Here is a 127,345-nt window from a genome sequence, read left to right as displayed (position 1 = left end):
GAATGAGAGGAAATAATGAGAGAATAGATGAGGGTAAGATAGAGAATTTATAACAATGAAGGAAAATATTTGAAATAGAGAGAAATTTGAAATGTAAAGAAAAGAATAAGAGAGAGATAAAAGGAGACTGAATATCGAAAAAAAAGATAGGAAGTGAAAGTGAGAGCAAAAAGACTGAGAAGAGAGTGAAGAGCCAAAGTATATTCCTTCTTTTCACATCAAAGTAGTGTTTCCCTTCATCATCTATCTTAGTACATGATTTTTGGAAAAATGATATCTGATATTTGGGAAGGTTAAGAATGATCCAGATGTTGAGATCGGTTATCATATGAATATCAACATTGCTGTCACACCATTATTGATGTTGCACCATTTTGAATTTTATTGGGAGTGGAGTGGAGTACGGGAGAAGGGAGGATGGTGAGCACCAGAAAAAAATATCCTGGGTGAAATTTTTTTAGGCCTTCCCCTGTTAGTACTTAATTATTTCTTAAAAAACCCTAAAATTCAAGTGTATCTTACAATGTCTAAAAAAAATCTATATATGACCCTCCAAGCCAAATGTATCAGTCTAGTTAATGACTCTAATGGACCAATAACATTCACTGGAATTCCAAATTAATTATTTATATATACATATAGAACACTTAATTATGGATCAACTAATTAGAATGTGATTCCTGTGAGTGGGGTCCCAATCTACACCTCATGCCCTAGAAGATACAAAGGAGTATAATTACTCTCTCATGGAACCTTGTTGTTTGAAACATCAAATTAGGTCAATAAAAATATTCTTTTATAATTCTCTTTTACCACTTATTTTTAGGTTGCTCTTGCATTATTCACCATTCAAGGATAAAATGAGAAATTTCTGATATATTTTCTGACTTGGGATTTATTTGATTGGTATATATCAAAGTGCATTGATATATATTTTCCACTATGTGGTATCAAATCACCCACGATGTGTTTCATGGCTTCTGTTGTACATTTTTTGATATTGAAAATCTTGATAGCTTGACTGACTCAAATATATGACAATAAGACAATCCAACAGGATTGGACATTGACTTTGGATTGGTCCAAACTAGAAACTACGAGGCTTTGTACATGGTAATCAGTGTTGGATTCTAGAGGCCTTGATCTGAATGAACATGACAATTCCACGCAACGGAAGGCTCATAACAGAATAATAACAATATCACCAAAAACATAATATAAATCACTTGTGCACAGATCACATATGTGATTTCTTGGATCTTGGATCAAGACGATTCAAGCTGCTCATGTGTGCAGCCTTTAGACATATCCATGCACTCCATGGCAATTCAAATCTCTTCTTTTGCCTTGATGAGATTCGTTCACCCCCCGTCATCTTCATCATTACGCCTTCCCAATAGCATTAGGAGTGAAGTGGAGCTGCGGGGAGAAGGGAGAAGAAGGGGAAGGCCCTTGACCAATTTTCCCTCAGTGAATTTCGTTCAAGGCCATCCCCTATTTATATTAAGTATTTATTTTTCATAAAAAATGCCCCAAAATATATCTTCCAACGTTCATACAAAAGGAATCCTTTGGCATGGTTTGACGCATTGAAAAGCTTATCATCTACACTCTCCTGTGAAATGTTTACCTAGACCAAAAAGTCAGAAAATTCAAATCAAACATATTGGAGATCACACAAACTTCACTGCCATTTCCCCCAAGGGCCGAGTAGTTCTTTTTTTCTCTAAGTATCCTCATCAAAATTTTACTCTATCCCAAACTATTGTATCAAAAGAATGGAAAAAAATAAATAAGATGCAATGGGGTGCCAAAAAAATATTGAGAGAAAAATTTGGAATTAGGGGAGAAGGGCTCAAATAGGAGGTGCCTAAACTCTCGAAACATTTGGATTTAATTAAAGGGGATGGAGGTATAAGATTAATTATTTTCTAGCCTTTGTCCATGTAACTTACTTCCCTTCTTTGAAAACAGATAATTTTAATTTAAACGTATGTGTTAGTTCTGCCATTATCGTCTTTATTTGACCCCGTTCTTAAAAAGGTCTTAAATGACCTTGAAGAAGGATTTCTTCTGTATTGGGCCTCTTCGTATAATCTGAAACTATTTATGTTTCATTTCTGGTCCATCATGTGTCTTGTCTTCCATTTTTCCTCTCCTTTAAATACAAAATTCACAATTTTATTTACTTAAGTCCTGTAATTCAAATAAAATTCCAATAAGATATGAGGAAAATCAGCTTCAATCTAATGAGTCAAGTAGGATTAGTTCATCGATCAATCTAATGAGTCAAGTAAATCTTAGAAAGATATTGAAATTATCTGATTAAAAACTTGAATGGTGAATTATGCAAGCAGAAACATAAAACTAAGTGGCAAAAATAAAATATTTAAACAAATTTTAATAACCAAATTTGAACTTATCAGTTGACAGCAGATAATGGTTGTCTAATATTTGAATGACGGAAAATGGTTAGAGCAGAATAAACATCATAAAATACATTGAAACTCATTAATCTATTTGAGAAAATAAAAAAATATATTATTACTTATAAATTTAATTTATGTATCAATCTCATGTCATAAAATTATCTGATAAGTAAAAAAGTGGAAGGAAATCAGAATATCAAAGTAAAAATATAATAAAATATAAAACCTAAATAATCGAAATATAAAAATTATGAAAAATAATATAAATTTTAAAGTTAGTTTTTTCTCTATTAATTGATTAATTATTTAATGCCGCCATATTTAAAATTGAAAAAAATACTTTGGAGATAATAATTCTTTTTTATTGATGAGAAAAAGAGAGAACAACGTTACCAAAAAATTCCCATCAGATGTCTTTAAATTTTAATTTACATTTCCTTAATTTATAATGGCGCTCACATTATGCCTCGTGATTCCATAGTTCATCATCATTAAGTGTAATGTATCAAACTTGATATGTTTGAGATATTATAGTTAATTTGTTTCAATATAATCATGTGTCAAGAAAAAAACAGGATTAGAATAATAGTCTGATTACTATGTGTTTCAGAACATGTTGTAGGTATTATACATTTAAATTAAATGTGTGGGTGATAAACCAGAAATTTGGGTTCATTACACCATTTGACGTTTCTGATTTACACAATATGAATACTTTTCTTACAGGAACTGAGGGAATATGGGTTAAATCCACATGGAGAAAGCATTGAATGAGAAAGTTTTAAGCGTAATTTACATATTTTGAGAATTTTAAATGTCTGATAGGCACTAAATCTAATATAATAAAGCAAAGTAGTGAAATTAATTAAAATAATTTAGTGAAAATTTATTTATTAACTTAGTTTTATATAATATTTCTAACATTTAAATTAATTTGTTAAGAATTTTAATGAATTTATTTCTTTTTACCTCACAAATAGATCAACAAATAGAAAGGATAACGTATTTTTCACAATAAATGCCACCTACTACTTTCGATATGCCTGTACATGTATGGCAATGTGATTGAACAAGGGAAAAAGGTAAAATCATTACACCAAAATGTCATGTACTCCTTAATTCATTTTTAGTATGCATGGTAGAAAGAGATTTGGTCCAGCATATTAGTAGGCACAGTACGCAATCATTCCACCTCCTTGATAGTTTTGAGGGTACATAATTAAATGCATAGATTTTAATGGAATTCTTGTAAAGAGTACTTGAGAAAAAAAGATAGGCAGTATTGAGATTGTGGATCATATTTGTTAACGCATAATCTTCAGGAATCCAATAATTACGTGCCATGTTTTTAATCTATCATGATGGGAGGGAGGGAGGGAAGGAGAGAGAGAGAGAGAGAGCGAGAGAGAGAGAGAGAGAGAGAGATTCCAAATTTGAAATGTGACATTCAAAAATACTCAAGAAGCTTGAGGCTGAAAATTTAAGGGTAGTTATTTCTTTACCTCCCACATCGATTTATGGTATGATATCTCTAAATAAACTCCGCATCTTTGTAAAAAATGTACCCTTGGATTTTGCATTTAATTGTGATTAACCATGTGATTTGTTTGTTCAACGGGAAAGGATTGAAATTGAAACAATTTTATCAAGACTCACAAAAAGAAATCACCACTTGATCTGTTGGGCATGTGATTATGAGGTTAGTGTAATCTTTGGTCTTTTTAAGACACATCTTTGCCATTTTAATATCTGATCATCATCAAGGATAGCGTAGGTTTTGTACCATACCCATACCACCATCACTCCCACAATCCCCAACCTGTAGCTGCCCCCATATATGTTGTTTTCAGCAGCTATATGATTGTATCAATAACCCCCTCTATGGGTCACCGATAAGTATATATTACCATCTTCATTACTTGAATCACTTTATTTTTCACTATAAAATTTCATGACATCCTCTAAATATTCTATTGTTTTTTTATATAAATTAGGTTAAATATTATTAATATTTCTAACCACCTAGTAATTAATTTTATTTAATTTTAATTAGTTATGAAAATTATTTTGTCTGAAAAAAGAAATCATAAAAATTCACCTTTTCAATACTAGCTCCATGTAGATCCGACCTTTACTCCCCTTGTGCTCGTCAGTAAAACTATATATATTGGTATGAGAATTGAAGGCCTTAAATGACATAATTCACCTCAATTACTGTTTCATCAACAAGTCCATGTTGTCCTTGTGGAAATCAAGCCCATAGATATATGATTGTCCTAACAAATGAGTTTGCGTGAGCTCCTAAGAGAAACCACTTGTTTATAGGACAATTTTATATGAATACCAAGAAATGTGAGTTTGTATGCAGCTCGGATGTCGTCAACCACAAAGTCTCAAATGGATAATTGGAATCCACCTCCTCAATGTGGTCCCTCAAAGCCTTCTCTTGCTTTCACCCAAAAACCTTCTGTAAAATGGTAAGTTTATATAAATGGTGAATATTATTTGATTTTGATATGGTGCAGTTTCAGTTTATCTTTTTATCAAGTTAATTCACCAAATAGATCATTAAAATAAAAGCCCCCAATGATTTTAAGGATGATTATTATCTCCTATTTTCATCAAATATTGTAGTTAATTATTAGTACCTAGTGAACTTAACGTAAGATATCCAACATATATAGAAAATCAGAATACATCTACATTAAAATATACCAATCATTTATATTTTCTTCATATTCTATCTTGTTCTCTTTGATGGGAATATATGTGGCCTGAAAGCCAATCATATATTCCATGTCTCATTAAATGTTAATTAATACAATGCATTCATTATAGTACATGTGTGATGCTTATAATGAAGTCTATGAATACATGATCAAACATTGTAAATTAGAATGAGATCATAAAATCGAGATCACTACTCTTTAAACATAAGTATTCTAATTATTCATATTTTAAATATACATGAGAAGGACATTGAAGTATCCAAATAGAATAACATTATTAAGTCCAATTCATATGCTTTGTATGACCGATCATGTATTCATTATTATGGAGACATTAAGGATAGACAATGGGTGCCCTTTAGTCTAGATACACCAAAGATGTCTTGTAGATAGATAGTTGTGCTTTGACCTACGAGCTCATGTTAACATACTTATAAATTGTCTACGCTCATGCAGAGAAAAGTTCACAAAGATGATTGAGTTGTCTAGGTGACTCAGATGATGATAAGAATAAGAGGAGAAAATTTAAGGAAGATGATGCAACGAAAACATTGGAGACAACTTAACAAAAACAAGTATTTTGTTATGATTTCCAACCTCATTATTACTAGCTCAGATGATCTCCTTGGCTTTTACAATGAATCGTATAATAAGTTGTCCAAGAAGAATCAAGTGCATTAGGGACTGTGTATGCATGGTAATTGATGCCAATAAGACATTAGATGTAACTCACAGAATAACTAATAATAACACATTTTCACAAAAAAAATCAGAGTAATCTAAATAATTATGTGTGATTTGAATATAACTAAGATCAGTCCACCCTATTTTAGGAGGATCTCTTTGAGAGGATAGCTCCATTATGATTTGATGAGCTGAAAATTTTTAAAACGGTACATGAAACACTTTCTTAATTTAGTACATATATTTAAGTAGTCATAAATTCTTAATATAAATCACACTCATTTCTTCAAATCATGATTATTCACACAAGACAAAAATAACCTATTATTCAGGATTTCGAAGCTCGATAGACCATGTCATCCATATTTATGTTCCAAAAGTTGTTAATTGTACATATATTTTGAAAATAACAATAAACCGTGCTTCAAAATTAATACTTTCACCATTCCTAATAATTTTGAGATAAATATGTAAACAAACCAGGAATGTTCGATCAGACAGAGGGAGAGAGGGCGAGAGAGAGAGAAAAAGGTTAGAGGGGATTCGAACAGATCGTTCCAGTGTTTGATCGGATCAGGCATTCGAACGATCGAATCCGAACACCGATCTGCCTAGTTCAGATATAATCCGAACCCCATCTGCGTGTTGGGTTCAGATCGGATTGTTTGAACAAGATGGATGTTCAGATCGAATGTTCGAATTTGATCCGATTCGAACAAGTTGTTTGAATCGAATCAAATCGAATGTTCAAATCCGAATTCGGTGTTCAGCTCGGCTCTTGTAGTACTGGGTTATCCACTGGCAGCGAGCGACTGCCAGCAGTGGCCAACGACGGCCAGCGACGACAACGACCGCCAACGGTGACAGCAATTGCACCGGCCAGCGGTGCCCAACAGTCTTCAGCGCCGCTAGCGGCCACCAATGACTGCCAACTACTGCTACCGACGCCCAATAACCGCCAGCCATGCCCAGTGGCGGCCGCAAGCGACAACCAGCGGCCGCTAGAGAGAAGGTCGTTGGAGGCCGTTGGCACCGCTGGCACTCGCTGGCCATTTGTTCGAACTTGTTCGAACAGTTCGAACAAATGGCCGATTGAACAGGAACATACCAAATTTTTCGTTCAAAACTTTCGATCGAACACGAACAAAGAGTCTGCTCGATTGAAAGATTCGAACAGATCAGTTTGAATCGACATTTGTTCGTTCGAATCTTTTGATTAAGAAATCGAACGATCTGATCCGATCCAATCCATGATGCCTAGGTGTTAGGCCCCTAACTAGGTGAATTCCCTGCCCAGAGGCCTGCGTGCTTATTGGATGGGCATGTTCGCGTACTGACTCATGATACTTAATGACTGAGTCCTATTAGTCTGATATTGCAGTGCACTAAGGGTGGTGACACCCAACCCTCTTTTAGGCCATCACCCCGGTAGTGGTAACACACTATGGATGGTGCGCATGCCCGTCGGCTCTCTACGCAGCAGATCAAGATGCCTACATGTGCTGGAGCATGTGGGCAGATGAGAGCGCGCGAACATGGGCGCCAAGCGCCACGCGCACGCACGGGATGCGCAGGCGGGGCAGTAGTACTGTAGTGTGGCGCGTGGAGCTGTGTGGGGAGCCGTGTGATTGAGTGCGGCATTGCGCACATTGCGTGTGCGGGGTGCGAGGCAGGAGACATCCCGCCAAGAGACTAGGCATTGGTGCACAATGAGTGCCAAGATGGCTTGGGGCACATGGTTGCCCCACGGGTAACGCTAGGGGCACAATGCCCAGCTTGATTCACTGAGCACGGCGGCGTCCGAGCGGACCGAGCAAAAGGCGTCAGCGCGGGTGCTGTGGCATGTGTGATCGCCAAAGGCTGGGATGGCATGTGATTGCCACGCCCATGGGCCCGCGACACCTGGCTCGGGGGCGTGCGTGTAGCAGTGGTGCCGACCGAGGCGTGCAAGAGGCTGCGGGCCTCAAGGCGTAGGAGCGCCCCTACCACTGCGCGCGGTGCCTCGTCTTGTTACTTCGGTATAGGGAGAAGTTTGTGTGTCGTGGTTGAATGAACACTGTTCGACCACGAATGAACAGATGAAAAATTTGGTTCGTGTTTGGTTCGTTTGTGTTTGTTCGCGAATGAACACGAACGCTACATTTTTTAAACCAGTAAAAAAGTATGTTCAGAGTGATAGAGATAGAGAGAGGGAGAAAGGGGGAGGGGAGCACGGGGGAGGGGGTGGGGAGCGAGAGAGAGAGATAGAGAGATATGAGAGAGGGAGAAAGGGGGAGGGGAGCACGGGGGATGGGGTGGGGAGCGAGAGAGAGAGAGATAGAGAGATATGAGAGAGGGAGAAAGGGGGGAGGGGTGTGTGTGTGTGTGTGTGTGTGTGTGTGTGTGTGAGAGAGAGAGAGAGAGAGAGAGAGAGAGAGAGAGAGAGAGAGAGAGAGAGAGAGAGAGAGAGAGAGAGAGAGAGAGAGAGAGAGAGAGAGAGAGAGAGAGAGAGGCCGGAGGGTGGCAGGGAGAGAGAGAGGGGGGTGGAGAGAGAGAGAGGGGCACGGCCACACATGGTAGGTCACAAGAGAGGGGGGTTGGGAGGGGGAGAGAGGTTCGGGGAGAGAGGGAGGGGCACGGAAGAGGGAGCGGGGAGACTGAGTGAAAGAGGGAGCGAGGGGAGAGGTTGGGCACGGGAGACAGGAGAGGAGAGGGCGGGAGAGAGAGAGATCCCCGTTCTCCCACTCTCTCTCTCTCTTTTAGTGAAAAAATAATAATTTATATTGAAAACAACATTACTTCGGGAATGCCACCTGTTAACGAATTCGTTTGTTCGTGAACTGTTCGTGAACATGTTCGTGTCCCATTTGGACTGTTTGTGTTCGTGTTCGGTCGTTCGCTTATTCGCGAACGAACGAAACATTTTTTCCCAACCCTACTTCGGTACCAACCCTGGTCTTCCCCCATGTAATACTCAAGACAACTATGTAACCCTTTATGATATCAATGCAATAACCCTATTCTTCGACGGGACCGTGTCCCCAGCCTCTCCTCTAAACCCTTCTATGCGATCTTAATCTATTGCAAAAGACTTCCGCTAGAAGAGATCAAGGTTGCGCAATGTTCCGCTCCAAGCACTGAGGCCGTCACGTGCCAAATTAGAGCAATTGTCCAAGCTCGGAATTTGACCGCGTGACACGAGAGGAGAGAGGGCAAGAGAGAGCGAGAGAGGGGGAAGAGAGAGCAGGGAGGGAGTAGAGCTGGAGGACAGAAACGAACGATGATTTTGAACGGATGGAACGTGTCGAAATGGAATTCCGTTCTGATATCCGTATGGAGCGAAATGTTTCGTCATTCATCACCGTTCCGTCATCTGCAGGATTCCGTCATTTGTCCGTTCCGTCATTCATCTATTGAAGTAAACGGAATGGAACGGACGTCCCGGTGACCGAAAACGAACATTTTTGAAACCCACCCCCACTCTCATGAACCCACCTCTACGTGGAGGACTGGCGGTGGTCGGGGTCGGCCGCCTTGCACATGTTCCTCTACTCGGTCAACTACCTCATCTTCGACCTGAAGAGCGTTAGCGGGCTCGTCTCGGCCACCCTCTACCTCGGCTACTCGCTGCTCATGGCCACCGCCATCATGCTCGTCATCGGCACCATCGGCTTCCTCTCCTCGTCATTCGTCACATTTTTATGTCTTTGTCATTCGATATAGTCATTCGTCATATCCGTCATTCGTCTGTAATTTTCGTCATTCGTCACAAAGACGGATGACTAATGATGAATGACGGAAATACGACCGTTCAGTCATCTGTCTATCGCTATGGACGAAGACGGATGATGAAATTCAAATGACGGATGACGAGACCGTCATCCATCCTCCAGCTCTAGGAGGGAGAGAGGGAAAGAGAGAGAGAGAGGGGAGAGATAGAGGGGAAAGAGAGTGGGAGGAGAGAGGGGAAAAGAGAGGAGAGGAAATCAGGGAAAGAGAGCGCGGAGAGAGAGAATAAAGAGAGAGAGGCGGAGAGAGAGAGGAAGAGAGAGAGAGGAAGAGAGAGAGAGAGGAAGAGAGAGAGATTTCAGCGGAGGAAGAAGAGGAGAAAAGGAAAGGAAGATCCCTCGCAAAAACTTGGTAGGGAAGTTTCTTTATTTTTTTTTGGTAGGAAAGTTTCAAAACACCGAATTGCCCACCAGAGTTGGTAGGAACAAGGGATGATAATGGAGGATCTGGGCATCGAGGCCAAGGAGGCCGCCGTTCGCGAGGTCGCCAAGCTTCTTACCCTTCCCGAGCAGTTGGCAAATATAGCATCGATCAAGTCTGATTACCTCTCCCGGCAACAGGTTACTTCCTGATCGCAAATTCTCACCGAATTCTGGTTCCCGGGTCGTCCCTTGATGAATCTTTAGCCCCCATCGGCGCTATTCCCCGAAGTGCGAGCGCAAAATCTTCTCATTTATTTCCGTTTTCCTGGCGGCATGCGCTACCGGCTCGAAGTTTTGTTCTTTGCGGGTGGCCGGGGCGATCTTGCCCCGGATTCGGGTTTAAAGAATTTTAGAACAATCTTCGGTTGGAAAATCGAATGACATTGGTTTTTCGTCATCAAAACCCAACTTTTCCTTTAAGTTCATCATCTGTTATGTTTTTTCATACATAAGTGTTTTCATTGCTATGAGAAGGAATTATGAAGAGTTGCTGCAGTCTATTGGTATCATGCGCAAGAATATCTAAATGACTTGGAACCTACCTCGTTGTAATGAACTGTGTTGAAGGGTTTTACTTGGAAAATTCTCTTTGTTTTTAGGGAAGGACCGTCCCCACGTTTTTATCTTAGTTCTTGTGAACTAAAGACTGATAAGCGTTATATTTGCTCGAGAATACTATTTATTTTGTGATTTGGTTCTTTCCCAAAGTTACAAGAGGAAGAAGCCGATCCAGCCAGTCTGAGAGTACCTCACATCTTCGGCTTATACAAATCTCTTCCTCTCGATATTGCTTCCAATGAGATTCTTTATTGGACTACTGTTGCGACTTTGAAGTGTTTCATGAAGATAATTCTTTCCAATCTGCTCACACTGAGTTATCACACTAGAGGAGCGCATCATTTTATTGGAGATGAGGAAGATCAACATGTTGCCTCAATGTCCTTTAGAACTGTGACCGGTGATCGTGTCAAAATGGCCAAACCATGCCTTCTGACCCCTCATCTCTTGAATGGCACATAATTGGTTTCCTTGATTGGATTCTTTAATGCTATATACTTACTGTTGCCGCAAAATCAATTTTTTTTTTCTGAAATCATTATCCTTGTCGGGGTGTCATTTCCTTTGAAACATGCTCCTTTGTTATTCAAGTAATTCAATCTTTTGTTCAACGATCTGTATGCATGATTTATATTAAGGGTTCTTCTTGCAAACAAGAGATGCATTGCAAAAAAACTCTGTCAGATGAGATGAGAACCATTGTTTGCCTTCATCTGATGACAATGATGATTCGTCATCTTTCCAGTAATTTATTAACGGTAGTCTTCCCATAAGACAGGGGCATCTCCCTCCGTGACAGGCATGAACAAACAGGAGGTTTATCTGAACAATGCATCTTACTTGTGACTCAGAGATGACATTAATAATATTCTTTTTGAAATTTTATTGCCAAGATTTATTATCTTTGAGACTGATTTTTTCCATTTCTTCATCCATGAGCCTTAGTTCATCGACGAAATGTGAGGAAGAACTTGCAACATCTAAATCAGTCTGATGTGTGAGTCATTTGATGTTCGTTCTGTCTATTTGAGAGATGATGACGATACAAGGATATGATGAAGGATTGAAGTTTACATGTTGACCTATCTCTTTCTCTCTCACATTTTCTCTTCATTGAGCCTGCAAACCATCACTCTCTCTCTATCTCTTTGTGCTCTTCTCTCTCACTCCTCTCTGTTCCACGCTGCTTGCTGCTGCAGATGCCGCAGCTGCCCATCTCTGTTGGTGTTTTTGAATTTGATAGAAGCCAGTGGTAGACGTTGCCAGGAATCGGTCAGAGACTTGGAGGTCTTATGCGTCGTTTCTTGTGGAAAGGTGACTGGCCAGACCAGGGTCGAGGCCTGCCATTGGTGGCATGGGATATCATCTGCAGACCTACCAAACAAGGAGGCTTGGTTATCCTACACCTACAAAGCATGAACACAAAATTATTAACAAAGTGGGTGATATGACTCATGCATGCTCGGGAGGACCTTGTCATCCAAATTCTGTGAGACAGCTATGGTCGGGGTTTAACCTGGGATGAGAGAACAGTCCCAGGCAGAGGAACGTTGCCTTTCTGGCAGGGTCTTAGACAGATTTTCCCCCAAGTTAGAGACTTCTTCTCCGCCTGACTAGGAGATCACCCCCTATTTCGCTTTTGGAAGGATCTGTGGTCTTTGGGTGGCCATTGAGGGAGACATTCCCTGGTACCATAGCGCGGAGTGTTGGGACAACACATGGAATCCGAGGGTAGATGGTGCCTTGTCAGACTAGAGGGTGGTGTATTTCTTGGGCATGCAACAAGCCTTGATTCAGTGCCGGCCAAGCCATGGAGAACAAAACGGATGGATTTGGACATGCGCTTCCTTTTCAGTTCGTAAGGCCTACATGGGGGTCAGGGAAATGATGACCAATCAATCATCCAGGCATGTCGAACCATTTGGCGCCTAAAGGTTTCATTAAAGGTTAAGATCTTTGGATGGCTCTTACTATGCAAGAGGCTGGTGACACACATCTTCTGCGAGAGGATGTATCCTGATACATTCGCGGCATGCACGTTATGCACAAGAGATGACGAAAACTGCGACCCTTTATTCTTCCAGTGCCCCTTCACCCGCTCAATTTGGGCCATCCAAGCGCCGCTGGCGGCGAATGCGACATCAGAGGTGGTCTTTTGGGAGTTCATTAAGAAAGGGGGCCTAGGCGGAGGGAAGAAGGGGGAGGAGCGATGACAGTGCTTCGGGCAATATGGCTACACCGCAATGAGGCAATATTCAAGGGCGTAAGTTGTCCAAATTCGGGCTTGCCCATGAGATTGAGGGCCTCATGGCATCATAGTTCCCTCAAGGTGTAATCTGATAAGGGAGGGGTTGACCATGTAAGAGAAGAGCTTTAGCTCTCTTCACACATAAACTTGGGTGGTTATGGGTTTGTTGGGTGACCGCGTTAAATTATTTATGTACAAAAAAGAATTTGATGGAAGCCACGATGTGCTGGGAAGACATTTTATCTCTTGAAGGCCCTTTTTTCGGTTCTCAGAGCTTTTTTGGGGTTCTCCTATGACATCTTTTCTAGTGCCTCCTGCTTTTCCTGTTTGAGCTATGAAGCAAAATGTTCTGACATTTTGAGGTTACGATAATGTGGCACAGTCAAAATTCTTTTCACTTAAAAGTGTAAATAATCCATATGAGATCTACATTGATCTTATTGAGCAGATAGCACTTCGAAAGATTTTTTTTTGAAGAAATAGCAATTAGAAAGATAAATATCAGAGCAAACAAATAACTACATATTCAGATTCTATTTAAATTGTATATCATTATATCAGACGTTTTGACTGTGGACATTTTGTCTTGCAAAGTTCCTCCTGATCTCCGTTGGATTGCCAAAGTTTTCAGCTATTTCACTTGTTCGGTGATTCCCAAGCTACGAGATATTTATGTTTTTAAAAAACCAATACAAAAAACTTTCTTCTCCATTTGTCTGGAACCAAATAAAAATTTGTATCCTTATTTACGATATGTATATTCTCATTACTCACTTGGAGCTGCTGCTTGTTCTCTGATCAGGGAAATGACGCTCAACTTAGCACAATGGTTGCAGAGCAGGTGTGTCTCTTTTTCTTTTCATTCCTTTGCCATATAAACTTCGACGAGTAATGATGTCATAAAAAGTCTGAAGTTAAGGTATTACCTTGGAAACTTGTGAGTTACCATATTTTTCAAATTTTCTTAATTATTACAGGTTGAGCTGGCACAAGCTGGCATAGAGTCACTTGCTTTGTCACAGCAAATGGTAGATGAGTTGCGGGGAAATTTTTCTTCCATTCAAAAGTAAAGTATAGTTGCCTTTGGCTATCCCAGAACCATTAAATTACCTTTTAACGTAAACCAATCTATATGATGAACTTCTAAATGGATATTTTTTTCTTCTAAATAGATATTCAATAGCTGGAGCTAAAATTTCAGTTTTGTTGAACCAGGTTGTGCCAAGAATGTCAGAATCTTATCGAGAATCATGACAAAATAAAGCTTCTCAGCAATGCACGGAACAACTTAAATACGACAATAAAGGTTTGACGAGGAGGAGCAAATATATATATTTTTTTGAAGAAAAAAGAAGGAAGATCATCAGAAATCAATGATCAACCTGACACATAAATATATTTATAATGTGCAGTTCCTATTAATTTTATTGTCGATTTCAAACCACCATTGCTTATACGACCACACACTTTGTTGTAGAAAAGAGTGATGTAGTTTGATCACGTTTTCCTTTCTATAATTTTCTTATCCGATTTGATTTATTTCTGTCGTAGGATGTTGATGGAATGATGTCTATTTCTGTTGAAGCTGCTGCGGCTCGTGAATCATTGAGTGATGACAAAGAACTGATTAACACATTTGAGGTAAAATTGCTTATCCTAATGTTGACTATAGAAGATTATTTGTCTTATTTTTGTTTAAATGATACCTCCAGTCATTTTTATTCGTTTTGGTAATAGAGGTTAACAGCACTTGATGGGAAGAGACGTTTTGCATTAGCTGCTTTGGCATCACACAAGGACGAAATTGGCAGACTAAGGTAAAATGACACTCTCTCACTGTTGCTTTTATCAATACCAAACAAAATTGCGCTTCCCGTCTAATGTAATTGTGGTCTTCTATATTTATTTTCTTTTATTGTGGATATGAAATATATTTCTCAGGCCCACAGTATTGAGTTTAATATTTCTAATGCTCAGATGGTGTAGCAATATTGTCCACTTTGGGTGCCTAATATAGCGGTAGGCTCCCCCAAACGGGTAAGTAAATAAATTATTCTGATACACGTTCCCAAAATAGTACTAGAAATCAGCGTAAAATAGTGGCAAAAATCCCAAGGATTTCCAGGAATATCAAGTTTGTGATAGTGCTAGGTAGAACAGAATACAGAGATTGAGGGAAGACGATAGGAGTGAGAAACAATGGAAGATACACTTGGTAGGATGGCCAGATTTATTGTTAGGAATATACTCCAGCCACTTTATTGGTTTAGCACAACCACGTGCCCCTTCATGTTGATCGATGGTGCTTTGACCTTCTAATTGCCTCGGGTAGACCTGTATCATATTCCCATTGAATTCAGCACAATATGTTGATAAGATCACCCAGCTTGGTGAACCTCTGTACACGTGGACAGGGGGGATATCTAGGCCAATACAATGGCCCATCGTGCCATCGATACCCTCCACCTCAACCAGGACCAAACCAACAAAACACAAATCTCTCCACTTCATTTATAGCCCTATCCACCGACATTGCCTTCCCGTTGAATAAGACCTCGTTGTGGTGGGACCATATTGCCCATAGCACTGCGAATCTCAGCCCCTGCTCCTTCTCATACCCACGTTGATGCCGCGGCAGTGTGGCCCATAAGACCGAACTCGACGTAATCTCTGCTAGCCCCTGGCTAGCCCATATCGCACAGCACAATATGTTGATGATGGGCTCTTCTCCTTCGGACCCACTTTTACTCTGTTTAACTCCCCCTCCTCTTTGTTCAGGGCATTCGGCCTATTTAGAGAGGTCCAGTAGAGGGTCATTCATTTATCTTTTGAATATGGTTAATGGGTTCCCATAAACTCTTTCTCTCTAATCCTCTCTCTCTGTCGTTTTATGTATTAAGACAGCTTTCATTCAGAAAAAAAAGACAGCTGTGCCCTTATGAAAGGTAAGCTGTTCCATTTTTCTCTTGCTATTCCACTCGTGTACAGATCCTTTTATGGCAACTCTTGTTTGACCTCTCCAGTTCTTGCTCGATGTCTTCATGGCATCAGAGCGTGGAAATTTCCAATCATGAATTTGTATCTGACATTGGACATTGATACGACCCCGACGTATCTAGGGCCTTTTCATCATTTAGCCCAATAGGGGCATTTAGGTCATTTGGACCTTTTGTAATCCTTTTAAATAGAGCAACCCTTCCTTGAGGAGGGCAGGCAAGAAGTATCACAAAGAATGTGTTTGGCTCCCTCCAGCGCCGTCCATCCCACTGGACCCATCTCGTAGGCGACATCCATTCCGCCTGCCCTCATCCTGCAGTAGTCCATCCCAGCACGCCAACAACCATCCCAGCATCTTCTCCCTCCCTTCTCGTCTTCTCCCCGGTATGAACCAGCAGCTTCGTATCAGACATCTCCAACATTAAAACTTCCTCAAGGCATCAGACATCTGTGGAAGCTCTATCAACACATTTATCATTTTCCTCGGCTTCTCTGCTGTATGGGAAGTCTTCACTGCAACATATCCGATATAATCCTGTACCCCCGGAGGGTATCTTAGGGATTTTAGCCCACTAGGGGCATTTTAGTCATTTCATGTTTAGGGTAGATCGTCTCCTTTTCTTATAAGTATGTGTAGCCCTCCCTTGAGGAGGGCAGTCAAGACTTATGGTAAGATCAGCCTCTTGGCTCACTATCTCGATCCTCCTTGTCTCGGTCCCATCCCCTTGACTGTCCAGCGATCCCCTATCCCCGTGATCATCTCACCGGATCTTCAGCCGGCTCCCCTCCAATCCGATCCCTACCCTTGCCGGTCGGTTCTCTTCTAGTCTCTGACGATCCCCGTCCCCGCGATCGTCAACCCTTCACCGCATCATCAGGCGGCTCATCCTTGGTCGATCCCTGCCCCGTCTGTTCGACCCCTCCTATCATTCCCGTTTCGACTCTCCTACCCCGGGAACGTCTACCTCACCTCGCCCTCTACCATCCTTCCGATACAAACCTAGATCAAGGTTTGTCTCAATCATCATCTGGTCTTCCTCCCTATTATACAACGCTTTCAGATAACTTGTTACCCCAGAGTTGTGGCCACCATACTTTTGTTCTTCCTTCTGCTAGTAGAGACGTGCAGAATTTTGGGGGGATTATTGGCTTCTAAAGTTTCAGAGAGTTCTGCAACTTCTGGGGAAATTTTTGAAAAAGGGATCAGTACTCTTGTCGGTGGCCATCACAATCATCATGGCTTCAACCAGTTAATTCAAGTCAGCAATGGAGTCATCAGGTTGTTCTAATCAATCATCAAAAAACAGCTAACCGCACCTTTCTTCCATCTATCTCCAACCAGCAGATTCTGGATCGGTGGTAGAATCATTTTCCTCTGGTTTTGGAACCAATTTTATTATGGGTCAGAATCTTCTTGAATATGGAAGTGCATTTCACCATTGGCTGCTGGTAATCTGGGGCATCATTGAATAATTTTATCCCTTAATTCTGCGCGAGAAATTTGGGAGGGGCCTCTTGAGAGTCACTTAACAAAGAACAATGCTCCTCTGATTTATGACTGGGTGACTCAGTCCTTCACTTTCGTCCAAGATTACTGTCAGATCTGCTGGAGCAGAGCAGACCAACTGGCAGCCTCCGCGCGTTAGGCTTTGTAAAAAAACAACAGACATATTACTAAGAGTCTGGGGTTTAAATACCTGTGAGATACAAGAGTGAGGGTTGGCCTGGGAGCAGTCCTGGGCCTGGACTGGGTTTAAGTGACTTAAATCACTCATGTGTGAATAAGTCACTAAACACAAATAAATCGGTAAATGAATATGATGAGTAAGATTCTCTGACTTCAAGCTTGGGGTGGATGTTTCTATCTTGAGCTTGCTAACCAACTTGAGGAATACTGAGATGAGACCCCTTGGTGAATACGTCTGGAATCTTCTCAGAGGATCCCACAAACAGCAGTTGGATACATTTTTTTTGAAGAATAGAAGCTGGATAAACTTGATTGGCCTCCTTTCTTTGACGAAATGACTCTCTTTCTCAACATGCTTCATGCCATCATTCTGAACCCGGTTATGAGCCATCACGAGGGCTGACTTATCGTCACAGAATAAATTGATGTTCCTTCAAATTGGAACGATAGCTCTTGTAAGATCCCTCTGATTCTCTGAACTCCACTTCAGCACTAGACTGGGCGACACGATGTTGCTTCAGAACTGTAGGTCTTCTCCAGCTCACCAAGGTTCAACAGACATAAGCACAGTACCTGGAAGTTTATCTTTTGTCCACTATGGAACCTGGATAATCAGGATTGGCGTACACTCCAACACTTTTATTGCTCCCTTTCTTGAAGTGGACACCTTGTACATGATTACCGTGTACATGAGTCATAACATAAAGGGCACCCCATAAGTGTTTTATTTTTGAAGAAACATAGAAGAGATCACGCAAAATCGGTGACCCTCCCGTTGTGATGTATAAATATGAACGTTAAGTACATAAATGGTTTATTTTAAAAAAAAAGTACATAAATGGAATTTTTATCTGACTGTCTACTCAATTTTTTTTGAAATTCTCAAGTAGCTGCAATTTTTTTCTGTATTTCAATTTTTTCACGTAATAAATAATTGGAAATGATTGTTCTCTCTGTCGTCAATGATTGAAATATGTCAAGAACGTGGGAAAGTTTTTTCCATCTCTTAGGGGTCCAAGTGTTTCTGTATTGTTTCCCTAGGTTCTGAATTCAAGAACATTTTACGCAGAGAATATTTTGAGGATGTAGACCGAACGTGGGAAACATTTGAGAAAACATTATGGGGACATATCGGTAACTTCTTTAATCTGGCTAAAGAAAGGTAATCTGTTATTTCTCATATTTCTACTTCTAGAATCACACTTTGGAAGCCTTATATTCATTTGTTTGTGTGATGCTGTGGAATTTGGTGCTATCTGATGCGGGTTTTTCTGGCATGTGAATCTAACCTTATTAGTTGTGCCAGTCTCGTATTCTTCTTTATTCTTTTATGTTTTAGTTAAAGTCTCTTCTCAAGTGAGCCTAATACTTATGATAACCCTGGCTTGTCTGTTTTTAAGTGACAGTTTATGCATGTGTTTTAAATTACCCAAATTCTTTGGCCTTTGACCCTCAAGATATAATGGGTATTTAAGCCCAGACCTGCTCAGCTGGAATGAGGTTTTCCCTTCTGTAAACCCTGAATGCAAAATTATGCAGGCAGGGCATCGAGGGGACAAAGCTTAAAAGCCTCTGATACGATCCTTGATCTAGGTTCGTATCGGAAGGAGGTTGGAGGACGAGGGAAGGTAGAAGTTCCCCGGGTAGAGAGGTGAAACAGGAATGGTAGAGGGCGGGCCTAGCAGAGGGGGTAGGGATTGGCCGAGGACGAGCCGCCTGGAGATGCAGTGAGGAAGAGACGATCTCGAGAACGGGGATCGTAGAGGGAGAAAGGGAGACTAGGCCTAGATGAGGAGAGGGGGAGACAAGTCACTACTTCATTCTTCTTCTTCTTTCTTTGCTGCCCTCCTAAAGGGAGAGCATCCCTATTTAATGGGAAATACATAATAGCAAATGACTACAACGCCCCTGTGGGCTAATGACGCAACCTTAGTACACGAACGATGTAGGAACACAACTTGAGTCCACAAGCCTTGCTCTACTTGAAGGAGCTAAGTCCTGAATCCACAGAACTAGCCTCTCCAACCCTTGAGTCCACAAGGGGTTGTACTTGAATCCACAAACACACAAGCACTCTCTAACAAAGAGAACACTCAGAGGGGAGAAACAACAGTTTCAACAAGACAATAGATTTCAATAATGCTCATTCAGGGGTACATGGGGGCCTTATATAGGCCACAAGAAGTGCAGGGTCGTCCATAATGACTGTACCCTTGATAAGACAAGTCTAAGCATTGAGAAAAACAAATCTAACAAGCTAAAACAGAGGATAAGCAGCCTCTCAGGCCCAGCAGAGATATCCTGTAGATTCTGGGGCCTGTAGAAGCTGTCAGGAGATATTTGTGTGGCTCAAGAAGATCCTGATGGGACAAAACAGAAGATATGCAGATCTGACAAGTTAGAGCAGAGATCCTGGCAGAAGAAGAATCTGGCAGAGGATTCTATCAAAAGATCTTGTCAGACGAAATCCTGTCAGAGATAATCCTGTGAGAAGATCTTGTCAGAGAAAATCCTGTCAGAGGATTTTGAGGGGCTCTAGGTATATTTCTGCAGATTCTGTTAGTTCTAGAAGAATCTCCTTCTTGGGCCACAACTTGCTAATGGGCTTCAGAAAATGGGCTTCTGGGCTACATCAGCTAACATGACTAAACTACCCCTATGATCCTATCAGCCTCATAGACTAATTTTTTTATTAGAACTTTCTTTAAAATAAATTATATTTTTCTGCCTGTTGCACCTATTTCAGAAATATTATTTATTCTGTAAATATTATTTTGTAAATAAATTGTATTGCATTTATTTTTTAATCTTTTGCACTTAAGTGAACATCATTGCCTTGTGATTAAGATCATTAAGTCCTGATGCTTCTTTGATTTAACCTGTGTATTTTTTGTTGTCTCTTTTGTAGTCCTCAGACTCTCGTCAGGGCATTAAGGTGCGTTAAACCGTAAATATTTTCACAGTTCAGTACCACATTTATGTGACTCTTACGTTTCTTAAATCACTTTCATGAATATTCCTATAATTAAGATATTTCATTGTACTTTCTTATTCTTCTCACATGGTTCCATGGGGAGTTCAGTATATGGCCATGGTAACAATGTTGTGTGGCCTCTCTTTGGGGGGAGTTATGTAGAGCAGTATTTTCCTTTCAGGGGCTCCCACTGCTGTTTGGGGTAATTTCTACGTAACACTAGGTACATGGGATTGACTTAATGGAGCTGGTGGCTGAGACTCAGTATCAGGTGGCTAAACTTGGATGGCTGAATTCTCGGTTTAGCAGAGCCCTTTTTGAAAATCAAGCAGCCTTCACCAGCGCAGCTGAAGTCTTTGACTATATCAGAATTAGTAGTGGAGTCAACCCCTGTGAGAGAATGCTCTGTAGTCAATGGGCAAGAGAATTTACTGAGTCGGCCACTTGTAGCTGCATGCCAGCGCGACCTGGATAATGGCACCGGGCCATACATCAGTTGTGAAACAGAGGTACAGCGCCTCGTTTCATCCTATCATTCTCTCCTGACCTGGGCTGGAGTATCGCCTCCGGTACTGTCCCCTGCAGGGCTTGTGTGGCCGTGGTCAAACCCACCGTGCGTCAGCTAGACCTTGGCCAAGGGTGGGAACCCAAGCCTTCCAGTTCAACTCACCGTAGTTGTGGGCTAGGAGGCACCACACCTCACCTTGCCAAGGCCACCTTTGCCAGCCTTGCAGCTGGAATGTCAAATCAGCCGCTTATGTTCTGTCGTGCCTGCGCGCTCGCGGTCGATCCCGCTGTTTGCTTGTGTGTCTTCGGCAAAGGATGCACTCCAATGCCTCCTCCGGATCTGACAACCTATGTGCAGCGTCCAGAGGCCGTGGTAGCAAGCATGAGGTCTCCCTGGTCTGCCAATGTTTTGCTCAAAGACCGGCATCGACTCCATATATGTCGTCACCTAAGGCCAGGACGGGCGTCGCCGTCTGTAGTGGCATGTCTGCCGTCACTGGGAAGACCATGCACACACACAGACCAGCTGCGCATGCAGCATTGTTGGTTGCCACCATCGCCAATAGCGTGCTTAGCATTGCTGCTCTTGTTGACTGGTAGCAAGACACCCAATCCATGTGGGACGCCACCGGGAGCGCAATCAGATGGCACCTCTTCGCCATGCGCAACGGCGCTAAGGGACACACCCATGGGCACCCCAATCTCTCACATGGCAGCCGCACCGCTGTTGTAGTGTTGGGTGCATGGCCGCTGCTACAAAACCCAAACAGATTGGGGGCCTCACTCAGCTTCATTGGATCTGGGTCCTCCATTTCAGATGCAGGGCTGCAGGAAATGGGACCCAAATAATGTATTTACACACCAAGAAGTATGTAGGGGGTCCACTTGCAGTCCCATGTGGACAGGTTCCTGTGCTCCATTAATCTGATGGATGTGTGCTTGCTCTCAAGGCCTTTGTTTGACCACACCCCCATTGTGTGGAAGAAGCAGGACGGATAAATCCTGGTGGTCATCACAGTCTGGACAGGTTGCCACCACACTCTGGCTGCCTACAAAGCTAGCAGGCTTTAGCAACATCTCGGGAGCCAGGAAACACATTTGGGAGGAGAGGAACAAAAGGTGGACAGACACCTTGGTAGGCCTCAAACAGTTGGATGACCTAGAAGACACGAGCGTGTTATCAGAAGCAGAGTCGAAGGGACAGAATAATATTGTGAAACAGTAGTCAAGGAAGACACGGAAGTGGAGATGGATTGGAGTACAAATGTCACCACAGATATGGCAGAAAGGGGCCACCACCAACACCAGTTTTTCTCACTTCATGACAAAGGGGAGGAGGAGATCAAACCAAATGCTGAAGTTGAAGTTGGGTAGTTAAGAATTTGTGCGGCCATGGTCAGTAGGTGGAACACTGGCGTAGCACTTTCACGGTTTTTCCAGGGAAACAGAAAGGGAGCAGAGGAGGGGCCAACAGGGTGACGCGCAAGCAGCAGGTCGCTTTGGTGAGGCCCTTGGCAATGAACGAAGTAAAGGTGGCAATTAAGGGGCTAAATGGAGAAGGAGCTCCGGGTCTTGATGGCTTTTCTATGTTCTTATGCAGTGAGATCTGGGTATGGTTGAAGCAGAGGTTATGACCATATTGGAGGAGTTTTGGAGGGGTAACTAAGGCTTGGGCAGCTAGAGAGGTCACATCTATTCCTTCTACCAATACGAAGGGGCCGATAGAGTTTGCGACCTTCAACCCATTTCACTGTCCTATTCCATTTATCTCATCATGATGAAAGTTCTAGCCTTCAGACTACTGAAGGTGATTGGTGATCTCGTCGAGCCCTTCCAGTCTACTTTCATACCAGACAGATCATTAGTTGATGGTGCAATGGAGGCAGGTGAAATCCTAGGGGGGTGTTAGAGAAAGGGGAGTAAAGGCTTCATGTGGAAAGCTGGTATTACAAAAGCCTAAGACTCTATTGATTGGGTTTTCCTGTGGGTCTTTGGTACAAGGACCTGTACCTTTATCCAAGATTCAGGGACAATAGATCAACTTCAACGAAAATCCAAATGTCGAAACTAAGTTCAAGATTCCTTGCAATCAAATTGAGTCCACGAAGGCCAAGAACTCAGAGTGAAGATCAGGATTGGAGGATGAGAAGATACAAGAAGAATAGGAGGGAATCGGCCTTATTTCCCTCCCCTCTAGTTGCAGAGCTCTCCCACGACCAGCTAGCCGAGCACGGCTCTTTCCCTCTGATCGGGAATTGAAATATTTATTCGGGTACTCCCGACCTCACTATTTATAACTCCTTTGGCATGTGCCAACTTCCATGCGTGAGCCTCCTTAAGATGAAGTCCCTTAGCTTTCCTTCTTTGGTAAGTTCTATTGAAGAATTTATTAGTCTCTATGAGGAAGAGAGGATTCCCAGCATAGTGGGTGCAATTGGTTAGGAGATGTGTTATGTCCCAGTCATTCTTAGTGTTGGTGAATGGGAAACAAGGAGGGTGGAGCAACCCATAACGGGGGTTAGGTAGGGATGCTCTTTGGCGTTGTTACCATTCATCATGTCAGTGGATGCCTTGGCCAAGTGTACTATCAATGTATGTGTTGGATTCAAGCGCTTACCGACTGTGCTAAAAGCTATAGCTAATAGCAAGGGCGCTACTTTTCATCTTTAAGCAGGATGTTATTCTTCAACAGTGTGACCTCATGACTTGCTGCAGGGTATTCAGACTATGGGCTTCCCAACAGGCATTCCGGTACTGCAATAAGTAGGCAACACCACCTTTTTCATAGAAGGCTCTGTGGAGGAAGCTAGATATCTCTCCATGGTGTTAGACTTTTTGGGAGATTTTTAAGGTTTGCATATAAATCGAGCAAAATCAGCCTTCGTAGGTTTTGGTGTATCACAGGTGGAAGAGGTACAATGCTCCGGGCCTTTGGGGATGCCCATTGGGACGGTACCCATGCACTATTTGGGACTACCACTGATAAGGGAAAGCCTTTTACGCATGGATTGGACTCAATTGATGGAGAGGGTGGAGAGGAGTCTGGAGGGCTGGCAGAGCCGTGTGCTTTTTAGAGTGGCGCTGCGTGATACTGCTGCAATCACTGTTAACTCGGTCATTTTGTTATTTCACCTCTCAGCATTGAAGTTTATCTCCTCTCTGGCCCTAATTAGAGGGTAATCTCCTCTCCGGTAGAGCACGAGACGGTTTTTCATCAAGTCTTGAGGTTCTTTGAAGCCCGACGAGGGGGCGGATCATTATTTGGCTACAGGACAAATGACTGATTGGCCTGAGGTACATTACTGGAGTTTCCACGCCTATTCCATCTGGCAAGGTACCCTCAAGCATCAGTTAAAGAATGTTGGTATGACACATGGAAGGCGATTTGAAGGGCATTCTTTTAGACCAGAGAGTGGAAGAACTGCTACAGTAAGATTTATTACACTTATAGCCTTCGAGCAGGAGGGAGGATGGCTGTTTGTGGCGAGGCACAGTCTTCTCGGATGGGGATGCATACAAGAAGATCTGAAAGGGCCCAATGGAAGAGGAGTCTACCATCTTTATCTCTCGCCTCCTATGGAAGCAAAAGGCTCCTTAAAGTGAGGTTTTTTATGGTTACTCTTTAGGAGGTGAGTCATAGCCCAAGTCCTCTTGAAACTCCTGTTCCCAGTTACATTGGTATTGTGTCTCATGTGCACACAGGGAGAAGAGGATTATTCTCACCTTTACTTTGAGTGTCGTTTCCCTGGCAATCTGGACTCCGCAGAAGCTTGGGGGGGCAAATGTGTCTTGTGATGAGGCCTGTTGGAGCTTGATCCACAGAGGCATGAGCAGCGACGTATGGAACGGGGAAGGGTCCTCGCCGAATTATGAGCGAAGCTACACCACAATGAGGTTATATTGTTGTATTGATGGACAGCGTCCTGCATGATCTTGAGAGCTTTAGTTCACTTTGGTTTTGGATGGAGTGAAGGTTGGAGAGAGGACCATTTTGGTCCATCATGTATTTCACTTTGATATTTATTATTAAATGGGTTTTTTTTTGTTTTGGAGAATGATTAAAGCGGTCAACTGACAAAGCGGTAACCACCCAAAGTTACATGTGAAGAGAGCTAAAGCTCTTCTCTTACATGGTGAACTGCTCCCTTATCTGATTACACCTCGAAGGAGCCATGATGCCATGAGGCCCTCAACCTTGTGGGGGGGGCCGTCCTCAGACACCTTACACCCCCTTAATATTGCCTCATCGCAGTGTAGCCATATTGCGCGAGCACTGTCACCATTCGGCCCCCCTCCTCCCTTCTCCTAGGTCCCCCTTCCCTTATGAACTCCGAACATACCACCTACGATGTCACATTCGCCGCCAGCTGCGCTTGGTGGCCCAAATCGAGCGAGCGATCTTCACTCTTTTCTTCAAAAAATACTTTTTCCTAAAGACTTATTCCTGAAGTTGGTGGGAAATCTCGTTTAAAATAGTTCATGTTAAGCCCCTGGCATGAATGATGAGAATGCAGATGTCTGGAAAACAGAACTTCTGCTAACTCTTTGAAACATAACCTTTTTAATCAGAAAGCTTTCTGCAATTAGTCATACCCATATCCATATTGTTTCTTTTTTGAATTACACCCATATCCATATTGTATCAGCAACCAATGGAAACATGTGTTCCCTTAAATGATTCAAGGGCATGTTAATGAAAGACAGAGCTGCATAGAGTACCAGAAGACAAGATTTCGAGTTGATTAATAATGGAAAGAATTACAGCTTGACAGTTAACTATAATTGTCACGGCATCATCCATTCATACTGTTCAAGCAAATAGGACACATGCATTCATTTGTTCATATTTCCATCAATTATATCCTTGTGGCAAAAATTATGTCAATTCTTCATGCCATATCATGCATCGAAGTTAGTTACCTCTTCAATTTTTACTCCTTGACTTCAAGATCTGGAAATATTTTGTTGCATTGGATGGGCTCTATTTGATCTGCAGTGAAAACTTTCCCATTCTTTGATTACTTGCAGAGTAGTTGAGATGCAGGAGATTCTGGATCAACAGCTGGCTGAGGAAGCAGCTGAGGCTGAAGGTGCCGGTAGTATGGCATCAATTGCCAATCCACGGAGATCTAACAAGTATGTTCTTCCTGAATTTTCTCATCTTATTCATATTATTTCTCATAATTCTCTCAACACATATATGTTTCGTTCACCTAATGGTTTTAGGATTTTTTTTTTTTTTGAATTTATAATTTTAATCTCGTGCCCCTGACAATTCTGTCAAATTTTATGCTGGTGTTCCTTGATTGTGTAAAACATGCAAAGCGATGCATTCTTCTTTTACAGGAAAGGTGGGGGAGTGACTGCTTCCCCAAGGAATATTGTTCAAGAGAAATTAAAGGCGCAAGGGAAAGGCTACAAAGATAAATGCTATGAGCAAATTGGGAAATCTGTTGAAGAACGGTTCAACAATTTGCTATCAAAGGTATTTTTTCACAATGCAGTTTTAAGATTTTTTACTTGTTAAGTTATTTTATCAATTCCCCTGTATAAATTCTTAAAGATTTGCTAATTTTCCAGCTTGTGTTTGATGATCTGAAAGCTGCGTTGGAAGAGGCAAGAAAGGTAAAATTATGGTGTGTATATGTTTGGTTGGTCCTTATTAGAACTATGTTACCAGTGAGAAGAGACGATGCTAAACTCTGAGTAGCTCCTGTAGCCATAATAGGTACTTCTTGGGAGTATTCGTGGCTGCTTCAAAATATATACTTCTGCTGTTAAGAGTTGTCCGTTAATAAGAGAGTCCAAGTTCAATGCGCTTGGATGTGAATATATAAGAGCATGTGCTTAACTCGCCTCCAAAGAACCCATGGAGATGAACTTAATCTAACTATTGTGCGATAAAAAACTTATTTATCTGAAGAGCACCACTTTCCTACTCTTTTTTCCCTGGAGGTATATTGGGGGTAAGTTGAGACACCAATTTTTAATTACCTTTGTGAGCCAAGAGGCCTAGCTTGATTCCTCATTTTGTTAATATGGCTTCTATAAGGCTGTGAAGCTTGCATGACACTTGATAATCTCCTATTTATTAGAGGATATTTACTTCATTTCATGGTTTACGTCGCCTTCTTGATTCGATTTTTATTCTTTTAACATAATTCTTCACAATATTTAACAGGATTTTGCATTGAAGTCTTTGTTGTATTAGAATATGAATTTACATTTTCTTTATGTTCTGAAGATAGATTTACTTTCTGATTCAATGTAACTGGAAAACACACCATTTTTTTACTAGATCGGTGATGAGCTCGGTGATATCTATGATCATGTTGCTCCATGCTTCCCTCCGAGGTTTGAAGTCATTTTATCACCTTTTTCCCTAGCCATTTTTCTTTGCCACCCTTTTTTTGTCTTGCCCTTATTTGTTTATGTTAATTGGAAAAAACCTTCCAGTTCAGCACTAGACGATTTGAAATTTTTAGGTGCTGAGCCCATTAACTCGTGATTTTTTCTGGACCTCTTCCTCCTCATCTCCAGACAGTACTGTATCAGCATCAAAGTTCCTCTGCATTTTTTTGCATACCTTGTCCTAATTTTATTCCTGTTCTTCAACTGAAATCTTTCTTGTACTACATTTGAACTACTTAGATATTGAAGTAAAATTTTGTTGTGCAAAACATCTCCGCAAGGATATGTTTTTAATGTGAAAAATCTGGAGTTTGTAGGGTATTGAATGGACACAAAATGCTTGAAGAAGACCTTGGATCAAAAACTTCGAACAATGGCCACCCAGATCTCCTGCATCTAGGTGCAGAAACAGACCAGGAAACAGGAATTTTTTTTGTTTTTAAGAAACGGGAAACCTGAATTAGGACCAAACTTCCAGGCCCACACTTCAAGAAGATGGTGTCCAAGCTGGGCATGATTAACATCTGGAACCATCTTGGAGGAGTTTTAATGATGGCGATTCTGAGTAACCGTGTGTGTTCCTCTTTTGTTCTCCATTTATTTGTACTTAAGTGGGCTAAATCAATAACCAGCCTGGTCCGCTCTCTTTTATTTCTGTTTTCTGCATGTGGCACTAAACTCACTTATGAGTTATTTTGCTTGACCATGTGTTTACTTGACCATGGGCTTGCCCAATTTATAAAGTGGTATTTTATTCAGTGGTTCTCTTGGATTAGAGTAATCTCTTCCATGTAGAAAGACCTACACGCCTGGAGAGTGAAGGAGGTTCCATTGGAGAGAATCTCACACTGGCCTATTTCATAGTTAGGGACCGCACTAGCAGAACATTTTCGAGTCTTTTCCCAACAGGGACCCCTACGTGAATGGAAATGGGGTGGCAGTAGAGCCACCAAAGTGACGGAGAGCCAGCAGGCTGAACTGACTAGACCTTTCACTGTGGAGGAAGTGAAAGCTGCCATCAAGGGGCTAAATGGAGAAGGCGCACAAGGTCTGGACGGATTCCTGGTCTTCTTTTTTTGCGAGTTTTGGGAAATCCTTGATGCAGACGTTATGGGCACGTTGACGGAGTTTTGCTGTGGCAATTATGGTATGGAGCGATTAAACCGATCACATCTTTTACTACTAGCCAAATGCCAAGGGGCTTCTCGAATAGGCGACTTTCGTCCTATAGCTCTCACAAACTTCATCTACCTCATATTGGCAAAGGTACTAGCTAATTGACTTCGGCAAGTGATCGGAAATTTGGTCGGACCTTTTCAATCCGCATTCATCCCTGGGCGACAGTGGATCAACAGCGCAGTAGTGGCAGGGGAAATCATAGCAGCTTGGCAGAGAGAGGGCAGGAAAGGCTTTATGTGGAAAGTTGATTTCACTAAGGCATACGATACGCTTGATTGGGAATTCTTATGGTCTTCGATGAGGAGGAGGAACTTTCCGAGGGAATGTATATAATGGGTGAGAAGGTGTGTGACGTCACATTCTTTCTTGGTTCTATTGAATGGTAAACCAGAGGGAGGTTGGATCCAAGCTCAAAGAGGAATTAGATAGGGTTGCCCACTGGCCCCGCTTTTATTTGTCCAAGCAGTGGATGCCCTGGCCATCTGTACGGCCAAGATATGAGCACGGGGCAAGCTGAAAGGCTTCCAATCCGCAAGCTTCCCAACGGGTATACCGGTACTGCAGATGACGCTACATTCTTCATGGAAGACTCAGTGGAGGAAGCCCAAAATCTGTCAATGCTATTAGACCTCTTCACAGATTTCTCAGGTCTTCAGGTCAACTGTTCCAAATCCGCTTTCGTGGGATTTGGTCTTACATCGGAGGAGGATGTTCAATGCTCAGAAGCTCTGGGGAGTCCCATTGGAACACTTCCGATGCATTATCTGGTGTTACCCCGGAAGAGGGGGCGCCTAATAGCGGCGGACCCCGGTGGTCGAGAAGGTGGAGAAGCGATTCGAGGGATGGCAGACCCCGGTGTTATCTCGAGCAGGGCGTTTGATATTGATGAGATCAGTTCTATTGGCAATACCAATATTTTACCTCTCAGTCTTCAAGTTGCTTAAGGGGATTGGATGTCAATTGGAAGCATTGATGAAGCGATTCTTCTGGAACGGGCCTGGGTCAATAATTGGCCCTGCATCAGCAAGGGTATCATGGGGGGTGGTGTGCTGACCAGTTGAATATGGCGGGCTGGGAGTACCACATCTGCAATCCATGAACATGGCACTGCTAACTAAATGGGTGGTCAAGATTATGGGACCGGAGGAGGACATGGTCACGAAAGTATTAAGAGATATGTACGGCACATGGTTGAATTGGGAGCAGCGATCGACCCCAGGCTTCTGGCTTTTGGCAGGGCTTGGGCCAAATTTTCCAGCGAAGCCAAGGGTTATACCCAAATTAGGGGATGGAGTGTGTTTTTGCTATTGGCTAGATGACTGGCCAACAGGAGGTTCGATGTGGGAAGCTTTCCCCCGACTATTTGCATTTTCTAGGAACCCACAAGCATCGGTGAAAGACTGTAGGGACGGCACATGGAATTCAATCTTCTAGGATGCACTGTCTGAACAGAGATTGGAAGATATCCTGAACATGCAACAAACCATAGTGGATCTACGGCCATCAATGGGATAAGGGACATCTGGGTATGGAGGGGAGTCCAGGGGTCAGTTCGCGAAGTGCATAAGCAGACCCAGGGGAGTACGACAGAAGATGCAGACGTTATCCATACATGTAGATGCCTATGGAAGCAGACGGTATTGTTGAAAGTGCGAATTTTTGGGTGGCTGCTTATTAGACGTCGAGTTATGACATGTTCTCTGAAGGCGCATGATCCCGGACACATCAATTGAGTGTCCCATGTGCGGCCTTGGAGAGGAAGATTGTTCTCACCTGTTTTTTGAGTGTCCTTTTGCGCAGGCCATTTGGAGAGCACAGCAGCTGAGAGGGGTGGACGTGACGTCAGATGACGAGTGATGGAAGTCCCTCAAGAGAGGGAGGGGTAGAGGACGGTTGAGCTGGGGAAGGGTCCTCGCGGTGCTCTGGATGTTGTGGCTACACTGCAACGAGGTGATATTTAAGGGAAAGACTGCGTCGCTGGAATCGGTGCTACGTGATGTGGAGAAGTGTATATCCTACTGGTGCAGTAGAGACATAAAGGAGGGAAAAAGGGCCAGGCGGGTCGAACATGTTCTATGTCACGATCTTAGTTATCAATAGTAATTTTGGGTTGACTGACAGCCGGACTGCTCTATTTACATTGTTATTTCCTTTTTAATGTTTACTTTCTATTTTTTGTAATTTTCGTTTTTAGACTAATGGGCCTCACTATCGGCCCAATACGTGTATCTTTTAACCTGGTATTTAAACCAGGCTTGAATAGTGAACGAGATGGGGTTTTCTGTTGTTAAAGAAGAAGCCTATTCTTGTTTTAGGGTTTCCACCAGTCTGTTGGAGACACCTATGTCCATGGATGACATTGACCACCGTGTTCGAGTGGTCTTCCCTCTTTTCACGAAAAAAAACCCATCGATTTACATACTCGTCTCAAAGTCACATATAACCATTCCATGCAATTTTACACAAAGAAGGTAAAAGTGGCAGATTTGTTTGAACGAGCTTTATTGGTCTAAGGGTTTTCAATAAGGGATTAATTCTCTGATTTGAAGTAATTTGGTCTTTTGTCTTCTGTATGTTGCTTTTCAAGTAATCTGATGGAAGCCAACGGTGAAGTCCACTAATTCAAATGAATTTCCTATGGAATCATGTACTGAATCTCAGTAGTCTTATTTAAGAACCTGTTCCAATTCCCTTTCGAGTAGAGAGAGACAAAGCTGCCAACATAGCTCCAACCTCTGTCTGGTGGCAGCAACCTTGGGGCAAGCAAGCCAACATAGCTCCAGATAGCTGAGTGCCCTCCTTGTAACTTAAGCTTCCAGGAAATGACAATGCCTTTTCTTTATATAGGCCCTTTATATAGGCCCTCCCCCTTTATATAGGGCCTTCTCGATAGGCCCTTTTTTCCCGATCACTTTTGGTGTCACGACCACTTTGGCCAGTATGACTTTCACTGTGTTGACTCGCTTCCTCTTTATTTCTGCTTTTGTCAGCGTGTGTGGCATTCACATGCTGATCTGGTTAGCTCCTGGATTATCGATCCCTATTAGTGGGTCTTTTTCCTTTTTCTTCTTCACATACGTTTTCCAATGGACATTAACATTACCCCTTTTAACTTTATCTGCATTAGGGCAGATTATTGCGTCTTTTGTCTTTTCTAAAATTGTGAGAGAAAGGATAACTCGCCGAGTTGTGATGTGCCATCTGAAGCTTTATGTGCTTTGATCTGTTTATCAGCCTACATGTTGATGATTCTCTCTACTCATTCGTAATCTAGTTTCTTTTGATGACCACAGATATGAAATTTTTCAACTTCTGGTCAATCTCTATACTGAGAGGTTTATTCAGATGCTTCGACTTCTCAGCAACAGGGCAAATTCTCTGTCTAATATTGAAATTTTGAAGGTAATGCAATTGTTAATCGTTTTGCTTGTTTAGAATGCAATGACCATTGCGTCTCATAAAAATCCATCCGGCATCTGCCTGGTTACTTCAGTTTCCTTGATTGAATTTGGCTATAATCATAGCTTATCTAAATCTTTTGGAAAATTGCAATTTTCCAGGTGACGGGTTGGGTGGTTGAGTACCAAGAGTCGCTGATTGAACTTGGAGTTGATGAGTCTTTGGCGCAAGTTTGTTCTGAAAGTGGTGCCATGGATCCTCTTATGAATGCATATGTTGAACGAGTGCAGGAAACTACGCAGGTGAAGAACGATTCGTTAACTAATGGGCATCAATGACCTTGGGAATTGTAGAAAAGGGAGAGTTATCAAAAACTAAAGATAAAATGATCTTCAATAATTATTTCATTTTTGCAGAAATGGTACACAAATATTCTAGATGCTGACAAGAAACATCCACCAAAGAAGACTGAAGATGGGAAGCTATATACACCAGCCCCTGTTGAAGTCTTTAGAATTTTAGGAGAGCATGTGCAGACTGTCCGTGAGGACAGTACGGATGTAATGGTCTATCGCATCGCTCTTGCTGTCATACAGGTGATATCACCTTCCTGCCACAATCACTTTTATTCCTCAAATATTATCTCTGATTTTCTTCATCATCAATACCATTTCGGAGACACTGGAGAAAACTGGAGGGCTGGGGGGAGAGGATTCAAGAAGAGAGAGAGAGGTTGGGGAGATCGGCGATTCTTGGGGCTTCTTGGTCTGCGATTCTTGGGAGCGAGAAATTGGTGATCAGTGATTCTTGGGGCTTCTCGGCAATTCTTGGGAGCGAGAGATTGGCGATCAGCGTTTCTTGGGGGCTCTTGATCGGCGATCGTGACGATCCTGAGCAGGAGATTGTTGGAAGATCCTGAACGGAGATCGGCAATTCTTGGGGATCTTGGGGCTTCTTGATCGGCATTTATTGGGAGCGGGAGATTGGCGAGCGGCGATTCTTGGGGCTTCTCCGCCTGCAATTCTTGGGAGGGGGATATTGGCAATCAGTGATTCCTGGGGCTTCTAGGTCATCAATTCTTGGGAGCAGGAGATTGACGATCGGTGTTTATTGGGGCTTCTTGATCGGCGATCGTTACAATCCTGAGTGGGAGATGGGTGGACGATCCTGAATGGGCGATTGGCAATTCTTGAGGCTTCTCGATCGGTGACCCCGGTGACCCCGTGACTTCGGCGACCCCGCGACTTCGGCGACCCCGCGAACTCAACGACAAGCGACACCGTGACAGATGTCTATCCGACAGATGTCCCGGAGCAGACTCCTCCGACGCGACAACCAACGTGGTGTAGGCAGTCGCGCAGTACAGGGCGGCGGGAGGGAAAGCCATTGCGAGTTCCAACCTATACAAGTTGCCCAACGCGAGGCTAGCCGCTGCTGTGAACAAGGTGGGAAGAAGATCCAGAGGTTTGGGGCGCTTAGCTGAAGAGAAGTTCGTTGCTGCGAAAATTGCAACTGTGCAAGGGGTTTTGGCCGCGACAGATGGGACACTGGGGGGCCCCTTTGAGGGGTCTCTTGCCACGAAATACTTTTGCAGGAGGACTCATCTCTCCCGCACGTCGGACATCCACGCAGGGCACACACACAAAGAAGATATGAAGAGAGAGAAGACTCGAGCATACACAGCCAAATGGTGGGCCTCACGCACGCACAGAGGGAGATGACCATAACATTGACACGATGGAGCGGCCCAATGGTTTCTGCGCAATAGGTGGGCCCCTCGCGAGCACAAAGCCATTGGCACGTGCAGGCCACGGCCAAGTTGAACATCGAGCGGGGAGTCATGGAGTAGCCCATGGAGGAAGACATATAAGACAACCGGGAGTGCCGCAGCCTATTCAGAGGGCTAGAGGAGCGGAGCAAGGGAGTTTGCAAGAGTTGCACCGACAGATACCATACTAGAGAGACAAGACCGTGGACAGGGGGATGACCACAATCAAGTCAAGACGTGCAAATCATCCACACCGGCAGTCCACGGCACCCACCCACCAAGATATGACGAAGCCCAAGGCACAGATGGGCGACCACCGGAATGGTGGGAGACCAACCAGCCATTCACCTGTAGACACTCACAGAGCCAGAACAGCAAATACATCGGAAGTGGAGGATGGGTGGGTGAGAGTCGGGCCACGAAGACGAAGAAACTCTTACCGAGTCGTGCATATTAACAAGGAAGAAAAGGAAGAATTCTGCTACAGATGCCTGAAGGATGGACATAGAGTGCGGGAGTGCCGAAGCAGTGTGGTATGCCGAAAGTGTACGGGGATTGGACATCGACAAACAGAATGTCCTAAGAGACCTAGAGAAGGGGTCAAGACTCTTGCCACCACATCGATGGGTGAGGGGGAGCAGCTCACCAACCAGCTGTTGATGCTCGTACGCCAGTTGGAGCAATGAGAAGTCAGCTGGGGGCCCACGTGGGCTGCCTTGTTGGGGAGGTCACACAAGGAGTCCCCACATTACATGAAATACGGAGGGAACTACTGGAAAAATTTCCAGCCCTTGACAAAGCTGAGCTTTGGCCCCTCGAGTGCGGGCATTTCTTCCTTCGTGGGGCTCCGATGGCAGTGTATATTGGTGCAATAGGCTGGATGCAAGAAACTGAAGGAGGGGTGCAGATGAAATGGCGTCGAGTCCTCCCAAGCAAAGGATCATCAAGTAGTCTCATCAGCACATCTATCATTGAAGCTCGGGGGATTCCTGTGGGTTACAACTGTTCGACCCCTGGGTATCTTTAGACGTGTCATCTCCGATGGTTTAGGGTCAGGAGACCCGAATAAGGTAATCCTGAAGGTTGAAGGAACCCACGCAGGCACTCCGCCTATCCTCAATATCTGGGGCCCGGATGGCATTTTTGAATTCAGAATTGCCTCAGTTCTGCTTCTGCCGCCGCCGCCACCACCGCAGATGGAGAAACAACCGGGCGAGAAAACCCAAGCGCATCCAAAGGCCTCTATTTTTTTGACTGGGAGCTGATGTCAGGCCTGAAGGAAGCAGAGATCCTCTCGGAGAGCCCCAAAACCGCCGCCTCCACGGAGATGAAGAACAATAGAATAGGAGGGAGCCTACAAGTCGGCGGAGACATACATCATACATACTCCACCAACTTAGAGTACCGAAGGCCAGAGTCACAAGGTGTAGAGGAGTCAAAACTCCAAGAACAAAGGGAGACAGGAGGCGACAAGAGCCCGAATGGGGCGGCTGCAAAGGGTAGATGGGTTGGCAGGAAGGGAAGGTCTTGAGAACTCGGATTGTGTACCAATCTTGGGAGATGATATGACAAGAAGGGTAACAGAAGCCGGAGAAAGCAGCAAAGCAGCGGGCAGGTGCTCACTGCCAAGCAAAAAAGGGAGAGCAAGGTCCAGAAATCCTTGTATACAAGTGCAAGAAACTAGGCGTCCATCATGAGAGAAGAATCACTGTGTGGGCAAGGGCCGGTAAAAGCGGGCGATTGCTAATAGCGGCGGAGAGTCTGACGAGAAACAACACCAAGACAAAGCATGGGGTGAAGGGTGAAGCCGAGTCTGGGGGGAAAGAAAAGGAGACCATGGGACTATCAAGCAGGAGGATCACAGAGGCCGACAAACGTCGAAAGGACATCGAAGAAGATGCTCTTAAGAATCCCTGTGCTAGAGTGATGGTGTCAACGGTGGGACTGAAACTGACACTGGGTAACGAAGGGGGCAAAGAAGGTTTACCATGAAGTGCATCTCATGGAATGTCAGAGGCCTTCGGGACGGGTGGTGGGAGGCTATCTGAGAGAATGGGGGCCCTCAGTTGCATGCTTACAGGAAGCGATGCTGGAATACTGTGAGCCTAAGGAATGGAACACAGTGGTTCGAGGCTTCCTGGAGGGTTTTTTGGCAGTCAATGCGGTCGTACGGTCCGGTGGAGTGGTGGTAGCATGGAACAAAGCCATGTTCTCCAAAGTGGCTACGTGGACAGGGCAGTTTGCCGCAGCAGTCAAATTGAAGCACACAAGCGACAACTTCGAAATGGTCATAGCCTCTATATACGGCCCAGCAAATGCCCAACGTAGAAGGGAACTATGGACGGAGATGGCTGAGTTAACAGACACGTTCAACGGGTGCCCCATGTTGTTGGGTGGCGACTTCAACGTGACATTAGAGGCTAAGGATCGACCAAATGAAGCCGGAGGGAGAGATGTTGACTCGAAAGACTTTTGGGATTTCATTGCAAAGACATCACTACAAGAAATGGGGCCTTCTGACTGCATATATACGTGGAGAAGTGCAACGGGACGAAACAGGATTTTGCGTCTGGACCGGTTTCTGTGCTCTGTTGAGCTCGTGGAGCGATTTCCACTAGTGGACGTGAGTTCACTTTCGCGCCCTCTCTCTGATGAGACAACCAGGAAACCCACCTATCTCAAGGTAGACAAATCGTGGCTGCAAGAGGTTGGCTTCAAAGAAGAGGTGCATGAAAAATGGCGCTCACTGCCCCAACTACGATCAGCAATGGAAACATTAGCCAACAAAATATACGAGCTGCGGCAACATTTTGTGGAGTTTTGCGAGCGAGTACACGAGCACAGAAAGAAGACAATAAATAGGCTATGTTCAGAATCAAATAACTAGATGATCTCGAGGACATACAATTTTTGGAAGAAGAAGAATCATACGAACGAAGGAAGTGGAGGGGAGTGATAGCCATGGAAGACAAGAAACTCGAGATGGATTGGAGACAGTGGTCCAGACAACTATGACTACAAGCTGGTGATGCAAACACGAGTTTTTTCCACTAAGCAGCAAACGGGAGACGTCGGACCAACAGAATTTGGAAATTGACGGTCGGAGGTCATGAGTATGTCAGAGCCCAGCTGGTGGGCCGTGCAGTTGCAGATCACTTCCGCACTTTCTATGAGAAAGGTAGACGCAATACATGGATGTTGTGCGGAAAGGGGGCTCGGACTTTGGACCCCTCACACAAGAAGTTGATTCATCTGTTTTCAGAGGAAGAGTTCAAGGAGGCAATAAAATGCCTCAATGGTGAAGGGGCGCCAGGCCCAGACAGATTGCCAGTTTTCTTGTATAATGTATTCTGGGAGTTGGTGAAACTAAATGTGATGGCCACGTCTGAAGAGTTCCAACAAGGGACATGCAGTATGGAGATACTAAATCGGGCATATTTGGTTCTACTCCCCAAGCAGCTAGGTGCGGAACAAATCGAGGACTTCAGACCAATCTTTTTGTCTAACTCCATATACCTTATCATTGCAAAGGTATTGGCAAACAGATTGAGAGAGGTGATTGGGGAACTTCTGGGACCCTCCTAATCAACGTTAATTCCGGGCTGTTTACTGGTTGATAGTGCCGTAGCAGCAGGCAACATCCTAGCAACATGGAAACGAGATGGAACTAAAGGTCTCATGTGGAAGGTTGATTTTGCCAAGGCATATGACACGCTTGGGATTCCTCTGGGTGTCAATGAAAATGAGAGGCTTCCCGAAAGAATGAGTCACATGGATGAAAAGATGCATCACAACACATTCCTTCTCAGCGTTGGTGAATGGAAGGCTGGAAGGCAGGCGTATACAACTGCAAAGGGGGGTGAGGCAAGGGTGCCCGCTCCAACCCTTTTGTTTGTGCTAGCGGTTGATGCACTTGCCACATGCACTAATCTAGCATGTACACATGGTCTTTTAAAGGGTTATCAAACCGCTAGTGTCCCTATGGGTATCCCGTTACTGCAGTACGCGGACGACAATACTTTTTTTGTAGGCCCATACCAAACATGGCAGTTGCATGGGATACCGTATGCAGGCCCATACCAAACATGGCAGACTAGGAGTATTGCATATCCAAAGCATGAATGCGGCATTATTAGCAAAGTGGGTGACTAGGATCATGCAACCAAGTGATGACCTCACCATTCGGATCTTGAGAGACAAGTATGTTTGGGGATTGAACTGGGATAAGAAAATAGCCCCAATAAAGGGGGCGTCAGCGTTTTGGCAAGGCCTCAGACAAATCTCCCCCAAGGTTCAGGAGTTCTACTCTGTCCGAATAGGCGATCGCTCTCTTTAAATTCTGGACAGACCCCTGGTCGTAGCGCGGCCCCTTGCGAGAAGAATTCCCTTGGCTATTTGCACTTGTGCAATGCCCCGAGGCTACAGTAGGTGAATGCTGGGACAGTACCTGGAATCCGAAGGTTGAAGGTGCCTTGTCAGACCAATGACTAACTGATTTTATTGGGCTTGCAACAAGCTCTTAACAGATCCACCCTAACCCGGGGGAATTAGATGGTTGGGATTAGACAAGAGCTCCTTTCTCAGTGGGGAAAGCCTATGCACAGATCCGACAGGGGAACGAGGAAGACAAAAATATGATCCAAGGGTGTCGAGACATCTGGCATCTTAAGGTTCCGCTTAAGTCCAAGATTTTTGGATGGCTCTTGCTCGGAAAGAGATTAACGATCCGCGTCTTTCTCAAGAGGATGTATCCAGATGCCCCGACGGTATGCGTGTTGTGCACGAGAGATGATGAAGATTGTAATCATTTATTTTTTGGATGCCCTTTCGCACGCACAGTTTGGGCCACCCAAGCACAGTTGGCGGTGAACATGTGATCAGAAGAGGCCTTTTGGGAGTCCATGTAGAGGACCGGTCCCAGACATAGAGAAGTGGGGGGCCGAACGCTGACAGTACTCTGGGGAATCTGGCTACACAGAAATGAGGTGATTTTCCAAGGAGGGAAGGCCTCTACAGGTGGGCTCGCCCATGAGATAGAAGGTCTCATAGCATCATGGTTTTCTTCGTGACGGGGATGAAGAGGGAAGAGGGAAATACATACATGCAATAGAGTCCTGGGGCTCAAACCATGTACTTGTCAGGTGGTTACCGAGTTGTTCGGGTGACCGACTCATGTTTTTTTTTAAAAAAATCATCAATACTATTTCTCATTCCTTGTTCACTATTCATCTCTTCCATCTAATTTTTTTTGTATTAAGTTCTTTTAAATTCATGAAAATGTCAGGTCTAGGGGGCCAGTTGTTAAAGTTAGTTCTAGGGTTCCAGACCTTTACCTGAGTTTTTACTGATAGGAATTGCTTTCTATTATCTTGTTACTCAGATGTTCTTTGTGATTTGTCTTTAGATAATGATTGACTTTCAAGCTGCTGAAAGACAGAGGCTGGACGAACCATCTTCTGATATTGGATTAGAATCTTTGTGTGCATTGGTTGGTATTTTTCCTCATGTTGCAGTTAACACAATTTAATTATTTTGTACTATTTAACAAGCCTCGTCCCTGTCGTTTTCTTCATGTGTTTCTTCTTTTCAGATCAACAACAATCTGCACTGCTATGAACTTTCATCAGAACTGAGCAACAGCACTCTAGAAGCTCTTCCGTCTAACTATGCCGAACAGGTTTTCATATGATGTGTTTTATTTTTTTCTGAAGATCTCATTTAATATATATATTTAAAAAACCTAATTTAATTTAAATTAGGATACATTAGGATGTTAAGCTTTTTTGTCTCTGACAATTCGAACTTATTTTGTGTTGGTTTGAGGTTTCTGTGCTTGTGACATCGCCTATGTTACAGCCTTTCGATGTTAGGCCTGTTTAAATATTTGTTTTATTCGCACCAGCTCGTATCAATGGGAAAGTGATTCAGATGATGGAGTCCAGAGAGTAGTGGTACGATCTCCATCGTATCTGGGGTAATTATAGTAATTCTTCTTTTCATTAGTCTTCCACTTTTGATAGTTGTAGCCCTCCTTGTCATAGCACAGCAAAGGATCATTTGAAGTTATCAATTATATCCTCCCTCCCTCCCTATTGATTCATCCCTCTTCTCCTCTCTGCCCCATGCAGATAGTTTTTCCTGCAAGCATTGGATGCAGCATTCCTTGCGATACTCCTTCTAATGCCCTCTATCCTCTTCTACATTTCCCTTTCTCATTGTTTTCTCTGTCCCTCTTCTTAGTTGTGGAAACATAAATTGAAGTGTTGTAGAAGTTTATTGAAGAATTATCATTATTTGCCGTCCCTCTCTCACTTCCTGGTCCTTCTGAACCCCCTTCTTATTCCTAACAGCCAACCTTCCTAGCAGAATTCCAGGAAGCTCCTCTCCGTGGGTCTTCCTAGTGGATGGCCAATGGAGGTGGCAACAGAGGACTGATGGTGATAACCTAGTTATAGAATGGAGGTAATGGAGTTCAAAGATTGACGACATATTTGGGGACCACAGGCAAAGTTTAATGAAGAAGATGGAAGCCATGGTGGGTGCATGGCCCACCAGCAGATCGCCAGCAGCCCTATGTGGACATAGCAATGCAAAGTTCATGGCCTCATCATCAGGAGAAGGCAACACACATCCCAAAAGTGGCAGCAAAAACAACTATTATTGGAGAAGACTTGGAGGGAGACAACACTTACTCCAAGATGGAGGCGGCAACATTGGGCTCACGGCCCAGTTTGCTAGCAGGGGACAAGTCCATTCTTATTTGATGGGCCGGACCAGTAGCATTGTGTCATGGGCATATGGGCATGGGAATGACCTACCTGGCTGACAATGTCGTGCAGGGTTTATAGGAGATGGTAGAGAAAGGAAGGCAGGTTCCCAACGGGTGGCAGTGGTGAGTCTCCATGGATTTCTGAACCAATCAACAGTCCAATAGGGGTGCAGACTGATGAAGATTGGTAAAGGTGAAATCACGCTGAGCCAAAGTGTACATGGGCGGAGGATATTGGATCAAATTTTGACAGTGCAGGTGGGGAATCATGAATGTCCTAGGGCACATGCAGTGGGTGGCGCTCATCACTTCAGGGTTGTAGCTAGATGAGGGGCCTGAAGCCGGCGGAGTGGTAGAGGGGCAACCGTGGTCACATAGGAGCAGGAGACTGCTCTTGTGAGACATTTCTTTGTGTACAAGGTGCAGGAGGCAGTACAGGGGTTAAATGGAGAAAGGGCATTGGGTCTAGACATATTTCCTGTATTCTTCTTCTGGGAGTTTTGGGAGCTCGTCAACCCAGAGGTCATGGATATAACCAGGTTCATGTGGAAAGTTGATTTTGCAAAGGCGTATTATCTCAATTGGAATCCTTATGGTCTTCAATGAGGATGAGAGGCTTTCCTGTTGAATGGGCATCAGGGTCGCCTGTGGGGCTATCAGTTCTTTCAGGAATTCCACCTCTCGGTCTTTAATGGGCCAATGGGGTTTGGAAAGCGTCTGCAATGAGGAGGTTTTTTTGGAGAGGATCTAGATTCTAGACTAAGGGGGGGATGTTTTTGGTCTCCTGGATTATAATGTGTTGGGGGTTCTCCATCTACAATCCATGAATTTGGCACTGTTGACAAAAGTTAAATAGGTGGAAAGAATTATAAGTTCCGTGAAGGGTCTGGCTCTGAAAACTTAAAAAAAAAAGGATCTGGCTCTGAATGTCTTGAAGGACAGTTATTGCCTTGGAGCTGGATTGCGAGAGGTGTGCGGTTAAAGTTCGAAGGATATCTCCATTTTCGCGCGACAGGAGACAATTCTTCCCTTGCACCCAGGAATTTTTCATTGCCAAACTAGGAGATAGCTCCATTTTTAGATATTTACTAGATGATTTGTCAGCTAGAGGTATGGTGCAAGTGGAATTTCCAAGACTTTATGTCCTTGCTCAGAATCCTTACACCTTGGTCAGAGAATGTTGGGATGGAGCATGGAACCCAATCTTGAAAGGGGCTTTCTTGGTGCAGAGGGTTAGAGATATGATGAACATGCACCACGTGCTCATACATCCTAGACCTTTGAGCAGGACATGAGACGGCTAGAAGTGGCGTGGCACCACTTTTTCTATCAGAGATGCCTACATGAAAATCAGGGTGTGAGTATCAGAGCATCCGACAACCATTACCACATGTGGCTTGTTGTGGAAGCAAAAAGTTCACACAAAGGTGAGGAATTTTGGTCGGTTGTTAATGAGGTGGCAACTAATGATTCGGGCCTGCGGAAAAATAATGTTCCCGGATGCCTTAGAATGTGTTATGTGCATGTCATCTTTTCTTTGAATGTCAGTTTTATGAGGTGATATGAACATTGTAGCAGATCCAGGAGGTGGATGTCTCTTCTGACATGGCCTTCTGGCGCTATATCAGGAAAGGCAGATCTAAGCAAAAGATAGAATGGGGAAGGCTTCTCACGGCTCTAACGGCAATCTGGCTGCACCACAATGGAGTAGTGTTAAATGAGAGGGGGGCCTCAAAGAAGAACATTCTTCATTACATGGCATCTCTTATGGTGCACTGCTTTAGAAGGTAGTGAAGAGAGAACCAGTTTAATCATCATCTGTATTGAACATTTATCTATTTTAATAGCAATGAGTTGATCAGGAAAGGCAGATCTAAGCAAAAGATAGAATGGGGAAGGCTTCTCACGGCTCTAACGGCAATCTGGCTGCACCACAATGGAGTAGTGTTAAATGAGAGGGGGGCCTCAAAGAAGAACATTCTTCATTACATGGCATCTCTTATGGTGCACTGCTTTAGAAGGTAGTGAAGAGAGAACCAGTTTAATCATCATCTGTATTGAACATTTATCTATTTTAATAGCAATGAGTTGATCACTTTTCTTGGACGATCTTCCTTTTTTTGAAAAGATCTTTTGGATATAGCCAGAAAGTTGTATCATTTAGCAGGCTAAATCCTCTTGCTTTCTGGGTTTAGCCACACTGGAACATGTTTCTCACTAATGGTGGCTGACACCTGTTTCAGTAGATGTAATCTAGATTCCTTGTTATGCTCAATCACATAAGAGGGGCAGAAGGAGTCTAGATAGATGTTAGATTGCATGCACTATTTTCATTAATGCTTAATTGGTGTTTTTGGTTCGGTATCTTTCATAATTTTTGGATGAAAGATGTTTAATCTTCTACATAAATACTTATATTTTGTTTTAACAATAGGTGGTTTTCATCTGAAAAAAAATATTTTCTTGAATGCAGCCAAGATCCTCTTCTACATAAATAATTATTTTCTCGATCCATCTCATAGAACTGCCAGGGTATGGTATGAATAAAAGCACCGCAAAGAAAAAATTATGAAGGGGAAAAATAATGGAGGAATATACAAGGATACATCAGAGCTTAATCCACCTACACCTAGTGAGAGGGATCCAAGATGGATGGGGTGAATAGGCACATCCTTCTCTGTTCGAGGTGCTTATGTAAGGCTCGGGCGTAGATACATAGTACAAGAACCAAGGACTATCTGCAGATATCACAACATTTGGAAACAAAAGATTCCTTGTAAGATGAGATTCTTTTGTTGGCTGCTCCCTTGGCGGAGACTAGTGACAAAGATTGTCAAGAAGAGGGGGATGCCTCGGTGGGATGCCTTATATGTGCAAGTGGTGTAAAAGATTGCACCCATCTTTTCATCAAATACTCGTTTGCCCTAGCAGTGTAGACCCACCAGCCAACCACAAGGGTGGATGTCTCCTCAGAGGTCTTCTAGTACTCTCTACAAAGTGGTACACTTAGGGGGCGAATGACCCTTCCCCATTCCATAATGAAGCCCCAACATGTCTCATCGGAAGCCACGTCCACCCTGGTGATTTCTCATCGGAATCTCCATATTGCTCAGCTGATAGCACACTGGAAGAACGGATGATAGCAATCTTCCTCGGCCTGTGTACACTTGGGGCATGTTGTTGATGTATCTGGGAACATGCATGTGGAGGACTCGTGTCATAACTTGTCTCCTTAAGAGCAGCCATAAAAGCCCTAACTTTTAATGGAACCTTCTGCTTCCATAGGCGTCTCCTCTTCCTTTAGGCCATTGTCAGATCTTCTTTTATGCATCCTAGGCCAAAAAGGCTGGGCCTCTCGACACCCAGCTGTTCCGTGTTCCGCTTGCAGGCTGCAAGTGTAGTAAAGACTACTGCATGCTCACCAGTTCTTCTAACCTCTGATATGAAAGAATGTCCTCCAAAATTGGGTTCCATGTGTCCATTCGGCATTCTCTAACCGATGCTTGAGGGTTTCTTGCCAGAGGGAATTGGCATGGAATCCTGCAATGTACCTCAGGCAGACGAGTCATCTATCCAGCTGCTGAAATGATCCGTCCCCAATTAAATCCAGAGGGAATAGGCATTTAATTGGGGTCTGTCATAAAGGAGATGCCCCTTTAATTGGGGCCGTGTGCAGTTCCCAATTCATCTCCATACCATAATAGTATCTCAAGACCTTTGTGACCATGTCCTCCTACAACCCCATAATCCTGCCCACCCATTTTGTCAACAATGCCGTGTTCATGGCTTACAGGTGTAGCACCCCCAGCCCCCCTCACCCTGGTTAGCAAACTGCCTCACACGAGACCCTAGTCGATCTCCTTCCATTCCCCCCTCAAGGCCTTTCCAAAAGAATCGCCTTGTCGATGCCTCCAAGCCCCTTCTGATACTCTTAGGCAACCGAAAGACGGCCAGGTAAAATATCAGAATTTCTGTGAAAACTGATTGTAGCATTACCATACAACCCTCTTGACAGCGCACCAGTCTGCCATTCCTCGAGTCTCCTCTCCACCTTCTTGATCACCAGAGTCCATTTCGTGCTCAAAAACCATACTCTTGTTAGTTGTAATTCCAAATAACACATGGGTACCGTCCGAATGGGCATCTCCAAAGCCCAGAGCATTTTACCTTTTCCTCTTGTGATTGTCCAAAACCCATAAGCAGATTTTACTCAGTTTATTTACAAACCCAAAAAATCTGCAAATAGGTTTGTTGTCGTGGGTTCCATGAAGAAGGTAGTGTCGTCTATATATAGTTGTAATGGAGTACCTTTTGGGTAAGCCAGAGTCTGAAAACCACACAGAAAGCCATGTGCTCATATGCTGCTTGTACAAGTGGCCAGGGCATCCACCACTAGGACGAATAGTAACAGTGCCAAGGGGCACCCACAGGTGACCCCCCTTTGTGTGTGGATCCTCCCTCCTTCCGGTCTTCCATTCAATAAAACCAAAAATATAACTGACTTGTCATTCTTTTCCATCTGATAGTTTGCATTACTCCTGAATTGACCAAGTATAAGAAAATGATATAAAAGGACAATCAGTATTTCACAGATGGAATAAATATTAGAAAAAGAGGAAAATTGGAAAACTGTCCAATGAAGTTTCTGGGATACAGCCAGGGCGAGGGTCAGGAAGAGATATCTTCTTTTTATTATATTTATATTCATAGCCTATGGGCTATTCAGTTAATGGTACAGATGAAGGGTTGAAATGACGCAGTGTTATGGAATGACTTAAAATATTATTTATTGACTTCTTTCAAAGAGAGATTCACTCATGGTAGTAATAGTCATCAGACAGGGTTTCTTTTACAAATTTTCGTCAACAAGTTTATGGCGCTTTGGCCGGACACAATTTTGAAAGCACCCAAGTTACTCCCTGAAAGTATCCATATTTTCCAGGCAGTATGTACAACTGCAGGAAATCTTTTCTCTGTACGATGAAGTTGGGGCAGTACCCTCCTCTCTGCATTTCATCTATTTAACTAATATTTTGTGAATAAAAGCTAATTGATTCATCTCTGTTCTTCCATATTTGTCTCTAACCTTCATTGGGTCATCCATGCACCATGTTAGTGTTTGAAGCTTAACTAATATGACCTCCCATTTTCATTTGTGTATTAACCTGGGTATTATTTAACACCTATCTCAACATTTCAGGTAAACTTTGAAGACACGTGCAAGGGCTTCCTTGAAGTTGCTAAGGTTAGTTGTGTTAACTATCCTAGGGTTTTCAGAATTTTGAATGAAAAATATTTTTCATCTGCATTACTGAAGCACTAGAATATGATGAAATTTCATAAATATTATTCTTTTATAGTCAAATGTTGTACATTTCCAGTTGGATTCCTTTCAACTTTACGTCAGTAATTGGCACACTGTGATTTTTAAAATTCTCTTTTATCTTCACAGAAGTTATTTTGCATAAAGTTTCATTTATCATTTTTTTCAATGCTAGGAAGCCATCCATCGAACTGTTAATCTCATCTTTGAAGACCCTGGTGTTCAGGAGCTGCTTGCAAAACTCTATCAAAAAGGTGATTTAGTCAATTTTGAAATTATAAACTCACTACCCGCAGTTTATCGTGACATTTTGATCTTTTATTATCAAGATAATAATTTTGGATGTTCACATTTCAAGCCATTGTATGTATCATCCTCTGTGATGATTATGTTAACTTCTTACCAGCTTACACACTCTAAATCTCTCTATTTGATTACAAGACAAGTCCAGAAAGTTTTTTAATTTTCATTGAAAATTGAAATTTTCTCTGGGGCTCAATTAGTTGCTGTAAAATTATATTGTAAATTATGGTGAAATGATTTTGATGATAATCATGTGGTGTAAGACAATTAAGAACCTTGCTAAATCTGTGATTTTATTCATTTATTAATTTGTATAGAGAGTGTATTATTACCCTATTATTTCTTTGAAGTATGTAGTTTCTAATGATTGAATGTTCTGTGTTACGTTGCAGATTGGCTCGACGGTTTGGTCACTGATTACCTCGTTGCAACTTTTGCTGATTACTTTGGGGATGTGAAAATGTACTGCATCAACCCCCTGTTTCTTGTTTGAAATGACATTCATTGATTTAAGAAAATGATTGAATTATTTTTGTTGAGCATTATTTGGCCCCCTCTATGTTTGGCCCTCTCTATATTTGGCCCCTTCTATCTTTGGCCCATTAGGGCCCCCTATATAAACCCTTGTAATCACTATTCTCAAAGTGAATAGAATCATTTTCTTGTTTACATGGTATCAGAGCCCTAACCCTAACCCTAATCTGGGTTCTTGGGACTCTCCTCTTCCTGCGCTCAGATCTCAGGCAGCTCTCTGGCCGGCCTGATCTCGCGCACCGCCGTTGCCCTCTGCGCTCAGCCGTCGCCCTCGCACAGCCGCAGCTGCCGCACACCGCGCGCAGCATTCTTCGGCCGCGCGCAGAGCTTTTACGGCCGCGCACAGCCGCGACAGCCCGCGACGCAGTCGCAAGACAGCCGCCACGCAGCCGCGACACGCATCACAAGACAACCGCAACACAGCCGCACGACGATCGGCCCGCCACGCACGGCCGCCCACCGCCGCGCACGGTTGTCTTTGCTTGTCTTTGGCTGTCCTTAGCCTCCTGCACGCTTGTCCCGCCTGCCGTCCGTGAGCTTTGCTTCGACGGTGGCCGTTGCTTTGACTGGGCCTTCATCTGCCGTTTGTGCTGTCCAAGCCATCTCAGCACCTCTCCTTTGGCCAAATCTCAGCAATGACGAATCCTATTGCTGCTGCTGAGTCACCTGAAGCTCCGACATCCTCGGTTACGCCAAACTCGACGCCGGCTTCGATGCCACATGCACCTGTGGCGCCTATTGAGTCGGGAAACTGGTCTTCCTCCCCAGGACCTTTCTCTTTGCCTCGGATGCCGCCAGATGGCATGTTCACTGGCTTTAATCTGTTGCAATGGCGCCAGTACGTCCAAATTACCCTAAAGGGGCGTCTCATGCGCCACCTTCTGGAAGACGGACCTCCTCGGACCAATCCGAAGTACTACGATTGGCTGGATGTCGAGGGGATTGTTCATCGCTGGCTCTTGGACAGCATTTCACCCAGCGTTAAGGGTGAATTTCTGTCCCTGGAGTCGGCTAAGGCAGTCTGGGAAGCGGCGCTTGAGAGTCACTCCAAGAAGCATAATATCGCCACTGTGTATGAATTGGTGCATCGGGCCTCCAATCTGCGGCAAGGGGATCGGACCATTATGGAGTACAGTACGGAGCTCATCTCCTTGTGGAATGAGATCGACCACTACATGCCACCGGATCCTCACTCGGTGGATCGCAAGTACACTCTTCAACTTCGGGTGTTCCAGTGCCTCGCGGACTGAACCCGAGTATGAGTCGCTACGGCTCAGCTAATCCATCGGGAGAAGGAGCTTACCTTCAAGGATGCTCTTCGCAGTGCCAGAATTGAAGAATCTCGCTTCCAGCAGGTGCAGACCCCGGTCACGGCACTTGTAGCTCAGTCCTCTCCGGCGCGCCCATCGACGACGACAGCACCCGGTTCTTTGCCGCGTGGTCCGACTACTCGGTATGAGGAGTCTCCAAAGGGTGATCCCTCTCTCTTTTGCAATTATTGCAAGAAGCGGGGCCACTCCAAGGAGACGTGCTACAAGCTTCAACGGAAGCGCGTGCAACAGAGCAACCTTGCTACCGTCGCACCTTCCGTCAGCCAAGTGCCTCCTCCGGGTCAAGTGCCTATGCCATACAGACTTCTTCCCACTGGTGCCTCGCCCGCCGGCTTTACTCCGGAAGAGATGGAACGCCTCCGCCGCTTGCTTGATCCTCCAGTCGTGGGCTCATGTTCCTTGGCCCACGCAGGTATGTCCACCGTTCTTCCTCCACCCCCATCTCCTTCCGACAATCCCTCTTCATCTTCCACTTGGCTTCTTGATTCCGGTGCCACCGCTCATATGACCCCTAATCCAAGAGTTTTGTAACGTATGAACCCGCTTTCTGATCCTCTAAAGTCAAAACGGCCTCCGGCGATCTTCTCACCGTGGCGGGTATTGGTCGTGTGGCCGTCTCTTCCTCTATGCAATTACCTAAAGTTCTCCATGTTCCACGCCTAACTCATCATCTTCTTTCCTTGTCGAATCTTGTTCGCGATTTGAATCACGATCTTACATTCTCACCTCATTCATGTTTTTATCGTGATAAGGTGTCGGGGAGGAAGATTTCCATTGCTGAGGAGCATGAGGGGCTCTATCTTGTTCGACCTTCTTCGCCTTCTTTTGCTGTTGCTACGACAGTCTCTCTTTCGGCTTCTCACGAGCGTTTGTGGCTTCTTCATCGACGTCTCGGCCATCCTTCCTTTGCTACCCTTTATCGTCTCTTTCCAAAACTTTTCCAAGGCCATTCTGTGGACCGATTTGTTTGTAATGCTTGTCGAATTGCGAAACATCATCGCACTTCTTATCCTATCTCGTCTTCTCATTCTTCCACTCCTTTTTCTCTTATTCACACCGACGTGTGGGGACCTTCCCCTATTCACAGCACTTCCGGATCTCGATGGTTATGCATCTTCATTGACGACGCAACTCGTTTCACGTGGGCCTATTTCCTAAAGAATAAATCAGAGATATCCCGTGTTATTCCCCCATTCTACTCACTTGTTCAAACTCAATTCTCTACGCCCATCCGTCGCTTCGCTCCGACAATGCTAAAGACTATGTTAATACCTCGTTAAGCACCTTCTTTCAAGATAAAGGCATTATCCATGAAACCTCTTGCCCATATACACCCCAACAAAATGGCGTTGCCGAACGTAAATTCCGTCACATCTTTGAAATGACTCGGAGCCTTCTCTTCCATATGCATGTACCCAAGTATCTTTGGGGAAGCCGTCTCCACCGCCATCCATCTCCTTAACCGCCTTCCGTCTAGAGTGCTTGATTTTTCCACACCTATTGACCGTCTTCAGTATGCCTTTCCTCCCTCTCTCTCGAACTAATCTTACCCTCGTGTATTCGGATGTGTTTGTTATGCGCCTAACCATCGCCTTGGTCGTGATAAACTTGACCCTCGTGCTGTGAAATGCGTGTTCGTTGGCTATTCCTCCACGCAAAAAGGTTATGTATGCTATCATCCACCCTCTCATCGGTTCGTCGTCACTAAAGATGCCACTTTCGATGAATTTCTCCCTTACTATTCTTCCTCTTCTCCAGAGCCACCTTCATCACCACCCTCATCCGATCCACTTGAATTCCTAATTCTCCCTCAACCATCTCCTCCGTTATCCGTCTCTCGTCCATCCTCTCCGGCCCCGCCAGTCGTGTCTCCTCCAGAAGTTGTGCCTCCCGACTCGCCTCCAGAAATTGTGCCTCCCGACATCTCTCCGGCCCCCATCTCCGTCCCTCATGTGGAGCTTCCTCCTGTCCCGGCTGCTGAATTCTCCTCTTCGGCAGAACCTTCTTTGCCTCCACCACTTCCTATCCGCCGATGCCCGCCTGAAAAACGCTATGGTATTACTCTCGCTCGTCGAAGACCTCGAGTTGTTACGTCCTCTTCTGATGCCCCGCCTCAGTCGTCCTCCCCACCTCTAGAATCCTCATTAGCCGTGCTGCCCTCTTCACGTTCTTCTCCTCTCTATCCCTTAGAGGCATCCATTTCGTCTCACCGTCTCTCACCATCCTATCTTGCACTTCTTACCTCACTTGATGCCACTTCCCTTCCGAAGACGGTGGACATTGCACTTTCATTTTCGCATTGGCGTCAGACTATGGAGGAGGAGCTTCGTGCTCTTGCTCAAAATGAGACGTGGGATTTGGTTCCTCTACCGGCCGGGAAGCATCTAGTGGGTAGCCGTTGGGTTTATGCTGTGAAGCATAATTCCGACGGTTCTATTGAGAGGCACAAAGCTCGGGTTGTGGCGCAGGGGTTTACTCAGAAGCATGGCATTGATTATCAGGCGACATTTGCCCCTGTTGCCAAGCTGAATACGGTGCGGATCCTCTTGGCTCTTGCTGCGGATCGTGGCTGGACTTTGCAGCAATATAATGTGAAGAATGCTTTTCTGCATGGCGATTTGACTGAGGAGATCTACATGGCATTACCTCCAGGCTATACTTCTTTAGTGCCGTCGTCTCCGAAGTCTGTTGTCTGTCGCCTGAAGAAAGCACTATATGGCTTGAAGCAATCTCCTCGAGCGTGGTTTGGTCGTTTCACGACGGCCATGAAGCGCCGTGGCTATCGTCAGTGTAATGGAGATCACACCCTCTTCTACCGCCATTCCACGTCAGGGGGAGTAGCTATTCTGCTTGTGTACGTGGATGACATCATTATTACGGGTGATGATACGGCGACCATTACTGAGCTGGCCATGTATCTCTCGTCGGAGTTTGCTATTCGCCATCTTGGCCCGTTGAGGTATTTTCTTGGCATAGAGGTGGCATATTCTTCGAGCGGGATTTTTATTTGTCAGAGAAAGTATACGGTGGATCTTCTCTGCGAGCTTGGAAAGGAGGATTCCAAGCCTATTTCGACACCGATTGATGCGAACCATCGACTCGGTGCCGATGAGAATGAGGAGCTTGCTGAGCCCGGACAATATAGAAGACTTGTGGGCAAACTGATTTATCTCACCCACACTCGTCCAGACATTGCTTACTCAGTGGGTGTTCTGAGTCAGTTTATGCAGACTCCTCGCAAGAGTCATCTTCATGCTGCTCATCGTCTCCTCCGGTTTCTGAAGGGCACCATTGGTCGTGGACTACTGTTTCGTCGTCATACAGGCATGCGTCTAGAAGTCTACACTGATGCTGATTATGCAGGCTCTGTCCTCGACCGACGGTCCACATCGGGCTATTGCACCTTCTTGGGCGGCAACTTGATTACGTGGAGGAGTAAGAAGCAGAAGGTGGTCTCCCGCTCGAGTGCTGAAGCGGAGTTCCGTGCTCTGGCGCATGGTCTTTGCGAAGCACTTTGGATTACCAAGCTCCTCCGGGAACTACGGTGTCCAGTTAGCTCTCCTGTCCAGCTGTTCTGCGACAACAAATCGGCGATTAGCATTGCTCATGATCCCGTTCAGCATGACCGTACAAAGCACATCGAGATTGATCGTCATTTCATCAAAGAGAAGCTTGAATTGGGAAATTTTTGCACGCCATATGTTCCGTCCGCTGAACAGCTAGCAGATATCTTCACCAAAGGGCTTCATGCTCCTCGGTTTGAAGAGCTCTGTTCCAAGCTGGGTGTGGAAAACATCCACGCTCCAGCTTGAGGGGGAGTGTTGAGCATTATTTGGCCCTCTCTATGTTTGGCCCTCTCTATATTTGGCCCCTTCTATCTTTGGCCCATTAGGGCCCCCTATATAAACCCTTGTAATCACTATTCTCAAAGTGAATAGAATCATTTTCTTGTTTACAATTTTATGTTCATGTATTTAGCTTACTCATCTCCAACTGAAGAGCATGCCTGTTCATATGGGTTGACACCTTCCTGATTGCTTTTCAGGTTTATTGAAGAGAGATCGTTTAGGAGATTCGTGGAGGCCTGCTTGGAGGAAACCATTGTCATTTACATTGATCATCTCCTGACCCAGGTTTATTGTAGTTTATAATCAAATTAATCTTTGTCGTAGATCATTTTAATCATAAATTAAGTAATTTTAGAGGAGTTACTTCCAAGAAGCGACCATTGAACGCATGAGGCTAGACGAAGAGGTTCTCATGGACTTTTTCAGGGACCACATTAGCATACCGGTACGTATAGTTCATCCTCTTGGTTCTTATTATTGTCTTGTCTCTTGTATTTTTTTTTTCAAATAATAAAACATGGTTCCATGGCTTTAGTTCAAATTAAGGCATTTGGTTGAGCGAATCTAAGTCAAACCCCTCACAAAAGTTCATCGGTTAATTTTGGTGAGTTATTGAGATTCAAATTTGTTGCTGAATACAATCATCGAGTTGTATAGATCAATGTCGAAATCTCGTTCTCACTGTCTTATTCATAATTTACTAAAGAGAGAAAACGAAGAAGAGACAGGATTTCCTATTCAAAATTATGGCAGTTGTCTACTTTGGATGACTCAAATTCTACTCCTTTTTTCTCGATATATCTCTTTGTTCATCTCTGATCTATTGGTTTTTAGAGAGGGGTTTGAAAGATCGAATCTGTTCACCATTGAAGATTAGAGCGAAGTCTCGCTTTCTCTCTCGCCATTCGCTCTCTTCTCATATTTTAGAGTTTTGCATCCAGGATAACAATGACGTGTGGACTATGATGCTGCTGATGATGAATTGTCATGGTCTCCATACATCAGAATCATGTGACGGCGATTTTATCATTAGCTTGCTAACATCTCATCAATATCTTGTCACGTCTCATCATTCATCATACACACAAATCAAATGATGATGAGGAGGAATCACTATCATATATGAGAATCATTTAAAGACGAATTTGTCATCAGCTCATCGTTGTCTTCTCACTTTCTTCTAATTGTCTTGTCATCCGTCTCACACAAAAAACTGATGATGATGGGAAATTTGTCATTGCATGCTTACCCTGGAATATTTTCTTTGACAGTCTGAAACATAGTCTAAACTGATAGCTTGTTTTGGAGATAACTGATATATGTCATGCCCACATTCGATTTGTATCAGAAAATTGAGAACAGGTTGAGAATAATGGTTGACCTGAGGGAGCTGGCGTCAGCTGAAAGCCTGGATTCATTCACGCTTGTGTACACAAACATCCTTGAACACCAGCCTGATTGCCCGGTATGTCCCTTAGTTTCAATCCTCGACATCAACATCCCTTTCCTTTCTTTTTCTGCTTCTCACATTTGACAATCTGACAAACTCTTGTTATGCAGCCGGAAGTTGTGGAAAAACTTGTTGCGCTGAGAGAGGGAATTCCACGGAATGAAGCTAAGGAGGTAATGAATTGATGTTACGTCACTAATCTCTCTCTCTCTTTGTGACCAATCATGGAAGATAATAAGTTTGGGTAGTCAGAGGAATGGTAGGTTGTGGAATGGATTATTGGCCACGGTTGAATATCTCACCTGTAGGTCTCCCAGGGGGGTTGAGAGAGTGTTGACCTGGGCAGTTTGGAATGAAGTCATCATGGTTGAAGATTGAAGTTCAGAGAGAATTCTCCCTTAAAGGAGTACAAATGGAGAGAAAATGTTATGGGGAAAGGAATTTTTGAGGCCAGAAGAGTTTTGACGTTTTATTATGGAAGACTCTCCCATTTTCTCTGTATAGTTAGTAGGAAAAAGAAAAGTAAGAGTGAGAGAGAGTTGGCAATGGTAGACTTCCTATTGCTTGAGCTTTAGAGTTCATGCTTTAGAGGGAGAAGATCTAGAAATGGAAGAGAGATGGAGTGACTTCTGAGGATGGTATGACCAATGCTGTGAATGAATGTCTGATGATTCAAGAGTGCAGGAATATCTGCATGAACAGTCTTGTGGGTAGGGGGAGAGTTGGTAATGACAGACTCCCTATTGTACTAGTTTAAGAGGATGAAGAAGATCGAGAGACAGAAAGATTGTATGGGTTCTGAGGATGCAATTACCAATGTTGGGAATGAATGCAATTACTAATTTGGGGAAAATCTGTAAGAAAAATCTTGTGGGTGGAGGGAGAGTTGGTGAAAGAGAGAGTTGGCTAAGGGAGGCTCCTTATCTATTGAGTTTTAGAGGGAGAAGATCTAGGGAGCGAAGAGAGATGAAGTGATTTCTGAGGGTCGAATGATCAATGTTGTGAATGAATGTTTCAGGTGGTTCAAGAATGCAGGGAAATCTATGAGAACAGTCTTGTGGGTGGAAACCCCCCCAAGGCTGGATTTGTCTTCGGCAAGGTCAAATCCCTTGTCGCACCCAAGGGGTCCCTCTGGAGGAAGCTAGCCCAGTCCTAGCCAAATATGGGTCAACTCTTTTCTCTCTACGTCCTCAATCTCTCTTTCCGATTATATTATATATATATCTCTTTTCCTCTTTCTCTCTTTGTGTCTCTCTACATGTCCTTGGTTTCTCTTCCCTTTAATTTATTTAATATTCCCTCCCTCTTCCTCGCATTTGTTTCTGCTTCGGGGAATGTTCTATTGTTTAAAACTCCCCAGAATAACCAGAATAATGTAGTTGTTTCCTGTATTCCTGGTTGAGCAGGGTTTTTATGGTTTTTAACTTGCATTTCCATTAGTCCCACCTCTCTTTATATTAATAAAATTTGGATCAAAACTTGTTAGAGGGATGGATAGAAGACATTTACCCGTCAGTATCGTATATGTTCAGATGGGGCCGTGACTGGTGAAGAAGGGATAGGGCTGAAAATTTTCTGTCTAACTTGATTTCTCTCCCTCAACTAGTACTTTTTCCGTTTCTCTATTTTCCCCACATTTTCTCGCTCTCCATCTTTCTCCTCTGCTTTCTCTCTCTCTCTCTCTCATTTCCTCTCTTTCAGTGTCGAGCTCAAGTTCTTTCCCTCTCTTTTTGGTCCTCTTTTTCTTTTTATCTCCCTACCTTTCTCACCAGCTCTGACTACTCTCCCTTTTATCTTTTTCTCCGCTATCCCTTTCTTTCTCCCTCCCACCTCTCTTTTTCGGCCTTTTCTCCCTCTCTCTCACTCACCCTTCCTCTTTTTCTGTCTTTCACACACTCTTCTTGTTCCTTTGGAGAGAGGTCACTGAGAGATTCAATCAAGTTTCAGTTAGAGAGATAGATATAAAGATGGGTATGTGTTCTTATTCAGGATAATGTGTTCTCACGGAACATACAGCACGTAGAGGTATGAATCTGCTGCTGTCTCTCTCTCTCTTTCTCCATTCCCATCTTCCTCTATCCTTCTCTCTCTGCCTCTGTCTCTATCACTCTCGCCTTTCTTTGGAACGAGGCTGTAGTCCCGTTTGCCCCAATCTCCCTCTCCTCCTTTCTCGTTTCCCAACACAAGCAGTCTCTGAGGTGCTTCTGCAACTCTCATAGCCAAAGTTGCTGCTGCAGAAATCTGTATCACTCCTGTAAATGATGGTCCTCTTCTTCTTCTTCTTCCTCTCTGTAATCTTGTCACTGTAGAAAAACAGGAAGCCCTTGTTCTCTATTTCTCTTTCATGCCTTACGTTGATGTGTAGCAGGACTCCACCCCTTTGAGCAGGACCGACTCCAGCTGGGGTATGACAGGGTTTGTCATTCGGGCATAGAGGCCCTATTTTCCCTTGGGATTTTCTTCATCTACTCCTTACCTCAATGGTAGAGTTTCACTGTACTCTCTATGTAGAGCTTCCACTTGATGTCCTTGATCTCCTTGCTCGTCATTGAAGGTAGCAATGATGGGGAGTTTCACTCTACTCTCTATATAGAGCCTCCATTTGATGTCCTTCTCAATGCAATCATCAATGCTAGCAATGGTGGGGGGTTTCATTCTGTTCTCTATTTTACTGGAACCACAAAGGACCTTCTGTCTGTTCGTAGATTAACCTCTTGTAATAACGACTTTCCTGAATACCACTCATCACACTGTTGGGTGAAGGACAAGGAGACAGGTCAGGTCCTTATTATGGGGGACCTTAAAGATGTGATATGTCGTCAGGCAGCTCCAAAGTATGATCCTTCATCATTACTTTGAGAAACAGTGCGAGTAGACATTTGGCATAACTGATTCGGTGACCCTCACTTAATAATTATATTTAATGACAAGGAAAATGGCTATGAGCCACTCATGAGGCTCTAAAATGCATTTGCAAAATTTACAATATTCTCTGCTCATAAGCTCCTTGGCAGGAAAATAAGCCACTGAAATGGGTATAGTCTGATATCTGAAAGCCGTCCTCCTGTTATATCAATTTAATTACACTTAAGTACACTTACGTATCATAAATACTAAAGTATTTATGATAAAAATAAAGAACAATGATTTGAAAGTCAACTTCATAATGAAATATTTTTGGATTTTCAGCGAAAATTTGAAGGTCAACTTCATAATGAAATATTTTTGGATTTTCAGCTAAAATTTGAAAGTCAACTTCATTATGACAATTTTCAACTATAACCATATTAGGGTGATGAATTTCAAGTCTTTTCATTTCACCTTAAATGATGTGGAATTCACAACTGTTTATCCTATTTTCATACATAAAAAATGACATAGTTTTTCATATATTAGAAACTGGCTTGTCATTAATGCATCATGCATCATTGCCCTAGAAATTCTGAACTAAAAGTTTCAGCAACAGAGCTTTTCTCATCAGTCACATACCAACCTAGGTCTGGAAAAGACAACCCACATGCAACATTATTCACCAATAGTCCTGGATAGTTTTTTCTCAATGTCTATGATTCCTAGTTTTCTTTCATACACTTCAAATAAAATTACCTATAGGCTATATATTTCCAGAGATGTCTTTAATGAATGTATCTTTCTTTACTCACACACAACAATACGAGCGCACAATCATAACATATCTACATTTTATTGGCTAATCATAATTATACTCCAAAACTAAAACAATGTAAATCATGCTTTCCTCCAAAATTGGTGGGTCAACTTATATGTTTCACAGCCATCGATCAATCAACCATTTTGGAGAGTGTTTTACCTACTCACACAACCAATTTGAAGAGTTATGGTCCTTCTAATTCACCATTATTACCAAGAAAATCTCACAAGAACCCACTATCCTAAAAATTAAAAAGATGGCATTATCAGCATGAGTCCAAATCCAAAAAGGAACTATCTCAGTCATTTCTTCACTCAGCTCTGTTTTTTGAATAAGATAAGATAGTTAAGGACTACACATTTAAAGAAAAAAATCCACAACATTTGATGATTGAGGCCTATATTGAAGTGTGTTTGGAGCCCTATAATGTCATTTTCACAAGACTTGATCTTGCTTCGGAAATCAATAGTGCATGTAAAAAATGATAATACTTAAAACTAAGACTTCTTCTGAGTTTCACACCTCCTACAACACCTGAATGCAAGTATATTATATTGAAGAATCTTATCACAACACTAGCATTGGCTCCTATTGCATTTATAGTTGAAAGATGATCTACAATGGGAAAACTCATATCTTGGAGATCCAAAAAGCAGCAAACAGTTGCCAGATCCAGTACCAAAGCAGAGTATAAGGCTCTTGCCAATGTAATGGCTGATGCTATTTGGTTTTTACATCTCCTACACCAAGACGAAATTCCAATTGACATCGTACCAATTAATCACTGCAATAATACTGTAGTTACCTAATTAGATGCTAATAAGTATATCATGCAAAAAAAATGATCAAACTATTTTTTTGCACATGAGCATGATGTTTCTTAAAAACTTTGAATCTCATTCATGGACGAAAATGCGAATGTGCTCACCAAGTCAATGACAAAAACAAGATTTGAATGGCTTTAATGCAAGCTCAACGTAGTTCTGATTATGAGAAATAATCATATGATCACGACAAGTGGGATCAATTCTTTAATGATATGGACCAATAAGATTTAAGATAACTTCAACACCAACATTAACCCACAAAAAAGAAATGTACCTGATATTGAAATATAGATAATATGTTTAAATATAGATATGAAAAACATGACACAAATGATTGAATATATATGATTATTCTCAATGGATCTATTCATCTGTATGAAATATAAGTATAGAAAACGTGTGTCAATGAGAGCAAAGATGATTTCTTGAAAACATTATTGAATCCAACTATTTTTTCCCCCTCTTCTTCCTTCTCTTCCCCATTCGTATTATATCTCTATGCCTGTTCAATTTTAAGCAAATAACTTAATCTGGTACTTGTGCTGATTTCATTTGGATGAAAGTAAACAACAAAACTTAGAAGACATCCAAACCATCATGAGATTTTGGAGAAGACTACTGGATTAGACTTTAACATAAGTACTTGAATCACAAGTATCTCTCTTTCTCTAGAGTAACATGATGTTCTAAGAGTTCTTCAGAATTTTTTATAAAATTTTGATAAATAGGCAAGCATATGCTAGTGTTGTTGTATTCAGGAGGCAACCAGAGCCTAGTGTTTGAACTTCCATAAGGCAATAAAATCTGCTCTTTAAAAGGCCAATGTTGTGATTTTCAAGAGGCAACCAAATCCCCCCGTTTTGAATATCACAAGGCAACAATATCGTAGTGTTTTTGCTTTCACAAGGCAACCATATTCTGGTATTGTAGTTTCACAAGGCATGCATATACCAGTGTTAGGCATGCATATACCAGTGTTATGCTTTTGACAATCCAACCATATTCTAGGGTTTGTAGTTTTCATGAGGCATGCATATGATAGTGTTCTGCTTTTGACAAGGAAAGCATATCTAGTGTTTTGGCTGTCACAAGGCAACCGTGTTCTAGTGTTTTGTCTTTGACAAGCCAAGCATATGCCAGTGCTGTGGTTTTCAGGAGGCACCCAAATCCCGCTGTCTTGAATATTACAAGGCAACCAGATCGCATTATTGTGGCTTTCACAAGGTATCCGAATGCCAGTGTTCTTCTTTTACAAGGAAAACATATTCTTGTGTTGTAATTTTCACGAGGCATGCTACTGTTCTGATTTTGTAACTTCATGGATTTTTTACATTGTTCAAGCTATGGAGGTTTTGGAATCCCTTAATTAGAGACTTCTACGTTATAATCAAAACATGGTAATCCATCCACAATGTATCTTGGTGTCTCAATTCGAATGATTACTTACGCAACCTTACATGAATCAACCTGATGATTGATACGTATAATGCCCCTCAGGGATTCATCTGGATCAGTTCAGTGAACTATTTGTCCCAAGATCGCCCACTAATGATTACGATATTGGCCATACTCTTCATATGAGTGGAGCTATATAGTGCTATCCTTTTTTGGATATTTCAACATCCTTCTTGAGTATCCTTTGAATAAGAATACTTAAAACACATGTTTATAAACTAGTGATTGTCGTATTATGAGCTCATGATAATTCACTTAGTCATTGCATGCATTCATGGACTTGAATAAGAAGCATCACACATGCAGCATAACAATTGATCATTTGAGAGTCAAGTTTCCTTTCATTAGGTGAATAATGTCTTGCCTTGGCAAGAAAACCCAAATCCTTTATTGATTTAGCCTTTTTTCTTACTTTTCAAATTCAGGTAAATAAGTTCAATTAATAATACTTTTTACCATGTCTTTGTGCGTTCTGCTTTATCTTTCAGAAGAATTCCAGGCATAATGTACACAGGGACAATTCCACACTCTTCTAAAACCTTAGCAAAAGGTCCTCAACATTTTTGACATCTATGACATTATTTGTTACATAGTATGGCGAGAACAAATTGTTTTTTTCTTTTGCCAAGTTGATTCTTTCGGTAGTATAGCTTTAAAACACGACTATTGCTTTTAGTATTTCATGGATGAGTTATGTAAACCAATATTGCAAATAATAATATATGAATGTGATAAATGTTCTTGATCATTCCAAGATGCCATAGTGAAGGATCCAGAAATCTTCATATGTATAAATTGCACGACTTCTAAAGCTCAATAAGAACATTTTTCCTTGTGTTTGCCTGTTTTCCCTTGATACATTTGATGTATGTGTAATTTAAAAATCTGAGGAATTATTAATTCCTTCTCACAATAACCATGATTTTTTTTTTTTGAAAAATGTGGCCCAACCTTTTATATGTTAAAGATGATGAATTTTCATTATCTAAATTGTGTTTCATGCCAAAATATCTGGAGTTCTAAGACTGATCTAATGAAGATGTTATATTTTCAAGCAAATATAGGTTATCATATGCCACCAATCATCTAGTACCTATGAGTACTTAATTTTGAATCAAACTAAACTTTCCATCTCCAAGTGAACAATGATAACATGATTTTTCCAAGTAAAAAATAGAGATTAAGTTACATCCAAAGCAACTAAATTCTTATTTAAATAAAATGATAAACAATATTTATCTTTATATTGAAGTCACCAACAACATCAACCTCTATAAATTTATCATCACCTTGATAAATGAATCATTCATCTTGATTCAGCTTACAACTGTTGAGGTAACATTGCATTGATACACTTATCTAACCACCACATGTACCTTGGTACTTAAGAAAGGTTAAATTCTTAACAAACAAGATATTTAGTGCATTCTTTCTTTGAAGTGTCCGCCATGCTTGTAAAAGAAGCGTATAGGATCCTTCTGTTGCTTATTATTCTGTGGACCATCATCAACTTGCTTGCCTTTACACTTTACTTTGTCCTTGAACTTTCCTTCGGAGAGAATAATGAGGCGAGCACTTTCACATTGCTCAGACTTCAATATCTCTTATTCTTGCCTACAATGACAAATGAGATCACTGGTAGTTATTTCTCACTTTGAACTTTTCAATTTTTCTGGGGAGAGAATTGAGAGCCATATAGACAATGTATTCGTCATATAGTTCAAAACATAAAGTCTTAAGCTTATAACAAATATGAAATGTCAATGCTGTGCTCTCTAATGTTGCCTTAACCTTTTATACGTCATGGTAGTTAGGTGATTCATAAGAGTACTTTATCTCAGCTTTATCACTCTTCTAGTACCTCTTTTCAAGTTCTTGAATAAGAGTTGTGGCCTCAGTTCCCTCATCAGTTACTATATCCCAAAAGGATTCAGGAATAACACACTTTATGGCCATTAAATTCATGAGATTTATTGTAGACACGCTTTTCCTTAATGGAGGACGATTCTTTGATAACGTTTGGTTGATCATTCCTTGATGCATAGTCGAGGTACGTAGCACCTGGATAAAGTGTCACAGATTCCTTTTATTTCTTAAAATTTGAGCACTTGAGCATCAGAATGGAATTCACATTTATGTAAATATTTTAAAATGAAATTGGGCCTAAGAAAATAATAAAAATAATCACATAAGGATAGCTTTAAAATTAGGCACAATACAAGTAATAGTATTTCCCTCTCAAGGGATTAATCGCAACGTCAATATTCATCTTTGGATGATATAAATACATGTAAGCGATTTCATTGGTGTAATAGTCAAATTTGGAGGTTAAAAATGACAATCGATGAGCCTTCCTTTGGGTCAATTCAATGTTGTCATTGAACTGTAATAATCATAAATTTTACAACCACTGGTGTGAATGTTATTTGGCCAAATACTCATCGTCATACTCTTCGGTCAAATACTCATTTGGCCAAATACTCATTTGGCCATTGGTGTGAATGAAAAATACAAGACCGATATTTAATTAGCCATGTGTGCAGTGCGTTTGACCAAACATTTACTTTCCTATGGGCCAATAAGTGTTCGCTTGAATAATCTTTGACTAGATTATATGAATTAAATGGGTAACACCCACATGACAGTACCCATACACCAATTTAGAAAATATCCAATTCGTCAACCAGTTAACCGAAAGTCAAATATTACATAGTTGAATTGGATTCTTAAATCCAAATTGGGAATTCTGTAAGTCTAATTGAGTCAGGAATTCCAAAAAAATTAAAAACATGTTCCTTCATAATTATTAGGCTACCCAGCTAGGGCGCAAATCATATCCCCCAATGGTTTGTGCAACAAAACAAACCATCAGCGTTTTTGTAACTGATACTGTTTCTGCACATATGTGCACCCATAGTATTATGAAAAACGCCTTAATCCCAATCTTTATCAACAGTTATTATACGAGATGTTTAAAATTTGCAAGAGCCATTGATGTACACAGAAAAGATCCAATACATTCGTCCAAAATAATTCACTTTCGCTTCCACGGCATATTCTTCCGCTACAAACAAGATTGTATCGTCGTTTCCTCGGATCTTCTTTCTGAATTCAATCAGATTCGATCGTCGCACCATTCTTCCAAAATTAACCAGCTTCGAGGTTGTTTTTAAGATTATTTACACGGTCTTCGGTTCTCCATCTCATTCCCTGAAAGAAACAAGATCCGATGTTCGTTTCCCCACGTCAATCTTCAAGACCGCATGACCTTCGTAAGAAGATAATCGGATTCAGTATTTGCTTCCCCAGCTTGTTCTTGAGTAACTCTGAAAGAGAAGGTCTTCAAGAAGACCCTGATCTCTTAAGAGCTCTTCCTTCCCGGCGCCTGAGGAGAACGTAACTGGGGGCGTCGGTAAAGAAGATGGTGGCGGAGTAGAGATATGTAGAGCTAAAGGGATAGCGGTATGGCGACGGTGAACGGTGGCGCGGTTGCTGTGGTTGTGTTGGCCCTCGTAAGTGGTGACCACCAACGCGTGGTCCGCTGAAGATCTCTCCACCGTCTTCTTTACGCTGCAACCCGCGCTGGTGCAACGATAGTAGCCTCTGCGATCGTCAGAGATGGTGATGATCAGAAGAAGAACAGCGCGAAGAGGAATCTTTCTTGAAGAATGTAGAGCGTGAAGCCAGAAGAAGAAGATAATGAAGATGATGATGATGACGACGAAATAGAAGATGAAGAAGAAGAATAGGAACAAGATGATGACGAAGAAAAATAAGAAAAAGAACAAGATAATGAAGAAGAAAAAGAGGAAGAACAAGAAGAACAAGATGATGATAATGAATAAGAACAAGAAAAAAAAAGTAATGATGAAGGAGAGGAAGAACAAGATGATGATGCCGATGATGATGATGATGATGATGAACAAGAACAAGAAGAACAAGATAATGAAGACGAAAAAGAAGAAGAACAAGATGATAATGATGAAGAAGAAGAAAAACGACAACAACAAGATGATGATGAAGAGAAAGAAGAAAAAGAAGAAGATGATGACAGCAACAACAACAACAACAACAACAACATGATGATGATATAGAAGGAGAACAAGAAGAAGAAGACGATGATGATGATGAGGCGAACCTCGGAAAAGGGCTATCTTTGACGGGCTTCTGCCCGTACTTGCGCCAGCGATACCCGTCGTCGAGGTAATCCATCTCGCTCTTCGTCAGGAACGCAAACCTCGGCTGCCGCTGTCTCTTCTTTCCCACTCTCTCCTCCTTCCTCCACCTGTAACAACCATCTCACTGCCTCAGTACACAATTCTCCCAAATCCATCCAAACAAACATTTACATCAGAAACTATCCGAAAATCGATAAAAAATACTCACATCTGCTTCGTTTTCCGCTTGTCTTCGCCGGAATTTGCGGTTTCCGCTGGTGAGGACGGAGAATTTGATGATGCCGGCAGCGCCGCCGGCGAGAGATCGATTGGCGGGCAGAACTCCGGCGAACCTCCGTCGGAGAGAATTTGGAAGAGATCTCCGTCGCTTGTCGAGCCCAGAAACGCCGCCACCTCGGAAATCCACTCGCCTATCCCTTCATCTTCCATTTCTCTCTCTCTCTCTCCCCGTCTCTTCCTTCTTCCTTCTTCCTTTCTCTTTCTCTCTCGCTCTCTCTCTGTCTGCCTCTCTCGCGGTCTTTCTTCTTCCTCTTCACATGAACCTGGTTTCTTCTCTTATGACTGCAGCTCTCTCTTTCTCTCTTTCTTCTTCCTGTTCACATCGACCTGATTTCTTCTCTTGTGGCTACAACTCTCTATCTCTTTGTGATGTTGGGGAAAAGAGAGATGGGAGGTGTGCATTTATTAAGATTTGAAGCAAGAGAGAGAGAAACGCGGATACATAAAAATCTGAGAGAAACTGACGTAGATACACGCAGAGATAAGAGAGAGATGGATAAATAGATAGATAAATAATTACTGAAAAAGATAGGTGGATACGGTTGACTGATAGTGATATAGAAGTAAAAATGGAATGGATAAATAGTTATCGTATATCAGAACAGGACGATAGAGGGAGAGAGAGTGTGTATGAGTGATAATAATAGTAAAACGATAGCGAAAGAGAAGTGAGAAGAGGAGATAGAGGGGGTATATCTTATAATAAAACGATCTATAAAGAGAGACGTGAGAAGAAGAGATAGAGAGAGTAGATATTTTAATAAAAGGATCCCAAAAGAGAGAAGTTAGAAGAAGAGCGGGAGCCAAATAGAAGGGAACAAAGATAGAGAAAGATAGAGGATAGTACTCATAAAAAAGCGATACTGAAAGGGAGGGGGCGATAGGTACATAGATAGAAAGATAGATTGATAGATAGATAGATAGATGGATAGAAAGATGAATGGATAGATAGATAGAAAGATAAATAGATAAATAGATGGATAGATAGATAGATAGATGGATAGATAGATAGATAGATGGATAGATAGATAGATGGATAGATAGATAGATGGATATATAGATAGATAGATAGAAAGAAAGAAAGATAGATAGATAGATAGAAAGAAAGAAAGATAGATAGATAGATAGACAGAACGATAGATAGAACCGATAGATAGATAGATAGATAGATAAATAGGTAGATAGCTAGATTGACCGGTAGATAGATAGATAAAGTTATAGAGAAAAGATAAGTAATCATAGAGAAAAGTCGCAATCATAGAGAAAAGATAAGTAAAAGAGAAAAGTCAAAAGATAAGAGAGAGAGAGATACTTGGTCGGTTGGTCAGTCTAGATCGAGCTTATCCTGAGGGCCACGGAGCCCACTAAGAGAGAGATCGATTGACAGGACTCCGACACGGCTGCCATCAATGCAGAGAGTCGACAGGATAATGAATAGGAGAGAAAACGAAAGATAGAGATACTACGAGTAAGAGTAAGAGAGAGAAAGACGCGTTGAGTACGTTGACTGACTGTAGACTTGGAACGCGGTCGTGCACTTGGATCTTGGTCAGCTAACCTTGCTGATCCCGCGGTTTCTCTTCTGGACTTTTGTGGGGCGTTGACTTTGGTAGCATTCCGGCGAATATTCTTAAGGGGTGACAGAGACGACAGTAAATATACTACGCGGGATGAGCCTTGGGTTTTGGCCAGGGTAAGAGTAGGTTTGCTGGACCGATGACGATGAAGGATGAACAGCTGTCTGTTCAGTCATCAGTATTTGACATCTTGTTTTTGTTCCCATCTTGATCCGTGTCTATTTTTTGTTGTCATCATTACATCATCAGACCTGTTACTTTATTCATCTGTGGTGAAAAATGGAATGGATGATGGGATGGACAGAATGTGGTCTGAGTACTCTCCCACCCAAAGCACTCTTTGAGAGAAATAGAAAGAGATAGAACAGGAGAGTTACACAGGAAATATGTTTGTCCTCCTTTGTAGCGCTCCACGGCAATGTTAGGGGAATGTTTGTTGGACTGACGATGTATGACTTTTTGGATGGATGGGATGGGATTCAACAGCTACTTCCAAACAGCATTGATGTCTTCATCATCATCGATAATAATCGTTGCGCCCATCATCGGTGATAGCTGTAGTTGCCATCAATTGTGTAGTTGACATCCTCATTGGCAATAGTTTTCATCCTCGTCAATGATAGTTGTCCTTGGCAATGACGCACGCCATCCCTGTGGAGGATGTCAATCATAGTTGTCAGAATCGGGAATTGTAGTTGTTGTCATCGTCATCGACATGTGTCGTCCTCGTTGATGATTGTTATCATCCTTGTCAACAGTAATAGTCGTAATTGCCATCAACAGTAGTTGACATCCTCATTGAAGATAATTTTCATCCTTTTCAATAATAGGCTTCCTCCGCAATGACACTTGTCCCTGTTGAGAACAACAATCATAGCCATCATCATCATATTTGATAGTTGTCGTATTTGTCGTCGACATGTTTCATCCTCGTCAAAGATAAGTACTCATCATCCTTGATAACTTCTGTAATCACCAACAATGCCAATTGTAGTCGGTGTCATCATCATCGATATTCATCCTCCTCGTCCATGATAATTCTCATCCTTGCCGATGACACTCATCATGCCCATCAATGACAATACAGCTGACATCCTCGTCAAGGAAAGTTTGTCCTCATAACCGATAATTGTCATCCTTGTGGGTGATAGTGTTTCCTCGGATGACAGTTGTTCCTGTTGATAAAATCTGTCATAATTGTCAACAATGGCAGTTGTAATCGTAGTCATCAACAATGGCCGTTATAGCTCTATGTTTTCTTCAACGACAGTCCTTGTCCTTGTTGATGACACTGATCTCAGTCATCACTAATGACAATTGTAGTCATTGTCCTCATTGTTGCCGTCGATGACAGCCATCATCCTTGTCAACAATGGTCATCTTCCTATTTAGGGACAATTATAGATGATGTCCTTGTCATCAATAGTCGTCATCGATATCAACAACAACCATCCTCATTGAATACACTCCCTTCTAGATTGTCGTCCAATTGTATATTATGGTCATCGACAAAAAAAAATCGTCCATGAAAGTTGTCTTCCTTCTCAATGGCAGTCGTCTTCATCTTGAACAATTGTCGTCCCCATCGATGACATCAGTCATCCTAGTCATTATTGATAGTCAATGTTGTTGAAAGTTTTTAGCGTTGTTGGCAACACTTTGACGCCATTGACCATGATCGTCCCAAAAACAGTTGTCATTGTCGTTGTAAAATCTCCATCATTGTCAATAATGCTTCTAACAAGTCACTGTCCTACCAACAGTCATCATAGTCAGTTTCCACCAAAATTCATTGTCGAAAACAATTGTTGTCCTCGTGAATGATAGTCATAACCATTGTTAATGTGCATTGTCATCCTCATTCACATCAATAATAGATGGCACTGACCATTGTCCCTTGCAACAACCATCACCCTCATTCATGAAACCATAGTTATCAATGCAAGTCATAGTCATCAACATCAATGATGATGCTTCTGTTAATGATGGTAATTGTCAATGACACTTTGGCCTTAGCCCTTTATGGTGACAATTTTTTGTCATAGTAAAAATATATATTTATTTTAGACTTATTTTTTTATTATAATACATGAAATACATATTTTTAGAACTTTGTTAATCCCACTTAATGAAAAAAATTATGCTGTATCATCCATCATCCATTATCCCTTTGTCATTTCATTGTCAATCATCCATCATCACAGATTGAAAACTAATGCCTAACTACATACATGATTCAATAAAGTCATCCATTCATCATCCTGGAGGATGGTAGATAACAAATTTGGATGATAACATACAAGGGGCTGTCACGCATCCGACAAGCCTAAGAAATTGATTCAAGATCAATATAGCTGATGCTGGTTTGGACAACTAAAGGTTACTTGTGGATGGATAAAACAAACCACAAATCATCATGGTCGATTCAAATATTTAAACCTAAAGATGATGATGGTGCAGCCCCTTTCCTCGGTCGAGGCCATAAAGACTGTCATATAACCACAAGAATATGAGAAAACACAAACTCCTAATCTAAAATCCTAAGTGGTCAACCACGAAAAGATGCGAACCTATTCCACTAAGTCTGGCGGTGGAGGAAGACACATGGGAAAATACCAGATGCCTAATCGAAGAGGGAAGAGTGGGCCTTTGTTGCTGGTGTAACACGATAGGGTGATGCGAAGAGTCGGAGAGGCATTCAATGGCGAAAGTAGATGACATGCACTTAGATAGGGACTGGCATTGATCCACTTCCTAAACAATAAATATGGCACGTAATGGGTGGGAGCGTGTGTTGTGTGTCAGGGCAGTGCGATGCGACATGATGTGTTGGGATGATGGATGGCAGCACAATGTGGTACTCAAAGGTGGTGGCCGGTAGTGTGATGTGGTGTACTGGGACAGCATACGTGGAGACGCACATTAGGATGACGGGCAGTGCCGTGGTGCTCTGGAGTGACAGACATCACCATGGCTCAATAGGACAGTGAAACACATTTAGAAAGGGGATAGTGGCATGGCAGTTCAAAGTGGAGGAAAGCCTCCTCTTAGTGGCGGAGACGGTTGAGAGGAAGCTAGGGATTGAGAAGAAAGTTTAATTCCAAAAATAAGCAAATGATCCATTCCAGAAATGGCTTAATTAGAGGCCTTGAGGGAGTGAGAAAATAACTCTAATATCAAATAAATTTCAGAAATAAAATCCAAATAATAAATGAACCTGAAATCCCAGATCCGGGGTATATGATACGGTGTGCGATGCAATGGCGACGTTGCATTTGATGGTGGGGCATGGCTGTATGCTCCACCAGAAAGAAAGACATAGATTGATGAGAAGAAGAGAAAGAGAGATGATGTGGGACCTATTTCTGAAGAGGATGCAATTACAGTCCATTGAGTGGTGCTGGGTTCAAGAGAGAGAGAGAGTGAGAGAGAAAGAGAGAGGATAGCGAGAGAATATTATTTCCAATTCCATGTACTCAATGATAATATTTATAAATAATACACCAAAACCCACATTAGGTAGCACAAATAGCCTACACGTAAAGAAATACCCTGTCACTGGTGGGAGAGAGAGGGAGTATCTGAAAAGTCCAAAAGCTTTACAGTCCCCACAAATGGGTACTTTCCTAAATCTAGGAGAGAAAAAAAAGCGAAAGAGAAAAAAACATTTTTTCCTAGAGATGTTAGTGATGAGTGGTATTTTGCTCGAGAGTGTCATTATTAAGAATATGAGAAAACAAAGTAGATAAATTTAAAACCTACTGTGTAATGAATTCCAACTGATACATGGAATCCTACATATTTTATGGCTATTTTAGTATCTATTTATTAATATTAGACTCGTTTTATGGTGGATTGACAATTCCTAGATAAGTTGGACCATTTTTTAAATAATTTAATTTTACTATGATTTTCACATATTTTACCAGCCCAATATTACTCATTCAAAATTTGTTTTAATCTAATTAATTTTAATTATGTTTAATTCTTCTCCTGAGTTGGGTATTTTATATTTTGTAGGTATGTATTTAAATAAATTATTAGAGAGAGAGGGGGAAGAAGAAGAATAAGAAGAAGAGAATAAAAAATGGGTTTTTAGTGAAAGTGCTAGTGGCTGAGAGAGTAGCGGCACTAAAGCCTGCTCACAGCACCATCGCGGAAGCAGTAGTGGCATCCAAGGCAGGATCAACAGCTGAGAGGCCTGATAAAAAGGCACACATACAAGCACAAACATCAAAGAGGCAGTCTAGCGCACATACACATATGGGATCGAGGGAATGAGATAATTTAATTCATTACAGATATCTATTACCTCCCTATCATTAATCTTAAACTTCTAACCTATATATAACCTATTTCACTCAGTCAATCGATAAGTGATTTAATAGTCTCTTTCTTATTGTCATCACACTTCTTATCACATTCCTTTTGTTCCTCCTATTATACCTTACTAAACATTAATATACCCTGACTCTTATTATACACTAACTCCAACTATACATTAACTTCCAAAATATTAATATCCTTTATTAGCATACCTATTATATCATATCTCACATATAATCTAAATATCAGTTAAAAATAAATAAACATACTAAGTATATCTCCTGCTACAAAAGTGTATTAATTAATAGATATCTATATTATTGTTCTTATATCTTTTAAAAAATCTAAAATAATTCTTCAAGTATCTATCTTTCTCACTTCTTTTAGTATAATAAAATCTCCATAATATTTATACTATACCACATTCACTACCCGATATATATATTATGTTAAGCCTAGTTGTAATAATAACTTATAAATATCTCACCTCTACATTTCCCTATTTTCCTTGCAACTCTTACTACTACTTTCTACATAGTACTTATTTTCCAACTTCTCACTATTTCCCAATTATTACCTTATCACTTCTGTCATTCCACCGTATTATCAACTTATTACTATAATACTAACTCAAGTATTAGATCTAGATCTAAAGGCTAGTTGATGAGGACTGTCTAGCACCAAAGACTGGACTCAGCTAGCATCGATGCACTGAAGACTAGTCAACGGGCCTTCATAGGTTGATGTTAGCTTCATTTGTGTTTTTGGGACTTCTTTTCATTTGTGAGCCTTCTATGTGGACTAAGATGTGTGTGTGCATATGTGTTGGGCCAATATATGAGGTGGAGGACCATCCAGATGATCGAGCCCAGACTCATCAATAGCTACGTCGCAGAGCGCGTGTCGAAGTGAAGCACACGAATCTATATATCAAGTTTGATGACAAATTCCCTATGTCGTCTCCTTCTGGTACATATCATTTACTTTGACTTCACGAAGATACCTAGCCTTTGTAGTAGAGGTGTCACATCATGATGCTACCCTAACCATTGCAGTAGTACTCGTGGCTACCGTTCTTGAACATGATTTCCTCCCGTTGGTCTGCTCTTCGTCGACCCTCTAGCGTACATGTCCAACCTTGCCGCCTACCGCACATGCTGTGTTCCTGTCGCACCATCTGCTGAGGGCCCAATCATCCTTGCGAGACCTTTCCGCCTTCTCTACAATGCCCAACCTTTCCCCTATATGGGTGGTTGGGGTTGATTTACGCATTAAAAAAGGAGAGAAGAGTGCAGAAGTCACACATAATTATTTTTATTTTTATTATATTTCAATTATTTTAGCTTTATCTATTTTTGTCATATTAGTTGTTTGTTCTCTTGTTGGGAAACCCTAACACCGCCGCTGCCATCATCACATCCGCCTCCGCTGCCACCATTGCCCAATTGCCAAAAGCCACTGCCATTGCCTTTGTTGTCTACTGCGTTGCCCACACCATCGGTCGTGTTGCTGCCGCACCGTCGCCGTGCTGCTGCCTGCATCACTCCATCGATGCTTCTTAGGCCACTGCCATGTCACTGATAACGTCAAATAAGGGTAGTCAACTGCATGCATTCTTCATCCTAACTACCCTGAAATTCAGTTCAACACTACCAAAAACTAGTATTTTACATAATAATGAGATCATGCCTTCCATTTTTTCCAATAATTAAAGAGCTACATTTTTTACTCAATTGAGGTTTCTATCAATGCTCTGATATGTATTTTACCGAGTTACATAGTTTGGGATTTATGGGATATTTTTAAACCCCACTAGACTCAATGAGTCAAGTGGGATATGAATCTAACAGTTTCCCTAGTATGTTGACTTTTCAGGTCAAAGGTTGACTTTTGATGATCATAAAATTACTAAATTTTATGAGGATGTCAAGACATGAGTCTTGAGGCTTGGAACAGAATATAAGACCAAAAGGAGCTATGAATAAAAAGATGCATGCTAATCAGTGGAGAAAACTCAACCGGTAGGCTTGTTGTGAAGGAGCATGAAGAAAACCTTCTAGAAGGTCTTTGGAGGCTTTCAGGATGATCAAGACACCTGAGGGGGACTTCAGCTGGCAGTTATTGTTTGGAGAGCCCAGGGTTGGGATCCAGTCTAGGATTCATCAGGTGGAACCCATCTATCCATCCATTCTAGCTCAAATCCAAGGGCTATGGATGATTTGTGACTAACTCTAACCAACTTGTTCTTTCCCCTCCAAATTCGACCTGGAGAGAAAGAATCTGATATTTTTGGGCCTTATGACCTGGATTGAGGACTCAAGAACTCAACCCTGGATGTTCATCCATGATCCAACCACCAATAATGAGTAAAAAAACACATGTAACCCTATAAAAGGGCCCCCCTCACCCTCCTTGAGAGTATCCAAGAATTGAGTATTGTTCTGTTCCATTTTATTCCTTGTCTAGCTTGTTCCTAGGTCCACCTTCATCCTGAAGGTGAAAGGATTCTTCTGGGAGCGTCCTGGATCTCGAAGCCAGTTGGTAGGGAGCTGAAGAGAACACCTTAGACCCCTTGGGTGTGACAAAAAGGTTCCTTTCTTCTTCTCATTCTATCTCCTCCAACAATTTTCCTAAGCTTCTTGCATAAGCAGATAGCCAACATCCTAAGCTTTCTAGCGCCTACTCACACGTGTCAAAATGATATCTGGAACTCTAGATATCATTGTTTTGGTCCACCGCACGTGAGAGCACCTCCGCCGGCACAATCACCGGCGGAGAGCCAAAGCCCAGCGCACAAGTGGCACTTCCGCCCGCACATTCAGTGGCGGAATGCCCATGACAGCTCTCTCTCATCCGGCTCAACGACTTTGAACCGGATAAGGGAATTACAACCCGATTAACTTCAGAATTTTTTATCTCTCCCGAGAGACAATAAAAAATTCTGAAAACCATCTCAAAAATCATTTTCTGTCTAGGCTTTTCACGGAAACATTTCCACACCTAGTAAAAATAGTATTCATCTTTTTTCATTGAAAATAAACCATCTTAACAACTAAAAAATTATGAACGAGACTTATAAAATCTGAAACTTAAAATTCTTATTGAAATTCATCCTAACTAGCTACCTAGCTCTCTGAGGGATCGACCCTTACTAAGTACTACTAGTATGGTAATAAAATTGTTGATTGGCTCCTTACTAAACTTACAAACGACCTAGTTAGAGCTATATTCATCATCAACTTGAACCCATAGTTTGGTCCAATCAGTCATCGTTCGTGTCGTCTATACCGTCGTGGAGCCGTCACGTGCACCATAGGCGAGCTGCCATCTACGTCGATCTGCCACTGCCCAAGAACGCGCCGCTTGTGCCATCACCCATTGCAGGGCCGATAACATCAAATTAGATCAATAAAATTATGCTTTCATATTTCTTTTTGTACCATAGATTTTTTGATTTGCACTATTTATTCACCATTTAAGTATAAGATGAGAAATTTATGATTTATTTTCCTAAGCTCTACTTTTATATTTTTTATTTATTTTTGAGCGTAACCCCACTTGACTCCTAGAGTCAAGTGGATTTCTCACAGTTCTTGGAGTTTATTTTAAAAGCAAGACTAAGGTAAATATTGATTGAAAGATATGTGGCCAGCAAGCCAATCACAGAATCCACATCTCATTCCATGTTCATTAAGAGAACATATTCATTATAGTGCACGTGTGAAGTACATGAATACATGATCAGACTTGGTGAATTATGATGAGATCGTAATACGGAGATCACTAGTATTTAAGCATTTTTTCTAAACGTTCCTATTCGAAGGATATGCGAGAAGGACATCGAAGTATCCAGATAGAATCGCACTATCTAGCCTCACTCATATGATGAGTATGGCCGGTCTCGTAGCCATTAGTGTGGCGACACTAAGGATAGATAGTGGGTGCTCTTTAGCAGAAAGAGTTCACTGAATTGATCCATATGAATCCCTAAATGGTATTATACTGAACTATCAATCAGGTTGATTCTCGTCACAATTGTGTAAGTGGTCCTTCGACTTGAGACATTAAAGATGTCTTGTGGACAGACGATTGTACTTTGACTATGGCCAATGAGTCTCTAACCTTGGGATTCTTAATGATCTTTGTCTGGGTACATCAAGAAGTTTACAAATACGATTGAAAGGTCAAGATGGGATCGTCCTGACGCAGCCTTTGTACATGAACAGTATAGGAACATGACTTGAATCCACAAGCCTTGCTTTACTTGAAGGAGCTAAGTCCTGAATCCACAGAACTAGCCTCTCTGACCCTTGAATCCACAAGGGGTTGTACTTGAATCCACAAGCACAGAAGCACTCTAACAAAGAGAACACTCAGAGGGGAGAAACAATTGTTTAGACAAGATAATAGATTCCAATAATACTCATTCAGGCATACACGGGGGTCTTATATAGGCCACAACAAGAGCATGGTCGTCCATAATGATTGTACCCATGACAAGACAAGTCAAAACATTGAGAAAAATAATGCTAACAAGCTAAAATAGATGATAAGCAGCTTGACAGGCCTGAGCAGAGATATTCTACAGATTCTGGGGCCTGTAAAAGCTGTTAGAGATATTTGTATGGCTCAAGAAGATCCTGATGGGATAAAATAGAAGATATGCAGCTCTAACAAGTTAGAGCAGAGATCCTAGCAGAAGAAGAATCTGGTAAAGGATTCTGTCAGAAGATCTTGTCAGAGAAAATCTGTTAGATGATCTTATCTGACAAAATCATGTCGGAAGATTTTGAGGGGCTCCATGTATATTTTGCAGATCTTGTCAATTCTAGAAGAATCTCCTTCTTGGGCAACAAGTTGTCAATGGGCCTCATAAAATGGGCTTTTGGGCTACATCAGGTGCCCTATCTTCAAAAGAACTCACCCCAGAGTTATGTTCTTCTGCAGCAAAGTACTCATATATGTCACTTACATTGAATGTTTTGGAGATTCCCATATGCTCTAGAAGGTCGATGACATATGCATTCTCATTGATTTTCTTGAGAATCTTGTAAGGTCCATACTTTTTGGCTTCATTTTGTTGTAGGTGCCCACTGGGAACCTCTCCTTGTGCAGAAAGACCATAACCATATCGCCTTAAGCAAAAACCTTCTTGCATCGTTTCTTGTTTGCCGCCTCTTGGTATTTTTCATAAATTGCAGCAAGTGCGCTGTGCACATTGCTATGTACCTACTTGATGTTGTCAGCCATGTTGGGTGCCGCTAAGTTTTTGCCCTTCTGCAAAGGTATTTGAAGGAGATTGAGGGGAATCTTTGGAGGATAAATATACACAACTGAAAATGGGGACTTCTTGGTTGAGCGATTCACCATGGAGTTGTAAGCAAACTCAACTTGTGCAAGTGTTAGATCCCATTGCTTTGGCTTATCTCCAAAAAGACACCGATAAGGTCTCCCAGTGTTCTGTTGATGTCTCCCGTTTGGCCATCTGCCTGAGGGTGACATGTTGAGCTAAACTTCAAAATGGTGTTTAACTGTCGCCAAAGTGTCACCCAAAAGCGAGAGAGAAACTTGGAATCTCGATCTGAGGTGATCGTTTCCGAAACCCAGTGAAGGCCCTAAAAAAATAGGGAAAGGCCTTAAAAGAAATACACCCAGGCAAGAATTGTTCAGCGCCTTTCCCTTCTTCTTCCCTCGCCCTAGAACCCATCTCCACTCCAGATGCGATCAGGAGGATGTAACGACGATGACAGCGATTGAAGGGGCTCGTCAACGAGAAGGAGTTTGACATGCCGAGGATCGTGTTGATACGTCTAGAGGCTGCACACTTGTGCAGCTCGACTCGTCTCACTCCAAGATCCAAGAAATCACGATGCAATCCGTGCAAAGGTGCCTCGTTTAATGATTTTATTGATGTCATTTTGATTCCATCACGTGTCTTCCGCTACGTGGAATCATTGTATTCATATATGTCAAGCCCTCTAGAACCCAACAAAAAAAATGTGAATTTGAGATAAAAATGTGTGCAAAGTAGACACTCAAGCCATCTAATTGATAAAAACATGAGGCCGCATACAAAAAAAGCCAACTCTAGAAGCCAATTCAAATCTTCTTAAGGAGGGGGTCAATTGATGGCAATAATTATGGAACTATCAAAAAAGTTGAATTTGAGAATCCTGCTTTCAAATCTGAGAAGGAGAGAACATGGGTCCGGCTTAAAATCAAGAAGTCTTAGCCCTCCAAACCCTTGGAATTAAATCTAATGGTTAGAAGAGTTAGGGCACTTCTATTAATTCTCTTCTCGCATCACTTTGTATCTTATATTTAATTTCTGCTCTCAGATTACTGGAGGCCTAGTGCATCATCTTGTTATACAAGAGTGTGGGAGAGAGAGTTCAAAGGCGATCAAGATTCTTGGAAGAGGAACACCATTTGTCCATTGGGGAAGTGACAATAAGGTTTGTGTGCTCTCCTGAATGTTTGTTTTGAATTTTCTCAACATTTTATCTTGTTAAACAATCTAGAGGACAGCCTAGAATTCAACCGTTCTAACACATTAGATGACCCTCAAAAACTTTCATCCAGTAGAAATTTTTTTAGTAATTTTAGTACACTATTCGTTGCTACCAAAATTTCATGATGGGAAGTGCAGTCAAAGGTTCAATTTGTCCTTAAAGATTATTTCTTGCCCTAAAGGAAATACCAATTTTTTAAATAGTCATAATAAATTATTATAACATATTGTTTATAACATAAATATTTATTTATTTATATAAAATAGTTTTTTCTACTTTTCCATCATTTAGTAATTTTTTTCTTTAGAAAATAGTTAAAAATCCAAACATATATAAATATGGAAAAAAATATTTTAGAATACATTTGAATTACAATTTACTCTCTTATTACCTGATCATTGTGGATTCAATCCTTACCCAATTGTAAGTAAGACAAATTTTATAAATATTGTTACATAAATCAGAGGCTTAAAATGACTCAATTAACCCTAATTCTGATTTATTACTGGCATCCTTGCTAGGGAAGCAGGTGCATTGAGAAAGTAAATTTATTTTTGAGTTAAAATATTTTCTGGGTTTTATTAACTGTAGAATCAAAATTAGAGGTGGAATTCAGAGGTATTCATATTTAATTTCAATTTAACTTTAATTTTTGTTTTATTGTTTATGAAAGTTACAATATCTGATTAGCCTGAATTGACTTCGCTTGAGTTAAAAAATAAAACCATTATTTAGGACAACCAAACTAAGGAAATTATGTCTGGCATGAGTTGGCAAGAAGAAAGGGAAATTCTTCAAAGGAATAGAAGATTAAAAGAGCAGTATGAGCCAAATTCGAAACAAAAATTTAATTCGGTGCATCCACTCTAAGGGGTAATGTAGTATTTAAAGTTGATACTGAATTTTTAAATTCCTCAAAAGACTTTCATGGCTTACATTCAGAAGACCCTCATGCTTATTTAGATGCATTATAGTGAATTGATTTTATAGGAACGTTCCCAAAATCTCAGGTATTTGAGTATATTTTGATGGTTGTTGACTATGTCTTTAAATGGGTAGAAGCAATAGCTACTAGGACAAATGACAACAATGTGGTAAACAAGTTTGTTGATAATCATATTTTTACCAGGTTTGGTTTTCCTAGAGCTCATTTTACTAACTTTCCATTTAGAGCCTTTTTGAAGAGATTTGTACTACACCCTACCATCCCCAATCAAATGGACAAGTCAAGCTGTAAAACAGAGAAATTAATAAAATCCTTCAAAAGGTAGTAAAACCTGATGGTAAAGATTGATCAAAAAAGTTAGATGAAGCTTTATGGGCATACATAACAGATTATAAAACTCCTTTGGGTGTGTCTCCTTTTAGATTATTTTTTGGCAAACCATGTCATTTACTTATTGAGTTGGAACATAACGCATACTGGGCTATTAAAAGGTTAAATGTTTGCTCCAACTACCTGAATTACGGGAAATCAGAAATGAAGCCTATGTAAATTTAGAAATATATAAAGAAAGGATGAAGGCCTTCCATGATAAGAGCTCGAGAATAAGAAATTTTGAATAAAATAAAAAAGGTATGGCTTTATAATTCCAGGTTAAAATTATTTCCTGGTAAATTGAAATCTAGATGGGATGGACTGTTCATTGTTTCTCAAGTGTTTGAAAGTGGAGCTGTGATGATTAGGAATCCCAAGACAGGGCAGGATTTTACAGTAAATGGACAAAGGCTGAGCCCTATTAGAAGCTGAATCACTTCATGATCCTAGCTATATCCGTCTTGAAGAACCTCTTGAAGAATCCAAATGATCATTTATCAAGTCTTTAGAACTTCTTAGTATTTCTCTCATTTACTTTAATTTCCCTTCCTTTGGGTGGCGTTTCTTATTTGTTTTTTTCCAGATATTTGACTCATAGGACCTGTGATGCACTAGGATTCACTACTACAAATAAAGGTAAAAAGATGAATGAAGAAGAAGAAGATTTCTCCTCGGCATGCATGCTTAAGATATTTTGTTTTGTATCAAGGCATTAGGAACCATACTTGTTTTCAAGTTGGGGGTGAAATTCATCTGATATTTCAAAAAAAATCTATATTCATGCATCATTCTTAGTTGGAAGGAATTTATTTTTCTGAAAGAAAGATAGATGTTAAAGAATCGCATTTTGAGATATTCATCCCATCCTTGATCCAAAAAAAGTGCGTTCATAAGTTAAACTCCTTGAGTGCATGATGATCTTTTTCATAAAGATACCAACCTTGATTTTAGACAACATGTATGATAATTCCCAATAGTAAGGATAACTAGTGGACTGAGTTGGGGGGTTCAAAAAGCAAAGGGGGAAAATTCTATGGGTATGAGTGATGAGAGTGAGTGAAAATGGTATTGGAACATCTCCACCTCATGTGATGGAAAGCCAAACCTACTTTGAATGTCTAGTTTCTTCATGAAATGGAATCTAGACTAGGAAAGGGATTGGTACTTCTTCAAGTCCTGAGCACAAAATTCCCCTAAATATAACATTTAAACATTTATATATACATATCCTCTTCAACGTTATCCTAGCCTACCTAAAACCATTCTCCATATGATTTTATTACCTATAGACGCCCATCTCTAAACCTTTCCACTATTCATGATGATATGATTTCTCCCAAGTTCGTCCATCTTCCCCTTTGTGATATCCTTGTGATATTGTTTTCGTTTTATCCCTCTTTCTAATTTCACTCTTAATCTTACCAATCTCATTATTTTCCTTACAAGCTTCCCTATTTCAACTTCATTATCCTGAGGTCAGAACGCTATTTCTTGTGTATGTGATATTGGTTGTCTAACATATGTAATATTATTTAACTATTTTTATTATGCTACTATGAAGTATCATCAACTTCTCAAATCTAAAAAAATGTAGAAGTGAATTGTACAAGTAGACCTGACTCTCTCACGTGAAATAGGGTGATAAAGATGATGAAAAAATGTTTTATGCCTTGAATTAAAAGCTCATGTGTCCACTTGATTGGATGAACCATGTTCATGCACTACATAGAAAAATGTCACTACTGTGAATACCATTGCAATAGAGGGATGCTATTTATATCTTGCGTGAGTTCTCTCCAGGAACACCATGACAGACCATGTGAATTATTTTTCTCATTTTATTAAATAAATACAATTTAGCATCAAAGGTCTGAAATCATGTCAACATTTTCTATATATTTTAGTATTTTACTCTTCTCATTTTTTCTCATGAATGAAAGGTGGGGGCCATTACAACAGAATATTTATCAAATAATAAGATGATGATTGATGATGAAGTGAAGAAGTTGGAAAGCACGAATCACCATTTCTGTGCTCAAAGACATGTTCCCTACCTTTTGGAAATCCTGAACCTCTTCATCCAGACTAGTTTGAAACATCTCAAAGTATACATCAGCCATCTACCTAAGGTCGTTAGGTCAATCATCATGCAACCATTTCATACTACCAAACATCAACCTCCCCCGTAGAAGTGGTGAGCCAAGTGCAATCATTAATCTTTTAGATTGTTTTGGTCCATTAAATATCATGCACAAAATCTAAATAAATTCAGTAAACTTTACAAGTCTTATCCAAATAGGATATGATTCCATTTCCCCACTCAATAGAACTAATGGCATGCTATGAAGTACCATCTTTTATAATAGCATCTTTTATAACCTTTATATTAGTGTTTGCCCGTTCCAGCCCTCATATTATATGACGATATCGCGATGAATGCTGAACCAGATCTCGGAAGTGGGACTTCCAATATTTGTCCATACCGATATACTGATGGCGTATGATGATATCGCGTTTCAGTTGCTATAGTACTGATATCCAATATCATCGTCCATCCCGATATCATCATCTGCCCTCGTTGCGAAGGTTGGATGACGATATCAGATATTGACGTGAGATATTGGTTTTTTTGATATCTGATATATGAATTAAAAATATATTTTAAATAATATTGATGAGTAACTAAGCTATTGTGAGTCATATATACTATTTCTTTGAGTATTTTAAAATTTTCTTGATAGTTTAAATTTATATTTTACCTCTAATACCGTACTTAGCCTGGCCCAGTACAAAATGGGCCAGTTTGCTCTCAGCACGGAGTGAATTACTAGCCCATCTAACTAATAGGTTTGGCATTTGGTATAGTACATGAATTGTTTTCTCAATTTATTTACCACATGTACTTATACTACCATAAAATTTATATTTTTTGCATATGGGACACTATTCCTCTATTTTTTTACCAATATCTGGTTATAAGATATCATTATCTGAATTTCATATTTCAATATCGAATATCAAATTGGATATCCAGTGCTGGCATACGCCATGTCAGGAGCCCTGCGATCCTACTTCCGGGACGCGGACGAGACGAAGATTTCATAAATTTCGTCCCGTCCCAGGGGGGGGGACGAAATGTTGGACGAATAAATCGTCCGACGTACCCCAGACGGGACGAATCTCGTCCCATCGGACGGGATTTTCGTTCGTCCGGGGTACTCGGACGGTGGACGTCTGAATTGGACGATAATTTTTAGTTAATTTTTCTACTTTTTATGAGAATGACCTTCAAATAAATTTAATCCAGGGCAGAGTTTATTTAAAAGAGATAAAAAATTCTGTCCTAATAGAGAACAACTCTGTCTTGGAGATTTCCATCTTGAACTGTGAATTTTTTACAAAAAGCAGCACCATGATCCATATCTTTGGAGTTTTTTTTGTTGGCTTCTTCTTTAATTATTCATTTATTTCATACTGCGCCCACCAACTTCCTAGTGAGTTGGCATGAGGGTCTGGTAACAAGAGATGCACAATTATTGCCCATCCGTGACGATGATATTTTACATTAGAATTAATAAAATTCCAATCAATATTATTGTCAAATGCGTAACAGTCAAAGGTGCATTTTTAATTCATAGCTCTGAATTAAGTTCACTGATTCATTATAGTAGGTACTATCAACATTCAACACTTTGATCCTGGTGATGGCAGTCCACATCTGAATCATTATATAGCAGTGCTTAAATTTTGAATATTGTGCGCCATTGATGACTTGTATCCATATCTTTGGAGTTTCCACATTAACAGAAATTAATTGTTCAAAAAACAGGCTTCAGTAACAGCAAAGGTGAAACAGAAATAGTGAGTGTTTTTCAGAAGCTGGGACAGAATATTGAGGCAGAGTTCATGCACCCATCCATCCACCTCGCGCAAAAGTAGTCGGTGTTGAGATGGCCGTCCCACATGTCCCACATGTAATCCGTTCAAACTGAAATCAAATCAAACTCGTAAGTAAACATAGAACAGTAACTCGAACATACTTAAAAAACATGACAGAAATAAACACCAAAGAACCCATCATAAATGATGGGAATAAAACTTTAAAAAACGTTACAGAAATAGACAACCAGAAACCCATCATAAATGACAGAAATAAAACCTTAAAAAATGTGACAGAAATAAACAGCCAAAAATCCATCATAATTGACAGACATAAAACCTTAAAAAACCTGACAGAAATGAACACCCAAAAACCCATCATAAATTATACAGAGATGCATTTAAAGAAAGATTATTGGGAAGATTAACTCGAGCATCGTTCGAAAACCTGAAGGTGGTAAACACCCAAAAACCCATTACTAAAATATCACGAAATCTATTTAGAGAAACATTACTCGGATAATCAGCTAAGCCGTCTTTAAAAAATCGAGCAATTAATAAACACCCACCTAAAAACCCATCACAAAAAAAGGATAATTAACTCAAGCCTGGTTTGGAAACCCGTGATCAGAGGATCAAGAAACATAATTAGACAAAGATTACTCGAATATGCAACTAACCGTCATTAAACAAGCATGCAATAATAATTAATAAACTCACCCCATCGTAATGATAACATTCTGTCAGTAAAATATATAATAAACTCAAGCAATTATAATAATAAGATTCATTAAAAAACAATTAACAAAACGCCCATCCAAAAACCAATCACAAAAAATATTTGAAATGGTAATTAACTCAAGCCTCATTCGAAAACCCATGATCGAAGATTACTCGGATAATCAACTAACCGTCGATAAACAATCTGACAACAAATCAATAAACTCAAGCCATCATAATAATAACACTCTTCCAGAAAAAAACAATTAACACAAACCCACCCAGAAACCCATCGCAATAAAATAAGACAAAAATAAATTAATTAAACGATAATTAACTCAAGCCTGGTTCGAAAACCCATGATCAGACGATCAATAAACACAATTAAACAGACGCATTTAACTCAAACTCTTTCAAATGTTCTGTCAGATTTAGTGGAAAACATGGACGCCAGCTTCACCAAAAAAATCAGCATTGCCCCATTCTCACTCACAAAGTGTATATATACTATCATGTATCGACAGATAGATACACAGATAGATAGAAAGATCAATAGAAAGATCGATAGAAAGATCGATAGAACGATCGATAGAAAGATCGATAGAAAGATCGATAGATAGGTAGATAGATAGATAGGTAGATAGATAGCTACATAGAAAGATCGATAGATAGCTACATAGAAAGATCGATAGATAGCTAGATCGACAGATAGATACATAGATAGATAGAAAGATCGATAGAAATATAGATAGAAAGATTGATAGAAAGATCGATAGATAGGTAGATAGATAGGTACCTTGCCGGCGGCGCGCCCTCACTTCTCTGTCACGAGCTCGCTCGAGGTTGAAGACGATGATGCCGACTTCCAAAAGAAAGAAGATTCTAAGAATAAGGCAAGGGGCGAGTCGCAGAGATGGAGGAAGACAAGGGTGGGTTTCAAAAGGCAACCCGATGGCTCTGCAAGGGACGAGTCGTGCTCCTGCCGAATTTCTTTCGAAGGACTAGGGCTGGCGGCGTGAAATTCTCTCTAATTTTGTCCGGACGGGATGAAAATTCGTCCAAGAGGGTTAGGACGGTCCGAAACTTTGTCCAAGAGAGGTAGGACAGGACGGTCCCGGACGAGATACCGTCCCGTCCTTCGTCCCGGGGGAAATGATGGACGTCAGCCGGGACGAATTTCATCCCGTCTCGTCCATCGTCCTCGTCCGGGACGATTCGGAAGTATACCTGCGATATCTGTCCCAATATTCAATGTCAGATGGGTATTCGGTATATATCCGATATCTGACATCTGAATTTAGAAGGCGTCATGATTTATAATGGATATTGGGTATGGGTTGTTGGATATTGGATATCAGATAGACATTGGATAAGCAATCACTATTCGATATATCCTTACCTCTACATCCATGATGAATTTTGGCATCTCCAATGAGGACTGGAATCTGCTTCAACATTTCATAAAATGTTTCCAGTAGGTTTGTGATGCTATGTATTACAAAAGTCCATCAAAAAAAGATAGGCCATCACACATTATGATAGTAGTGCATGCATTGGAAAGGGACCTAGATGAGTTGACAAAGAAGTTCATGATACACAAAAAAGTGCCATAAAATTTGTCTACATTATGAACCAGTGCATACAAAGTTCTGACAGTGATTTTAGGTTCTTTGGCATAATCAAGCCCCTCCAGCTTAACCGGTTTTTGACATGTGAATAAATGACAACAATATCTAGTTTTAATTTTGTAATGTGGCGATAACCTTCACCTGTGGAATCCTAGAAGATGGATCTAGACATGAAGAACCTAACATAGACTCAGAGCCTACCAGAAATCAATCAAAGACATTGCATGGACCAGAAGATCTAGCATTAATCATAAAAAAAAACAAAGCATAGTGATTGGCTCAGATCTAATGACAAGAACAATTAAACGAAAATAATTGGTCAGGCACTTAAGTGAAAGATTCAGTGAAGATGAAACATTATAATAGGTATTTCTCTTCAAAAACCTTGTAAAGATTGTACTAGAGGTACTTTAACACCCTGTACCTACTGTCACAGCCAAGCATTTATTTTCTCTTATAATATGTAAGCGGTCAATTATTTACAAAGATAGCATTGAGATACTCATTGGTCCTTAAAAAAAGATGTTTTTTTATTATAAGAAGAATTAAGTTCCTGAAAGTGACACCCCTCCAAAGTAATCCCACGACAATTAATAAACATCTACTCCCATTTTAGAAGAGGCTGAAATTTTTTGTAATGAATTACACTTTCTCATTGCAAATGGAGGGGGTGATGGTGCGTTGTTTTGTTTCATCCCCCTCTATTTCTCAACCTCTCATGTTCTTTTTTCATTCTACATCATCTTATTTGTAGAGATTATGGAGGTGATGGCTGGATTAAATGAAGTAAAAAATAGATTACAGGGAACCCTAGCTGATATTTATTCCTGAAAAGTTAGCTTAAAGGTAGTGGTCATGGTGATATATGTATAAGCAAAAGACACCTTTGAAATATACATGAAATAGATACTTTAACCCATCAGGTCAAGTTATGTAAATTGAATTAGTAGGCTAATATATATTCAGTATCATATGCAGAGATCATTTATAAAGACAACATTAAATATTACTATATTATATTAAGTTTTTATTTTATTTTTAGATTAATCAAAAATCTCTATATGAGAAGGATCAATGATCAATATTATTGACTTCTTTTATCTATCACCCACATTAACGCAACCTATGGACACCTTTGTGCAGATAATATATCCCAACCAAGACATCACCTGGCCTGTCAGAACCACAATTTTATTGCACTCCCATATTGATAATCACAAATAATATACTCATTTTCAAAGTAATTTCATGCATTTCATATGTTTCTTTCATTTAGTGATAAAGATTATATGTTATTAATGCATAAAATAATTTACTAAATTTCATGTATCATAAAATATAGTTGTGATTTATTTTAAAAAATTGTGCAATCTATTTTCTAGTAGTTTTATGAATTTATAACCTTAATTCGTAAATAAAATAATTTTATGACTTATAAAATATATAATTATATTTATTTAATTTTTTTTAGATTTTATAATTATTTTAGAATTTAATAAAAAAATTAGGGAAATTTTTATCATTGAAAAATAATAGAAAATAATAGTAATTTTATTTTCATAGTATTAAGGAGCTTTTGACTTCTTTGACTTCCTAGTTTTTTTCCAGACTGGCAATCCACCACATGAATCATGGAGAGATATAATTGGAGGGTAGAGACAGTAACTAATATTTTCCGTGACTTCCTACAATTTAGTGCGACACTTTTAATCTGTCACATCGATGGGAGGAGATAGAAAATATGATCTTAGATTGGTCCAAATTCAAATGATGATATCAAGCAGTACAAGATTAGAGCCTCCCATCTTTGTAAAAAAGTCACAATCAGATTTTGTTCCTAATTATACTTAGTGGAGTGATGGCGCACACCATCAAGGATCACCGACGACGTCGTCCGTGCCGCCGGCCACCGTCATCGAAAGCCAGGTGAAGAGATGCTCGATTATCTTGTTTTGATTTTTGTCATTTTTTCTAGTCGTGTCTCGTGTTTTCTTCAAAGTCGTCATGTTTTTGTCGCACTGCGATGCGTCCCATGTCCATGTTTTATTATCATGGGAAAGGGGCCTCCTTTTTCTCCCTTTTTCCTATTTCATTTCTATTTTAATTCCCCATCTATGTGTAATGGGAGTTCATTCTATAAGGGCCCCTAATGGACCTATTTTCCCCCTTTTGTTGACCCATTTAGGGGGCCTAGACCTCTCCCCTATATAAAGTAAGAGGAGGGCGCCCTAAGAAAATCAGATCAGGAAGAACAAAAAAAAATCGTTGTTCAATCTTGGTCTCACCTTTAGAAAAAGAAAAAAAGGAGAAAGGAAGGAAAAAAAGGGGGGGAAAAAGGAGGAGAGAGAGAGTGGCAGAACGGAACGGGGTCGGAAATGCGCCCATTCCGTCCCGCCCGCATGCTCGTTCTAGGGCGCCGTTCGGCGGAACCCGCACATCGGAGCCTAGGTGCCGCCACCGCGAGTGCGCCACCACCATGCTGCCCCGCGGCCGCCGTCGGGTTGCCCAAGGCCGGCGCCGTGCCCCTTGAGGTCGTCGCCGCCGTCAAAGCCAGATCAGCGGCCGTCCAATACCCCTGTCACCGGCCCCCCTTGTTCATGGCCTCGCGCCGCCGCCCCACCATTGTCGGGCGCCGATCGGCGCCCACAGAGCCGCCGTATTGGCAAGATGCTAGGGCGGCCTAGCCACCAATGGGAGGTCACAGCTGCCTCGAGCAGGCTGGAGCCGGCCCAAGCAGGCCGCAGCCGCCGGAGTGGTTACAGCCGCCGAAGCGGCTGCCACCGCTTAGACCGGCCGAAGCCGCTGAAGCGGTCACAACCGCCCAGCTGACCGCAATCGTCCAGCTGACCGCAACCGCCCAGAGCAGGCCACAACCGCCGGAGCAATTGCAGCCGCCAGGAGCGGCCGTAATCGCCTGAGCGGTCGCAGTCGTCAACACCGGTCACAGCCACCAGACATCGCCGTTGCCCCTTGCGCCACCAACGCCTTGGGTGCCGCCGCCGGGCACCTCCACCGTGCTCTGGCGCCTCTACTGAGCGTCACTGATCCGAGACGCGTCGACGGACCTCGCCCCGAGTGCCATTCGTCGCCGCCCCGAAGGGGTCATCGCCCCGAGCGCCTAACATCCCCAACGATTCTCCCCCCCCCTTAGATCGCTCCTGCACTGAGCTGCCAGTCGAGCTACCATGTCTTCTCCAGCGTCTCTCCGCTCCACCCGCTTCGAATCGCTGCCGACGTCGATGAAACCCTGCACCACGAGCCTCACCGACAAGGTACGCCACCCTTTCACTTGGCTCGTTTAATTATCACTTGCAGTATAATTTTTATTCGACTCCACCGCGCTCGGGCTAGGTAGGTGAGAGAGATAAATTGAGAGAAAACTATGACTTTTGAGTGTTTCACCGGTACTGACGAGTACGTTCGTTACGTGCGAGCCCTACGGATAGATTACGTTCAACCGTAGACACCTTCGCTGCTCCGATGAGGTTCGAGAGGCCACTGTCGCCACCACCCGGCGTCCCGTCCAAGCTTGGAGCTCGGCACCTCCTTCGATTCAGAGCCTGCACGTGTGACATGTAGGACATTCATCCCATCATAGATACATCGACCCATTGGGGTTTTAGATGCGTCGGACGACGACACCGTCGACGTTTGATACCATCATCCCTTATCAGCACTGAGCCATCATATTTGGTGTCGACCGGACGACGTCCTCAATGATGTCCGACATCAAATTGACATCGAAGCCCGGCTGTGGATGCTCACAGCACGTCTCCGACTCCCCTTAGCCGTCATTTCTGCATCGCATTGACATTTTGAAAACCATCTAGGTTCCCTAGGGACGTGGCCATCGAGATGTGATCGAGCAAGAGGGCGCAGCCCGGAGGTTCGACCTCTCCGTGACGCATCGAATCGTCGCCTGATGAGAGAGGCCATCATACGGCCCTCTCGGAACACCATCTCCCGATGCTTGTAGGCGGCCCATCACAGCCACCTACGGAGCCAGCATGGATAAGGCGATGACGAGTTGTCGCCCACACGGGAAAGCTCCCATTGAAGAGGCTTCACCCCGGGCCGCCGCTTCACGCGGCAGAGGAGCAGGACGCAAACGAGGAAGACCACGCCAACAGTACCGACCCCAGGAGGACCCGTCCGAGGAGCAAGGGGCATATCTCCGCACCATGGCAGCTTTCGCTGTACCGGCCCTTGTGGCTCCAGAGCGAGCCTGCGACCCACCCCAAGTTGCGCGACACCCGGATCGCCTGAGGAGTCCTTACGACGATGATGAGTGTAAGGAGCACGATCGGAGGCCAGACGAGAGCTTCGAGATCGGCGCCCCGCCTGACACCTCGCACACAACCCACCGCACGTCTATGCTTGTGATAGACGATACCCACGAGACGACTCTGACCGAGGGTACGAGTCTGACTTACCGGTCCGCTGAGACGATTACATCCGACCATTTGACCGAAGAACCAAGGCCGACCTACCGGCCGGCCGAGATGACTACGTCTGGCACGACGATCATAGTTACATCGCCGACCTACCAGCCCTCCGAGGCGAACACATCCAGCACCATGATCGAGGGTACGAGGACGACATACCAGCCCGCTGAGATGACTACGTCCGGCGCAACTATCGTGGTTACCCGGCCGACCTATCGGCCCGCCGTGACGAGCTCGTCCGGCCTGCGATCGTGTACACGAGGCCGACCTACCGGCCCATCAAGACAACTATGTCCGGCACAATGACAGTGGTTATGCGGCCGACCCACCGGCCCGTCGAGACGAACAGGTCAGGCGCCATGGTCGAGGATACGAGGCTGACCTACCGGTCGCACGGTCGAGAAAAAGAATCATGGAGAGATATGATCGGAGGGTAGAGACAGTAACTAATATTTTCCATGACTTCCTACAGTTTAGTGCGACACTTTTAATCAGTCACACGGATGGAAGGAGATAGAAATTGTGATGCTTAGATTGGTCCAAATTCAAATGCTGATATCAAACAGTACAAGATTAGAGCCTCCCATCTTTGTAAAAAAGTCACACTCAGATTTTGTTCCTAATTATAATTAGTGCAGTGATTGTCTTTTTAAAATCAAGTTTTTGCCTGCTCTCATATTTCAAGATCTAAAGATCCAAGGAGTAATGTTGTTATCAAAACATGAAAGAAAAAGTGCCACACGGGCAGTTGGGGACATAACAATGAAGTTTGTGTGATCATCTTTTTTTGTCGCACATCTTCTTCCCTCTTCCTTATTTATCATCACCAATTGTCTAGGTTTTCATCATCCCACATGCCTCAATCAAAGTCCACCACTGTTCAAACCATATAAATCTCATCTCCATTGCCACCAGGGATGGTAAATCCACATCACTTGCCCCATCTTTGTCACTTGCCGACATCCACTACACTCTTCTCTTAATCATACTGAGCAGTTTTATTTTGTTCATCCACTACATTTCTCTCACAACACCATTACTAAATGCCACCTGAACCCTCCAAAGCTCCATATAAGGTATATTTTTAATTAGACATTTCCATAAACTTTTCCAAAATTATTCTATAAATATTAATAAGTTATGTTAAATATGGTTAATATTTTCTGACCTTCCATAAACTTTTTGAATTACTTTTCGCTAGTTACTTAAGATTGATATCCTAAAGTAAATACTAAAATACAAAAAAATAAAAATTGTAAGAATTCACCTATTCAATATTTTCTCCATATGGATTCAACCGTTATGCTTGTTAAGAAAAATTATAAATATTGTTGCATAAACCAGAAGTCTTAAATGACACTTCTAACCCCAATTCATTGTTTCTCAATTGGAAATTATATTCCTCCATCTCACAAGTGAAATGATAGTTGATGAAATCATGATGTAAGATGAGTATTCAAGGCCATGAGTGACTACAATGGGACAAATTCAATGGATGATGTGATGTGTTGGATGCCTGAGGGGTCAGATGGTGACATAGCTGGACACGAGATCACAATGATATTTGTTGACGTGTTTCAAAAGTGTGGGTAAAGGGAAAATATACTGAATAGGATGAAAAAGAAGGATTCCAGTGATAAACTAATAAACTAAAATATTTTTCATCATTTTTAAATGTTGAAATGTGAATGGATATTTGATCATAATAAATTCAATCTCCTTGAGTGGTCCATTAATATGTGTATTTAATTATCTATAAAATCATATAACTTGTACAAATTAGAGAATGAAATGACTAAAATATATTAATGAAAACATATGTCCCTCAAATTAATATTAAAATCATAAATAACAAATCTACCATGAATGGCAATAGTATTCATTTATACAAATTTTCAAATGCAACTTTGAAGAAAACAATATGTACTTGTTTATTTTTAACACATCTTTATAAATCAGCATAAAATATATAGAATAAAAATGATATTTTTGTCACATCTAAAAATTCAAATTTTTATAATTTATAAATAAATTTCATAAATTAAAAAAACTCAACACTTATGTTGATGAATTTAGACATCCAAGCATTTAAGAAATGGCTACATGGGAGGTGAGGATGGTTGTCTTGGATCTCTCAGCTTCAGTCCATGCTCTACCTCAATCATTGTTCTTCCTTATTTATATATTCTGAAACATTAATAATTAAGGCATTCCTGATTTGAATTGTATTAAAGAAATAACTCATTAAACAACATGTAAAGAAGTCGGAAGATTATCAATTAAAAGTGCACATTCTAAGAAAACGTATTATGTCTTTTGGATTCTTAAATACATCAATCTTCATAGTCACTTAAATACTAAATTTTTTTTAGATATGTCAAGTGTAACCTGTTTGATTTTTTAGAAGATACATGGTTCATATCTTTCAGCATACATATTTTATTAGGGTTAGAAATTTATACTAGGTTGAGTGGATATGTTAAAATACTCTTGACATCATATAAAATAGATCAAATTGGAAGGGATCTTATTACCCAATACCCGAGTATTTCTTAATATTTATGGAAGCTTTGTAACATTATCTTTCATTTCCTCTTAATAAAGTTACAAAATAGTTTAATTTGATTATGTGATAAGTTTGATAGTTAAAGGTTAAGCCCTTTATCGGATAATAATAATATCTAACTCAAGAAATACATAAAGATATTTTGGAAAAATAATATGGTGGGTCAAGTTTAATAGGGACATTTAAATTAAACAATTTTAATTTGAGGGTTTAATTTTACATGGGATTTAAGTATAACATGTCTACACTTTTATTTAAATTAGACAAAATTTTCAAATGATTAAAATAAAGGAATCAATAAATCTTAAAATAATATATTTTTATCATGAAATTACCCAAATTTATGTCATCTTATTAACTCCTAATTAAATATGGTTGCCTAGAAATTTGAAGGATCAACATCAATTATTCAATATGAGGCTACACTTATATATATCAGTTTGAATTACAATTTTATTTATTGGGAACTTATCGTTCAAAGTTACCTTCTTAACTCCACTGAGTGGTTCATTAATATGTTATTTTAAATAATTACCACAACTTTAGACATTTGAAAATCAGGTATGTGAACAACCAAGTCTGATAGAGTTAGGCACTTTAACTCCAAGTCACTCACTTTGTTCACAAAAGAAATGAGTTTCCAAACATTCCCCCTTATAAGGCTTGCATGCTTTCCTTGGGCCAGTAATAGTGATGCAAACATCATTCTATGAAAAAAATTCAACGGGTGAATCCTGTAAAATAAGTCATACTGAGATATGCTAAAAATTACAGATGCAAGAGTGCGCCTCAGATTACTCATTGTCATATGATTTCTTCTTGTCACCATCAGTCACTTGGTAGGAAAGTCATTGATTATCAGTCTGAAAATGACTAATCACAACGAAGAGGCGCTTCATCTGCACTTCGCATACGGAAACCTTTTAAATGTTAACACTATAAGCCTGTCATTGAACAATAAATTGAATGCAAAGTTGGTCGCATAGATTGAAATGAATTGTTGTCTAAGATTCACATGTCCAGGGGTATATTTCTTAAGATCATACTGTTACCCTTCCTCTCCAACACCTAGAAGTAGGCGTCCAATTGTTCATATTGAGATAGACTTGTTATATGTCATTTTGGGAAGCCCCGTTGATAAGTTTGATTAATTACTTTTCTTTGATGTTTGTTTTTCCTACATCCCATGTCCCCCGAATGGATAGGATAGGAAACATGAATTCCATGGATTTTTCATTTTTATTGATGCCAGACGTCGTTGGGGACGTCGCCCGTACAGGTATCAAGATGATGCTCAGATACCTAGATGATGTTGGACGTTGTCAGTGACGCCTTTTGATGGGTAATTCCCTAATGGGGTGTGACTACATGATGCGATGAATCCTAGGCAGATGTACGTGCAGGCCCCGACTCATGGGGTTCACCGAGCTCTGGGCTTCGGGATAGGCGACCGGTAACGATGACGGTGATGATGACCTTCTGACCCTCGTCAGAGCAATGATGATGACTACAGCGTCAAGTGGAATAAATCCGTTGGCATTGGCACGTAATAGACGGGCTCGACCCGTACTTAGGAAATTCCTCGAGTCATAGTTTTTGATAATTTAACTCTCACCTAAACAAACCCGAGCGTCGTGGAGTGGAGTCAAAAATATATTCTAAAATGTAATATAACTAGAAAGCAAGCGGAACAACGTACCTCATTAGTGGCGGCGTTCATCGTCGATGTCTTTGTCTATGCAAGGACCGGGACGGGCAGGCGTTCGTCGTCAATGTCTTCGTCAGTGCAAGGACCAAGATGGGCAGGCATGGTGGAGGTGTGTCGGAGGTAACATAGAGGGGCTTGACGAGCAGCATTGTCATGACGTTGGATCGGTAGTCAGGGTCAGAGGCAGGACGAGTGGGAAGTGTCGTACGGCGTTGAAGTGGCTCAAGCGATCGGTCAAGCCCCGTAGAGCAACCTTAATTTGGGTATGCTTGGGCGGGGTCTGACGGCAAGTGCGAGCGGTGGCGAGCGGCATGGCGGTGGCATTTGCGCAGGGATGCGGCCCTTGAAGGGACTGATAATGCAACCATCGGTCCACAAGGCGGCCTGGTGGCATGTCAAAGGAGCTGCTGAATTTGCAAGTAGGTGTGATAGCAACTTGGTGACTATCGAGCAGCAGTACTATATGTTGGGAAGGCGAACGTGTGGGAGCAACTCTGGAAAGGGGACCGCGCGAACCGGTGGGTCAGTGCAACATGGGCAGCCGGCAGGGGATACCATGCGAGCAACCGGATGACATGATTGGGAGCAATTGACTGGGGTGGGTGCGATTGTTTGCTCGCTCCCCAGACTGGCAGAGACTCGGCAAGTGGAGTAGTGGTAGAACGCCAAATGTGTCTTCCAGCAGCCGGTAGGGCATCGGGGTGTTTGCACAAAAAAGCATAGCACATCCTGCGTCGGGCGTCGCTCTTTAGTGACCAGCAGTGAGCCGGTGTAGTGTGGTAGCAACGTCGTCACACGCGGTTCCCTTCACTCAATGCGTTCGGCGTAGTGCAAGAGGAACTTCATCATGTGCGGCTCTTTTAGTCAACGCGAGTTGGTGTAGTGGGGGAGCAACGTTGTCGCGCACAACTCCATCCCGAATGCGCATCTCTGTCTCCGTCTGGTGGCTCATCTAAGTCAAACACCATGCAAGTCGTGTAGTAAATGCGCGCGCGTAACTGACGCGGGTGTGGTGATGTCACGCAGGGGCATGGCGAGTCACATTGACGAGATGCTCTTTTTTTTTGGTTTTTTCATGATCAGGCGTTGGGCTTGATGAGCTTGATGTGTAACCGACGGGGAGAAGAAGGTGCGACAGGTCTGTGACCAGCGGCGATAACTCTCGACTGGTGAGTGGCGCTGGTAGTGGTGACCTTCTGTCTTCTTCCTTCTCCCTCACCCCTTCCCTCTCTTCCTCTTCCTCTTGTCCTATCCCTTCTTCTCGATGAGATCAGATATTGAACAAAAAGTACTTCAAAGACAATACCAGGTCTAAGTCGGTTAGGGCTCCATCGTGCCCCTTACAGGGGCACGATGGCCCCTTAGTAAGGGCAGGGGTGCCCTTACTAGGTGGGGGTCTAATACATTGGACCCCCCTAAATAAAAAAATAAAATAAACTCTTGACAAGTATTCGACGATGCGAGACAACATGGCATGCGACGATACAAACACAAACACGACATGATGGGTATGAACTCGACGAAAATGAACACACGAACATGGTAAAACAACAAATAAAATGGGCACGAGCCAGAGAGAAATCAAAACATTCGATGGTGTAGTCGTGCTTTCATTCGTGGTATTAAACCCTGGTGTCTTCACTATCGCCTTAGCGTGCTAGTCAGGCTGGACCAGGTTTTCGTATTGAATTTTTTGTGTTTAGAATCCTTGGTATCATGAGAGAAGGAGAGAGGAGAAGGGGAAGAGGAAGGAGCGGAAGAGGAAGAAGAAAAGAGAAGGGGGAAGGAGAAAAGGAAACACTGCCACCTGCCTCCACTGTGTGTCTGATCAGCACCCGCGTGTTTGCATTGCCGGCCCCGTAGACACCGAGCCATCGGTGCCTTCATCATCTTGCACTACTCTAGAGCGCACCACCCTCCCTCTCAACCCATTGGGTTGCACCTCTGGTCTCCACGTACGCTGAGCTATTGCTTTGCGTGCGACCTATGTGAATCCATGCCCACGTGAAGATCAGTGAGGTCGTTCAATGGAAGTTAAGTTTTGATTCTACTTGACAACTTGTGGTCACGAGTTCTACTTGTTGTCTAGGGAATCAGAAGTGATGTGCTGCTCTCGCAAAGATGCCAGTGCCCACTGTTTGGTCCACAGCCTTTGTCGCTTATCCGGCACACCAACTGCCTAGGCGTCAATCGCCTGTTGCAACGCTATGACGCTGCTACGCCTGCTCGTTGGGTCGCCGTAGTAACCCATGCCCCTCCCTATGCCACATCTGCACTGCCAGCACTTGAGCTGCTTCACCGCCTCACGTCCCTCCTCCTTGCCCTCATCTCCCTCTTGCATCACGCTCTAGCACCACACCTCCACCGTCTGTCGAGCGACATCGTGCTCATCTCTAGCACGCATCCACCTTACCTGCCGGTACCGGCTCACGCATTGCTAAAGACACCGACGTCGAGAGACACCACCGACAAGGTACGTCGTTTCCCTCTACTCATCAGTTATATTACCATATTTAGTATATTTTTGGCTGCAATCCATCGCACTCGGGTTAGTTTAGGTGAGACTTTAAACATCAAAAACTTTGAGTTGAGTGAACTCCCAGGTACGGGTCGAGCCTGTCCATTACGTGCGAGCGCCAATAGAATTACTCCACTTGATGCCATAGTCGGCGTTGTCGCTCCAACGGCGGTCAAAAGGTCACTGTCACCACCACAGCCGCCCGCCCAAGAGCTCAGAATTTGACAAATCCCTACGAGTCGGACCTACACGTACACTTCACCTTGGACATCACACTCACATAGTTACATTCTGCTAAGGGAATCTATTCGTCGGACGACGTTTCTAATGACGTTGGACATCATCTCTGTATCAGGGCTTCATCTCGATACCCACCGGACGTCATCCCCGACAACATCAGGCATCATCTTGGTATCAGAGCATCATCTTAGTACCCCATCAGATGATGTCCCCGACGACATTCGACATCATTGGAGATGGTGGAATAATCAAGAAGTAAGGGTAGAGCTGGGAGGTCTTCATGGATGGTGACCACATGTTGTTGTATTTGATCTGTTTCAAGATGGGGCTTCAATCTTTGGCCATTGAATGTAAAGGACTCGTCAGTCTTTGGATGTGTAATAAGGATTGCACTAGAATCAAATAACTTCAAACATAAGGTTCATCCCATCGTGATCTCAACTTCCCCATAAATAATTCCAAACGAGAGTGATAAAGCCAAACTCTTTGATTCTGATGTAGATCCCTCCTCTTCATGATGTTGTCATGAAAGTGTTTCATCTTGGACTTATAGATGAGAGAATTCTCATAGGCTTCATTCCTCAACTCTTGAACTCTTGAAGTTCATGTAGCTGTGAAAGGTGTTTCTTTCCTACATCATCTAAAGAGAGAATAAGTTCTTAATAGCCCAATATGCCTTATGTACAATTTCAATAAGAAGGTGACAAGCTTTCCCATAGTCTACTCTACAGGGGGACCCCATAACGCATCATAAAGTCTACTTGCCCAATCTTTCCCGTCTGGCCTTGCAATTTTCTTCAAAATCTTTCTAATCTCTGTATTACTAACTTCTACTTGCCCCTTAGCTTCAAGGTATGAGGTAGTCATTTTATGATGGACTCCATATCTTTTGAACCAATTCCTAAAGTGGGAATTGTTGAAGTGACTACCATCACTAATGATTGCTCTTGGGAATCCAAACCTGCAAATAATATTCTGTAAACTAATTTAAGCACTACTTTGTGATCATTTGATCTAGTGGAACGACTTCCACCCATTTGGAAACATAATCAGCTCCCATTAGGATATATTCATATCCCTCAGAAATTGGAAATGGTCACATGAAGTTAATTCCCCATAAATTAAACACCTCAACTTCTATAACTGGCTGCAAGTGCACGTGATATTGCTACCGCAGATTCACTACAGCCTGGCATGCTAGACTAACTTTACATAATTCAAAACAATCTCTGTGCAAAGTAGGCAACAGAAGCCAGCTTGAAAGATCTTGGAAGTTGTAATTTTAGAAGAGTAATGTCCCCCGTATGGAGAAGAATGACAAGATTCTAAATCTTCCATTAGGTTCAAAACATTAGGGTACACACCTCGTAAGTATATGGTCAACCCCTTGATGAAATAATTCAAATTATTCCCATAAATATTGCTTTATTTAGTTCTATATAGAACCTCTTTCTAGCATTAACATCCCAGTCATCAGGAAGTTGACCTAAAACCAAATAATTAAAGATATGTGTGTACCATGGTATTTTTATTGCTTGGACTTCCAAGAGCTTCTTATCAGGCAAATGATCAAAAATGGGTGATGGTGAGTCAAAAGTGAATCTAGAATAGGGTTTACACTATCGGAGCAAGATCGTTGGCCCTAGGAGGGCAGGTCGAGGTCCAAGGTCCTATGTGATCCGCATGCCACCTAGTATGATGTTCTGTAGGCGCATTCTGAGTGACATGCACAGGTGGTGCCGGTGGCGCGTACTGCCCATACTGGATTGGAGGCGCATATGGTGCGTAAGGAGCGGGTGCTGCTAGTGGTGGGGCAGGAGGCGCCGGGGCATAATAATGTCCAGTTGATGGTCTCGGTTGGTAGGCATGCTACGACGGAGGCATAAGCAGTGTCGGAGGCATGTCGTGTGCAACACAAAGAGCGTGCGATGGGTGGCTCAGCGTCGGCACATACAATGGGTGCTCCACTAGGGGTGCATGAGGCACCCCAAAAGGGTACGGTGTTGGAAGAGCCCAATGGCCATATGGCGGTGTGTGCATCTGAGCTTGGCCATAGGGGCCCTGTGCTGTCTTGGAGCCAATGGGGAATAGTGTCCCTCGTGTACCGACCGATAGGTTTGCGGGTAAGGCGTGGGGTACTCAGGTGAGACCGGGGGTGCTAGTGGTGCTCCATAAGATGGCACCGCGTGGGTACACTACAGGGCATCCAGGTGTGGTGACACATGGGGTTTTGCGTACCCATGTGGGTCATATGCATAGAGTAAGGTGCGGGGGGCAGATATTGTTGGGTTCTGTGGCTTGGTTCGCCCATGGAAAATACATTTCCATGGATGTGGAAGCATGTCGAATGATTCACAATCGATCTTTATTATCAAACATTGAAGTACCTTTTGGGCAACTTGTTCCACCCTTGACTTTGTCACTCCGAGATTGTCCTGAAGCCGTTCACGCGTCCAGCCTCTAGAAGTATCCATGAGATCACTTGACGCTTGGATCTCCACGTCTTCTTCTTCAACTCTTCTTGAAAATATAAAACATCTCCTCACCATGAAGACACTCTTCCTTGGATGAGTGTGGAGAAAGGGAGGGGCTCTCAAATCAGGCTTGCATGGGTGCTTAAAATGAGACCCCTTTCCCTATTTATATTTGACTTAAGGTTTTTCTCAAAAAACCCTACAAAGTAAAATATATACACCAATGACCTTATGGCCATGTGCATGTGACCCTCTAGGCCCATGTATCATTCTAGTTAATAACTTTAGTGGCATAACATTTATTGACCACCTTATTAATTAACAATATCAACATATAGATTAATTAAATAAGGATTAATTTATCTCAATCGATAGGTTAAGTTTCTAGCCCATGAGGTGCCAAACTACACCTCGTGCTCTAGAAGATACTGAGTAGTCTCAAATTCTGTCATGGAACCTTTACTGTCATCGGTTACCATATATGTATAATCCATCATTCGCACGAGACTCTCAAATGACTTAAGGTATGGTTTATCGTCAAACCCTAATCCTTCATTTGATTAGTGCTGATGTGTAACAGGGATCATTGGAGAAGGCCTTCTCCAATATCCTCACTATTCTGTCCAGAAATTTTTCTGCATCATCTTCCTTGAGTCAATTTCCTCTTATACCGAGGGCGGATGATCCCGTCTTGAGCACTCAATCATCTCCGTGAGCTTCTTACTATAACCAATCTATAACTTATCTGAATCCCATGATTAGAGGCTCATAAATCATAGTTAAAATGTATTCATCCACTCACGAGATGTCCTTGGTGTCTCAGGTCAGTGGATCACTTGTACAACTGTGACTTGAATCAACCTGATTGATGTTTAGGTATAATACCATTTTAGGGTTCGTACGGATCAATTCAATGAACTCTTTCTCCAAAGAGCGCCCACTATCTGTACTTAGTGTCACCACACTAATAGCCACAGGATCAGCTATACTTATAGTATTATGATCAACTATTTTTATTCTTTTCGGATAATTCGATGCCCGTCTCAACTATTCATCAAATAGAAATATTTAGGATACATGTTTAAAGACTAGTGATCACCGTCTTATGATCTCATCATAATTCACAACGTCGTTGCTCGTATCCATGATCCAAAATGTAGTCCCTTTGGATAGTGCTACGTGTCCCACCCATTGTCCTAGCCAAATACTACATATAGGATAGGGTTCCGATGATGATGAGATGATAGGTATATGCATGAATGCAATAAAATGATGAGCACATGCTATGAATTTTGAAATACGATGCATGCAATCAAATGTGGGAAAAAGAAAAAAAATATGACCCATGGTGCTAAGCGTAGAGGTTTGAACGATCGGCTCTAATAAGCAAATCCATCTCTTTAATTTTTAAATCAAATGTCTGCATCAATAAAATCCATCACATGAGTCTAGGTTTAGTTTCCCTTTTATTTATCAAAATATTCAAAGCTTCATGATCAGAAAAAATAACCATCTTGCTACTTAATAAATAACAACATAATTTTTTTAAAGCAAAAATAACTGCTAACAATTCCTTTTCTTTGGTGGAGTAGTTGACTTGTGTTTAATAAGAGAACAAAAGAAAGAAGAAGAGTTAGATAGATGGGTATATATAATAAGAGTGAACAGGAGGGTTATAGAAGTATTTATATATGAGGAATGTATATAAGGAAATAGTATTAAGTAATTGTAATGTACTAAATGAGAAGGAATAAAGGATAGTTATATTAATATAAGATCACCTATACTTATATATTACTATTTTTATACATGAAATATTTATTATATAAGAACTATATGTATTTTAAAATGTTTTTATATGTTTTAATATTTATATATATATTTTTAATATTTTTCTAAGGGTCAATTTAAGGGAATAAAAGGGTGATTTAGTTGAACACCTGAGAGGTGTTCGACCAAATGCCCATTAGAGGGTCGACTAAGAGAGATATGAATACTGTATAAATGCTATAAGCTTTTTATGTATTTTTATATAGATTTTATAGAAGAAAATGAAGATAAGAATGGTCTTGTGTCGAATGCCACTCTGGTGTTTGACAGAATAACCGCTAGAATTTGATAGTTTATTTTTAGAATATATTTTTTGAAGCAGAAAACCAAAATAAAAAGGGTGTTTCTGTCGAATGCCCGTGAGGAGTTCGAAAGAATGCCTGAGAGAAATCCGATTAAGATGAATGAATATATTTTTAAATTCTATAAGGTTGATAAAATGAAACTTAATCAAATAAGAAAATAATCATCGACACTAGACGTGTTTGACGAAATGCTTAAATGAATCTATTGTGCAAACTTCTCAGAAAACTCAGGATCTATTAATGTCTTTTAGAAAATGTATGTGAAAGTGATTCGATGGTGGATTACTTACCGGATTCTTGCACCTGCGCATGGTCGCCAACAGCTCCAGACCTTACTCCGGTCGTGCCGTCCTTCAGGTAAGTATCTCAAACTCCTTCTTTCACTCTCGCTGCGTTCTCCCTTCAGGTCACGGCACTGTCGCCGCCGTCAACCAAGAGAATCGAAAGAAAATGAAAGGAAGGAGGATCAACCCCTCCTTTGATTCTTATTTCAAAAACTGGACTGAGAATTTGGTGGAGAAGATGCTGAAATTGGGGGCCTTCAGGGCCCCTTTAATGGCTTGGGAGGGATCTCCTAAGGCGTCCAATGGAGGGAAATGGCCTTGGGATCCTCCCCGGCCGTTAGATCACCTAATGGTCCCCCTCACCAATCGAAATGACATCCGGCCAGCTGCGTCAACGACCAGGGGCCAGGGTGGACCAAAATGCCCCTGGCTGTTAGATTTCCTTCATCTCAATCCAATGCCTGCTGCCCTGTCAGCTGCTTCATCAGTGGTCTATCTTCTCATTCGTTCGGCGAAGGGTCCCGTGTCCACGTCATCCACGACAACCAATAGGAAGCCTGAAACCAAATAAAAATAGATTAAATAAGACGAGATAGATCTAACCGCCCAATCTTCTCTAACAAGATTAGACGGCTGAGATCATATCCTGCTACTTAAAGAAAGCCCGAAAAGACACGGGCTACAGGCCGGGTTGGCTTGGAGCCTGGTATTAATTTTCTTTCTATTTTGTTTAGATCGCGGCCCGTTGGTTCACGATCACATTCTTTCCCATTCGTGTCCTGGCCCGCTGCGAGAGTAAAAAAAATGTGGGATTCTCAATCCCATATGGAAGAATTTTAAAACAAGCGTCGCTATATAAATTTGAATGACAATTCTAAAGTGAAATCAAATGCCATACCTCAGCACGCGATTAGTTTTCTCTATGGGTCTCTTTGTGGGCTTTTTTACTCCTTGTCGTTGGATGGGTGTATGTCTGGCGGACGTCGTCCCTTGCCGGCTGTGGGCTGGCTTGAGCCCTGTGCTCTCTGGCCTGCAGCTTGCTTGGGCTCCACGCACCTGGTTGGCTAGCCGGCCCAAAATTCTTATTCTTCATTTCATTCATTTTCTCTATTTCTCTCTTACATTTATTTTATCCAACTTCATTTTCTTCCCTGCAACACTATAGGTAAGAAAATGGAGAAAATGTTTTAAATAGAGCATTAGAAAATGTTTTAAACTTGTTTTTCTAGGAAATCTTTAAGCATGTAGAACATGCATAAAAAGTTAGATTAAAATGGAATTTTAATCACTTGATCTATTTGGTGCATGAAATGCAAAATTATTATATAAGTGGAGAAAATACACCTGAAATGTCCCCAAATTGACTTTAAAATATGTATGATTTAATGGCACATTTTGGTTCTATCAGCCATCCATAAATATCTCTATACAATTTCCCACTAATTCAGAGAATAAGGCACTCATGCATCTTTGAAAGGGGGCTGATGCCTTACACAAACTAAAAGGCATCCTCCTAAAAGTAAAAGTCCCTACAGGACATGTAAATGTGGTCTTTTCTTGATCATTTTCATGTATAGCAATTTTATTATAACCTAAATAACCATCAAGAAAAAAAAAATTCCTTGCCCTGAAAGTTTTTCTAAAATTTGATAAATAAATGGAAGAGGATAGTGGTCTTTCTTGGTAGCTAAGTTCAATTTTCTATACTAATGCAAATTCCCCATCTTGTGGGAAGTCTAGTTTGGCTTTTTTCTTCCTGTTCATTCCTCTGCACGGTTATTTCAGATTTCTTAGGCACAACATCAACAGGGCTCACCCATGGGGCTGTCATAAATCGCATAAATAAAACCAGGTTTCAACCATTTAATGATTTTATTTTTAACCACTCCTAACATATGAGGATTTAGGCACCTTTGAGCCTCTCTAGATAGTTTGATGTTTCTCTCAATAAAAATTTGATGCTAACAGACCTCTCTACTAATGCCATGAATATGATCAGTAGAAAATCCTATAGCTGATTTTTGCAAAGATAAAACTTTCAACAATGCCACTTCTTGATTGGAAGATAAATAAGAAGAAATAGTGATTTGATATGGTCTATGAGGTCCTAAAAACGCATACTTGAGAGCGCTTGGTAGAGGTTTGAGTTCTAAAAATGCATACTCAGAAGTACACATATTAGGTGGAACATCAATATCTAGATCGTGTTTTTCCTTCTCATCTTCTAAGGAAAAATTGAATTTGAAGGGGATGCATGCAGCTCAAAATCTTTTTCATCAACAAGATCACAAACACATGCATCCTTGCAAGAATTTTAGGGGAATTTTATAAGCTTAAAAAATCTGAATGTCTATCTTCTCTTGGCCAACTTTGAGTTCAACTGTCCCTTACTGCAATCAGTAGTTGCTTGGGCTGTTGCTAAGAAAGGTCTACCAAGAATTATAAGTGCATGGCTCAAATTTTATGTAACCTTCATGTCTGATACAATAAAATCAACAGGAAAACAATTCTCTACTCTCAGGCTCACATCCTCTAGTCTCCCTTATGGTTTTTTAATTGATCCATCAGCTAGCTGCAATTCTATCATGATTGGCTCTAATCCTACAAATTTAAACTTATCATAAGTAGCTTTGGGTATAATATTCACTCTTGCCCCTGTGTCAAAAAATGATCTACTAAATATCATACCTCAAATTTCACATTTAATCAATGGAGCTCCTAGGTCCCTTTTCTTCCTAGGAATTTGATTTAACAGAGTAGAACTAATACTATCAGATAATTGAATCATGTCTTGCTTCCTCAATGGAGTACAAAGATTTTTCAAAAAATTTGAGTATGAAGGAATATTCTGAATTGAATCTAACAAAGGAATAGTGATAGTGGCTTGTGTTAGTTTAGGCGGCCAAGGAATAACCTGGGGGGGGGGGGGGGATTAGGTTCTATATTTATATTATATTTTTATTTTTAATTAGCCTAGGATTTTTCTACCTAAGAAATGAGGTAGGGGAAATGGGAGACACAATTATTTTTTTAGACAGCTTATGCTAATCCTTAATGTTGTTCGGGGATATCCGTCCAAAGGTGATGATGTGCCCTAACAAAGTTTGTGTCCATGCTCCAAAGAAAATCGCCTGGAAATAGGGCTGAACAAGGATACCAAGAAAAAGAAAAAGTCGATGAAGCTTTGTAGTCCTCAACCCTCAAAGGCTTCCAAGGTGATGATGTTCCCTAAACAAGTTTGTGTGCATGGCCCAAAGAAAATCACTTGGAAATAGGGCTGAACAAGGATACTAAGAAAAAGAAAAAGTCGATGAAGCTTTGTAGTCCTCAACCCTCAAAGGCTTCCAAGGTGATGATGTTCCCTAAACAAGTTTGTGTGCATGGCCCAAAGAAAATCACTTGGAAATAGGGCTGAACAAGGATACTAAGAAAAAGAAAAAGTCGATGAAGCTTTGTCGTCCTCAACCCTCAAAGGCTTCCATGGAATGACATTGCTTGATCTATTTCAACTTGGCCCCTAAAGCCTTCTTCTTATGGCAAGCAAAACCCTCCAAAGCCTTAACCTGAGTGATCACAAACATCTAACAATAACAGTATATTTCTGAATAATATCTTGTCCTCAACAACACTTAGTATTGATGGCTACTTAAGATAGTATTCAAGACAAGGACCAACTTTATATATTTCAACAAGGACACATTTATGTCAAAATTTTATAAATATAACTATGAATTCCCTTAATTAATACCTCCTTGTTTGTAGTCGTCTTCAGTCCTCTTCTCCTCCACATTTTTCTTTGCATGAAATTATTGATTCGTGTTTCACCTTTGATGCTTAAAACATCAAATATATTGTTCAATCCTGCACCAAATGCGATCATTCCACCTAGAACAGTTATGAAACACGATTTCTCACAACTGTTATCTCACACAATGTATTCAAAAAATAATCACATAAATATCTAGATATCAATCTTTTCATGTCCTTAGTTCAGTGGATGATCCCTCCATTTTTTACTTTAAACTCATGTAATTCTTTCCAACATCAACCAAATGATGTGATTCTAATTTTTTTGGTTTTGTATGGATTTTTAAAAAAATTGATATGTTAAAAAAAGCTCAAAATCAGATTGAAATTATTTTAAATGTTGTACACTTATCACAAGGTCGAGGATGTGCGAAGTTCAAATGTCGGCCTTCTTTCCTTCGAATCTTGAAATAACCGGCACCAAAACACACGATTTCAAGTTCTTTGGAGTTGGATTAATGTTAGAAATAAATGATCTCTTCAAATATTTCTTAAACACTGCTTGATAATTTCTCCACGAATTGAGATATATCTCTTGCTTTTGGACTCTGATTTTCAAAGGACAAGGAGAGGATAGTTTGAAATTAGGGCTTAAGACTGTATATATGGACTTAGAAATATGAAAGGGCATAATGATAATATTTCAAAATTCCAACAGTCATATACATTGATTATGATTAAGCAATATAAAATAATAATCATTTTCACTTCGATTTTTTATCTTTACAATTTTGCCATCAGTTGAAAATACCTTTCAAGAGTTAAGAGTAAAAACTAGCTGTTATGCCCATGATTTGAGTTTTGAAATATTATTAAACTTTTAGTTATGTTTACCACATCATTTAAATAAAGATATCACCATTGGATAATAATACCTTCATGTAATTCATAATCATTAAATCATCAGCAAATTCAGCCTTAAACACTTGAAGGTAGTAAATAGGATTTTGAATAAGTTATTCAACAAATAAAACAAAGACAAATTCACACAAATACCAGAAAATTGTTATAGACTATGTTTATCTTAATGTCATAAAAAAATCAAGTCCTAAATACATGATTTGACTTGTTCAGCATATGGACAAACTAAGTAGCCTTTTAATATATGTAAGGCTCCTATTTTATCTTCACATCCAATCAATCAGCTACATAACTGAGGGCCTATTGTGTTTTTTTCACAACCCTTATTGAGGCATGCATCACTTTGAACATTCATCAAAACACACTCTAAAGCATTGACATAAAAATGGCCGCGAAGCTTAATCTTCAGCTTTCTTCAAAATTTTAAGCAAGTGACTATCACTAGGAGGAAATTTTGAGGGTTTTAAGGCTTGGGGGAAAGTAATAGGGGGTTCATAATCTTTTGGGTTAGGTTCTAGTGTGATTTTTTTCACTAGGGAGTCCTCAAGGTCTTTCCTCAAATCATCAACACATCTATCTTCTTCCTCTACATCAGGTTCCTCACAAGGTTTTTTTCTCATATAGAACAGCTAATTCCTTCCCATTCCTTAATCTAGAAATTCCACTTAGATTCACATGTTCATGATAAGATTTATGAGATTCGAAACTTTCAGTACGTGGAACATTTTCTGAATCATCAAAATATGATCAATAAAAGAATTATTTCTCATATTAACACTTTTGGGTTGGAAGTCGATCTGAATTATGGCCAATGGTGCCAAAGTCATCCATTTTGCCTTTATTTTTGTCACCTCTGAAGTTTCCTTGAGAAATTTTCCCTCCTTTTCCAGCATTCTTCCTCTCCAAATTCTCCATTATACCCTCCATTCTACTTTGATTCTCTAGGAATTCCTCTTGCTTTAGCATCATCTGCTTCAACATATCCATCATGGAGTTAGAAGATGAATCTTGAAAATTTGAAACAAAATTAGGACGGTGCTTTGAAGCAAAATTCTGATAATTTTGGTTGTTTTTCTGATGATATGGACGTGGCTGGAAGCTGTTTTTCCCTTCTCTACTCCATCCCTGATTTCCATAATTTCCCCTCTGATTCCAATCTCTCTGCATGAGGTTATTTCCCTCATATGCATTCACCTGTTCTAGAGTAGGACAAATGTCATTAGTGTGATCAAAATTCTCACAAATGAAACAAAGAGGAGAAGGATGTTTAGGGATAGTAGAAGGGAAAGTAAAGGTTGGAGATGAACGCATCGTCTTCTTCATGTTCTGGGCAGGCTCCTCAACAACCTTACCCACCTTGCCCAAATCCCTCTCTACCTTATATTTCCACAAATCAGGTTCTAGTGCACTATCATCAATCAGCCCTCCATGTTTTGGTCCTGAAATTCTCCCATCATGACTCAGACCTTGATGATGTGCACAACTATCTGCCAATTTTTATCTATAAAAGTACCACCACTTGCACTATCTACTCTACCTCTCTCATGGTCATTCAACCCATCATAAAAAATTTGTATTATTTGCCAATCAGGAAGACCATGACGAGGGCATTTTGTACTTAGGTCTTTCGATGAATCTTTCCCATGCTTCACTAAAAGAATCAGATACGTGGGTGAAATCTCTAATTGCTTTTCTATCCGTGGGTAAAATATATCTAAATATTCATGCATTTATCATGTTATCACCTAACTAAGACTATTTTGAATTCCATGATTAGGAACATAGATCATGTATAAGCATCACACTTTCACTATAATTAATACCTTATATAAATGAATAGTGTATAAAAGAAGCAAGATATAAAATATGTAATTGGCTTTCTGACCACATATATTTCAATCATAAGGTAAAGATTATTTCTCTGTTTTCTGTGTCACTATGTGTCCCTTTTTAAATTCCTCTCTTTTTCTAAAAAACCAAATTTCAGACTTATGAAAAAATCACAGTTGAGTATTGAAGGGAAAATTAAAATTTATTGCTGAAGTTTAAAATGACTAATTTATTCTCTTTAAATCACCTCATTTTTAGACGTATCAGCCAGCAGCTCCATGAGCCTCCCTTTCATGACCCATTGTAGCCTCTTTGTAGAAGTATATGTTACCTTTGATCTATATGGGCTGATATTTGTCTCAACAAAGAACATTCATAATACTGAACCCCTTAGTATCCATGGTTCTCCATGATGAGTATTGGGCTATCACTTCATTTTTTTGGGGCTTTTCATATGTCCAGGATACATTGTTATTTGCTGGTAATGCCCTTCCACTTGTCATGGATCCTGCAGTGATGGAACTCTGGACATCACTAAAAAAAAATTGTGTCATCATATATACTACATGTTAGTGTATTTTGCAAGGGATCAACTTTATGCTGGTGGCATACTAAAAAAGTGTATTTCCCTATCTGAAACTACAAAAACTGTTTCATTATCATTGTCTTTGAAGGGCTTTGTGTCTATAATATACATGACAAACCATGCATGATTTCTTCTACATCATTGAGTGTTGATGCTCAACCAGACTCAGGGCATATAGTGTGGCCACAAATAGCCATAATAAACTAGCTAAATGTAAAATAAATTACAATTAATAAATTGCATTACTGAAGTATTAAATATTTTTTAAAATAAACTATGATTACTGCCTCCTGATGAATAACACTGCTGATGGATAGCACCACACCTCCTTTGTCATCCTCATTATTCCCACAGTACTGGCACTGGCCCCTCTTTTGCAACCCCTATCATCCTCACCTTCCCCCGTTATGGTTTAATTTTCTATAGACTTATCATTGTATTGTGAAGAGAACTTTTTGACTCATCATTTATATAAACTTATCATCATTTATACTTATGCCATACTTGCATATTGCTGGATCTTTCCTTCTAGTTTAGACCTATTAACATCACCATGCACATCTAGCCAACACGTATGGAGTAACAGAAGTCGAGCCTCTTTACAGTGTTGCTAATGAGATTTTAAAGAGTCCACTTATCGGTGAGGCAGGTAATTTTTAAATGTTATCCGATCAATGAATTATTATAGCATTCCTGACCTATCATCAAAATATGAATCTCAACAGTTAAACATTCGGGCAATCTAGAAAGCGATATGTTGTCTGCAGCAACAATTTTAAGTAGTTGATTTATAACAAGAGTCCAATAGCGTGATAATGTAATGTTTCAATGGCTGGTTCTATTGTTCTCTAATTATCTTTCAGATTTTATAAAAATAGTCGACAAATGATAATGAATAGGTCGAAAATATTAATCCAATCAAATTCAAAGGAATGACCAATCTATTTAAATTTTTGAAAAAACAAAAATACAATAGAAGAAGCAAGAGTGATCATGCGCTCACAGAAGCTATCCAAAGATTGAGAATAAACTTGAAGGAAACAATTAAATGATAGAGAAAATATGATTCTCCCCAGATTCAACACAATCTGCAAAGGCTGCAAAAATTTGACGAAAAAAAGTTATCTTCTTGGGCATTGTATCTATACTTTGGAAATGTGAATATGATATCTCAATTTCTTAGATCTCATACAAATTTCTAGACATTTGCCTATTGTTCCCAAGTTCTGACGGATGACCACAATGAGGGTGGATGACGGTCAGTGACATCTTGTGATTTGACATGATGGAATCTGTGACCACGACGTACTGTTACAGGATTTCACAACATTAAAGGATGTGAGATGAACTGTCCATCACCACTAATCACATTTTCAGTCATCAACCGTCCATCATCATCCCATCAATCGCATCCTTTTTCAAGGAATCAAATGGAAGAATCTTCACCTTTCCCCCTCTACATTGCTCGCACTCAGACCATGATCCCTCCGTACAGTTCCTAGCTCACATATTGAATTCATCAATGAATGAAGCGAACAGATAAAGGCAAGCCAACTGAAGAACAGCAATAAGGGAAAAGGGTTATGAATCACACACAGTATATATTCACGGAGAGAGAGAGAGAGAGAGAAATGCGTAGAAGATAATGTATTACAGACAGACAGATGTTTATGATAGAGAAAGGAACTCTTCAACAGGATAAAGATTCTTGTCCATAAATTGCAAAATTATTAATGTAAGCACACTGAAGCCGGAGATATTCTAAAATGCTAAATAAATTTCTTCTCCCCGAAAGAGCAAAATATATTTCATTCAATAACTCAAGCTTCATGCGACCTGAACTGCTTGCTTCATCCTTCGCTGGTGCACATCCCAGTTGTATACCCGCGCGATTGTCACCTATCATTAAAAAATGCTTATTTGCATGCATCAACCCAAAGAACAGAAGCTTGAAGTTCATCTTTATTATTTTTGGCAAGACCTGAGTCAATTAAATTGTCGCCACAGGAAGAGAGCTTCTATGAATAAAGGGACTCATGTTATATGAGAGATATTTGCACCAAGAAAAAAGTCAAAATTCCTTTTTTCCAAAGGAAAGTCCCCCGGCATGATTTCTAAAGTAGAAAAAAGAAGTTAAGATCATAATGGAAAATCATTACCCATGGGACCACGCAAGAATCATAATCATGCCACAGATGAGGGATCAAGTTTGGGCATAACATGAGTCCATTTATTCCTCGCAGTAGCTTATGAATAAACAATATAAACCTAGAAGAACAAGAAATGAGACTTCTCACCTGAGTTATAGTTTCTTGGTCCCTCAAGAACTGGAGATCAGTGATGAGAACCTCCAAACTTGCCTTGGCATTTTCAAGATTCTTCGTCAGCAGCTCCATAGCCTAAATTCAAGTCACAAATAGCTCCACGTAAAAATCCAATTAATCAACAATATCTTATTGGCCACAGCCAAAAAAAGAGGAGCTAGATAATGCACCTCTTCACAAGAATATTCAAGCATAACGTTTGCACCCAGCCATAGGCAAAATGAGTCTGTCTCCTGAATCTTAGCCTGTGAGTATATTCCTTCCGAAACCTCAAAGTCAGCTATGAACTCCTGCATAAAAAGTAGAAAGTATCATCCTATCTAAGTTTGGAATTAAGTGTGATAGTAGGAATATTTTCGTTCAATTGATTCTCAGAGGAGTACTAAGATTGGGATCCAAGCGTTGTCAGAGCAGTATTCTATCGACGTTTGGAATTGAGCGTGAATTCAAAATACTTCCGTGACTCTGCTTCTCCAAGCAGTTTTCATGTATTACTCCTATCATTGTACCAATTATTTCTAAGTTTGGAAATTAGAACGATTTGGAGAATATTATTTGATTCGCTGGTTCAAGGAGTAGCATTCAAAACGGGATCAGAGCATTTTCATATTTTTATCATTATAACAATTATTTCAGAACATTAAAGTTTCATAACCAAACATAAAAATATAAATCGAATAAAGAAGTTGCGCAGCATACTTCTATTGTAAGTTTTCAAGTAGATAATTTTACATGCATAAATATGCTTAAGACATTTCCTTCTGCCAAATTATGATGAAGGAAGGTATTTCCGACAAGGAGATAAACGATAAAATGATCATTTATTATTAAGTTGAAAATATTAAGTTGAACCAAGAAACGAATATGGCAATGGCATTAACTTTCTTTAAATTATTGAGATAGAACAAACTAACCTCACCAGTACCCTTCTTAGCTTTCAGTGTTGAGACTATTTCAAGACACTTTTCGATTTCAGGTATCTTTCCCTGGATATCAAATGAAAGTCAATGAAGTTTATAAATTATACAACTCTTGTGAACGATTTAGATAAAAATTCATATAAAAGAAATTTTGATGTCAAATGGCTTCACGAACTAACCTGAATATCCCTCTGCTGGGCTAAGAGTTTCATCTCAACCACTCTATACTGTTGTAACCTGTAGGAAAGAAATCATTCAAACGGTTTAATAAGAATTCTTCAGTACTACATGAACTAAACTCTCTAAAGAAGTTATAAATGCTCATAAAGTAGTCAAATCTTTAAGTTATAATTGAAAAGCTGTACTGAAAACGATGTTCTAGGACAAAACCCAATTTTGTTTGTTAATTCAAAGGGTTACTGAAAACGATGATAGTTATCGTTGAAAAATTCAATTTTGTTTGTTAATTACCTCTCCGTCAACTACGTCCACATGAATTCTAGGTTCCGGAAAATGTAATCTCAGCTGGGGATTTAGAAGAACTGGGTTGCGTGTTCTAGGACAAAACCCAATTTGACCAGTATGCAAAGAAGTTATATAAGACATCCAACTTTAAAGTTTTTGCAAAGCTGAGGAATTATAGAACCCATTTGCTCATCTCACAGTCAGAGATTTAAACGGATAAAATGAATCATAAACAATGAACAGAAACTAATATCAGATTAATAATTCGTTGATAAACAAGGCCATATGGGTTACATAATCGATTCAAATAAAAACTGAAATCATCATTGTAAGTCGAACATTTCGATCACGTTCTGTCATCAAGTTCAAGACCAAGAAACAGATCAAGTTCAAATAGGATCCAATGCCAAGGACTAGGGAATTTCTCAACGAAAGGACTAGATTTACGGGAATCCTCAGCGAGAGAAAAGCAAAAAAAACTGCATTTAACGAGTGTTCGAAGCGAGATTCCTCCGTATATCAAGGAATCCGAAAAACCGGATTCTGGGTTTAACCCAAATCACAAATTGGAGGAAAAAGACGTACCTTTCCTGGAGAAAGGTGAGGGCGGTGCTCACATCAAAGCCAGATTGAGTGAGATAGGTCTGAACATCTTGCACGAAGGAGGCTGCCGGTATGCCTCTTCGACCAGTTGTGCTAGGCAGAGAGGACGATCCAGAAGTCGAATCCATTGAAACATCCATCTCTTGCTGGAGAAGACAGAGAAGGCGAGTTAAACTCGATGTGGGCATAGTGTTTGGGAAGTGAAGAGTTTATACTTGAATCGTCTGATAAATTTTACTGAAAAAGAATGAACAAAGCATACTTTTTTATAAACATCTTACCATCTTTAGCAATGACTTTCACTTGGATATTAACTTTCTCAAATCAGCAATTTACCTTAAAAATAGTGAAAAGTCAATGTATGGATTGTAAAAAATAAAAGCTAAAGTTTGCAAGAATGCGAAAACTACTAAGCCGGCAAAAAAATGAAAGAACCTAGAGCAAGACCTGATTCAAAAGGAAGGTGTACCTCAACGATGATATCTGATGGCACGAGGGTCGCTAATACTCCATGCATCATCACCTCCGAGGGGTACAAGCACGCTGAAGGCACACGCGGCCTTCTCCGGGAGCTGCACCAGTATCACTCTTGTATCATTTTCCTTTTGCATCATGGGTGTGGGCGAGTAGGGTCAGTGTGTAATTGGGACATTTACGCTCACTCCACACCTATAAACGCTTATAACACTTCACTTAATATATAAAACATCCCTGGGTGGCGTCTAGGGTATGACTAGATCGGTCTACGGCCACAACCTTTTGGTTGGTTGTACCCGGCACCGTGTTTTTGCCCAAAAAAAAAATTCAAAAGGAAGCAAATTATAGAGATGTGTCACTCTAACCCCCACTATTTTCTTTACCTATAAGTATACCCAGATTGGACTTTGGATTTTTATGTAATATAAAATAACCCAAGATGTACTTGAAGGAACTAATAGATTCCCATATCAATTGAGATCACAATCTACAAATATTCCCCTAAAGAAATATTAGGGCAAACAAAATATACATCACGAATGATATCAAGAGATTTTTTGGGGGGTCTTCAAATTTATCTTCCTAGTGCCTTTTATTATATAAAGATGTGTTCATTGTTTATTGTTTGATCGCTTTGCAATTGCATATGGCCATCACAGGTCATGCACTTCACATTCCATAGTTGCCCATCTCACATAGCTAGCTTATTATTACGTCTATATAATTATGATGACCTTGCATCATCGTTGGCAATCTCATCAAAAATAAAAAGTCTCACTGAAAAGATCGCATGCAATCAAAAGTGGGTGTCCTCCCCTATTTGTATCTCTTAGAAATTTCATAGAAGCATGTCCCTGGAAAATTTTCATAAAAGTTTCCAAAGTCCAAAATTCTTATGCATGTGACCCTCTAGGTCCATGTATTAGTTGCTAGTTAAAACTCTAACAGTCCAATAACCTCTATTCTCCAACCTTATGAATTAACTACATCTGCACGTATATTAATTAATCAATACTCAATTTAATCAGATCAAAAAATTGAGGTACCAGCACGTGGAGGACCAAGCTACACATCATGCTCCAAAAGATCAAAGGAGTATGCCGGCTCTCTCATCGAACATTTATCTTCATTGATGATGATTTATACATAATCATTCATCTGTACGGGAATACCAAATGAATTAGGTTATGGTTAACCATCAAACCTTAATCAGTCGATCTAGCCAGTATTAATGTATTAGAAAATTATCAAAGAACTCTTCTTGGATAATCCTCTACCTTGGCTAGGGAAATCATTACGCCATCTTCTCTCAAGTGATGGAAAATAGAATTAATTTTATTTTCAAATGCATTATTTTCTTAGTATCAAGTTCAGTTTCAAATATATGTACAAATGTGAATTCCATTTAAATGCTCAATGGGTCAAACTGAAAGAAATGGAAGGAACTTGTGATACTTTATCGTGCTGCGATAAACCTTGACAATACACAGATGAATGGTCAACCAAAAGACATCGAAGACTCATCCTCCACAGAGAATAAAAATTTATGGTAAATAGAAAATATCAAATTGTATGATTTGGATGGTCATAAAGTGTACTATATGTGAGTCCTTAATGGATACAGTAGTTGAAGAGGAAAATGAAGCCAAAGTTCTTTGATACCTTTAAAAGAGGTACTACCCAAGTGATAGAGTTGCGATAAGTACCTTTGAGAATTTCCAAAATACCATTAGATATAAATGTAAAGGCAACAAAAGAGAGTACATCATTGAAATGTCTCATATTAGTTCTAGATTTAAGGATTTAAAATTGGAACTACCTGAAAAATCCATTGACTACATGGCTCTCAGATCTCTTCCTACACAATTCAATCAATACAAAGTGAGATGTAGCTGTTAGAGAGACTCTCAATCCCTCAATGAGCTCATTTCTCACTGTGTACAAGAAGAGGAGAGACCAAAGGCTGAGAAATTTCAAATTTCTCACCTCACTATGGAATCCCCGAGTAAGCTCAAGGACAAAGGAAGTGTAAAGACAAGCAAGTGGTCAAAGGTTCACCTGAAAAGAAGCAGCATAAAGAACGAGTATGTGTCTTTCGGAAGGGTGGCAGATAATTTGAAGAAAGAATGTGCTACATATGTTTCTTAGTGAAATAAAAAAGGATCACATTTTCTCTTACTTTTTCAACATTTAACTGTGCTTCAATACCAAGATTCACATGGTGAGTAGATTCAGGCACTGCTACTCATGTAAATGTATCTACGCCGTGCTACATCAAACATCACAAGCTGAATGAAGATGAAAGATTCACTTATCAAGGTTATGGCCAATAGATGGAGGTTGATGTTGTTGGTGTCTTAGAGTTAGAGTTATTTAAAGAATTCTTGCCATTTTTATCTGAATCAGACTTTTATTTTACTAATCTTTGGATGAACTGACTTATATTTTCTTCTTGGACAAATCCACTTATCATTGTTCATTTGAGATGAAAGCTAAACCTATTTCAAACTTTAATATGCATACCTAATGGATTTTTGGTGACTTATGATAACTTGTATTTGGTTGACACCACTACATCTTCATCAGATCAATCCTTGCAAACAAGATCTTTTGGTATCAAATGCAAGGAAATGAAAATTCATCATCTTTAGGGCATAGATGTTGGGCCACATTTATCAAAAGATAAGTCCTAGGCGCAAGTCAAAATGAATTACTGATTCTCTTGATTTTAAAGACTTTGACACGTGTCGAATATATCAAGGGAAAAGAAAAAACATAAGGATAACAGGGTCCAATCTAGCTTCATAAGTCTTTGAACTAATTCATCTTGATGCTTGTGGAGTTTCGCCCATAACATCTTAGAACTTTAAACGAAAATTATCGGACACTATTTGATAATTGTTCTAAATATGGATACTATTATCTCATCCATGAGAAATATTAAACATTAGATGTATTATCTCAAGTTGAGAATCAACCAGGAAAAATAATTAAACCCATTCAACATGACCGTGGTCTAGATTAATATGGTAGAAATGATGACTCATGTGCATAACTTTGAATGCCTTTCACTAAGTTTTAGAGGACTATGGAATTTTCGGTCAATACACTATGAAAGGATCTCTTAGTGGGACATTTAAGAAGTATGATTAATTAAACTTCATTATCAAAATCCCATTGGGGAGAAGCACTAAAAGCAGCAGTTTATCTGATAAATAGGTTCCAACAAAAGCAACCAAAACGGCCCCTTATGAGCTCTGGAAAGGTGGAAAACTAAGTCTAAACATTTAAGGATTTAGGGGTTTCTTGTAGACAAAAAACCTTATAAGCTTCATAAGAGGAAAGTCGACTGTAAAATTTGTCAGATGTCCTGAAATATCAAGGGGTTACAAGTTTTATGATCCCACCTGTAAGACCAAATTTGAAATGGGCAATGCAGTATTATTTGGATGATGAATTTGTAGGAGATGAGAATATAAATATCATATCTCAAGATGAAATTACATTACCTAATATAATTGTGACAATGATTCCAGATCAATAAAATACTCATGCAACCTCAAATCTAAAATAATAGAGATACAACATAAGAATCATTGTCGGTAACAAGATTCATAAGAGAAAGGAGATCTGCAATTCCAGATGATTTTTATGTTTATCTCCATGAACATGAAGTAGCCATGGACACTGAGAAAGAGGGTCCAATCAAATTTCATTAATCCATGGAGAGTTTGGATTCTCCAGAGTGGATTAGCTCATGAATGATGATATTAAGTCCATGATGGAGAATGATGTTCGGGATTTTTTCTCATTACTTGGAGATCTGAAGCCTATTTGTTATGAATATATGAATATATGTTATTAAAAAGGTAATATTTAGATATAAGGATTTACTCAAGGAGAAAGCATTTCTTATAACGAGGATTGTACAACTTGAAAATAACTAAATACTACATAATCATGTATAATAAGCAGGATAACTCGGAGATCATTGGGAATTCTGTTTCTGATTTTGTTGGATATCAAGATACAAGGAGCAAGTCAGGTTATATTTTTCCTTTTGCTGGAGGAGCCATATCAAGGAGTGGAGCTAAAAAGTCCCAAATAGCATCATCCACCATGGCAGCAGTTTAATATGTTGCAATATATGGGGCATCTAATTAAGGATTATTTCTGAAAAAATTGTCACAGAATTTCATAATCTCGGTGGTTTTGAAAAACCCCTCAAGATATATCAGTTGTGTTATTTTATAATAACAACAAACATCAAGATCTTGACCAGGTGTAAGCATATAGACATCAAGAACCTGTTTATAAATGAGAGAATTCAAAGTGGACAGATGCCTACAGAGTTTATTGGGACAAACTCTATGATTGCATATCAGCTTTCCAAAGGTTTACTGTCTACGGTGGTTTTAGAACATACTGCTCATATAAATGATTTTCATTTGGAAGAATTGTGAATTCTTGAGGGAGTTTGTATTGGATGCTCATGATTCTGGACATGGAACTTTTTATACAGAAATAACGATTATCTTTCTTTAACCATTTTGAATGTGGATCTCCATAAAGCATCACCAGATCAAAATGAAATTTCCATGCTACACATACATGATCTATGTCATTTCTCAAAAGAATCTACATGATTGTTTTGTCTGAGATGCATAAAAATTGTAGAGAAGAATATCATAGTCTTATGTTTAATTGATGATGGTCGAGATCGTGAAATAAGCATTGTGTTATGATAACCAAATTTGAGCTCATAAGGTTCTGATGTACAGTTGTTTGAATGGTCGTGTTTCCCAAGTGGGAAATTGTTGGCTTTCATATTTGAGCTAACACATTTATAATGATACATCAATGGTTATTACAAACTGATATTATAAAGACTGGGATTAAAGCATCATTCAAAGGAGTACGGCAAAAAATGCGTAGACCTGGGTCAGTTACAAACATTAAAAGGTAGTTTTATAATATGACAAGCCCCTTCTGGGGTCTATTTAAGAGGCTGTGATACCCTCGAGCCCCCATCCACTCAAGAGGAACTACTCTGTACTGTAACAGTCTTGAAGATCCACTCTCCATCCATCTAATTTGATGGATTCAGGTATGCTTCCAGCTTTAAGATCATTCTATCAATAACAACAAGAATCCCAAAAAAGACTTCTCCAGATTTTCTAGGTAATAAACTCAGTAAATAGATGCATGCATCAGAAAAGCAAAACAACAAAAATCGATGATGATTAGTCACTTAGAAAGACCATGGTTAAACTAACGCTTATGCTAATATGAATGAATTACAAACAGAGTGATAAGATCTACCAGCGCATCTATGCCCGGAAAAGACCCACCCCGCTTTGGCCTACTTAAGCCTTTTGGTGGCGATGACGTCAACGCACGATCTTCGGACACGCCGCCACCGTCATCCGAGACGCCTCGCATCCTAACTCGTCATTAACGTCAACTGAAGAACCGCCATGATGATGACCACATCAACCCACCGACGACAGATATGCCTCCACTTACGCATGACATATCCCGCGTCATGACACGTCGCCAACGACAACTGCAGAACCATTCGTGATGTGACGAGTCGACACATCGCCTCGTCCTTGACTGTTATTTTATTTCTTATTTTCTCTTTCCTCCAAGGCCTATATGTAGGCCAATGTTGCAAAAGAACACTTAGCGAGTTTATTTCAAGAATTGAAGTTTTTCTTCTCGGAAGACTCGCCCCATCCTCCCCATCCTGTTCCAGTCGCCGCCGTTGCTGATCGCCGCCGCGCACTGCACCCTTGGCCACCGCCCTGCGCCTCGGCCACCCGCGCCCAGCGCTCCAGCTTCCGAGCCCCTGTTCCTTGGCCGCCTGCGCCCTTGATTGTTGCCCCACGCCCAGGCAACCCCGTGCCCTAGGCCGCTGCCCCGCGCCAGGCCGCCCCGCACAAGCGCCGCCTGCAAATGCGTCTGCCCTGTGCAGGCGCCCGCCCGCCAGGCCGCCCGCCCGCACAAGCGTCCGCCCCGCGCAGGCGCCCGTTTGCATAGGCGCCCGCCCCATGCAGGCACCTGCCCGCACAGACCGCCCGCCTACACAGGAGTCCGCCCCGCGCAAGTGCCCGCCCGCACATACGTCCACCCCGCGCAGGCACCTGTCGCGCCCCGTCCGCCCGTGCCTGCAGAGTCCTAGGCCACCAGCCCATGCCCGTCGTGCCCCCAGACGCCCTCGCAATTGGATCCGCGACACCCTGTCGAAGCGCACGTCATTCATCCCGCCAACGACGCGTCGAGAATTCCCCCCAGCCTCTTCACGCACTATTGAGTGTCGAGGTCCTTCTACACTCTTTGGTGTCGTGTTCTTCATCCAGTATTCTTCAAGTGTTCATCCACTGCCTTCGGATTAGATTTGAACTTTGAATCTTCAAGCGAATAGATTGAATAGGCCTTTGAATCTTCTAGCGATCGCCCGTTCGAAGTTATTGATTTTGGTGCTTTGCATCACTACGGAGGTTGTAAGACAGTACTCCCGTCCTCGACGAGGTGAGGGGCTGCACCATCAATATTTTCACCGGATTTAGTTTTCGAATTCGATCGTGTGATTTGTGGTCTGTTTTATCCCGTCGTCCCTAGTCGTCCAGTATCCAGTTTCCGTCATCACCTAGCTCTGTCACATCTAGTCATCCTGCATCACCTTTCCTCCTTGGAGGTAGGGCAGGAAGAAGATCACTTGTGAGTCCCTCTGGTACTCTCTCTTCTGCTCCCCCCTGCCGAGCAACGACAGTTCATCGGCGATCCTTCCACATCCTCCCAACCATTCCCATTCTCGCGTCTCCATGATAATGTGTCTGAATGCATCATGGTCATTTGGAATATCATTACTGGTTCGGAAATTGAGTTACAAGTGCAGATGGATCACACTCCAGAGCCATACTTATCATAAAGTTGTTATATCACATCACAAAGTTGTTTCTAGTGTTCCAAATGTTTATATATTTGATATGTTTTAATATCACAAAGTTGGAGTTCCCAGCTAAATTAATGTATATACTGGAAGCAATCTTAATTCTGCCTCGCTCAACAGAAGGAACCCACTCTATCTACAGGCATCCTTCTCCAGTCTCATACCAATTCTTTCAAGTTCTTTCTAGTGTTCTAACGCTTCAGAGAGATTGCAAGAAATTACCCGGCTGAGATTTTCAACCTATTTTTGAGAACAGATCTTTATGGCCCTATAGATGAAAAATCGACGATGGTATGCACACAATGATATATTTACAAGATTTTCAAGTTCTTTCTAGTGTTCTAACGCTTCAGAGAGATTGCAAGAAATTACCCGGCTGAGATTTTCAACCCATTTTTGAGAACAGATCTTTATGGCCCTATAGATGAAAAATCGACGATGGTATGCACACAATGATATATTTACAAGATTTTCAAGTTCTTTCTAGTGTTCTAACGCTTCAGAGAGATTGCAAGAAATTACCCGGCTGAGATTTTCAACCCATTTTTGAGAACAGATCTTTATGGCCCTATAGATGAAAAATCGACGATGGTATGCACACAATGATATATTTACAAGATTTTCAAATTCTTTCTAGTGTTCTAACGCTTCAGAGAGATTGCAAGAAATTACCCGGCTGAGATTTTCAACCCATTTTTGAGAACAGATCTTTATGGCCCTATAGATGAAAAATCGACGATGGTATGCACACAATGATATATTTACAAGATTTTCAAATTCTTTCTAGTGTTCTAACGCTTCAGAGAGATTGCAAGAAATTACCCGGCTGAGATTTTCAACCCATTTTTTAGAACAGATCTCGATGGCCCTAATAGATGAAAAATCGACGATGCTATGCACACAATGAAATATCTTACAAGATTTTTCAAGAAAACACACAATCAATCGCAGTGAACCCAGCTTTACCAGGATTTAGAATTCACTATAAATTGATTCTCGAGTTCATATCATGAGTATAAAATGGTAATTCCTGAGGATTCGAATGATCTAATTTTCGTTAAATTTTTTCGACATTTTGCGCGAAATCCGGGGAATCTTTAAACTGGGCTAGAGATTGACACCCGCACCAAAAGAAATCGAAAGATTAGGGAAACTTCTTCAAGAAAACGCGGAAGAATAGATGATAATCATGCAGAAGAAGACGGAAACGAACAGCGCGCAGAGAGTACTGGAATCCGAGGACCAAGGCCAAGATTTCTTCCCCATTTTCGAGGCCTTCATCCGCTCTAATCTCTCCCACTTGATCCTCTCAGATTCCGCCATCGCTTGGACCAATCTCTGATCAACAACATCCAAGCGCGGTTTCAAAGGCGGCCGAGGCGGCTTCGGGAACGCCTTCTTCTTCGGCTGTGGCTTCTTCTTCGCGAGATCTGAGGCTTCTTCGTTGATGGCGGGGGCAATGCCGCCCTCAAGATCTTCCGAAGAACTCGAATTCATTGACCAAAGATGAAATTGATCGACAGAATGGGGCTGATCTGGTCGTCAGCGGACGGATTGAACGTGGAATCGGCTCGATAGAGCCGCCATGGAAGATCCTCTTGAAGAAGATAATCCCAAACAATGTAACAGTCATGATCATAGTCATATTTATAGATGTTTGTGTACTTGTCTAGTGTTCTCTAGGATTAGGAGAGAGAGATACATCATGCGGAGGATTCTGACTGTATAGTTTATATGTGGCTTCAAAATTTTGGAGAGATATATGACATTTGCTCATGAGGACAGGCATAAGAAGAGGGAGAGATATATGATCCAGAGTATTCTGACTGTATATTTTATATGTGTTTCAAAATTTTGGAGAGATATATGACATTTGCTCATGAGGACAGGCATAAGTAGATAGATATATATTATGTAGAGGATCCTGACTGTATACTTTATCTTTATATGTGTTTTTGAAATTTTGGAGAGATAAATGACATTTCCTCACGAGGAAGGCATAAGTAGAGGAGTACATACATAGACATGGTTTTCTTAAGTCTGGAGAGATAACTGCCATTTGATTGTGAGGGTTCATGCATGCGTTACAATGATTATATACTTTAAATCTGTTTTCTAAGATTCGGTAAGAGGCATATGATCTCTCCTAGATGTTTATATATTTGATATGTTTTAAAAACATGTAGAGAGATAAAGGGGGAGAGAGAGAGAGAGAGAGAGAGAGAGAGAGAGAGAGAAAGAGAGAGAGACTATTCCTGTATGGCCATGACAATGCACATTTTAGTAGCTAAGTATGATTATATTTATACGTATATTTGCATTAAACTGATTATACATGTGTGTTATCAAGCCTAAAATGACTAAATTCATTTTTAGAATGATATTTTGAACTTTATGAATTTTGAAGTATTTTTAATGATTTTTATGACATCAAATTCTGAAAGAAAATAATTTTTTAGTGAGAATATTATTTTCTGAATTTTTTGGCATTATATTCGAATATGTATAATTTTTAAATTTCAAAAAGATATTTCAAACATTTTTATGAATTAATTTTTGGAATTATTTAATGCCTCTTTGACTTTTTTCTAAAGCGGAGGATAGAAAATCAGAGGGCTAAGAATGATCCAAATTCAAATCGTGATATCTGACGATCCAAAATGAGCACCGGGCTTAAATTTTTAGTGAAGCTTCCTTTTCCCGCCTCTTTCCATTCATACGGTTGGATCTATAAATAGAGCCTCACATTTTTTAAATAAAACTATCTTTAAGGTCACTTCCTCCTAGAGAGACAGATTGAAAGAAAGTGACACTTTGAAGTTCTATCAAATGTGTTCTTAGTGTTCCGAGTGTTTGGAGGGGGATCAAAAGCGAACTGGGGAGGTTGATCTACATTTGGAAGATGCTTACATCCCCCGCGGAATATAGGGATCTAAGGTTAGTCTCTTGTCTTACATTGGTCATTCTTCAAAACATTTATGTAGATCAACCATATCCATCAACATCCATCATCATCACCATTTATCGTCTTCTTCCATCACTTCATGTATCACCTATGCTATCATGATCTCATCACGTGTTCCTTCTCTATTTATTTAAGAAAGCTTAAGTCACTGACTTCCTCCATTTTATCCATTACTCTATTCCTATTTCCACTATGTTTCACCCATCGCTTCTACTGTGTCTCACCTTTAGAGCTTCTTATGTCTTACTAAACTCTAAGTTAATAAACCCTAAATCAGATACTTCTTATAATTAATTCTCATCTCTTCCCACCGTCACCGCTTCATGTCTTCCTTCATCCTACACTCTAGTTTTCACTTGCTTGATCATGACTACACTCTAGTTTTTCATAACATCTACACATTTAGTGTTTAGGAGTATCATTTACTATATTTATGGCTTTCTAAAGATAATTAAGCAATCAACAAGAATAGTTGGTGTCAAATACCTATGATAATTCAATTATGAAGATTTGACATGCCTATGCTTTTAATTTCTTATCTACTTCAAATGCTCAGGTAAAACCTAATCCCTTTGATCTTTTGTGGCATGGATCTACATTTTAGACCCATTTGGCTGCCATGGATTTACCACCAAACAAGGTAATAAGAAAGGATATATCAACATAAGTAAACTTAACTTACACAAAAAAGTTTTAAGTAGGCTCAATACAAGCAATATAAAGGCAAATCGAGGATGGTTATGTTTTTATGTGCCCAGGTGACCAAATTCAATTAAAAACTTCATGTGAAGAGTCTTCGACAATTGTAGATCAACTTTCTCAAAGCCTAGAACGTCATTTCTAAGAATATATACTGGTTATTTCTTTCTCAACTTTTTGAGTAGAGCATTATAATAGTGATGTCAAGTGGGGCTAAGATAGGTGGTCTATCCATTGTTGTCTAAGTATAGGTGTCCTCAAGGTTACCTCATCAAGTGTTTTAAGGTAGCAGAGAGTACTGACATAAACCTACTCTTCATGGCTGTAACTGACTGGCCGGAGGCCCACAAATACTTAGAAATGGTACACATCAGGACCTGAATATCCATTTAGGAAGATTACGGCATCATCAGCAGAAAAATAGTGAGATATAATTGAACAATCCTTGTTCAAGTAGTATGGTTAAACGAGGCCTAAAGTTATCACTTAGGAAAGGGATCAACTAATAACCTCTTCAAACAACATAAATGAGGTGGGTAAAAAAGGGCCACCTTGCCTTAGACACTAAGTGGATGGAAAAAAAATGGGGAGTTGTAAAAAACATAGGTTATTCATGATGACAAATGAGGTAAAGAGGACCTATGTTAGTCAAAAAAGATCAAGATCACACTAACCTTTTCGTCACTTGCCCAACAGGTTGATTGGTGCTTCCTCTTCATCAGTCCTGATATGAATGGTGCTCCTTAAATTCTTCGCTATGGAATGCAAGAACAGACCCAAAAGACATCTCAAATGAAAAACCTTCAACGATGCCTTTTTATAAGGATGGCGTGTGTATTCAAATATCCATGGTGGTTGAGGGATAGAGAAGTGACATTATAGTTCATATTGAGAAATATTAAACTAAATTCAAAATGTTATCTTGAAACTTCATTTTGATCATTAGACATCTTCGTTTGAAGTTGGAACAAACTTAGACATGTTGATTATATGGTGCACTGCCCATATGGCACAAAATTTTGGGAAGACTAGAAAAAGTCTGAAAAATTCCTTTAAATATTGAAATATTCTAAAAGTATTTATAAAAATATTATCATATAAGAAAATTCCATCAAAATACCAAAAAAACTTGGAAAATATTAATTTCAATGACAAATTACACCATTCCTGAATTAGATAAAATCCAATTACAATAAATCCAAAGCCATTCTCAATAAGACCAAAGCTTATGTGTAGACATTGTTCAAGAACTTCAAAAAATATGCTGCCACTCAGGTATCTTAGCCGTCGTATGTGAAGATTAAGCTTTAAGGATATTTTTAGCACACTGCTTTGATGTGTGTTTTGATGAATGTTGAAAGTGATGCATGCCTCAATATGGGTTGTGATCAAATCACAATAGTCCCTCAATCAAGTAGTGTATTGATTGTATGTGAAGATAAAAAGAGAGCCTAAGATATATTTAAAAGTTACTTAGTTTGACCATACACTGAACAAGTCAAACCGTGTATTTAGAACTTATAATTTTATGACATGAAGATAAACATAGTTTTTACAACTGTTCAGGTATTTGTGTAAATTTGTCTTCATTTGATTTGTTGTATAACTTGTTCAAAGTCTTAGTTACTACCTTCGAGTATTTAAAGCTGAATTTATTGATAATCTACTGAAAATTAATTACATCAAGATACTATTATCCAATGGTGATATCTTTTTTTAAATGTTGTGGTAAACATATCTAGAAGTTTAATATTATTTTAAATCTCAAGTCCTTGGCATAATGGCTAGTTTTTGCTCTTAACTCTTGAAATCTATTTTGAATTGATGGCAAAATTGTAAATATAAAAAATTAAATTTAAAGTGATTATTATTTTATATTGCTTAATCATAATCAATGAATATGACCTTTGAAATTTTGAAAGATTACCATTATGACCTTTCAGATTTCCAAGTCCTTATATGCAGTTCTGAGCCCTAATTTCAAACTCCTTTCTCCTTGCCTTTTGAAAATCGCAGTCCAAAGCTAGATAGATCTCTCAAGTCCTAGATCAATTTTCAAGAAGTTTTTGAGCATTTCTTGAAGAAATCATTTGTTGCTAACATCAATCCAAGTCCATAGAACTTGGAATCGTGATTTTGGATGTAGGGAATTTCAAGATTCAAAGAAAAGAAGGCTGGAATCCAAACTTCTCACATCCTGGACCCTGTGATAAGTTTATAATTTTTAGCATATTTTTTTATACTTATTTTGAGCTTTTTTTCAACATATGAATTGTTTCTAACATCCATACAAAACCAAAAAATTGAATCGCATCATTTGGTTGAGTTTAAAAAGAGTTACAGGGGTTTGAAGTTGGACACGGATGAATCAAGCGGTAAACAAAGGAGCTTCAAAGATTGATCTCTAGAGATTTCTCTGATTTGTGTGGGATAACAATTGTGAAAAATTGTGTTACAAAACCATTACAGATGGAATCATTGCATTTGGGGCAGGATTGAAAAAGATATTGTAGGTTTAAGCATCAAAGGTCAAACACCAATTGAGAATTTTATCCAAAGAAAAATGTGGAGAAGAAGAGGACTGAAGAAAGAGCGACCACAAACAAGGAGGTATTACTGAAGGGAAGTCATAGTTATATTTATCTCTGAATTAATAAAATTTTGACATAAAAGTTTTTGATGTCGGACGTCGTCGATGGCGTCGTCTGATGGGTAAAATTGCTAAGTGAATGTAACTACATGATGCGAGTTTCCTAGGTGATGAGTACGTGTAGGGCTGACGAGTGGAAATTCACCGAGCTCCGAGGCGACAGCCAGTGACAGTGACGGTGACGGCGACCTTCTGACCCTCGTTGGAGCGACGACGACGACTATGGCGCCAAACAGAACACTTCCGTAGGGGCTCGTTTGTAATGGACAGACTCGGCCCGTACCAAGGAAGACACTCAATTTCGTAGCTTCTCGAGAATTTTCTCTCACCAATACTGACCCGGCAGGGTGGAGTACAGTCAAAAAGTGTACTAGAAGACGTAATTAAACCGATGATCAAGGGGAATGGCATACCTCGTCAATGGCGGCGTTCGTCGTCGATGTCTTCGTCGTTACACGAACCGGTATGAGTTGCGACGGGGAGGGGCCGAAGAGGGATCGACGTAGCTTGACTGGCAATGGAGTGCAGGAGCAATTGGAGCGGTTTGGAGGTGAGGCGTCAAGAGTGAGAGTCGATGGCGGAGGTGTCGACCGACGGCGTGATGTCCCAATGGCCGACAATGACTCATTTGGCGGTGGCTTGGAGGCTGGCAGCCATCAATCGGGAGAGGACTCGAGCAGTTTCACGACACCGAGGTCGGTTGAGGGCTCGCCGGTAGAGCTTGGCACATTGAAGAACCAACACGATCACTACTCGATTGAGGGGAGGCTCTTTGACGGCGGGTCAATAATCCCCAACAGAATATAAAGGACTAGCCACACGAATGAACAATCCGCTGGGAGTCACCAACGCCCACTTTTCGCAGGCATGGTCAACTAGTCGCTGGCAGAAGTCAACAACCCGCAGAAGAAAATGCTGTCCCCTGCGGTGCGAGAGCAATCGATCGGGAACACCAGTTCAAGGGCCCGGGTTGACCGATAGCAAGTGTGTTCCACGACTCGCAGAGTGACTTCTGACCGCGGCGGTGCGGGGTCTCACCCCAGGTTGACTCCCGTACTGCAGAACGATCGGACAGCCGCAGGAGGGGTTCAATGACCTGCGGAGAGAGGCTTATCCGCGGTGGTGCAGAGATCCAATGTCCGGTTGCACCCGTTCGGGGGCGCGGATCAACCGACCATTGGCTGGATCAGTGTTCCACAGAGGGAATTTGTCCACGGCGGTGCAGGTGGCCACGACGACCTGGCACCATATGATGGTGTGGTCGAGTTGTTGCTGGTGATTCACGTGAGCACGACGCGAACCGGCGGTATTCGGCGGATCTGGCACAGTTGCACTGGCGGCGCAAACTCCGTTCGAGAGACCTGGCTGAGGCAACTCTTTCGGAAGCGACGGCGTCTTGACGATTTCAGGGAGGGCCAAGGGAAGGAAGCTTAGACGGCAGTGATTCCTTCCCAGTCCGTCTACCCTGGCTTTCACTTCTTTCTTCTTTCTCGTCTCCTCCTCCTCTTCTTCTTCCTCCTTTCCTTTTCTTCCTCTTCCTCTCCTTCTTCTTGGGGTGAGACCTGGACGAAAATAACTGCAAAAGCAAACTTCAAGATCTAAGACTGAACGTGGTCCCATCATGGCCTTTTATAGGGCCATGATGGGCCCTTACATGGAGTTCAGAAAGGAGAGTCCAATAAGGATCTCCCCCTTCATTTACAACACAAATAAGAAACAATGGACAAGACGACGGGAACTTAAAATGAGACGAATACCTGAAAACAGAAATCAAGACGGCTGAAACAGATAATGAAGACACGAAGATACGAGCACAGACGTGCTCTACTCGGGGTATTTAAACCCGGGCATCTTCATGGACACTTTGGCGTGCCGGTCGGGCTGGATACAGACCGAAGGTGATGCTGATGTTGACGAAGACGGCTTTGACGACGTGTTGGCGATGACGCTTGAGCGCGCTCCATCAGTTTTCTTCTTGAAATACTTAAAATTGATCATTGTCTTGAATACTATTTTGAGTAGCCATCAATACTAAGTGTTGTTGAGGAGAATACATTATTCAGAGATATACTGTTATTGTTAGATCTTTATGATCACTCAGGTTAAGGATTTGGGGGGCATAAGAAGAATTCAGAATTTTATCCAA

The 127,345-nt window shown here is 41.0% G+C and overlaps 3 protein-coding genes across 4 annotated transcripts; 1 reads left to right on the top strand and 2 right to left on the bottom strand.

The window, feature by feature from the left end:
* The first annotated feature begins 9,802 nt into the window (after positions 1-9,802).
* SEC6 lies at positions 9,803-54,748 on the top strand. Of its 2 annotated transcripts, XM_078579231.1 has the most exons (26): positions 9,803-9,961; positions 10,024-10,170; positions 13,641-13,679; positions 13,816-13,904; positions 14,054-14,144; positions 14,390-14,479; positions 14,576-14,655; positions 18,592-18,684; positions 20,431-20,457; positions 26,032-26,139; positions 26,350-26,488; positions 26,584-26,628; positions 27,302-27,357; positions 31,887-31,995; positions 32,154-32,294; positions 32,409-32,588; positions 39,165-39,248; positions 39,351-39,437; positions 45,730-45,774; positions 46,028-46,106; positions 46,548-46,617; positions 52,066-52,153; positions 52,224-52,313; positions 53,217-53,333; positions 53,429-53,491; positions 54,337-54,748. In XM_078579231.1, exons 2-26 carry the CDS (start codon positions 10,042-10,044, stop codon positions 54,472-54,474), a joined length of 2,277 nt encoding a protein of 758 aa, XP_078435357.1. In that variant the 5' UTR covers positions 9,803-9,961; positions 10,024-10,041; the 3' UTR covers positions 54,475-54,748. The 2 variants fall into 2 exon arrangements, with proteins under 2 accessions (XP_078435357.1, XP_078435358.1); XM_078579232.1 differs by lacking the exon at positions 9,803-9,961 and having other exon boundaries at positions 9,969-10,170.
* A 7,493-nt stretch (positions 54,749-62,241) lies between these two features.
* Positions 62,242-64,110, bottom strand: LOC144706350 (WRKY transcription factor WRKY24-like). Its single transcript, XM_078579260.1, has 3 exons — positions 63,657-64,110; positions 63,409-63,555; positions 62,242-62,873 (listed from the first exon to the last, which is right to left on the bottom strand). Exons 1-3 carry the CDS (start codon positions 63,875-63,877, stop codon positions 62,561-62,563), a joined length of 681 nt encoding a protein of 226 aa, XP_078435386.1. The 5' UTR covers positions 63,878-64,110; the 3' UTR covers positions 62,242-62,560.
* Positions 64,111-108,830: 44,720 nt separating this feature from the next.
* Positions 108,831-111,652, bottom strand: PFD3 (prefoldin 3). The gene is made up of 6 exons (XM_078580137.1): positions 111,436-111,652; positions 110,565-110,622; positions 110,380-110,451; positions 109,636-109,755; positions 109,439-109,540; positions 108,831-109,040 (listed from the first exon to the last, which is right to left on the bottom strand). The coding sequence occupies exons 1-6, from the start codon at positions 111,639-111,641 to the stop codon at positions 108,969-108,971; spliced, it is 630 nt and encodes a 209-aa protein (XP_078436263.1). The 5' UTR covers positions 111,642-111,652; the 3' UTR covers positions 108,831-108,968.
* Positions 111,653-127,345: the final 15,693 nt, after the last annotated feature.

This window comes from Wolffia australiana, chromosome 8 (assembly GCF_029677425.1).
Source record: "Wolffia australiana isolate 7733 chromosome 8, ASM2967742v1".
Taxonomy (NCBI): domain Eukaryota; kingdom Viridiplantae; phylum Streptophyta; class Magnoliopsida; order Alismatales; family Araceae; genus Wolffia; species Wolffia australiana.
Note: the sequence above shows the minus strand (reverse complement) of the source record. Positions and strands in the feature narration are given on the sequence as shown.

What these genes read in the sequence shown, in the direction of transcription:
- SEC6 (XM_078579231.1), top strand. Translation starts at nt 10,042, where the DNA reads ATGATAATGGAGGATCTGGGCATCGAGGCCAAGGAGGCCGCCGTTCGC. An exon ending in ACTCTCGTCAGGGCATTAAG is followed by an intron (nt 20,458 to 26,031) that starts GTGCGTTAAACC and finishes GATTACTTGCAG; the next exon opens with AGTAGTTGAGATGCAGGAGA. An exon ending in GGGACCACATTAGCATACCG is followed by an intron (nt 52,314 to 53,216) that starts GTACGTATAGTT and finishes GATTTGTATCAG; the next exon opens with AAAATTGAGAACAGGTTGAG.
- PFD3 (XM_078580137.1), bottom strand. Translation starts at nt 111,641, where the DNA reads ATGCCCACATCGAGTTTAACTCGCCTTCTCTGTCTTCTCCAGCAAGAG. An exon ending in CTCACCTTTCTCCAGGAAAG is followed by an intron (nt 110,623 to 111,435) that starts GTACGTCTTTTT and finishes TCTTTCCTACAG; the next exon opens with GTTACAACAGTATAGAGTGG. An exon ending in CTAAGAAGGGTACTGGTGAG is followed by an intron (nt 109,756 to 110,379) that starts GTTAGTTTGTTC and finishes CTTTTTATGCAG; the next exon opens with GAGTTCATAGCTGACTTTGA.
- LOC144706350 (XM_078579260.1), bottom strand. Translation starts at nt 63,877, where the DNA reads ATGGAAGATGAAGGGATAGGCGAGTGGATTTCCGAGGTGGCGGCGTTT. An exon ending in AAGCGGAAAACGAAGCAGAT is followed by an intron (nt 63,556 to 63,656) that starts GTGAGTATTTTT and finishes TGGTTGTTACAG; the next exon opens with GTGGAGGAAGGAGGAGAGAG. An exon ending in AAAGATAGCCCTTTTCCGAG is followed by an intron (nt 62,874 to 63,408) that starts GTTCGCCTCATC and finishes TGACGATCGCAG; the next exon opens with AGGCTACTATCGTTGCACCA.